General features: G+C 44.5%; 6 protein-coding genes across 9 annotated transcripts; 2 read left to right on the top strand and 4 right to left on the bottom strand.

The window, feature by feature from the left end:
* Positions 1 to 850: 850 nt before the first annotated feature.
* On the bottom strand, positions 851 to 11,105 carry DERL2 (derlin 2). Its single transcript, XM_081173207.1, has 7 exons — positions 10,946 to 11,105; positions 7,916 to 7,981; positions 6,330 to 6,403; positions 3,893 to 3,986; positions 2,792 to 2,987; positions 2,459 to 2,549; positions 851 to 1,395 (listed from the first exon to the last, which is right to left on the bottom strand). Exons 1-7 carry the CDS (start codon positions 11,036 to 11,038, stop codon positions 1,290 to 1,292), a joined length of 720 nt encoding a protein of 239 aa, XP_081029333.1. The 5' UTR covers positions 11,039 to 11,105; the 3' UTR covers positions 851 to 1,289.
* Positions 11,106 to 13,189: 2,084 nt separating this feature from the next.
* On the top strand, positions 13,190 to 15,671 carry MIS12 (MIS12 kinetochore complex component). 2 transcript variants are annotated; one of them, XM_081173217.1, is made up of 2 exons: positions 13,190 to 13,302; positions 14,227 to 15,671. In XM_081173217.1, exon 2 carries the CDS (start codon positions 14,264 to 14,266, stop codon positions 14,879 to 14,881), a length of 618 nt encoding a protein of 205 aa, XP_081029343.1. In that variant the 5' UTR covers positions 13,190 to 13,302; positions 14,227 to 14,263; the 3' UTR covers positions 14,882 to 15,671. The 2 variants fall into 2 exon arrangements, with proteins under 2 accessions (XP_081029343.1, XP_081029342.1); XM_081173216.1 differs by having other exon boundaries at positions 13,203 to 13,368.
* A 1,025-nt stretch (positions 15,672 to 16,696) lies between these two features.
* RPAIN (RPA interacting protein) lies at positions 16,697 to 23,170 on the bottom strand. The gene is made up of 7 exons (XM_081173210.1): positions 22,822 to 23,170; positions 22,128 to 22,325; positions 20,584 to 20,629; positions 20,378 to 20,492; positions 20,112 to 20,175; positions 19,147 to 19,281; positions 16,697 to 18,877 (listed from the first exon to the last, which is right to left on the bottom strand). Exons 1-7 carry the CDS (start codon positions 22,897 to 22,899, stop codon positions 18,848 to 18,850), a joined length of 666 nt encoding a protein of 221 aa, XP_081029336.1. The 5' UTR covers positions 22,900 to 23,170; the 3' UTR covers positions 16,697 to 18,847.
* A 659-nt stretch (positions 23,171 to 23,829) lies between these two features.
* On the top strand, positions 23,830 to 41,066 carry NUP88 (nucleoporin 88). Its single transcript, XM_081172967.1, has 17 exons — positions 23,830 to 24,240; positions 25,110 to 25,279; positions 26,701 to 26,826; positions 27,843 to 27,929; positions 28,053 to 28,229; positions 28,648 to 28,834; positions 30,221 to 30,371; positions 30,812 to 30,910; positions 31,620 to 31,710; positions 33,070 to 33,171; positions 33,603 to 33,761; positions 35,045 to 35,170; positions 35,922 to 35,987; positions 37,958 to 38,038; positions 39,849 to 39,975; positions 40,195 to 40,313; positions 40,862 to 41,066. Exons 1-17 carry the CDS (start codon positions 23,845 to 23,847, stop codon positions 40,923 to 40,925), a joined length of 2,328 nt encoding a protein of 775 aa, XP_081029093.1. The 5' UTR covers positions 23,830 to 23,844; the 3' UTR covers positions 40,926 to 41,066.
* An 822-nt stretch (positions 41,067 to 41,888) lies between these two features.
* On the bottom strand, positions 41,889 to 95,016 carry RABEP1 (rabaptin, RAB GTPase binding effector protein 1). 3 transcript variants are annotated; one of them, XM_081172947.1, is made up of 19 exons: positions 94,837 to 95,015; positions 73,645 to 73,770; positions 71,529 to 71,732; positions 70,180 to 70,340; positions 66,691 to 66,810; positions 65,704 to 65,839; positions 64,740 to 64,918; positions 64,263 to 64,301; positions 62,962 to 63,084; positions 57,691 to 58,155; positions 57,362 to 57,466; positions 54,032 to 54,148; positions 51,664 to 51,762; positions 49,537 to 49,677; positions 47,885 to 48,074; positions 46,613 to 46,668; positions 46,203 to 46,301; positions 45,947 to 46,063; positions 41,889 to 45,406 (listed from the first exon to the last, which is right to left on the bottom strand). In XM_081172947.1, the coding sequence occupies exons 1-19, from the start codon at positions 94,877 to 94,879 to the stop codon at positions 45,305 to 45,307; spliced, it is 2,622 nt and encodes an 873-aa protein (XP_081029073.1). In that variant the 5' UTR covers positions 94,880 to 95,015; the 3' UTR covers positions 41,889 to 45,304. The 3 variants fall into 3 exon arrangements, with proteins under 3 accessions (XP_081029073.1, XP_081029075.1, XP_081029074.1); XM_081172949.1 differs by lacking the exon at positions 73,645 to 73,770 and having other exon boundaries at positions 94,837 to 95,016; XM_081172948.1 differs by lacking the exon at positions 64,263 to 64,301.
* A 4,054-nt stretch (positions 95,017 to 99,070) lies between these two features.
* On the bottom strand, positions 99,071 to 105,433 carry IFT22 (intraflagellar transport 22). The gene is made up of 5 exons (XM_081173230.1): positions 105,267 to 105,433; positions 103,971 to 104,050; positions 101,323 to 101,412; positions 99,372 to 99,574; positions 99,071 to 99,273 (listed from the first exon to the last, which is right to left on the bottom strand). Exons 1-5 carry the CDS (start codon positions 105,303 to 105,305, stop codon positions 99,125 to 99,127), a joined length of 561 nt encoding a protein of 186 aa, XP_081029356.1. The 5' UTR covers positions 105,306 to 105,433; the 3' UTR covers positions 99,071 to 99,124.
* Positions 105,434 to 113,235: the final 7,802 nt, after the last annotated feature.

Genomic DNA, 113,235 nt, shown 5'->3' on the forward strand with positions numbered 1-113,235 from the left:
AGTCGGAGCATAGTCATCATAGCTAGTAACCATTGTAAGCCTCATCATCCATGAGGATTTACTTTTAATTCTCTAGTAAGTGTGGTCATGATCATAGTCTCAGGCTGCAGTTCCAGCTCCTTTTACCTGGAACAGGCTTCCTCAATCTCGGCCCTCCAGATGCTTTTGGCCTACAACTCCCATGATCCCTAGCTAGCAGGACCAGTGGTCAGGGATGATGGGAATTGTAGTCTCAAAACATCTGGAGGGCTGAGGTTGAGGAAGCCTGACCTGGAACTAAGCCCCACTGAATTCAATAGGATTTTCTTCTGAGCAGACATGGTTAGAATTGTGCTGTTAAGTCAAAGATAACTTCAGCATCTGCACTAGCTTGTGATCCTGATCCTGCTTAAATTCAGATGTAAATAACTGTGTCCCTGAGGACAGCACTCGCCTGCAGAAAAATATCTATTCCTTCAGAGCATCAGTGTATAACAACAGTATACAAGTTTCCCTCCCGCTACAAGCGCAACAAAGTAGAAATGTTCTCTTTTAAGATAAACTGAAGCCAAAATGTGTTCAACTGCTGGGTCCAAATTCCACATTTTACGCAATACGTACACACAATGTTAATTATTCAGATACGCCAATCCCTGCCCAGAATAAGCCTCACATCGCAGGCATGACAGCAGGCCAAGTTCCGTAAAGCACTAAAGCTTCTGAGTGTTACTTTACCTACAGGATCCGCCCAAGTCTTTGAAGACAGAAACCAACTCCTCTTTGCCGGTTTGTTTCAGGAGCATTTTTTGCCACAGCCAAAAATCAAAGTGACATCAGTTGTTTGAAATGTAATCAAGCACAAATGAAAAACTAAAGTCAAAAAGTTTTAATCATCTTTTGAAGTTCTCCAGTCTCTGTATCAAATAAATGGGGATGGAGAATGCCTTAGAAATATATTTTGTTTTTACACAAGAACTGATGATCTCATTAAATGAGTTGCGAATGTTCCACTTCCAGTTTGTCTTGGCTTGGAGTAGATTATCCACACCTGAACCCAGGAATGCAACTAAAGCCCCGGCGAGGGTTTGCAGTTACTGTCAATTTCCTGGAAAAGGTCTTTTGATTAGAGCACCTTCCCACCAACCCCTTCCTTAAAAAAAGAAAAAAAGTGCATCATATTGTTCAGACTAGTAAAGCTATTGAAACTTCCTTTATCCACAAGAGAGCAAATAAATCTCCGGGAAAGTTCTCCAGGCCAGTGTCTTTGGAAAGGTCCCTGTGTCTAGGACATCTGCCAGTCTGTCTTCTATTCAGCCTCCCAAGCGCTGGCCTTCACCCCAGGCAAAGCCTCCAGGCCGTTCTTCGGGCAGAGGGTTGTAATTGGGATCCTCTTCAGGTGTATCAAATATGGCTTTCCTGTAAAAAAAATAAAAATGTAAGTCCACACGTCATCAAGTACAGAAGCTCTGTGTAACCTGGTTGGCAACTACTTTTGCCATGAGGGCTATTATAAGAAAGGAGCCAGGCCCCCCCAAACCCCACTGTGGCCCACTGCCCATGTGAACACTTCACTCTGCGGTTGGCAAGTGTGGTGGGTCAAATTTTATCCTAAAGAAGAGCCATCCCTTTCTAGGTCAGAATATCAGGATTACTGCTTGTCTGAATTGTTATTCACTGGAATATTATTATGGAATTAACATTGATGTGCTGCTGCTACTTGATTGCTGTATGTCTTGTGTATTATGCACAACATCCAGTGCAATTTTCTCAAGGTAGCATATACCTTGAACGTGAAAAATCCTTGTTTGAAAAGAACACGGGTTGGTACAGCTTATTTTCTCCTCTCTGGTTACAAACTAGATCACTCCTTGTGCGGGGGTGTGGTATGGTTGTGACAACTTGGCTTCTCTCATCTGTTTCAGATTCAGTGTTATTTTACACTCAAAAGCATCAAGTTTGACCTGGCAGCAGCCCTTGGCATCTAGAGCTTTGCAGTTACATATGTGGTTGCCTTATCCAGAGTCAAACCGCTGGTCCATCTAGCCCATTATTGTCTACTCTGACCGGCAACACATCTCCAGGGTTTCAGACAGATCTTTCTCAGCACCTGCTAACAGATCCTTTGAACTAGGGGATGGTGCCTGAGAATTTCTCCATGCAAGGCATCCGCTCTATCAGTGAGATATACTGCCTTCAGTGTAGGAGGTTCCATTTACCGGTAGCTCTTGTGTGTGATCAGGTAGACTTTGGTAGAATTTCAGCTTTTTCAAAAGACAGGTGTTTAGCCTTCATGGTCTCGGAAACAAAGGCAACAATACTAAAAGATAAGAGATAGATCAAGGCATCTCTGCTGATCAGACCCCATCTCTCTTGGTGACACCCTAGTTTTAGAATTCCCTCTCTTAACTGGTTTTGGGACAGTTTCTCCCTACCCCCCGCTCAATAATAATAACCCAACACTACACAGGAAGACACTTACAGAATTGATGGTGTTTTCAAAAGCCTTCCTCCCCCAGGCTGATTTGGAAAGACATCTTCCAAGAAGAAATATATATGACCAACAGCAATACCTAAAGTCAAGGGGAAATATTCAGAACCTTCTAAATGTGCTCCACACAGTCCTCAATCTTGGCTTACGTATTGTGTGTATGCTGCTGTTTCTGGAAACTCAATAAACACATTTTATTTATTTTAAAAAGGCCAGACTTTCACCAAAGTTCTGTGACCTTAGAGTGAAGGATGGTTAATAATAATAATAATAATAATAATAATAATAATAATAATACTGATTGAATGACCATCATCGCCTTACCTAGAAGGTCAACAATAATAGAGTTTCCCAGTAAGAGTGAAAATCCCATGAGGACCCAGGGGAGAAAGGGAGCCTGGAAGATGAGAAGCCCAAAGAAGTTCATGCGGACAAAAGGGTTCCTGCGACTCCAGACGTAAACCAACATGATCGTAAACGCCTGTCCTAGGAAGACCAAGTTGACGAACAAGCCAAAAAGCTGGTGGAGGAGTGGTTAAAGAAAGAGCGGCTGCACCCATGTCAAGAAAACATAACCATTTAAAAACAAACAGCAGGAAGACCAATGGTGCAATACTGCAGGATGTGCTTCTTGCTCAGTTCTTTCTCTAAAAAAATCCAAATCTTGACACACACACACCCCACCAAATAAGCCGATGAATAAACAAGATTTATCAACTTCCTTTTCTCCCCATCACAAAAACCGAAACAAAAAGTTAAGATATCATGCCACGCTATGGTTTGTGCTAGCCATTGTTTAGAATCCCCACTACAGTTTGAGCTTCCAACCACACAACAGGGAAAACATGGTTCGGAGCTACTGTTTCTGTTCTGATTAGCATGTTTGCACAGAGCAGCCTTCTGCAATCTAGTGATCTCTAGATATTTTGGGTTATTCTTTATATACCACCTTTTTCTTCCAAAGAGCTCAAAGGTGGTGTATGTGGTTCTCCTCCCCATTTCACCCTCACAACAACCCTGTGAGGTAGGTTAGGCTGAGAAATGGTGACTGGCCCAAAGTCACCCAGTGAACTTCATGGCTCAGTGGGGATTTGAATCCTGGTCTCCCAAGTCATAGTCCAACAATCTAATTTACGCCACACTACATTCACCATCCAGGAGCACAGACCCTGCTGCTTGGGGGTGATGGATGTTGGAATCCTAAACATCTGGAGGGCACCATGTTGGGGAACGCTTCACTGGGACCAGGGAGCTCCAGGTCTTGGTCACCACTCGAGCCACAAAGTCCACCTGGGCCTGTCATCCATACTCAGCTTAACCTACCCTAAAAGGATTGCTGCAACACTGGAGAACCACTTTGCTATAATGATTTATTCAGCTCTTTTCAGTCTCACAGTATCTTTATGTCAACACCGAAAAGGATACAGTCATTAATAGTCCACCAAAAAGGAACATAAATACAAAGTCTGCTGTGCGGCCCCGGAATGATCCTTCCTCAAGCATTCGGCAGTAGCGGTATCTGAAGTTATTAAGGTCAGGAAAAACGCTCGATAACAGGCAGGCATTTACCATTTTTATCTTTGCAGGGAAATGAAAAATACATTCTGCACTTAAATAGAATTACTTGCGAGTATTAGATAGGCCTAGGATTAAAACATGTGATGCTGTAGAATACTATGTTAAAAGCTAAAATGAAATGAAAGAAAGATGTTAATGGACTAAGTAAATTATATGTGAAAATAGTTTTGGAAAACTGCAACAATGATATATATGGAAACTCAGCCAGGGGGATTTGATGAAGTCACCCAACAATGTCAACAAAAGTGGAATTATTACAGTTAGGATGTATGTATGTATGTTTGTTTGTTTTCTGATTTTTTTTATGTTTGTTGATATGTTTGTTATAGATTGGGACAATTAATAGAAAATTGGGGGGGGGGGAATACATTCTGCATTTGAGTTTCAAAGAGTTCCTGAAACCAGTCTCTGGGTATCAGACGGGATTTGGGTAGGTGGGTGGGGAAAAAAGGATTTGAAGCCAGCAAAGAGGGGCATATGCAGTCTGATTTCATACCAAGCGGCCACAAAATGCGCCAACATTCTTAACAGAAGTGAAGCAAATGGACAGGCTAGGCTCCATAACTCATACATCAGGGGCGTCTGCTAAAATGAAGATAACTCTATGGAATCTTAGCAAGGATCAGTCTTTCAACCTGCCTCATTCCTCATCTAGCCAAGTGATATGGTTGCCAGGGCAACCCTACCAACTTACTATGGCAAGGGCCATCTCACTTTTCCCAGAACTCAGTAGCCACCAGCATTAAAATGAAGGAGGGGAGAGGGAGTTTCCTGTCCAAAGTGGCTGCATTTCAGCCAACAAGGTTTCCTTCTACCGATAAATTCACAAGTTGCTTTTCTGCAGAAAGAACACAATACCCAAACCCACTTAAAGGTGTGACAAAACTCAGTTAAAAACCAGCTGATCTCAATGTGAGTCTTGCAACAGAGGAATCCTGACCTTTATCCAAATTTGTACAGTTTGTTTTTGTAGCCATGGCCTTCATCTAAGCACAGGACTTTCTAAAGAATATGCATTTATGTTTAGTCAGTCAATCATTTATTGTGTCTGACTAAAAGCCAGTAGGGATGTGGGTGGCGCTGTGGGTTAAACCACAGAGCCTAAGACTTGCCGATCAGAAGGTCAGTGGTTCGAATCCCTGCGATGGGGTGAGCTCCCGTTGCTCGGTCCCTGCTCCTGCCAACCTAGCAGTTCGAAAGCACGTCAAAGTGCAAGTAGATAAATAGGTACCGCTCCGGCGGAAAGGTAAACAGCATTTCCGTGTGCTGCTCTGGTTCGCCAGAAGCGGCTTAGTCATGCTGGCCACATGACCCGGAAGCTGTATGCCGGCTCCCTCGACCAATAAAGCGAGATGAGCGCCACAACCCCAGAGTCAGTCACGACTGGACCTAATGGTCAGGGGTCCCTTTACCTTTTTAAAAGCCATTACAAATTCAATTACAGGTCCAGCAAGTCAATTAAAACCTGATAAAAGAAATCCAGAGATATACATCCATTTACAGTAAGTCAAATTAGTGAATCACCTGTGCAGTCTACAATATTGTCTTTTATATAGCTAGCATTAAAACTTTTAACGGCTTTAGTAAATAGGACTGTTTTGTATGTGACAAGCAGATCACAATCAGATAATAGCCAACATATTTTCACTTCAGGGTTCTGTCCCTGTAGTGGTGTATTTATATTTAGCAATAGGACTACTGTACCAAAGTTCATCCGCTTCGAAGGACTACAAATATATTTATTCAAAACATGGCTTTCCCTCTCGTTTCATATACCTCATGCAGCTTACCGAACAAACCATTAGAAATATTAGTAACGAAAACATCACGGATGAGCTACAATTTATGTGTCTGTAACTACTGCAGTTACTACTGTAACTACTCTAATCCCATGGAATGTCTTGAGGTAGAGTGTGAAGAAATATTTTCACCTAGTGCAATGTTCCTGCCTGCACTGGGTGTTCAAAAGTTGGGTGCCAACACTCAAAATGCCTCCTCCCTTGGCAGTCATACCCAAAGATGGGGCACCGGGAACAGTGTCAAAAAATATTTTAAAACCAGCCTATACAAGGTGGGCTATGTAACTGTGAAGCCAGCGCAAATCTTTCCACTATAAGCCAAAGACCAAGCAGCCCTTGAATGAACTGGTCATTGCTAAAGGCTGAACTTGAGAGAAGCAGCTCCTGCCAACTTTGTATTGATGCCTTCCCAGAGAGGCTCTTACAAACCTTCGATAATTATTTTTGTGCTCCGAGGAATTTTAGGCCGTTCAAACAAAGGATACAAAAATATCATATTAAATAAAAAATTAAATCCAACTGGTCCGAAGAAAAGGTAGCTCGTTACGAGCCTCCATACCTGCAAAACAGATGAGGGAGAATATGTTAGTTACCTGCATGCTCTCAGGAAATGCTTCATTGCTTTAATTCGGGGGTAGGCAAGCTAAGGCCCGGATCCGGCCCAATTGCCTTCTCAATCCGGCCCGCGGATGGTCTGGGAATCAGCGTGTTTTTACGTGAGTAGAATGTGTCCTTTTATTTAAAATGCATCTCTGGGCTGTTTGTGGGGCCTGCCTGGTGTTTTTACATGAGTAGAATGTGTGCTTTTATTTAAAATGCACCTCTGGGTTATTTGTGGGGCATAGGAATTCGTTCATTATTTTTTTTCAAAAATATAGTCCTGCCCACCACATGGTCTGAGTGACGGTGGACCGGCCCATGGCTTAAAAAGGTTGCTGACCCCTGCTTTAATTAGAAGGAATCTCAATTTGCTTTAAATCATCTAACCTTTCAGACCGACAGCCTCATTCACTCTTTGCTTAACAAACAATCAAGCTGATAGGAGTAAAGGCACAAGGTCCAGTCCTGCACCCTGTCTACTTTTTAATTTTTTTGCCACTGCCACCAGAAATCAGTGGGGTCTTGGGAGATCAGACCCCTGGCTTATGAATTAAATGCACAAGTTAAGCCCACATTGAACAGAAAACGTATTTTCTTCCCTTTCTTTAATCAGACAGAAATTAAATAATTAACATCTGAGTTTGCATAGAGCACCTTTTCGTTATCACTAAGTGAAAGCTCCATTAATTTCCATGGGTCAACTCTCTGACTAGAACTCAAATTTGACAGGACCCAGAATGCTTACGTTCTATAAAAAAGTGAAAATGGAGATCTGAATACTTTTTAAAATGTTAAATAACATTAGCAAAGAAGTCACTTTTCCACTTAAAAAATGGCAGTTCTGGGCAACACAGAGTTAGGGCTGGTTCTGCTGTTTTCTCATAATGGGTCCAGGTTTTAGAATGCAGAAGAGGAAGAACAGAGATTGACCAGAGATGAAAGATTAAATGGGTGGACCCAAACCTCATCCATTAAAATGGCAATCTCCTGAACTACTCTACCAGATTTGAGTCTTCTGCCTTTCAACCCCTCTTTTCTCTATGGGTGTCTTAAAGACAAGATGAAATCAAAATCACAGCAGATTCAGCTGTGGCTCCCATTCCACCACAGTATGATGTAATAAGGCCACATAACACAGGCTCCCATTCCCATCATAGCATGATGTAATCAGGCTGCATTTAGTCTTCCACTCAAAAGAGGACAATCATTCTATTACCTCTCAATGGTATTAACATGCACGGAACCATTGCCTGGAGCCATCAGAGAAACACTTGTGTCTGTCCCACCCAAACCCTCAAATTCCACCTGCAGCATCCCCAAAACATCTCGCAGTTGGAGAGGTAGTTTGCTCATCTGCTGCATTCCACTAGCGTGAAAATGGCAGTGATTTTTCAGTTGTGGAAACACGGCTTTAACAACTGCCTTTAAAAGTCACTGACATGCAAAAAAACCCAAAGCAAAATCTACTTACTTGAAAGTGTTTAAATATTAATTCAGGGTTGAAGTACAGCTGAAATGGCGTGATTAATTCTAATTGCTGAAACAAAGGAGAATGCAAAAGAGCTTAGAATTATTTCAGTGCAGTAATGTAACTTACGAATGAAACCACTGGGTGCCAATACAGCTTTCGCCAACCTGGGTCCCTCAGACATTATTGAACTACAACTCACCATCTATAGCCATGCTGGCTGGGCCTGATGGGAACTGCCCTCCAAACATTTGGAGGTCACCAGTTTTGTGAAGGCTGAGCTAGTATGTCAATCAACTCTGCCTTGTATTCCAATTCTCAGATCTTTCCACTTAAGAACCTAAGAAGAGCATGTTGATTCAGGACAGCGTCCCAATTTTATGGCAGAGGGTGTGTAATAGTTATTTGTTATATTGTTACTTCATGTACTGAATTCATCAACATTTGCAAAAGCTGTTACTGACTTAAAAATGACAAACACCTGTACCGTTGTGGACATTTTTATTATTCTGTGCCTAGATATTATTCTTGAAAGTAAATAAAAATATACCAAAAAAGGAACAAAAAAAGAAACCCAGGTACTTTTGCAAAGCATAGTCTGGGTTAACCATAGTTTGGGCAATATTGGACTTCATTAATCATAGCTATGGGTGTCACTCCAGGCGCCACTGGTAAATGGGAGTACCAAACAAATAGAAAAATGAAAGGCTCATATGCTGGGAGGGGTGGAGTACTTCATTGGTAGAGCACATGCTCTGAGCACCGGTCAAAGGAACAATTACTGGCTTGGCCAATTAAAGATTCTCAAGACAGCAGGGCCAGAAAAGGCCACAGAGAGCTTCTGCTAACTGGAGCAGCCAATTCTCAATGCTCTTCTGGTTTCGGAAATACTGTTGAGTTCAGGCACAGAGCCTGTGCTTTGATTACAGGTGGCCCCAAGTTCAGGTTCACTAAATTTTCCTCCTACCCAACTACCTTAGGAGCTCAAGGCAGTGTACGCAGTTCTTCTGAGCCAACTTTAACTTCCACAACATTCCTGAAGGTAGGTTAGGCTGAAAGATGAAGTTGCATTGAGGTCACCCCAGTGAAAGTTTTGTGGCCAGTGGACCCAGTTTCTCCCTACTTTTAGTCTGAAAGCCTAACCGCTACACCAGGCTAGATCCTAGAGATGGAGGGAACACAGGAAGCTGCTGAATCAGGCCACTAGTCTAACCAGCTTTGTATTGCCTACACTGACTAGGCAATAAAACAATAAACAGGGTGGTGATAGGATGACTACTGCAAACAGCACAAGATAATATCACCAAGGCAACTATCTGTAAACAAACAGTAAATGTCTATAAAAAGGGCAAAAGTAGTTTATATCCCAAAGAGGTTTTATCTTAAACAACAACAAATGCAGTAAATAAAGAGTTCATTTGTAATATATCAGTGGTTCAGTGCTCATATCTTCTCTTTCCAAAATATTTTTTTCCTTAAACACTTGCAAACACAGTAAAAAAAGCGTCCACTTGTGATATACCAGTGGTTCAGTGCTCAGACGTCGTTCCAGTAATCTGATGTTTCGTCGCTGAAGAACTTAGTCATCTGACTGGCAGCAGCTCTCCATGATTTCAGGCAGGAGTCTTTCCTAGCCTTTCCTGGAGATGCCACCCACCGTGCAGGCAAAGCAGACCCTGTACCACTACTCCAGGAGCGTGGGTGGGTCTTGAACCCGTAATCCCAACAGAATAGGCTTGCAGGGCATTAGCCAGCAGCTCATTGGGACTCCCACCATACCCAACCTCTGGCCATGCTCCAACATCTGATGGAGGGCCACAGTTCTCTCACCTTGATCGTAAATGAAAAAGCCAGTCTTTGGAGAAGGGTCATAACTCAGTGGTAGAGCGCCCAGCTTGCAAGGGAAGGAGACCAGGTTCAGCACTCGATAGCATCTCCAAGTAAGGTTGGGGTCTGAAACGTTGGGAGCGCCACTGCCAGCCAGTGCTGATCTAGACGGACCATAGTCTGACTCAGTATAATGGTCACCTCCAGACTGGATTATTGTAACTCACTCTACGTGGGGCTGCCCTTGAGACTGACCCAGAAACTCCACCGGGTGCAGAATGCCACGGCAAGACTCCTTACGGGGTCCTCGCTGCGGGATCATATTCACCCGGTGCTATACCAGCTGCACTGGCTCCCGGTGGAGTACAGGATCAGGTTTAAGGTGCTGGTTTTAACCTTTAAAGCCCTATACGTCCTAGGACCCTCATACTTACGGGACCGCCTCTCCTGGTATGTCCCACAGAGGACCTTACGGTCTTCAAACAAAAACACCTTGGAGGTCCCGAGCCACAGAGAGGTCAGGCTGGCCTCAACTAGAGCCAGGGCTTTTTCGGCTGTGGCTCCAATCTGGTGGAACACTCTGTCACAAGAGACTAGTGCCCTGCGGGACTTGACATCTTTCCACAGGGCCTGCAAGACAGAGCTGTTCCACCAGGCCTTTGGCCAAGGCACAGTCTGACCCCCTCCTTTGGCAATCCTCACAGAACTCTAGCCCAATGGTTGCCATTAATTTGATTTTGAACTGATTTTAGATTCAATTGATTTTAGAATGCTGTATTACTTCACTGTTGTTAGCCGCTCTGAGCCTGGCTTCGGCTGGGGAGGGCGGGATATAAATAAAATATTATTATTATTATTATTATTATTATTAGGCAGCTTCCTAGGTTTCTCTCTTTCAATGAGCTGGCCTACCTCGCAGGGAGGCTGGGAGGATATTGAAAAGGGTATTATGAATTTCTAGAAGAAAGAAGAGCAGGATGAGCTGTGGGCTTAATTAGCAGCTTAAAGCAGGCCATTGATTAAGCTCATGGACTACACCAAGAGAGAGGGAGGGAGCTTGCAGGCAGTCCAGCCTGGGCGACCTCATGCTGGGGGCGGGGCGGGGGCGGGGCTATGTTAATGAACCTCGACCCTTCGCCCCGCCCCCTCCGAAGACAGGGGCCCGGCGGGTAGGCCGAAGCCTCCCTCCCTCCTCCCCTTACTCACCACGGCGGCGGTGGTGAGGACGCAGGCGGTGGTGTAGGCCCGGGTGACGGGAGGCACCTGCAGGTATTCCTGGCGGAAGGTCTGGTACGCCATCTTGGCGCCGGCGCCGCCTAAGGACTTCCCTCGCCTCTTGGCGTCCCCTCAGCCTCGACCAATCCGTGCCGGCGACGATTGGCCAATCAAGAGCCTTCCCCGCCCCCGCTTTTGCCCGCCCTCTGTCTCCGCTCCGGCAAATCAGCGCCGTCTTCTTTCGCCTTCGCAAGCCTAATCGGAATCGAAGACTTCGAGCCCATAGATTAAATAGATTTATAGAGTCATGCTGCAGAGGCGACATGGGAGTCTCGTGTCTTCTTAAGAATAGAGGCAGGTGGCTAAGGGGAAGAGTGAGCCATGCTCTAAGCCAGGCATCCCCAAACTCGGCCGTCCAGCTGTTTTGGGACTACAACTCCCATCATCCCTAGCTAACAGGACCAGTGGTCAGGGGTGATGGGAATTGTAGTCCCAAAACAGCTGAAGGGCCAAGTTTGGGGATGCCTGCTCTAAGTCTAAGGAACACGCTTGATTCTTGTTGCGGGGATATCAGTGGTAGCTCAGTGGCAGCAGAGTATCTGCTTCGCGTGGAGAGCCGCTGCCAGTCAGTGCAGACAATACTGAGCTATAGATGACCCAACAGTTTGACTCCCTGTATGGCAGCTTCCTGTTATGTTCCTATGACTCAGTGGAGTCAGCGGTTTCTGAGGGAGGAAGAAGAGGCCACTGGCCTTTGCTGCAGTCGGAGGGGACTTTGGGCTGGAAGTCCACCTCCCCTCAGTCAACACACCGGAGGGTTGTCAAAGTTCCTCTTTCAGCCCATTGATACCAAGAGTGAACAGCCCTGCAGGGTTGGCCTAAAGCGTCAACTTCAGCTCCATGCGACGTACAGCTGACAGCCACGGGCAACACTGCAAGGATGTTGTAAATTAACTCCGCCCAATCCCTAATCTGCATCGTAGATCAGCAACTGTAGGGATGGCAGCTAGTGCTGCCAAATGCAGCAGTTATTTCCAAGAATATCAGGACAAAAGGAATGAGGAGGCGGGAGGGGAACCAAGACAGTTTTATTAACAAACAAACATACAAAGCATAACATAAAATATACCCAACAGGGGCCACCCAATCTCCCCTTCAGCTGCCCAGAGCAGCAGGAGAAAGATCCTGACCGTTGGTCTCCCAGCATCAGGGCCTTTGATCTGGGCAGAAGCTCCCGGGCCCCTCCCACCTATGGCTTTTATAGCCTGCCTTGATGTAATCAAGTGCACCTGGCATTAGGTAAAGGTAAAGGTACCCCTGACCATTAGGTCCAGTCGTGACCGACTCTGTGGTTGCAGCGCTCATCTCGCTTTATTGGTCGAGGGAGCTGGCGTACAGCTTCTGGGTCATGTGGCCAGCATGACTAAGCCGCTTCTGGCGAACCAGAGCAGCACACGGAAACGCCGTTTACCTTCCTGCCGGAGGAGTACCTATTTATCTACTTGCACTTTGATGTGCTTTTGAACTGCTAGGTTGGCAGGAGCAGGGACCGAGCAGCAGGAGCTCACCCTGTCGCGGGGATTCGAACTGCCGACCTTCTGATCGGCAAGTCCTAGGCTCTGCGGTTTAACCCACAGCGCCACCTGTGTCCCTTGCACCTGGCATTACTCAGGATTAATACAGAGCGGCTGAGTGTCTCCCACTACCTGCAGCCGGCATCCAGCCAGCACTTGCAACACAGAAGAAACTCCGGACAGGTGTGTAAAACACAAGAATCCAACTGGGGATGTTAAAGGGAAAGGGACATGCCACCTAACTCCTCGAAATACAATTGTCTTCTGCATTTTCACTACACAGCTCTGTAGGGATGACAACCCCTTTAGCTGGACCTCTCCCCCCTGCAACTGCAGACTCGTTAGATTAGATTATTAGATTATTACTCTATTATATATTATTCTATTATTTAATTTCTGGTTGGCAGCGATTCTCTCAGCCTCATCCCAGTCTGCAACCTGCAATAGGGATGCTTACACCGCAGGAGTGGTAATGGCAGCTAGCTACGACGGTTCCGTCCTCCTAGGTCGCAAAAAGTATACCAATGAAACGATCCCCTCTTAACTTTTTCATTGCTCCATGTTCGCCTTCACGGCGGCTTACTGGAAGCCACGGTGTCGCTCTTGCCTGCCCCCATCTCTGTGATCGGATCTGGAAAGGAGAGCGTGAGAGGAGGGGTGGGCGGGGCCGAGGAGGTGAAAGGCTAAAAAGTGGCGGGAAGCAAAGGGGCTTCCAGGTCGGTGCTGCACCGGAGAGGCTGCCGTGGTTGTGGGTTCGAATCCCCGCTTGGAAAGGTAAAAAGACCTGAACTCGGGTCAGGAGCTCCAGATCTCGAAACGGGAACTTGCCCCAACTGTCTGGTACTGTATTTCTATAGGAAATAATTATGGATTCAATCACAGACATAACTATATGTTTTAATCCTGCTTTTTTAAAAAAATAAAAGTTTCTTCTAGACTGTATCTTTGTTTTTTGCTGGTTTAAATGAGTTTGCCTGCTGTTGTAAATTGCTATGAGATTATTTTGCTTAAAAACAGTGACTAATAAATTTAATTAACAATAATGGTCAAATGCCATTCTCCCAGACTGAACGTTTTCTCAGTTTATCTTTAGCACTGCAGCCTTTGAGGGGCTTGTAAACGCCAGTAAAAATATTATAAAGTTACTGCTAACCTGGATTACACTTTAGTGGGTGAAATCTAAACCAGCAAGACCATAAACTCACAGTAGCAGCTAACACATATATTTATATGTATACATTGAAGCATAGTGAACAACGCAAGAATGCAGGTGTAAGATGAATAGAAACCTCTTAGCAAGCAGATGTTTAGATCATATTTTGTTCACAGGACACTCTCTCCACACTGCATCCCTCTTCCCTCATGAAATTGTTGTTGTTTTTCTAAAAATTCACCCCTGGACCTCTTCTCCGAGGTTTACCATGTTGTGTCATGTCAGAATGTAGGAAATTACGGTAGGAAATAAACAGCTATTTGACTTTTAGAAGATATCTGAAAGGAGCCCTGTATAGGGAAGTTTTTAATGTTTGATGTTTTACTGTAGTATTATAATTGCTGCAAGCAATAATAATAAAAATAGCTCCCTTTGCTGAGCTATAATAATAATAATAGCTAACAGGCAGTATCTGGTTTTGCCAATGGGGTCGTCCAGTATTTTTTTTACCTCTTATAACACTGTCCTTTTTTTCTATTTCGCAGACTTCCATGCTGTGTTTGTGTAGCTAGTTTTGCAAAAATGTCGGTAAATCCCATGGCCTATGAGGCCCAGTTCTTCGGCTTTACTCCTCAAACGTTCATGTTGCGGATATATGTAGCCTTCCAGGACCACCTTGCTCACATAATGCTTGTGGTGGAGGACACGATTCTGAATAAATTGGAGTGCATCCGTCCCAATAAACTCACGCCTTCCCTAATCCGGAGGAGCACAGAGCAGTTCTTCTCTTTAATGAAGAAGATTTTCAACAACCTCTTTGGCAAAATGGAAGACACCCTTCTGAAAACGGTGTTGAGCATCCCCCCAAATGTTTTGCTTCCGGAAGACAAAGGCCAAGAGGAATTCCGTTACACTCCAGAACAGTTTCAGGAGCTCCAGGATGAGATTGACCAGCTGGAACGACAACTCAAGGCCGAAAGCGCAGCTGAACAGGCTCTTGTAGCGGAGCTGGAAGAGCAAAAGATTGTCCAAGCGCACCTTGAAGGGATCCTCCAGTGGTTTGATGGCCTTGAAAACGTAGGCAGAGAAGAGGGGGTCGGCAACCTGAAAGAAAGCTTTTCCGCCTTGACAAAAACAACTGTCAAACTCCAGAGTGTCGTGCGGGAGGTGGAAGAGAAAATGAACAAGCTGAAGAAGTGATTGTGTAAAGGTGGGGATGGAGAACCTTCAAATGTTCTTGAACTCTATCGCTCCCATCAGACCCAGCATAGCCAATGGTCTGGTGGAGCTTGTAGTCCAGTCACATATTCCTCACCTCTAGTAGCAAATAAAAATGGGATCCATTGGATCAGTGTTGCTGTTCTGCCTTAAAAATATGGCAAGAAGCTTTTTGCATCTGCAGATGGCCTCGTGGTCCCACTCGCTAGCTCTTGGTCAAAACTGGGCAGCTACTCTCTCGTGACACATCTATTCTCACCCACCCACCTCTAATGAAGAGCTCTGCGATAGGAGCAACCCTGCCATGGACACTACTCCCCAATATATTGCAGGACCTCTTCTGGGGAGGAATTACTCCTTCAGGCAGCTGGAATCTACAGGGTGGTCCAAAAGTAGCTATACTGCTTTAGAATCCACTTTCTTTCTTCTTGACTGTTCTTTGATTCAGCTGTATACCTACTTCTGTAGATCAACTTTTGGGCCACCTTGTATGTATGCAGAACTATATAATTACACTCTTAACTCTGAAACTTTTAAGAATGGGCACATTTTTCTTTGTGTGTCTCCTGTCTTTCAGACCCCTGCCCTCATAGTTTATCATTTTACCTTATTTATAAGCTGCTTCTTGGCTAGCGTAGGGTAAATGTTTTCAGCTCTTAGCTGTGCCAATACCCTTATTTAGTTTCTCAAGTGTGCTTATCAACAATGTACCTTCAAGTGATGTGTGTTTTCCAGTAATGCTTTGAACTGGGAAATTGTTAAACTTGCATTGCAAAATATTCCCTTGAGTAAGGTGTTTCGGGGGTTTGGTTTGGTTTACCGAATACACATAAGTAAACTTTGAAACAGCCATGGCTGCCTGTATTGTGTCAGTTTGTTGTGACTGATGAACTTACGTTTTCCATTGAAAAAGTAAACCCTGGAAGTTTTCATTTTGGAAAACATTCCACCCTGTAGCACTGCCCACCTTCAAGGACTGTTAGACAGGGGAACAGACTCCCATGAGAGGTGGTGGGCTCTTCTTCTTTAGAGGTTTTTAAGCAGAGGTTGGGTGGCCATCTTTTGATCTAGCTGAGATTCCTGCATTGCAGGGGAATGGACTAGATCAGGCATAGGCAAACTTGGCCCTCCAGATGTTTTGAGACTACAATTCTCATCATCCCTGACCACTGATCCGGTTAGCTAGGGATGATGAGAGCTGTAGTCGCAAAACATCTGGAGGACCGAGTTTGCCTATGCCTGGACTAGATGACCCACGGGATCCCTTCCAACTCTGATTCTTTGCTTGTGTGATAGGTGACTAGTGAGCTGAATACTTGCTTACACCTGTAGTCCATCTAGCTCAGTGCTGTCTAGCACAGATTGGGAAGCCCTGGAGAACAAGAAACAGGAGGGAAAAGAACAGCACTTGGGGAGCAAGCTGGTAACCTGGAAGAGGAAAAAACCAAAGGAAAGGATTTCAGGATTGTCCACAATGACAGGTAGCAGCTCTCCAGGGTTTCAGCCCTCACTTCCCAGCTCCAACTGGGGATTTCAGGGATTAAATCTGAGACCTTCCTGCTACTGCTGTCACTGTAATTACTCCTGTGTAACAGTGCCTGGTGTGGTCTGGTCCATGGGGTCACGAAGAGTCGGACACGACTAAACAACCACAAACAGTGCCTAGGATTGTGGCTAAGGAATATATCATGTTTTTAGAGTGTGTGTGTGTGTGTTTCTGTTCAAATAAAACTACCAACAATTTCCCTTGCATTTCAAGTTATAAACAACACTGGAATCCCATCTTTGCAAAGATGATTATCTTTTCATTGTCCTTTTTAATATGAGAATACTGGAGGTGGAGAATAACACTGATGCAATGTTGAAGCATTGCTGAGTTTATAAATGTAGACAAATAGAAACATTTTCATACCATAGGAAGTTGTACTACACAACCAAAGGGCTGCCTGCTCCTTTAATTGGGGTTGAAATGTCACCCAAAGCTTCTAAGTTTCCATGTATTGTCAAAACAGCCTGTAATCGGTGGCAAATGCTTTTATTACACATTTTATATTTGTTACTAGTAACCTTGTCACTTGAGCCACAAATCAGAAACACAAACAACGCAATAAAATAGCAAAGCAAATTAAATAAAGCAGAAGCACAAAAAGGGATACAATAATCTCAGAAAGGTAAAAAAAAACAACCCAACACAATAGTGTTCAAAGTGTTAGAGCAGAGCTGTCTGCAAGCTCAGCCTGCAGGCCTCAGTCTGGCCCAACCCACCTGGCCTACACATGGTGTCACAGATGCTATCAGGCGTGGGCTGCTGCGCACCTTGGCTGAAAGTGGGGAGAGCAGGCACATCCCATTTTGCAAGCTGTACCCCAAGGAGAAAAAGATCTGACCTGCTGGCCTAATCCAGTTCCCCACCCCTAGAGCAGAGACTAAGGCCACACTCACCCCATACATTTAAAGCACTATGATACTACTTTATAAACAGTCCCAGCATCTCCCAAGGAATCCTGGGAGCTGTAGTTTGTTTAATGGGTGACGAGTTGTTAGGAAGCCCCCAGTCCCGTCACAGAGCTACCTTTCTCCGAGTGGTTGAACCACCAATCCCTCTTCACAGGAAACCCTGGGAATTGTAGGTCTGGAAGAGGGGATACAGGGGTCCCCTAACAACTCTGAGCACCCTTAAACTCCAGCCTTAAATCCTTTGGGGGAAGCCATGACTGCTTAAAGTATCATAGCACTTTTAAGATTATTTTGTGAATGTGGATTGCCCCATATGCTAGGGGTGTGACATACCTAGAGATTTTCTTCCACACTTAATAGCTTTTGCTTCATGCTTTTGTAGACACCAGTAAGCAATCAATTCTTTTGTTTAAACGCTGATGGTGATCCAAATTTCCCCACTGAAACACCCAGAATAAAAACATTTGATCTTTCCCAACCCGTATTGGAGTTTTTAATCTACATTTATACCACAGCCACCCTAACCATCCTCAGATATTGGGAGAGTTCATCCTCCTTTTTCTCTGAGTGTCCTCCAGTGATACAAAAAAAAAAAAAAAAACAACTCCCCCCCCCCCATGCAACTCTTTTGAACTATCGGTTCACTGGTGTTTCTTCTGCTTGAAGCAGGCCTCTCGATGGAAAGCTCACTGCAAAATGGCGCTCTTGGATGGTCTGAAGGCTTCCTTGCGTGTCTCAAGTCCAAGTATACTTTCACTTGTACGCTGGGACACTTGATATGAAAAGGAATAAACAGTGTAGTATATCCTGTAAAAGCTCTTGCCTTCAAAAACTGCTTGACATTAGAGAGTTTGTAGTGCAAATGGTGTACTAAAGATCTTCAGATACTTTCAGTTGTTGCAAATGCCCGTTTTGGAATTTAGTTTAGTGGTTCCCTGAATGACAAGAGGAGGCATTGGTGCTTGTTCTAATTCAAGATTAGTCTGGTTCCTTCAGAAAAAAACTGAATGGTGACAGTTGCAGTCCAACTTTATTCACAAAGAATTATTAAAAGGTTGTATGTGACATTAGTCTGCTTAGAGGGGGGTTCTGACACATCAACCCAGTGGGTTTTCATGATCTCATGTCATCCTACCTTCCTTTCAGTGAACATTGCACTTTTTAAGCAGGAAAAGCAACACTCCCTGCTCTGATAGCAGGATCAGAGAAATCTAGATAAACATTTCCAAGCAGCTGTGCCCACTTAACGTTACAAAACAGGAAAACAAAAGATCCCATTTGTTCTATGTGCAATACTGAAAGGTATTTTTGTTCAACCGAGAACCACCGTAAACAACATGCATCAAGGAATCAGCAAAGGGCACTTTTTGACATTATGTACATTTGTGTGTATTAAACCCACACGTAGATAAGACGCTTCTCAGAAGGGGACGTGGGGAAAGACTCGAGAGTCCTCTGCTTTCCTGGAAAGTGCTGCAAATGGAGCCATGGCTACAAAATAACTGTCCACGAATCGCAAACCTAAGAACACAAAAAGAAAGATAACAATTGCCTGCCGTGTGCAGTTTCTTCATACTGTGCAGCGCTATGGAGATCAAAAGACTTCTTTCATCACTTCCCATCAATTGGCAGCGCTATAGGGGCTATACCCTGGGATATCCCCCGCGCTTCTCCCAAACAAGGACAAGGGCCTTCCCAGTCCTAGTCCTGACATGCTAACTGCTACACCACACTGCCTCTCCAGCGGGCGGGCACATCCCACTATTGCTGTCACAAAATGAGGCTCTTACCTGACAGCTCATGAGGAGATGTGCTTCGCCTTCCGCCCAGCTGGTTACAGCAAATTCAGGCCAGCAGTGACAGCGGCGGCCGTGTTCCGTCACGCTGTCTTCCAGCGAGGAGCAGAGCTTCTCTTTCGTCATCCCCTTACAGAGAGAAGGAATCAAACCCTTCTGGTGGAGAAGGCAACCCAGTCCTCCCCATTCCACACATGTACACCTCGCTTGCCAACCGCTTCCCTTCCCCGCGGTGGGGTCTGGCGCTGTGGTCTAAACCACTGAGCCTCTTGGGCTTACTGATCAGAAGGTCAGTGGTTCGAATCCCCGTGATGGAGTGAGCTAAGTTGCTCTGTCCCAGCTCCTGCCAACCTAGCAGCTCGAAAGCACACCAGTGCTAGTAAATAGGTATTGCTGCGGCGGGAAGGTAAACGGCGCTTCCGTGCGCTCTGGCACTCGTCACAGTGTTCCGTTGCACCAGAAGCAGTTTAGTCATGCTGGCCACATGACCCGGAAAGCTGTCTGTGGACAAACGCCGGCTCCCTTGGCCTGAAAAGCGAGATGAGCGCCACAACCCCATGGTTGCCTTTGACTGGACTTAATCGTCTAGGGGTCTCACCCTAGGGCCCTGAAGTGAAAAGTGGGTAATAAATCACAACAACTTTACAAAATTAATAGTGCAATCCAGCCCGGGAAAGCTGCTCAGCTGTTTAACTCAACGGGCCTTTTCTGTTGTGTCTTCTCATTTACTACAATTCCCACCATCCCTGACCACTGGTCTTGCTAGCGAGGGATGGTGGGAGTTGTAGTCCAAAAACAGCTGGACACCGAAGTCTGGGAAACACTGCTCTAAAGGCCTTGGCCCTTAACCACCTGTGGCCTTTTAGAAGTGGGTGGGATATTTCTGATGCATTCTCTGCCCCCTTGAGCCATGTTCCTTTACCCCAGACAGAGCAAATGATTTTTGAGCACCTGCTTACCTGCGTGCTGATGGAAAGCCCACACGGACACACGACCGAGTGACTCGTCACACAGAGATTGTTCCTAGGAAGAACAGCCATGAATTAATGCAAGGTGCAGAAGCGCTCAGCGGTGAAACTTAAACAGGGACGAATTCCTTTTTGTTTCCTTTATTAAGTCTTATGCTGGTGAACTTCGGCCACCTGCTAGCTATTTCTCCACATCATCTAACTGGGATGAGGCAGAGGAAAGGCCTGACCTAAAGCATTGTATGTGTTCGCCTCACCTTCTGCAAACCGGGCAGATGACCTTGCGCTCCGCATCCAAGCCATCCAGGATATCATTCAGGCACTCCTCGTCAAAGCGCAGGCTTTGTTCGTACTCTTCCACGGCCAGCTGTTCTGCAAGGGAGAAAGCCCCGTCCCCTGCGTCACAGGCTGTGCCAACAGAAATTAAAGCCGCGGCTATCAGAATCAAAGGAGAATCAAGTACCTTGCAAGATCAGCTCCTCCTGGATTTCCTCTAAGACGTCCAGCATCTAAAGGGAACCGCACAGTAAGCTGGTATTAGCTCCACAGAATAAAAACAGATGTCACCTGCCAGCAGAAGGACAATATGGAGAGAGCCAGTCTAGCCTCTCTAGGAAGGGAGCTCCAAAATATGGGAGCTGCCACCGAGAAGGCCCTCTCCTACGTCCCCACTGAGAACAACTGCGAGGATGGTGGGGCTGGGAGAAGGGCCTACCCCAAAATATCTCAGAGCCTGAGCAAGTTTGTGTGGAAGAATACTGTCCCTCTGATAGCCTAGACCTAAGCTGTACAGTGGTACCTTGGTTGTCAAACTTAATTCATTCCTGGAGTCTGTTTGACTCCCAGAACTATTTGAAGACTGAGGCACGGCTTCTGATTGGCTGCAGGAGCTTCCTGCACTCAATCGTAAGCTGCGCCGGACGTTCGACTTCCAAAAAACGTTCTCAAACCAGAACACCCACTTCCGGGTTTGCTGCATTCAGGGGCCGATTTGTTCAACAACTAAGCCGTTCGACAACCAAGGTACCACTGTATAAGGCTTCATAGGTCTAAACCAGAACTTTGAATTATTATTAATACGAGTTAAATTTGTATACAGCCAGAGGGATGCTAGCCCTCTAAGTTACAGGGGCTGGCAACCTTTTTAGGCTCATGGGCACATTTGGATTGAACCGGTACTGCAGGTGCACTTTGGGCATTTTAAAGTGCTGTTTGGGCATTTCTCACCTTTCACCCCTGGGATCAGTCCAGCCACCCACCCTCAGGGAGTGATAGACAGACACAGACACAGTTATGTTGTTCTTCCAAGGGATCTGGGTAGAAGGCAGATCCACTAGAATTAATCTGAGCCTTGAGAAGCACATAGAGCTGAAAGAGGAAGTGTGAAAGAGTGCCGCTCTTCCAACTTCCTCCTTTGGCTCTATGTACTTTCCGAGGGAACGAAAGGTCACCTCTCTGGTTGCCAAGGGTACTTCATGCGGCTGTGAGGTGTGTGCGTGCTCAGAAACCTTGTGGGCACCAGGACATTATGCTGACAATCCAGGCACCCACTGTTGAGATTCCCATTCCACCTTAAGGAGCAGGTGTGAGGAACTGTTGCGTGTCACATGTCTGTTTACATTCCAGCACAGTTTGCTGGGAACTTCCGTTGTGTGTATTGCTTTTGCTTTCCCCTGCCTCTCTGAGAGGATGAAGAGAGAGAGAGAGACGACATGTTTCTTTGTCCTGATTTATGATTGATAAATCTGTAGTTGTAGCATGCTTTCACAAGCCTCACACCTATTCTGTGTGTGCAGTTCTATCTGCTGATAGTGCGCCCTGGCTTTGAAGCCCGGGTCGCTGATTTACGCCGGAGCAGAGGCCGATGGGTCTTCGCAGTGGATGGCTGGAAGGGGACGACCCAGCTGGGGCTAGCCAGCTGGCCTTGCAGCCCTCTACATGTCGACACCCCCCCCCGTGATATGGACAGCCTCCCACAAAGAACATAGTACAGTAGCTGCTTCTTACCGCAGTGACCTGAGGGGAAGTTTCTTGTTTCCTGGGGAAGGGCAGCTGGAAATCCAGAGGCTGCAGAGCCTGCCATTCCATTTCCATCACTTCCTGGACCAAGAGGGCTTTGCTCGCTTGATGGGCTGTGTCTTCTCCCACATGGCGGTATCTGTCCAAGAGTCTGGCACGGCTGCTCTTCAGCCTCTCCACGCAGCGCTAGAGGGCAGTGAACAGAGAGATAAAGACTTGCAATGGAGACACCAGCATGGCAAAACCATTTCTCTGACTTTTCCCCACAATCCCCTACTTAGGAAGACGAAATGCTTTCTGAATAATTTTCTTTTTTTTAAGATTCAGTTCAGCGATCTTATAAAAACACATGGTTTGTGAGCATAGCCGTCACAGATAGCCATCAACAGCCGCCGCGTCTATGAATTTGTCCAATCCTCTTTTTAAAAGCCATCCAAGGTGGTGGCCATCGCTCCCTTCTTGTGGGAGGGAGTTTAGCTATATGCTCGGTCCCTAGGGGTTGGGCTCCTACGGAAACGGCCATCCAGGTAGGACGGCGGCCAAATCTGCCCTTTAGCAACGCGCAGAGCCGGCAGGGCTCCTTGAAATGTATCCAGTCATGGAACGTTCGCAGTAGGCATGGAACGTTCGCAGTCGCCGCGTTCCACGGGAGTTTCGGGCAGACCCCGCGCCGCCGCCTTACCTGCCTGAAGGTCTCCTTCCAAGGCGGGGTCCGGGCGCCCTTGTAAAGAGCCTGGTGCCGCTGAACCTGCCCCTCCATCCCCTTCGCGAAGCACGAGACCCGGACCCGGCAGCTGCGTTTACACGGCAGACTTTACCGCCTTCCTTTAACCGCCCTCCACTCGCCCAAGGCACCCTGGGAAATGGAGTTCGGCAAAGGACTCCGGTGCATGCTGGGAAACGCCTCGCACCTTGCATCTTGAGGGATCAGTCAGGCACTTGATGGGAATTGTAGTCCGGAAGGAAGACGTTCTCGTCGTTCAAACTTCCTTTCCCGGGTTTTGGCGGTGGGAGGAGGAAGAAGGCGAAGTAAACAAGCCAAGCCTCAATAAAGCAATAAAGTGCGTGAGGGGAGGGCGGGAATCAATTTTACGAAAAAAGTGTGACCAAAGCAATAAAGAAAAGTGAAAGTGTGATATACAATATTTCTAATACCGGGCGGAAGAATATTGTGGTCAAACGGTAGAGATATATTGATAAAACAAGGATAATAAAAATCTAAAATGACCGAACAAAAAACCGAAATGCCATTGTGGCTGAACAATTATAGAAAATGTTAGAATGATGAAGCACAAAAGAAAGAAATATTAGTTAGGCAACAGTAAAAGAGAACGTTTGGAATAATAAGACACATGAATGTAGCAATCCCTATCTCTATGTGTAACACAATATTCGCAAAAAAACAAAAAAGATACTAAATTAAGAGATGAAATCCCGGAGATCCTTCCCGCTTTTTCCGCCCCGCCTAGCCAATAGAAAATATTGCCAAAAATACTGCCAAGATTTGAACGGGCGGGATGTTCTTTCGACGTAAGCAGCCCTCACTTCCACCCCAGGATAATGAGAGTGTCTATGGAAAACCCCCAAGCCCCGCGCAGTTTTCACGTCTAACTTTTCACAAGTCTACGGTCTAGAAACCGCTTGCGTCAGCAGGCCGCAGTGCACTCTGGGTCTCGTCCTTCCCTCGCTCCCTCCCGTGGCGAAGATGCCCGCTGGGCTTAACCATCTTTATCGGTCCGCCGGGACGCCGACGTCACCGTCCGCGGTGCACTCTGGGGCTCGTAGTCCCGCGCTCCTGAGGCGGCGAGGCCCCGACCGGCTTCCTCGACCGGCGACGATGGCGGCGGCCGTGGCGCCGGGCTTGGGAGAGCGCTGGTGGGCAGAGCTGCCTCACCACGCCGTGTTGTGCCGCTTGCGGGAGCAGGCCGACAAGGAGGCCGGGCCGGAGCCGGGGTCCGAGTCGTCGCGCCCGTCCCTCCCGCGGAACCTGCTGTTCGGCCTCGGCGGGGAGCTCTTTCTGTGGGACGGCGAACGCGCCGCCTTCTACGTTCTCAGCCTGAGGGGCCTGGGCGACGAGCCCGACAGGCTGGGCCAGTACCAGGTGCGGCTTTTCGCCCCGATAGGGCTCGGCCCTCACTTGAGGTGGCCAACCCGTGTTTGGGGCGCTGCCGCTTCGGGCTTCAAGGTGGTGGCTCACCTGTGGAAAGCCCCTCTATATAGGACTATAGGCTTGCATTATCAGTAGCGATAATAATGAATGGCTTATTGCGTTTATATCCCGCCTTTTTTTCTCCCAAGGAACTCAAGGTGGCATACATGCTTCCCCAATTAACCCCACCACCATTACACATAAAACAACAACCCTGTGAGGTGGTTTTGGCTGAGAGGCAGTGACTGACCCCTAAGGTGACACCCAGTGAGTTTTGTGGCTGAGCAGGGATTTGAACGCAGGTCCCAGAATTTTTGGGAGGGGCAGGTCTTTTGTTAGAGGGGGCAGAACCTCAGTTAAGCTATGTATTTTCATTGATCTTTATTGATTTAGGGGGGCTATGCCCAGGTCTCTGATGTTCTAGTCTAGATAACTACTACACTTGCAGCTGTGTTTTTAATTGATGTCCAAGCATTGGGAGAGAATGCTTGAAGGAACACGACTGCTGGTTTCTCCAAGCTTTTGTCCAAGGCAGACCCTGTGGGTTTAGTGGTCTCTTGGCTTAGAAGACAAGTAGCAGCTACCAGTGCCTTGCATGAAGCATAAGAATAATATAGGTAGTCCTCATCGCTCAGCATCCATATCAGATCATGCCTGAAAGAGTGAGCACAGATGAAATGGTAGGAAGCAACAGGTGCAGTTTGCTTGCAGCCAAATATGTAATTGAGTGACACACATGCATCTTGCACTAGTTTTTAAGATTTTGTTCTGCACAAAGTTCAAATATTTAAGCGTTAACCGATTGCTGCTTTGATTTCCAGACCCTTCTCTGCATAAATTCACCCTTTTTTGAGGTGTATCAAACTGCACTGAGTCCTACACAGGAGCATGTAGCTCTGATAGGAACAAAAGGCCTGATGGTGCTGGAGTTACCTAAACGCTGGGGAAAGAACTCTGAGTTTGAAGGTGGAAAACCAGTGGTTAATTGTAGGTATGTAGGCTCTCCATTTCTCATAATTGCTTTGCAGCTCTAGAACTAGGGACGGTTGCTACTTCATTATCATCCGGGTCTGTAAAGAATGCAGTTTTGAGTACATTGTGTCAATTTCATTTGATGACTGTTTTTAATGAAGTTCTCAGGCATTATATTTGGAGGAACTTTTGTTTCAGCTGCATACATTCCACTACTATAGAGAGGCAGTCTCTTTTCAAACTTTTTTAGAAGGGTGGCTGAGGTGCTTTATGGTGCAGTGTTAGGATACAGGCTTTGTAGGCCTGAGGTTCTAGGTTCAGTTCCTTGCTTTTCCATTAAAAGTGATTGCTTTTGGGCAAAGTTCTGAAGCAGTCCATCTTGCTGATGGCACATTTGCTTTGCTGTATCAAGTGGAGGCTAAGGCAACTTTTCTTTGCAATGGAAGTAGTACAATCCATCTGCTCAAATTGCTCACAGTTAACATTCGACAGATCACTGCAAGGCTGGAAAAAAGAGTAAAGGCTGTTGAATTTCTCCCCATTGTGGAAGAAACAGGAGAGGACATTGCACAGAGAACTCACAGCCTGGCAATCGGCATTATTTGCTAGTATCAGTGACTTCTATGTGCACGTCACTAAAAATGAGAGGATACAATCTATAAACAGAACAAGGAAGACAAGGGACGATGAGAGGCAAATGAAGGCAATGGTAAACAAGGATTGGATACGTGAATATTTCAGATATATGTACTTGAACATAGTTATAGCACTAGGAGATAGAGGCTAGGGGACTGTGCCAAAGAATAGGTTTTGAAGAGAGAGAGCTTCACAAATACATTACTGGGAGGCGATTCTAGGCATAAGCAGGGTCATTCGTGGGAGCAGGACTGTTAATTGGTTCAAAAACAAGATTTCAGGAGATGTTATTTTTGGACAGTAGCTACTCTTTCAACCTTTTTTTACATTTATGGAGAAGATCAGTTCGATTTTAGATTGGAAGCGCTTTCGATAACCGAGGCTGTGACTGCATTTTTACCTAGAAGAAAGCTTCCTTAGTTAAATTCTTTCATTACAGAGATAAAATGTTTGAGTACTGACCCTTTAGGACCAATGATAGCTAATTATTTAGTACCTAGAGTTTAAGCAAGGATAGTGTTCATGTAACACATCAAGTTAGGAAATAAAAAAGGACTGTTACAAGTCTGTGTCTATCCCTTGAGCTTTTTTGCTTTTGATAGGTTTGCCAGTTGGGGAGGAAAAGCCTGGCCTGTTCTTGTGCTCTTGACACCAGCTTGATCTGCAGAAATTGGCAGGGGACACAGGCATGAACGTCTGTAGCTCAAGCTGCTGGTCAAAGGCACAGCAACAGTCAAACAGTTGGCAGCCCTCTGTTGGGTTGGAACATAGTGCCTTTCATGATGGAGACCTGTCTTCTTGCAGCACCATCCCTATTGCTGAAAGGTTCTTCACTAGTTCACCATCCCTGACCCTGAAGCATTCCGCCTGGTACCCCAGTGAGACACTGGACCCTCACATTGTGCTCTTAACATCTGACAACACGATAAGGTAACTTTATTGCTCTGAATGGTTTGCTTTTGAGCAGGCTTTGAGAAATCCAAGGAGCCTGGTTTCCCTGACTGTTTAAAAAGGTGGTGCTGGTATCCAGTATATATTAGTCATCCTTTTTTATATATATAATTTAGTGGAATATAGTGGTGAAGAGTGTAAGCCACAGACTTTTAGTTTTCTGGTTCAAATCTTTGCTCAGCTGCAGACTCACTCAATGATCTTGGGCAATCTTTCTTACTTCAGCTGCCTCGTTGACAATAAAAGGGGGGACAATAAAAGGTCTGAAATATTTTCTGTGCACTGCACATGCTGTATCATTGTTCTGTTGCATGCCCCCCCCAAAAAAAAATCTCTGAGCAGTGAGAGCCTCCAAGGGGTTCCAGTGCTTTGCTGGGTTTGGTTCCCTTGCAATAAAGGTCAATGGAGACTGGTGTCTTTTTGAGATACGGTTTTATAAAAATCATATGTACAATCCGAGCATCAAATGGAGGGGCTCACAGCATTATCCTAGGACCTTTTCCAGCTAATTAGCAGAGTACAAATGCTTTCAGAGGCTAATTTAGCTTCCTTTAAATATTTATTTGATGGGGTCATTTGGAACCACATGCTTAGAGACCCACGGAGCAATTGTTTAAGCAATACTTATTACAGTTTTCTCCCACTCTTTTTTCCAAAAGACTGAAGCAAGGTAGCATGTATGCTCTGTCCTCTTATTTTATCCTCATAGCAACCCTGTATAGTAGGTATGTCAGACCTGGAGGGAGTGACTAGGCCAGGACTACCCAGCAAGGCTGAGGGCTAAGCAGGGCTTTGAACTGGGTCTCTCTGGTCTTGGTCTGACACCAGGGCAGCTCTTCAGCAGAAGTGATACTGCACCAGCTTCTGCCAGTGTAATAATGTTGGGTGCAGTACTGAAAATTGTAAAGGTATTCAGCTAATAAAGATTGGGTTTATAGAAGCTATTATCTGGGATGTACTTCTTGTTTTTTAAAATGTCATATTTTGCTTTAAAGGATTTACAGCCTGAATTCACCCCAGACACCCGTGAAAGTGATTCATCTTTCAGAAGCTGATGAGGAGACTCTAAGGCTCAATAAGGGGTGAGGTCTGAAGCTTCCCTCATAGTTGCCCCTCCAAGCACACCCCAACGGCCACTTTTTGTTGGGCAAACTGAATGTGTGCAGAGAACTGCTACTAACTCAACTGACTGCTCCCTCCCTTAGGAGAGCCTACACAGCATTGATAGGAGAAACGGCAGTAGCATTTGACTTTGGGCCCCTGGCAGCAGTCCCCAAGAACATTGCTGGGCAGCGAGAGAAGGAGGAAGTGCTAGCGTATCCTCTCTACATCTTGTATGAAAATGGGGAGACTTTTCTGACCTACATTAGTCTTCTGCACAGGTAAAGGTCTAACCCAGATTCATGATCCCCCTTTCACCTTCATTTTTTGCACTGGGCAGTGCCTGACCAGACCTCATAGATGGCTGGGCGGTAGGTGGGTACTGATTTGAACACCAATACAATTGCTCCTAGTTCAACTCTGAATGGAAACCCAGGGTTCAAGAATCAACACTTGCCTCCTTGTATTGTTGAGGTGATTTGGTTGGTGTCTGATTAGCATATCCTAGCCTTTCTGCTCTGAGGCTGGCAAGGTCAGTTTGGTGTCTTGGTTGGCTGCAAAACTTTGCTGTTCCAGGTATTAGGCCATGGCTTGCTTAGAGTTTTTTTGAGGGTGGCAGCAACAGCAAACTGTCCTAGAAGTTTGGGCTCTTCCCAGTAGGCTTCCTTTGACCCCCCTCCCACCCCTATTTTTTTGTAGCAGTGGAAACCTTGGTCGGCTCTTGGGCCCACTGCCAATGCATCCTGCAGCTGAAGACAACTACGGGTACGACGCTTGTGCAGTTCTCTGCCTTTCATGCGTTCCCAACATCTTGGTGATTGCCACAGAGTCGGGGCTGCTTTATCACTGCGTGGTACTGGAGGGAGAAGAAGATGATGAACAGATGGTATGTTTGCCTGTTCAAGTAGTAACTTTCAGGAGAGCTTTCCCCCCCACCCCCCACCCCCGTTATATGAGGAGGGACTGTAGTACTTTGCAGTCAAAAGGTCCCACACTCAAACTCCTGCTTTTCCAGTAAAAAGGACTGGGTAGCAAGTGGTAGGAGAGGCCTCTTCCAGAGATCACAGAAAGCTGCTGCCTGTCCTAATATTGGGAAAGATAGACCCATGGACTTGGCATAAGGTTGTTTTCAAGTGTATCCCCATCCTGGGTATTCATTTTTAGCTTGCTATCTTTGCAGTCCTCCCCTTTTTTGTCACAAATTTTTCACATTATGACATGTTCTTACTGAGCATGTGACCAATAGTGCAGTGCTGTTGCACATTATTATGCTTTTCCTAAATTTATTTGTTGTACTGATATCCCACTTTTCCTCCAAGGAGCTCAAGGTGGTGTATGTGACATTCTCTCCCTCTCCAGCAATCTGTTCCCACAGAAGCATGATGGCCCTCTGCCAAGCTAATGATTTGCAGTTCCTAAACCCTAAAACTGCGGCTCATCTTAATTACGGAAGTTGGTTTAGTTTTCCCCTGATCAACATCTTTGTCTCTGCAGCCATAAACAATTTTGGAGGTTCTGCAAGGAGGTTGCACCCAACTCAGTTGTATCCAGAGTAGACTCAATGAAATTAGTGGACCTAAGATAGTCATACATGCTATTCATAGCAGCCAGCATGGTATAGTAGTTAGAGTGTCAGATTAGGACCCGGGAAAGGTTCAAGTTCCCACTCAGCCATGTTTCTCACTGGGTGGCCTTGGGCCAGTCACTGCCTCTTGGCCTAACCTACCTCACAGGGTTCTTGGGGGAATTAATTGAGGAGGGGGAGAGCCATGTACACCATCTTTAACTCCTTGGAGAAAAAGATGAGGTATAAATGCAGTAAGTAATACTCAACCCCTTGAGAATTAATGGACATGACTAAATACAGCCGGGTGTCTTATATTTCATATTCCTCTTGTATTGAGGAGCTATTTTAAAAACATTGCGCATCTCAGAAATGCACAATATTGATCTGCATTTGGACCTTAAAAGCATAAACACACAAAAGAGTAAGAAGTAGATATTGTTTCCCCTCCCCACCAGTTCACTAGGAGACAATTGAGGGTTCTCTATTTATATTTCTTTATTATTTGTACTTACAGCCCACACTTTATCAAATGCTGGGTTTCCTAATTAAAATACATGCAATGTGCGATTAAAATAATAAACAACCCCCCCATTTTTACCTTTTTTTGCGGTGGGGAGGGAGGTGCTTCCTAAGTGAATTTAATCCCTTGAGCTATTATCTCAAGGGAGGACAAATTTAGAAGTGTTAACCAAATCATCCCTGCAGTCTGTCAAATCCTGGGATTCAAGAACTGACCTCATTCCGTCGCTCTACGTGTTCGAATGTGTTGAACTGGAGCTTGCACTGAAACTGGCTTCAAGGGAAGGGGAGGAACCCCTGGAGTCGGACTTCTCCTGCCCAATCAAATTGCATAGAGGTAGGAGCACAAGTCAGTTACCTCTCTTGCTTTCCCCTTGCTCTGTTCACTTGGCATCCAATTAAAGCGACCTTTCAGGTAAATACAAAAATTAATCAATGCCAGGCTACCTGTTCCTTGATTTGCATGTAGCTTTATGTCACAGGATAGCATCACCCAGCTGGCCCAGCAAGCCGTTTACTGTCTCTTTCTGCAGCTCCCGGTAGTCTGAGTTGCTTTGCCATCTTGAGGCAGCCCACAAGTATTGCCCATCAATAAATAAGAGGGTGGAAACAATGTGGGTCATTGCTGGGAGTTCATGGAACTTCTTTACATAAACAGGTTTGGCACAGTTCCATTTTCACGCAGTTCCACGTTGTCGCTATCATATGTGAACTGAAACCTTCCCATGTCTTTGTTGGCTCTCCATGAATGCATAAATATCTCACTTGCATTTTCAGATCCCAAATGTCCCTCTCGATATCACTGTACACATGACGCTGGGGTGCACAGCATTGGAGTCACCTGGATCAACAAACTTCAAAAGTTCCTTGACTCAGGTAGTAGTGAAACCTTCCTGCCTTGGAATGTTGCATTCCTACGCCTTGTTTCTCACAGATGCAACTTGTCTTGAGTAGTGTGCCAGTAGTGTGGAAAGGTGGGATATAAATAGAGTGGACAGTGGTACAGTTTAGTGAGACATCTGAATCTGGCAGACTATAGTTTACCTCCAACTAGAACTGAAAACCTACTTCAAACTGTAGTTTCCAATTCAGATTTGGAGGTAAACTAAGATTTGACTGAGCCAGAAATAATGAAGGGCATCAGAGCACGTGCAGAGAGGAGGGAGAACCAGAGCCTAAGGCATGACACTCACAACACAGCCATGATGTGAACTGAACCCATATATTGCTGGCGCAACCCATTAAAAAATGTGATCCAAAACTGGTAGGGCCAGAGCAAACTTGTCATTATCTGCGTCCTCCCAATGGTCAGGACCACCTCCTTTTCTCTTCCTCCACCTCCCATTGGGCTGCCAGGAAAGGGACAGGTGGCTTTTGTCAGAGATCTGAAATGATCACCTGCATCTTCTGTTACTCAGTCCAGTTCGGCTCCCTTCCCCTACCAATCCCTTTTCCCCTCCAGATTACCACCCCCCCCCCGCCCCCACACATGACATTTGGCTAGGAGTTCTGATTTCCTCATTACTGTTCTGTGGGGTGATAGGTGTGACTCCCCAGTAACCTGCATGTTTACTTGCTTTTTCAGATGAAGAAGACAAGGACCGTTTGCAAGAACTTGGAGCAGAACAGAAATGCATCGTAGAGCACATCCTTTGCACAAAACCTCTGCCATGCAGGTAAGGGTCTACTTCTTCCCAAATCCATATTCTTCTTGCAGCTGCTTATTGCTGGAGAATCCAGGCCGAGAACAGTTATACACAACTCAGTTTCTGAAAAATCAAGCATTGAATGGTTTTGTTTGTGTTAAGATTTGGATGAGCAAGCAGGGTGGACAGGGAAGGAGAACTGTGTTTGTGTCTCTCTGTGGTGAAGACAAGGCTCTTGACTGTTTTTGGGGTGCCCCTTTTTCTTAGTCTGGGTAAGGATGTTGGCTGGAAAAAGGCCTTTTTTGGAGAACATGAGAGAACAAGGCATGAATGCTTATTCTGGGGATCTGCAGGAGGCCTTCAGTGAGCAAAAGGTTAAGCCCCATTACCCAGAGACGGGCAGGGAGATGTAATGAAACAGAAAACTTTACTGATGTGACACGCACTTAGCACTTCCTTAGTGAGTACCCTCAGAATCTTGTGTAGATCCCAGGTTGGAAACATCTGCATCCCAGGTGGGTTCAACAGAAGGAGGCCTTCTTAACTAGCAAGACATGCATGGATGGGCCAGTGGAAATTTCAGCTTTCTTCTAGTAAATGTGACAGATGCACGACTTTGAACTGGTTTTTCAAGGTGTTGGAACAGAGCCCCAGTTGAGGCTGTACTGCAGTAAAGGCAGCACATTGGTGATACTGGTGGAAAACTGAAACACAGAATCATAAAATTGTAGAGTTGGAAGGGACCCCGAGGATCATATCGTCCAACCCCCTGCAATGCAGGAATATGCAGAGGTCCCATACGGGGATCAAGCCTGCAGCCTTGGCATTATCAACACCACACTTTAACCAACTGAACTGTCCAGGCATTTCTGCCTGCTGTGACATTTCAAGACCTACCTAGTGGTCTTATAGATGTGATGGGTAGAATCTCTGCAAGACACCAGCATAGGGTCCACTGCAGCTCCTGGATATTTAAAGACTTATAAATCTTGCATTCAGCCTCCAGATGAAGAGGCAGAGCCAAATTGGGTCAAAATATAGGAATAGAGCCTAAATAGATGATAATGAGCTGGAGGGGTTATCTCTGGTAATTATAGATCTGAGAACAACGGTGGGGATGATCTCTACTCTTGCTCAGTTTTTGCAGAAGACTGACCAGGAGAGACACTAAGTATTAAAAAGTCTAGGAAACCAAATCAGTATGAGGCTGTAAATGTGGCTACAATGAAGGAAGAATATGATAAGAGGCACTTCAAAGATTTGCTAGATTCTGCGGTGGATTCTTTGTTGTGTTAGTCTGAAGACAGCAAGTGACTTCTGCTCTTCTGTTCTTGGGGTTGCCAATGTTTTCTGGGATAGCTTGACATTTTTTCTGTTCTGTTCCTTCAGCCAAGCAGCCTCAATTATAGGGTTTTGGATCGTCTCAGACATTCTGGGTCCCACAATGGTCTGCATCACCAGGAGCTACGAATGTGTCACCAAACCTCTTCTGTACGTACTGAGCCACATTTACCTATTTAATGCTGAAATGTGGTAGGCATACTTCCAAGGACACAGTATATTTCCCTTATATAGTTGCTAGGACTCCTGAATTGCCTAGGTAACTCCTTCAAGTTTCCATGGCACCAGGCTCTGCTGATCTTGAATTCATGACTGTTGATTCTCCTGGTAATCCCTGACATACCCCTTCATTACCTTGATTGGTACACTTGCCTTTCCCTTATTCCGAACTAGGCTTGTGTTGATAGTTCTCTGAAGTTTCTTATCCAGCATTTCATGCCTGCTCTTTGCAAAGGTCTGCAAACTTTTTTTTTTGGGGGGGGAGGGTGTAAAAGAATTAAAAACCTCTAAAGAACTTCATGAAAGCAAGTGGGGAGTGTCTTTGGAAACGTTTAACTGATGCCTGACACTTGTATTGACAGTTCTGCCATTCACCCACCATGCCCTCCTCTTCTGTGCACCAAGCAAGATTCGCCGGTTACAGTCTCGCCTCTCCGCATCTTGGCCGAATCGCAGGATTCCTTTGAGCGACACATCCGAAATATCCTGGATCGCAATTCTGCTAACCCTCTCCTATTGAAGTATGAAATCTTTCTGGAGGCAAAAGGCTTTCGTCATCCCCCATCACTCCTGTGTCCCCAAAAGGCAAAGGCACACCTTGGCCTTTGGTGTTGTTCGGAAGAGGGGGTTCCATCACCTGGTGTTCTCAGTCCCTTTCCTTTCCCTCTGACAGGGTTCACCCTTCTCATTGCTATAATCTTGCATAAGGTCTACACCTGCTGTTCCACCACCTCCATCTTCAGGATGGACTTATGCACAGTGGTCTTTCGTTCTGGCCGATCTCAGCTCCTCTTCTCCCACACTTGGCAGCTCTTGCAACTTCACTGGTGCCACCATAAATTTCTTGCTGCTCTTTCCGCACCAGCATATCCTGCGGCTCAGTCATGGCACAGTCGCTTTGGGGTTCTGGCTGGGTTGTTAGGCTCATGGGACATGAATCTAGCAGGGTGAGTGGGCTACAGCAATGAGCAGGGCTTCTTGGCTTCTCTTTACTATATTATTAACTAAAAGGGAAGGATGGCAGAGGAGATGAGGAAAGTCAGCATTGAACGTCTTAAGTGTTTCTGGGCATTTTAAATAGATTGGCTTTCTGGTGTGTTGATAAGCATCCGACACGAGGGCTTATCAAATGCAATTTGATTGTAATGTCCTTATCTGAGCTGAACCCTCAGTTTGAGGCCAGTTAGAAATCTTCCCTAAATAATTGGACCCCTCTCCAGTTCAAGCTTCTTGATGCACACAGCCTTAGGGCAAATGGTGCCAGAAGCATTTGTGTGGCAAAGCAGCCTGGGATAGCTCAGTCAGTAGAGCCTGAGACTCCTAGTATCAGGGTCGTAGGTTCAACCGCCACATTGGGCAAGAGATTCCTTCATCACAGGGGGTTGAAGTAGATGACCCTCAGATCCCTTCCAGCTCTATAATTCTGTGGTTCTAAATGCTCTTTATCAGAGCATGTACCGTAGTTTTCCGTGTGTAATATAAGCTTTTTTTTCTTTAAAAAGTAGGTTAAAAATTAGGGGGCACCTTATACACAGATAGGGCACAGGGGGTACATGGGATTGTTTGATGCTGGGAGCCAGAGATTGTCAGCGGCTATTGGTCGTGTTATTTGTGGCTGCGGCAGTTGTGTGGGTGATTGGTGGCTTTAGCGATGCGTTGTGAGTTGCAGGGCAGGTGGGTGAGCAATGTTTGGCAAACTCCCTCTCAAAAAAATTCAACAACTCTGGACCATACCCCACCCCCAAAAAGCTCAACTCTGGCAGTACACTATAATGGCCAAGACAATGTTGTGTTTGTCTTCCAGGTCTACAGATAAAGAAGTTTCCCCTCCCCCTGAAGAATGCCTTCAGCTTCTCAGCAGAGCGACTCAGGTGTTCAGGGAGGAATACATTCTGAAACAGGACTTGGCCCGAGAGGAGATCCAGCGAAGGTAAAATGGGCCCTTGGCTTCTAAAACCTTGTTCTTCTTCCCTCCTGTTGCAGCAACAATTGGTCATTTTCTGATCCTGATCCTGCAATCTATTATCTGCCAACTTCATCAGATGTAATACAACAGGGACAAGAATCTCTAGTGAATAGGTTTCCTGCCCTTGGGAATTATTTACATTTTTCTGAAGAGCGTATCCCTGATTTGCTTTTATCATTGGGCTAATCGAAAGAGTGGCATAACTGGGTGGAAATCCCTGCCTTGTTTGCCCCCAACCCCTGCTCCAAAGGAAATACAATTGGTGGCAACGTTTGGCTTAATTTCAAAAGCCTTCTGCAAGCTGTCAGTTCTGTCCTCTGGCAAAGGAGAGTGAGGGTGTAATGCACCTACTCCGGCAGCCCTCTGGATTGGGGTGGGGAAAGGGGTTGGCCTGCCCACCATAGAATGCAGCCCCTAACAGACTATCAAGGGACTGTGCCCCCCCCCCAGGAAAAAGGTTGCCCGCCTCTGTTCTACAGCTAGGTCGTCATCCTCCCCCTTTCTCTCGTTTTCGGAACGGAGCAGTTAATAGCACAATTCCCCTTTCTGTAGAATGTGTGTCTTTAAATGTCTCCACCCCCGGTTAACCCCCATGTTCGTAATTTATTTTTCTCATTGAACAATGGGTTAGAGGTGTAGGGGAGAGCAGAAAGGCAAGCCAGGTTGCATCAAAAAACCTAACTGTTTGGCCATCCCTTCAACCCTTGCTCCTCAGAGTGAAATTGCTACGGGAACAGAAAAAGAAGCAGCTGGAAGATCTTGCCTACTGCCGAGAGGAAAGGTGAGGCAACCGTCTCTTTGCCTTTTAAGCTAGCTTGGCTGGTAGTTTAAAAGAAGTGGGTTGCCCCGTGGGAGCAGCTCAGAGCTCAGTGGTAGAGAACGTGCCTTGCATGTCAAAAATCTCTGGTTTAACCCCATCCATCACTAGTGAAAAACGATCTTGGGTATTAGGGCCGGGAAAGCCCTCCTGTGCAAGACCTTAAAGAGCTGCTATCAGCCAGAGTAGGCATCACTGAGCCTAGAAGGATCTGTAAGGTACTTTTCAGAGCATCCTTTCCAGAGAGGTCCACCACGGTCCGATATTAGATACAGGTGTTTTACCGCAGGTTGAAACCCGAAGAGAGCTTCTAGGATTTGCTGATTTTGTTACTCTTCTTTTCCATGTGATTTAGTCCCCCCCTTTGTGTTCTTGTTCTAGTGATAGTTTAATACATTAGTGATGTTTTAGTGTAAGCTTGTTTTAAAGAAATGTGTTCCTAATAACTCTGAGGTGTCCACCAGACTTCTGCCACTTGGCTGCTTTTCATTATGCAGCTTTTAAGAATATAAGAAGAGCCCTGTACCGAAATTGGGCCCAAAGTAGCACTAGAAAATAATATTCTCCTGCTCATCTTTTTTTTTTTTTTAATTACTAGCTAAAAGTTCCTGTTGCTCAGGGATTCTTAGAAATCAAAAGATGCTGGTATTTTTAAATGGATAATGTAATTTGTAATTTCTAGGGCTCTTGATGCCACCTCCCAACACCCAGTTATATTTAAATAGAGACAAAACATCCTCCACCATCTCAGGAACTACCATGCCAGATCTGGAAATGTTAACCAGTGCAGTTTGGATCCAGGGTTGTCATGGCCCAACTTGGTTAAAGTCCAGATTGGCCTGATTTGGTATGGGATTCAGGCTTTCACTAAATCCAGTGCGCAAACCCTTTAATTTTCTGCCAGATTTTCTGACAGTATCCAAACCTAGACAAAAACCCACTCTGCCTCAAGAACCATCATGCCAAACTGGGCAACGATGCCATCAGAGGTTTCCCAATTGACAGAGGTAGGAACAGTTAGTTCTGCCATCTTGATTCAAAATGGCAGCCGACTGTATCCAAGCATCAATGGAAGCTGGCTCCTTGGCCTCAGGCACTGTTGTACCAAGTTTGGCAATGACATCTTAAGAATGCCTAGAGAACATACAGGTGGGCAGACCACTCTCCAAAATATATAGTAGGCTAGAAAAAGTTTGTGGCTTTTATTTGCTTCTGGCTGTTTTTTATAACGTGTCGAACAACATCTGTTGGCATTGTCTTTTAATGGGACATAGAAGTTATCAGTGGGTAGTGCTGCTGGGATTTCCTGGACATTACTGGGATTTCAGTGGTGGAAGGTTTGGGGTTTAGTGGGGCACTTCAGTTATACGGGGACATGGATTCAATTACTTTCGGTTGTCTTATTTCACTGTACTCATAAAATCTCTACTTCCACATCTATCCCAAATATAAAGGTGTGGAAGAAAATTATCTGCTTATTTCTTTGTTAGAGAAAGTCTCATTTGCTTTGCTATGAGTTGTCTTTTGCCATTGATGTCTATGGGAGACCCAGCTGCTCTTCTGCTGCCTGTCATTTCTATGTTTTCCATCCGGTTGGCATGAAAATGCATTCCATGTCGATAACAGACCTGTCACATTCAGACAGAAAATCCCTTTATGAGCAGTTTTTAAAAGGCACACATAAAGCACACCACTGGCTAAGTTATAGTAACTGGTGTCCAGGATTTGGATGAGAGTCAAAATTTCCTAAAAACTCTCCTTTGCAGCCTCATGTAGACGTGCCAGCTGCTGTTGGGAGACATGGAAAGAGAAGGCTGCACTGCCCTTTAGAACTGCTTTGTTTCATAAGAAACAACAAATAGACCCCACTTGTTCTGTTTTATGAGACAAATGCGCTCCACTATCCCAGAATAACATTTCCTCTTCACCCAAAGGAAAAGCTTGCGGGAGATGGCAGAGCGATTAGCTGACAAGTACGAGGAAGCGAAAGAGAAGCAGGAAGACATTGTGAACAGGTAAAAGGGCACACTCTTCACAAGCTTCTCTTGCTGGGGGCTGGAGCAAGAAAATGCCCATGCCTGTCTGATGCCAAGTATGCCTTGGGCTTGTGCTGAAGCCTTGTCCTTAAGATGTGCACCCTTCGGAATTGCTGGGCCTGAAATAATGATAAAGAAAGCCAGGTTGTGGAGAGGCATTTCAGCTGAGCAGCATTCAGCTTGGCAGCCAGCTGAACTAAACCTACAACTTAAGCTGCTGCTAACAGCTTCGTGCAAGTTTATTCACTGACTAAAGCCTTTAAACCCGTGCTTAAAATGGCAGACATGCTCCCAAACAATGCGGTTGTCTTTGGAAGGGCAAGCTGTTTGGAATTGGCATTATCTAGCCAAACCTACATCCCCTGATGTGTGCCTGAGTGGTCTCAGTGTATTAGCAGAGAGAGAATAGGTGAGCAACACAGTTGCAAGTGGATTGTGTGTGAAGTTAATGGGTCTCATTCTTTCTGAAAAGCAGTTGACAGAAGCTAACTTAATAAAGGAAGGGTTGGGAGCGCTTTGAAAGTAGGGGGTACCACAATTAATGTGCATAATTTTGCATAACATTGATTAGAAAATAGGTAGTATGCAGTTTGTATATGCAGTTTAATATTCAGTTGGGAGCCGCCCAGAGTGACTGGGGAAACCCAGCCAGATGGGCAGGGTATAAATAATAAATTATTATTATTATTACTAGTCTTTGGACCTGCTTGGGAATACAATGATACCTCAAGTTACAAACGCTTCAGGTTACAAACTCCACTAACCTGGAAGAGTTACCTTGAGTTGAGAACTTTGCCCCAGGATAAGAACGGAAACCGTGTGCCGACAGCACAGCAGCAGCAAGAGGCCCCATTAGCGAAAGCACACCTCTAGTTAAGAATGGACCTCTGGAATGAATTAGTAACTAGAGGTACCACTGATATATAGCTTTGATGGCAACTTTCAGTGTTTTGAAAATAAGGACTGAATTTGTCTTTAGGAAATTATGCTTGTAGTGTAGGGTGACAGTTCCCTCTTCACTCCTGCTTAATTAGCACTTGACAATGCAAGTTTGTCTTGGTTCTAAAAGCAGAATTTGCAAACAATTAACTTTGTCTACAAGTTGGGGATGGTCACACGTTACTCAACAAGTGTATAGTCTCTGTGCACAATAGAAGAGCTGCACGAATGAACTAGCATACACTTTCACAGTGTGCAGAGACCTCATATATCTGAATGTAACATATGAGTCAGCGTGTTGACTCTGACGGTGGTATAGTAATATATTAAGTGGTGGTCAACTAAGTTGTCCTCAGAATAGACCCACTGAGTTGAATGAACATGATTAAGTTTGGTCCAGTTCAGTATTCTGAGTAAAACTTTGTTGAATACCATCCATGGTCAGTAAACGTGGGTTTAATTCCCTCCTCCTCAGCTACTTTTGCTATGATATTGTCTGATTCACATTCTTTCAGAATTTTCAGGTAGGACTTATAATTGGTATCTGGCAAACCTTTTGGCAAATTATTTGAACATATTATTATGTCGCTAAACTTCTGGCTGAAAAAAAATGTAAAGAAAATTTCCCTGATTAAACCTTTTTCTGTCCGGCTGCTGTTACAGTTTCTAACGGCTGTGTTGTTTCTTTTTTTAATCTACTTTTAATGTTGTATAGCTTATTTTAGACATGCTTCAGATGTTCCTCACATCTTGTATCGTGGATATACATGGCTGCTGGTTTTATCTTGTTCTAGTCTGTGACTGCATAATAAAAAGATTGATTGACTGACACTGTCTTTGTGGGCTGAAGGATGAAGAAGGTACTGCGTAACTTCCACTCTCAGCTGCCTGTCTTGTCAGATAGTGAAAAGGACATGAAGAAGGAACTACAGACAATCGAAGAACAACTGCGGCACTTGGGAAATGCTATCCGGCAAGTAAGTGTGGATGTGCATTGTTTTTGTAACGTTTGGCTGTTTTTGTATACGTAATGCTTAGGAATTATCAAGTGATCTAAAAAGCCTTTAAAAAATAAATAAGTAGAAGAGGGTGGGAGCTAGAGGCACTGCACATGAAGCTGGAAGGCAGTATTTGAAACACTTTCTCAAGGGTTTTTGAAGCATCTGTCTCTTGCGCTATTTACTGCTTGCCTTTAGGTTAAAATGAAAAAGGATTATCAGCAGAGAAAAATGGAGAAGGGGACCAGTCCGCGGAAGCCTAGCATCAACCTTAACACCTATCAGAGGAAATGCATCCAAGCAGTTCTGAAAGAGGAGTAAGTGGGCGCTTGCACTTTGAAACACTTGGCAAATGAACAGCGAGCGAGTCATGAGGCCCACCTCTTAGCTGCTGAGTTGTTGTGCTGCCGCTGTACTTTGAAGCAGTGATGTTGAGGGGTTGTACACATGGGGTAAGAGGGTGCTGAAGTAAGAGGGTCCCACCAGTATTGACACTGTGCCAGCTGTGAAAGACACACCTGCTCAGACAAACATTCCCCTTTCAACCCAATTTGAACCTCCTGCTTCACTCTTCCAATTGTTGCGCTGCTTGTTTCGTTATACATTTTAAGTGCAGTTGTTTCCGTGCTTAGATTAAATTGTTATCGTGTACGTTAATTGTATTTTTGGCAATTGGTTTTATACTGGCAAGCTGCCCAGAAGCAGTATATAAATTAATAAATGCTTGTTTGCTAGTGTAGCCGCTTGCAGTTGTGGAGGTGAAAACCCCACCCGGGAAAGTTGTGTGTTGCGCTCTGTTTTTCATGCCTTCTGCTCAGAATGGCTGAAGTCACTGAAGTGCTTTCTCTTTCTCTCTCTGATGCAGGGGAGAACACATCCAGGCGATGGTGAAACAGATAAATGATGTCAGAAACCATGTGACCTTTTAGATCCGTCACGAATGGTGTAAAGCAAACTCATGAAACATGAAGGGAATGCAAACTGCCTTTCTCCTACTTTATACGTTGGTTCCTTGTGTTATTTTTTTATATATAAAACATCTCTGTTGTGAATAAATACTTTTTTTGAAAGCTCGTCTCACTTCTAAATCTAGGCTTAGACTATTTGGTATGATGTACTGCTGTTGCTTCTCCAGAAGGCAAAACACGAAGAATCCTGCCAATTGATCTTGGGCATAATCACCAGGATTACTCTGAAAGTCTCTTTACAGAACTGATTAATTCCCCACACACCAAAGGAGAACGCACAAGCACGGTTTTACCCCTAGATATTGCAGGTGCCATATTAAGGTCAGTGCTGCTCATGTATTCAAGTTTTTTTGCAGCATTTACATAACAGCAAAATGTCAGCCTGTTTTCTCCCAATTTAATTCAAGTCTCCCCCTTGTCCAGTAAGTAAAAAACCATATTGCCAATTACCCATTTGCAAATTAAGTCCCTACCCCATATCTTTTTAAAGAAAATCTATACCTTACTTACTAGAACAGAAAACCTCTAAGCGGATGTTAATCCTTGCCTTTCTAGATCTTACTGTATTTACGCAAATCTAATGTGCCATCGAATCTACTGCACACCACAATTTTCAAAAACATTGAAACCCAAAAACTATTTGCTGGTGGCATCAAATTTTTGCGACGTAATTTGGCCAAAAAACGTGTGTATTACATTTGAGTAAATACAGTAATTTGCCCTCTATGCAACCTGCACTTCACTTCTGCGCATAAAAGCAAGTCAGAACTTGCCATGATGTCATAAGGATGATTTAACACAGGATAATAATGGAAACAAATCCTTAGGCTCAGTGATGAACAGAACACTAGACTGGTCCCTCTTTCTAGCCTCATGACCTAACATTCACCTGGGCAGAAAGGAAGTATGAGAAGGATCACAAAATACTTTTTACCTCCTTTAATTTGGAACACTTCTTAAGGATACACCTTCAAATACAGTTAACAAATGGTTACATTTCTGAATTTGGTAGACAGGAGAATTTTACATCCACAGTTTCACAGGACACCAGAGGCTTGGTTCATTGGAATGTAGTATTCCAGACACTCATTTGGAATTTTAAAGGCTTAACTAATTTTTTTCTTAAGGGACTATATTTATAGATGACTTGCCTGCCTCCTACCCTTATTCTTATCCAAACCATGCTTTAAGAGGTTGTATAGCAATGGCACAGGAGTCAAGTAAAGATGTTAACAGGTTAGACATGCTGCAAGAACTTATTTTGCACATATTAAGACTGTACAAGTATACAGAACAGAGCTAAAACTTGCAGGCTTTTTCTCTTAAATTCTGCACACAGCCCCTTTCTGAAGAGTTACTGTATTATATTCCCTGTTTGTAGTAGCTAAGGCTCAGTGCGTAACCCTGAAAGCCAATGGTACAAATTAAGCAATCCTTTACAGCAAGAGAGCCAGGACCTAAGGTCAGATGGGCACAACTTTCCCTTTTAAAAAAGAAGGGGGGGAGGGAGAGCTTAATTATAGAAGAAATTATGTCCACAATTAAATCATTTACTTTCACTGAGGATTTCCCGGCATTGAACAAAATTATTTTCCCTTTTCTAAATTATTTGGACGGCTTCTTTAATTCATCCTGTGTGTATCTTGGGTTCTAGGTTTGAGAATTTCTGCATTACACTGTCAATCTTCTGTTAATTTAGTTACAACTATGAAAGTTTTAAAATCTAGTACTGCTGATCTATTCCCCTGCCCTCAGGAGCTGAAAACATACTTCCCCTCTTGTCTCTGAAGCCATGCTAGGCATCTGGATGGGAAAACCTGGTTAATCAAGCACCTGACCTCACAACTCTTCAATGCATAAGCTGTAACAAGTTCAGTAATGGTCTTATTGTGCTACTCTACGTGCTATATCGTTATCTTCTTATTTAACCAGTTTCTAACCACTTCGAGACAGTTAAATAAAACTGACTAGTTGGTGCTTTTCCAAAGATGGCTCACCAGAGAAGGTGGACAGGAGAGTCACTAAATCCATCCTGACTCATACTGAAAAAGATTTAGCAATGTTGAAATGGCAGGAGCAAAACAGGGAGAGTTAGCCTCAGGCATGCTTGAAGAAATAGGAAAACCTCCCCTACAGCCTCTAGGACCGAATTAACGATCCAAAGAAACTTGTCAATGCAGACTAGGTTCTTCTCTCCCAATCCTACTGGTTGCAAATGTTCCTTGCAGCAGTAGGCATCCTAACCTTGCCATTTCTTTACTGCTGCAGTATTCCACCCCTCCCATAAACACACACACATACACACAAACAGACTGGATTCCACAAGTGTTTTCTGATTCTGTAGCAATTATGTGGGTGGAACCACACTGAGCAAGAGACTCCCCATAGGAGATAGCTTCCAGCACAACAGAAACCTGCAGAACAGCCAAAGTGACTGATTACTTCTGGCCCCAAGTGGTTAAGTCTGGAATGGGACCCTTGGCAGGAGCAGGGTGGGGCAAGGAACTCTGGTAATTCCTCCTCTTACACTGATAAAATATGAAGCGGAATTTCAGATCACTAGTTGTTTGGGAAATAATCAGGTAATGGTGAACATGATTATATTAAGGACCATGCTAGGCTCATTCCAGCAAATCAGCTTCATGGAGCAATGGCTGGTCTTTCAGTAGCAGGAACAGAAAGGGAAAGGGGAGATGGGCTGCTCTTTGCACCCAAAGCACCTCCCTGTTGAAGGTGATCTGTTCTGCTACAGGAAAAAGCTAGGAATGCAAGGGAGCTACAGCTCATGGATACAGCACGCCTTGCCCATTTCACACAACCCTTCTTCTAAGATGCACTTTCTAGGAAGTAATACGCTCTTACTGGAAATGCAGGGAATCATGGTTGAGAGAAAGCAAAAATACTTTTGATACGTTCGAACCTGCAAATAAGGTTTATTTCATGGTGGCTCTGCCTCAAAGCCTGTTTCTTCCAAATTCTGCAGTACATTCCACCCCTGCCTTCATGCTCAAATGGTTAGATGCAGAGGGCAAATGAGTTGCATGGAGGTCCCACTGATTTACAACAGGGCCAGACCATGATCAGCTTCCAACCCAAAGTCCACAGCAAGGGGAGTCTGCATCTCAAGTGGCATATCCAAGAATGATTCCATTGAAGCTTAACCGCCATTTCAGAATCTGTTTTAAAAGAGCGGCATATTTTACAGCTTCTAAATCTGTGAGTCTGAAAAGCACCTACTCCACTTTTTGGTGGCGGTGCCTTGAAATCGACATGTTTGTTTTATTAAAGAGTCATAAAAAAACCTAATTCCATCCTCTGTCCTTTGTATTCAGATTAAATACCCCCCCCCAAAACACACACACACACACTTCAAGGGAAGAAATGGTGGGATATAGCTCCCTCCCATAAATGAAAAGATCCTAAATTTCAGCTCAACTAGGGCAGGATATCTTTGCCTGCCACCTCTGAAATAAAGGCAACACCAAAAGTGTTGTTTTCAAACTACTCCTGCAGCCGTTCCAGGGTGCATTTGCCACCCATTCTCTTGCCCCAACAATCTGCAGGGCGAGGCTTTTTAATTCTAGTGGTCACTTTCCCCCGAAGGCCAAGTCCTCTCTTTCGACAACTTCAGAGCCTTCTCATCTACACTGCCCCCCATCCCCTGAACATCCTGTCCCATCACACTTTTCAACAGCAATTGGTCTCCTCCTGCACAACATACAAGATACAATGTGTGCACCGAGCTCAAAAACCCCAAATCCAGTGTCCTGCAGATAAATTCATATTTTAATATAAAATATTCATACAGCATGCTAGACCAGCATCTGCCTAGCCTGCTCTCTCACTCAATACCCCTGGGTAGCCCTTCAGTCTTCATTGGGGTGGAGTTCAACAGCTTCACTCCAAAATATGGTTTGGGGAGAAGGGGAGATTTGATTTGCCGAACTACCTTCACCACAATATTTTGTTTTTAATGGGAAGAGGTGAGAGAAAGAAGAGAGCCGAATTCCAGAGTAGGGGTGGAGGTGAGAGAGGGAGGATAGGGTGGTTATTTTGACAAGTCCGGTCCCCCACTAAAGCCCCCCCCCCCCAAAGCATCTTGCTCATCTCTCCATCTGACGCTTTTCTGCCTCCAACACAAAGCCATCTCTCCCTTCCAGAAACACAGCCTGGATCATTGTTCCCCTGTGTCATCTTCTGCTTCTTTCAGTTAAGAGTTAAATAATAATTATTAAATGTTTTGCTATAAAGATGAGGGTTTTTCTTTAAAAAAAAAACCCAGAAACAAACACAAAACAAAACAAAAAAATTGCAGCCTTAGAGCCCTGCTATGGAGGGTGTCATGTTTCAGGCAGTTGATTAATGTCTGTCAGTTTTGTGTCGTTGAGGATCACACGGATTCTCTCCAGGGAATCTGCCTGCCGGATCCGTTCCAGTTGGACCTAGGGGGAAAAATTATTTGGTTCATTATATCTGGGTTCCCAGCCCTTAGATCATAAAAATACTGTAAACTGCTATGAAAAACCCGTCAGCCCATACGGATTGTTTTCTGTTGGGCTGCTAAAACCGATCAATAGGTGGGAAACATTTTTAATGAATGGGAGCACATTTTAATCAGAGGGGGAGAAATTAAAAAGGCTATTTGGGTTCTGGGGTGTTACTGTAATGAGATGATAAAGATGGACTTTCTTTAGAATATGGTTTAACTAACATAAAACAGTGTAAATTATTCCACAATTGCTATTATTTATTATTATTATTATTATTATTATTATTATTATTATTATTATTATTATTATTATCTCTGTCAGATGCACTAAGTGACCATAATAATAATCAAGGCAACTAGCTGTCGATTTACTACTATTACTCAGGCATTAGAGCCCACCCAGTCCAGCTTTGGCTTTCCGGAGTCTGGAAAATCTCTTCTGAATCTCCCCTTGGTTTATTCAGTGCCTCACCAGTTGTGCCAACAACCCTACCTGAAGGGTCTGCGAAAGCTTCACAAAATCTCTCTGCACTTGCTCACTAACATCCAGTTCCGTCTGCAGCCGCTGAGCTTTGTTCTTCTCCTCAAACATCAGCTGCTCCAGGTTTGCCTGAAACAAGTTTTTATTTGCATGAAAGGGCTTATCATTGCACTGTAAGATGGCCCTGATGGTCAGGGGGGCATTGGAGTGGTAAATAATGGGCCCCCTTTTTTTTACACGAACACACCCTATTTTCACTAATAGTTACCTTTGCAGCCAACTCCTTCTTCAGCTGCTCCTCAAGGCTGTTTCTCCTTTCCTGCAAGCTTTCCAGCTGTTGGTTTTTCTCCTTCAAGGTGGATTCCAACTGGGAAATCAAGAATAAGTTGCATAAGGTTCAACACTGCCCTTGTCTGGCATTCACCTGCATGAATTGACTGCAAGTTAACTAAATCTTACAATTCCCTGGCCTTTAAAAAAAATGAGAATGGAGAAACCTGCAGTCAATGAACACTCTCCTTTACTGAACAACCCCAGAAAACTTAGGCCAACTGCAACTCCTGGGCAAGTGACGCCCACCCGCTCTACAGGGGCTGCTGCTACAAGGTGGACAGAGAGAGGCTGTTTTTCACCAGAGCATGTCAAACAGCCCCTAAAGCATCCAGGTGGAACCCTTACCTGCTCCTTCCCTGCTTTTATTCTCTCCAGTTCTGTTTTCAGATTGGAAGCAGCAGCTGTAAGAGAAGAGAGAGACTTTCAGCTCATTAACCAACCTTGTGTTCGGGCTCATGCTGGCCAGGTAGGGACTAAAGTCGCCTACACCACTTTCTCACCGATGGAATTCCATAAAAGACTGTTTATCATATTTCAATGTATGTTCCTGTCTGAGCCTCTAGCTGCTGGTTTTTTCCTCTCAGCTTATCTTGGCAAGGAATATTAGGGCCCTGCCCTCCCTTTGCAAAGGGAAGGAGGCTGGGCAGCGGCAGGTGGCTCCCTCATACCTGTGCTCTGTTCTCAGGAACCTACTAGCTCTCAGGCATAAATATGAAGCACCTTGTCCTGTGACTCTGAGCCTGTGACACAAAGCTCGTACCATCTATCTAAAATCAGTATAGATAAGAAGTTTCCGTGGGGGAAGGAAAAGCTTGTTTATGTATTTATTTTTATTTTCTAATATTTATTCCCTGCTTGATTGCAAAAAAACCCCCCAAAACCAACCCCTCAAAGCTGTTTACAAAAAGATAAACCCAATTTTTAAAAAAATCACAACCACTGTTGTGTTTGGCTATGATTAAAGTCTCACACAGACCCTATGGCCAGGAACACCTTTGTATGGCAGGCTGAGGACTGGGAAAAGGTTCTATAAAGGGGAGGTTCAGGGAATTCCATAAGCAAGATGGCCAGAGGAGGAGTGTACTTGAGTGTGGAAGAGCCTAAATGTCTGATTGAGGCAGAGGAAATAAGAAGGGGATAATGAGGCAAAGTGCAGTGGACAGGCTGCATGCTATGTCTGCTGTCACTAGAGGATTGAACTGGCAACCCTAAGGAGGCAAGGAGGATCAAGAAGTAGCAGCTAGAGGCAGGATGAGGAAACAAGTACTGAATTTCCCATATCAATTTCAACTAGCCAGATATTTAGTTGCAGGATCCCATTTCAAACATTGGACTTATTTCAAGCGGTTTCATTAAAGCACATCGGGCATGACCCTGAAAAAGTTTCTTGGGATGCTCCTCTCAATATGGGGGACGAGAATTGGAAAACTACCTTTCAAGGCTCTTGAAAGGGTTACCAAGATATTGCAGAGCACTTTGTGTGGTTTAGATGCAATGAAAGGCACTGATCCTTCTTTGCAACTAGAGGAGCAGTTTCCTTCCAGCTGAGGGTACCTTTCTGCTCTGGTGCTCAGTGCTGCCCCCTCCCTCCAGGCCCAGAACTTGCCCTTCTCTAACCTATTTCCTCTTTGCAATTCTCTATTTCCAGCTGCAGAGTCTCCTCTATGTTTTCTTTCAAACATTGCTCAGCTTGAATCTGCTCTTTCAGGAACAAAATCTCCGCCTTCAGCTTTTCCTCCAGGTGGTCTGCTGCTGTCCGCACACTAATGATGTCTTCCCGATATTTGAGGACCAGGTCGCGGAGTTCCTGAAAGGAAGGTTGACACAGTTCTAGAACAAAGCACTCTCTCTTTCCCATGCCCAGACACAGCCCTAACATAACAAAATATTTACCACCCTGCCCCCTGTAGAAACCGGTTTTAAAATTAGCAGAAGAGGGAAGTATACACTAAAGAGAGAAACCAACATTAGATTCCCCTCCCAAAAAAGCTGTGTGTCCAAATGCTAGATAATCTCTTTCTGAAAGTCAGCTGGGGGGTGGTGGCAGGGTGAGGAAGAAATGTTGAGGAAATAGAGATCCACACTGAGGAACATCTGACACCAAGGTCCCATGGCCTAAAGGCACCAGAGCAGAGTCCTCAAGCAGAGAATGATGTCTCAGCAAAGAGGCACCTGTGTGAGATTCCTAGAGTACAACTGGAAAATGCATACTAGTGAGGAGAGAGCAAGGATCAAGCATGATATTCAGTAGAGAGATGTCACATTTTCTAGGAAATCATCTTATTTCTTTTCACCCTGTAGAGTCAGGGGATGGAACTGATGGGGAAAGGTGGTATGGCCAATTAATCAGGTATGGCCAATTAGACTTGGGCTCACCTCTAGGGGATGAAACTTGGGACATGTTGTATCTGACAGAGAGAAAGAGATGGATCATTGGCACCTTTCAGCAACCCAGGAAGGAGGAAGTGAAAAGGTGAGAATCTAGAGACAGAGATGTCAAACCCACTCCTGGTCAGTGTTAGAAATAGAGATATGAAAACTAGGAGCTAAATGGCACCTTAAACCCAGGTTATGGACACAACAATGGAATGTCTAGGCACACTTTTTGTAACAAGAATACAAAGCTGAAAATGAATGAACTGCAAGTAAAATATTATGTTCATTTTTCACATGGTCTAGTCCTTCCCTTGCCCACCCCCCTAACATTCTTAAGAGGGTCTCTTATCCAGTCTTAAGAGAGTAGCTGGAGGTGGGGAGGCAGAAAAAGGTCCTCCTTCCACTCTGCAGTTTTAATCTGAAATCTTAGGCACAGTACTGCGCCCAGAGTTCAGAAACTGCTCATGCTAATGAAACCGCCTGTCACAAAATGGCGCCTACAATTATGGGAGTTTCGAACACTGCTCCTGGTAGACAGAACCATCAAGGGAGGAATTCTAGCCTGAATGCATGGAGGATTTTGGAAATGTGACAGGCAGGTTGCTATGCAATGGGGTTAGGCCATTGTCCCAGGTACACTGGACTTTTAAAGGAACAGGCATTTATTTCATTGTCGCACTTGTGCGCACAGCAAGCTCATTTGTGCATGTGCCCAGAAGTTAAGGTCAACAGGTACTAACCTAACCTCTCACTGGGGCAGAAGTGAGAATCCTTGTGTTTGTGTGGACACAGAGGCACCTGAAACTAACTTGTACATCTTTACTCAACTATCTCCCTGAGCTTTTCATGTTGAGAATAACTTCCAGTCAATCACCACAAACGTATTCTCCTACCTCTCCAGATTCTGGCAGGATAAAGTCTTCTGCCTGCTGCAAAGAGACATGCAGGCAATGTTTTCCTTGAAGGCTTTCATTGTCTTTCTGGAGTCTCAACAACTCCTCCGAGACATGTTCCCTCGACTGCGTCAGGACAGCCTCCGGTGGGAAAAACACACACAAATATTTCAAAGTCACGGTTTCAAAATCAATGAAGTTGCATCTCCAACATTTTCTAAGCTCACAGAAGGTAAAACACTACCTCTCTGTGTGTCAACACCTACCCCAGATTGGAAACAGGAAGTGATTTTAGATCATTTAGGAATCAGTGGGAATTAAACTGCTGCAGAAAAACACCTTACAGCTAACCAACCAAAGATCAATTGCATCATGGTTTCTCATTCCAACGAGCAGCATATTACCAGAAGCAGTAAAGGATAAATGTGTCTTTTTTTGTCCGCAAGGGTGCCCTTGCTCCATTGCAAGGTCAGAGTTCTCAATTACCTCAAAGAGCTTTAATAGCCTTAGAAAAGTTTAACGTTGAAAGTAAAATCGATTGCAGCAGACACAAGTGAACAATAATTCATACCGACATGATTCCGAAGGTAAACAGACAAAAAGGAATCTTGTTACATGAAGTGAAAAGAAAAACACCCAGTACTAGGATGACAACAACTGTTCTACTGCTCAGAACTGAGTGTGCAAATAAGCACGCATTTGCTTATTCAGCCTTCATCAGTAAAACAATTTCATGGTGGGTAACATTATGAAGAAATATCTACACTGCCAGTCAAGAAAAGGTATTACAAAATCTAAAATCAGAATCTGCACTTACATATGAAAAAGAAGGAAGTTAAAGGCAAAAACCAGTTTATGATAGGCATATTTTGTGCCTGTCTCCTGAATGGAAGACTGACCTACTGGTCAGGATATGGGCAAACACTTCTAGCCTAGTGTCCATTCCTATCACTGTGAAGTTTCTGGGACAGAGCCAGCAACAAACGACACTAGGAAGACACTTTGGGCTCATAGATACCTGAATCCCACCTGTATAATCCCTAATCCACTTTTCCCACTGTTCTAGTGTTCAGATAGAGTGGGTTTAAAAGCCATGGAAGCAATACAGGCCGTAGCTGGATAAGAATAAGCTACCCCAGGACCCTGATGTTGGGAAAGATGGAGGGCACAAGGAGAAGGGGATGTCGGGGGACGAGATGGTTGGATAGTGTTCTTGAAGCTACCAGCATGAGTTTGACCAAACTGCGGGAGGCAGTGGAAGACAGAAGTGCCTGGCGTGCTCTGGTCCAGGGGGTCACAAAGAGTCGGACACGACTAAACGACTAAACAACAACCCCAGGACAAGATGGAAGACATAAAACCTCTGCCATCAACCGTCCCCAAGAGATTTTAGGTTGAGCGTTTACCGCCTTCTGATAAGACAGCCTTTCTGGCCTTTACACTGCAGGCAGAATTCATCATTATTTTATTATTTTTTTAATGCATTTGTACCTCACCTTTTTTTCTCCAAGCAGCTGAAGGTAGCGCACATGGTTCTCTCCCCCCCCACCCCATTGCATTTAATCCCCAAAACAACCCTGTAGGGTAGGTTAGTCTGAGAGGCTGTGACTCATGTGGGGACTGAACCCTAGTCTCCCAGCACTCTAACCACCACACCATGCTAGTAGCTCTGTTGGATTCCTCTGCATCTCTCAGGACATGGTCAACTGAGATATCCCTACTCCTCTTATTGCTGCAGTGTCCTCAGTGCCCCCTTCCCCTGCCTTCCTTAATATTCCTTAGAAAGTGGCCATCTTGATGGGTTCCCCACCACCATGTGCATATCTGGGCTCCTCCAACAGCTGGATAAGCAGAGAGAACAAGGAAACAGATGCACACCTAGCTTTGCTGTCAGGAGTCAGCCAGGTACAATCTCCTTATTCCTCTCTCTCTATATATACATAATGTAGGTGAGGATGGACAGCACTCAAGTTTGTTAACTGCCTGGCATCAACCATTCTTTGCCTTGGAAGGGCAGGCAAGTGGATAATTACAAGGCTGTCATTTGGAGTAAAAAGCCATACAGTGACATTATTTACTTATTCAAAACCCCAAGATTATTAAAAAAAAAGGCTGTGTTTCTTTTACCATTTGGTCCTGGACATCTCTCCTGGCTTGAGAAAATGCCTGTTGCAGTTCGCTAAGCAGGGCCTCGGACTCCTGAACTCTAACAATAAGCGAGGAGATCTGTTAAAGGGGAGGAAAGAAAGAAGACCTTATCAACCAACACAAATATAACACAAAAAGGAAGCGCTATACAAAGTTTTCAGTAGATGGTATGTTGCCCCTTGCAATGTTTCAGTCAGTATGTTCAAACTAAATTCAGTATTGTTGAAAGGGCCACGGACAGATTGGTGGGGATGTCTATTAGTGCAGGAGTTTCTGGTACATGGTCTCTTATATAGCATGCAACTGAAGTCACCGAAGCAGCTTTCTCAACAGCAGTTGGTAAAATTTGGGAGGCCATGATTACATACATTCCATTTGTCTTCTATTTTCTAGGTGGAAGTTCTTCAAGCTTCTGATCACATGTCATTCAAGCATAGATGCATTTGATTCTTTAATTTCTATACTGCTTAAAATATTTTTTAAAATCTCTCTGATCAGTGTACAGATAACTGAAACAACAACAGACAACTTAAAACAAAATATTACAAAATTGCAGAGTGACGTATAAAAATGTGATACAAAGTTACTGGTACATGTAATACAAGTTAATACAGAGTTACTCGTATATGTAAATCAATATCTTTTCATTTTCCTTCTGACACACCCTCTCAGCCTCTGGATTCTCACCCAGGGGCAAAACCAACTCTCAGCTCACCTGCAAAAGTTTCACAATGAGAAGAGCTCCTGGAAACAGCAAACATCCTAGCCTCTAACTCTAGACTTGCTTTTTATGGGCAGGCCCAAGGTGGATGGTACTTCCTCAGGCTGCGCACATATATTTTTCCAGCTATGATCTGGCTATGTAACTTGCACACATCTAAACTTCTCCTTAGGCTATAAAAGCGGCAAATGAGTCTTGTGGCCCCTTGAAGATTAAAGGTGATATTCAACTAAGTAACCCCTTTGAAATTAATGGACCTAATTTAAGTCATGTTCATTAATCTCAATGGGTCTGTTCTGTGTAAAACTTAGCTGAATACCACCCCTACAAATTTATTATGGCATAAGGTTTCATGGACTACAGCCTATTTCATCAGAAGGATGCAATGTTATCCAGAGTTATATACATGGTGATGGTGATTTTATTGTTTCTGCCGAAACACAACAACATTGAGAAGTCTGGAAATCCTTTGCTTGTTTTACTCTAATGGTCCCCAGAAGCTTGCCTGTGATACTCTGTAATTAGAGGGTTTCCTTTTCCCCTTAACTATGATATTGTTTTATCGTGCAGTCTTCCTTTTCTCTTGTCTATCTATATTTTTAAAACTTATACCAAACCAAATTTCCATGGTTGGTTGGTTGTTTTATATCACTGCCATTAAGGGAAGCTGTTTACATAGGGAAATCACACTTATGGGGTTAATCTAGGGCTGGAATAGAAGCATCAGCTTTTCTTGGTTGATTTATTCTCCCAAATCTCACACTGGGTAGGTATTAAGCTGGCTCTAAGTGCTTGACCTTTGAGAGTATAGGGTTAGATGAGGAGAGGCCACTTCTTTCCTCTTCCCTCCTCATATCTTTTTTTATTTTGTGCTGTGTCTTTTTAGACAGCAAACCTATGAGCAAGGACTGTTTTGTCTTAAATAATTGTATGTATGCTGCTCTGAGTTTAAAAGGTAAAGGTAAAGGTACCCCTGCCCGTACGGACCAGTCTTGACAGACTCTAGGGTTGTGCGCTCATCTCACTCTAGAGGCCGTGAGCTGGTGCTGTCCGAAGACACTTCCGGGTCATGTGGCCAGCGTGACGAAGCTGCTCTGGCGAACCGGCACCAGAGCAGCACACGGAACGCCGTTTACCTTCCCGCCATAAAGCGGTACCTATTTATCTACTTGCACTTAAGGGTGCTTTCAAACTGCTAGGTGGGCAGGAGCAGGGACCGAGCAACGGGAGCTCACCCCGCCGCGGGGATTCAAACCACTGACCATGCGATCGGCAAGTCCTAGGCGCTGAGGTTTTACCCACAGCGCCACCCACGTCCCTCTGAGCTTACATAGCAATTAATAGCAACTGAAAATAAACAAAAGCTCTTCAATACCAGTAAATTTTTTTAAAAAACAGTAGTAGTTGCCAATCGTCTCTCTCTCTCTCTCTCTCTCTCTCTCTCTCTCTCACACACACACACACACACACACACACACACACACTCAAAACAGTTCTGCTAAAAGCTCAAACTGTTCTTCCAGGGAACTCTGGGGTTTTACAATGAAAAAGGTTCAGGCCTAGGATACCCTTCTGCAGACTGCTGGTCTTCCTTTAGGATTTTGCTTCTCTCCAGGTTTTCTGTACCTGATTTCCTGAATCTTCAGTGCTTTGTTTCATGTACTCCTCCAGCTCCTGTTTCTCTCGCATGGTTTTTTCGAGTTGGTCATTGGCCTGCCTCAACATCACCTGAAGCTTCTTCACCTATGTGGTTAGAACAAGAGCACACCATAAATTACCTTTCTTCTAAAAGGGGGTGGGGTGAGGACAACTGTCCAACAACAGTATCATAGAATTGTAGAGTTGTAAGGAGCCACGAGGGTCATCTAGTCCAACCCCTGCAATGCAGGAATCTTTTGCCCAACATGGGGCTCAAACCCACAACCCGCCGAGTAAGAGTCTCATGCTCTACCAACTGATCTATCCCAGTTCACTGACCTCATGTTCTCTAGATGCTCTGAACTTACAACTGCCTTGGCCGATGAGAGTTGTAGTTCGAAGCATCTGGAGGGGTTAAGACAGCCGTAGACAGACTAAAAACACACACCATGAATTAATGTGGCTTGATGAGAGAGTGGCTGTGACCAAAGGCCTCCCTGTATAAGATGCAACCTTTTCCAACACTGCAGCAACTGATTCATTGCACAGAATTCTAAATTCTTTTCCTAACTGTAATAAAAATGTTGTACAACTTGCCTTTTCTTCTCTGCAAAAAAAATCAAAAGCTTTCTGTAAAGACTGCAAAAATCAAGTATGCCAAGTTTTCTAGATGTAGGTGTAGCTATGCACAAAAAAAGCTGAAGTGTAACATATTTTAAATGTGAAGAAGAGTTTGAACTTTTGGACACGAGAGACTCTGAAAGATCTGGTAGCAGTTAATCTGTCTGTCAGAGGGGCTTGTCTACATGATCAATGACCCAAGGGCAGCCTTCTCCAACCTGGTGCCCTCCAGATGGGTTGGGCTGATGGCAGTTGCAGTCCAAAACATCTGGAGGGCACCAGGTTGGCAAAAAGGCTGCCCTGGGTTAACAACCCCCAAACTCTTTTCAACCTCCAATTTTAACTCAAGGGGTGAATCAGAGGCTGAAGTGAGTTGAAAGAGAGGAAAGGAGCCCCTGCACAAACTCAGGGGCTCTTGACTCACCTCTCATGCAAACAATAGCAGAGTTGTTATCACTGATGTGCAGAGGTAGGTGGAGTGCAGAGTTCCCTGCAGCCACAAGTGACCTGCGAATTAATTATACGAGAAAGTGAGTGCTGCATTGTGACTGGGTGCACTGTAGACCTCCTTGATCACGTGGAGAAGGGATCCCTGCATTGAAGGGGGTTGAAGTAGTTGATCCAATGGGTCCCTTACAACTCTACGATTGTCAATCCAGGAAACCATCCCCGAGTCAACAAACTCTAAAACTCAACCTCAGGTAACCCTGATCTTGCAAACAAGCCCCTGGTCTCTACATCAGAGATTGGGAACCTACAGCTATTATAGAATTCCAAGTGGACTCCAGTTCCCAACGGACCCAGCCAATAGGGCCAGTGCTGCTTCTAAAGCCCAATAACACCGGAGGGTTGGTTGCAGGCTCCCCACCTCTAGAAATGTGAATCTCAGAAGAATATTGACTGAAAGTACAGGTTGAGTCATGCTTCATTTGTGAGTTGCCTAACCCTAAACCATCCAAACTTTATGTTCTGCACAAACAGTAAAGAGGTTTTTATTACAACTGCTTTGACACTGGTAACACTTGCAATAGGAAGGAAGATTCCCTTTCCTCCACCACCCTGGTGTGTGTTGCAACTCTGCCAAAATAGTAAAACTGATGGCGCTTATGCACAGAAGGGAAGGGGCAAGACAACTCTATGTGAGACATTTTAATAATAAAGTAATACAGTACAGACGTTCTTGTTCTGCAACACATTTTTAGCAGGGGCAGTCTTTGAACTGCACAAGGCCCAAAGGCCACAACACTCACTCCACCCACCAGATCACACCTGCCTGAGCCCAGATGCAGCCAAAGGCCTCCTTTACCCTCCTCTCCCTGCTATGAGTAGCAACAGAAGATTCAGAAGCCTGGTGCACGTCAGCTGCTCATTCTCATTTGCCAGTTCTTGACTTGTGCATGGGAATCAGCAGCTGAGATGCAGAACAGGAAGAGCTCCACAGCTTTGTGGCTACCACAGAAGAGAAGGTGGTTAGACCTTATCAGATGGGCAATATGCAGGGAGCAGAGGTCCCAGGTGTTGGGGACTCAGCTGGGTCTAGACCGAGCCTTTGAGAAACCAGCTGCCTCCTGTTTTAATTTAGTACAGCGTCCCCCAACCTGGTGCCCTCCAGATGTTTTGAACTACAACACCCATCGGCCCCAGCCACCACAGCCATGCTGACTAGGGCCCATACTGAACCTCTGGAGTACAGCAGGTTGGTTTAGTGGATGGGCGGGTTCAGACTCAGATAAAGATGCATCTATTGATTCCCGCCTTTCAGATAAGAAACCACAACTCAAGAAACACTCATGATCCAAGAGATATACTGGTCACATCTTGAACTGAGACTCAAAGGTCAGTTTGTGAGATATTTCGAATGTCCAGTGATAATGGCAATCTTATCAGATCTTTCCAGGAGGGAGGATTCTAAGTTTTTAACCTGAAGGTTGAATAAGGAAATAGATCAACACAGGTGGGGTTTTTCCCTTAAAATGCCAATTGAAGAGAAATGCTGATCATGTGCTCTGCTGACTTAGCTAGGGAGTTGTTAATGTATATATTTTTACTGTTTTGTTTTTTTAAAAAAAAAATATTTATTAAAGGTTTTAAACAATACATCACCAAACACATAAAACACCATCACCAACATAGAAAAAAAAAGGTAAACACCTTTATATTTTTACTGTTTTGAGGGGGGTGGGAACCAGATACAACAAAGGAAGAAAATTCTTACAAAAAGAACACCAAGCTTGCAAGTAAACTCACAAGTAAAAAACACACACCACATAACCCATTGAGCTTCCTGTCCTTTCCCAAGCAATACATGTACACTAAAATGTCAGAGTAACACATTACTACTGCAAAGGGATGTGGACGTGGCCCTCAAAAGAAAGTGGTTTCCTACCCTGAAAGCAAATTATACTTTACAAGAAAAGAAGCAATTCTGGGAGCCACAGAAACCCACCCTGCAAGTGTCAACATTTCTTCTCCTTTATACTGAAGTATAGTAACAGTTCTATGTGAAAATTTTACTTCTGTCTGGTGCTCCAGGAATCATTTTATTTTCTCATTTCAAAGGTTGAAGGCTGGCCAGCTTCACTTCTGCCAATGTCCATGCAGCCGAGAGCTATGCTGCCCAGTAAGTACTCAGTGAACTGGTAGCAACTTCTAAGCACCAAGACCCTTTTGCATGGAAGAAAGCAACATTGGACCCACCTGATCCCTGGTTTCTGCCTCCTGGATCTGGATTCCTTGCAACTGTTTCTCATAATTGGAACACATATCGCAACGCCGGCCCAGCTTGTTCCCAGCGTTTTGCACCTGGAGAACATAAAAGTCATCATTTGCCATGGAAGCTGCAGAAACTCTGCAAAAACAATGCCAAAGTATCACAGAAGACTGCACTATGATGGCGGCTGCAGCAAGTGCTGGTGGAGGTTTAAGGATTCTGGGCAGGGCAGAGCAGTTTTTTGTACTTGGTGGATACACCATCCTCCACAGCAGCAATCTTCAGGAGGGAGGAAGATGGTGGATACAAAACTTACCTCTTTCTGAAGGAGATTCCACTCGGTTTCACTAACTAATCTGTAACCGCTAGGAGATACGTAAGCATTCTCAACACTCTGTGTGATGCTGGAGAGCAGGGATGCTGTCTCCTCCTGCTCCGGTGTCATCGCTGTGATTGCTTTCTCCTGGTCTTTGGTTAACATGAACCCACTGGGCATTTGCAGAGAGCCAAGGGAGGCCGTGTCAAAGTTCTCTGACATAGAGTCCGCCCCAACTAAGGGTCCAAAGTCAGACTCATCAAGATTCCCAGCCGATTTGGCTTTGTTGTTGTAGCCCAGAGTTTTGGCCTGCAAGGATCCTGATGTTCCCAAGCTGTCCGTTGACTGTGCTCTCCTCAGCCCCTCTTTGAACATGTCGTTGTCTGACTTGAGAGATTCTCCCGAAGACAGCAGGGCATCGGTGTCGAGTGAGTGGACTGAACCGTGAGTACTGTTTATATGCACCTATAATTTAAAGAGAGATAAAAACACTTAGGCAATGCTTACAGCCGAGAAGAGAAGAAGCTGCCTTATACCAAGACCCAATCCTGTCTACTCTGACTGGCACCTTTCCTCAAATTTCTGTGAGGAAAGGTTGCAATGTTTGGGACTTTTTCATTCAGAGGAAAGGCAAGTAAGATAGAAGTTTATAAAGTTTTGCAGAGCATGGAGAGAGCAGATAGAGAAAAGCTTTCTTCCTTCTCTCGTAACACTAGAAATCATGGACATGAAGCTGAATCTTGGAAGACTCAGGACAGACAAAAGGAAGCCCATCTTCATGCAGCGCACAGTGAAACTATGGAATCTGCTCCCATGAGAGGCAGGGATGGCCACCAACCAGGATGGTTTTAAAAGACAACTGGACAAACTCATGGAGGCTATTAACGTCTACTAGTCATGGTGGCTCTGCTCTCCACAGCTGGAGGCAGTAATGCTTTTGAGTACCAGTTCACTGGCCTGATCCAGAACGCTTTCCTTGTATTTTTTAGCAGCTCTGAAAAGTTTCAGCCAGAGATCTTTCCTTGCAAATTTCACCAAGTTTAGCATTTGACTTGGGAGAGCTGCTAGCCAGATGCTTCTAGGAAAGCTACAAGCAGAGCACAAAAGCAATCGCCAACTCCTGTTGGTTTCATGTAGCATTTTACATTTACAAATACTAACATTCTGTTTAAATGTTATGGCCAGTTGCCACAAATAAACAGATGAAGAAGAACAGGTCTGTCTAATACTTTCTAAAGGTTGACAAGTTAGTGTCCACTATCACACTTTGCCTTAGAAAACTTCACGTATGCATTTCTGTTGTTTGACCTACATCTAAAGTGAATCAGGCAACCCTATAACATCCCAATATTATATATCGGAGAGGAAAAATAAATCTCTTTGATCAATGTCTTCCGCACCCCACACTCTCGCCCCCAACTAGACTCATGACTCCAGCAGAGGTGGGTAGAATCCCAAATTCCCTGAAGCACATAGCAATAGAAACCTGAAACAACTAGTTAGTGGAACATGAGACTCTTAATCTCAGGGCTGTGGGTTTGAGCCCCAGGTTGGGCAAAAAAGATTCCTGAATTGCAGGGGGTTGGACTAGATGTCCCTTGGGGTCCCTTCCAATTCTATCTTTTAATGATTTTGTTATTCCACGTGACTAATATTTCCTATAATTCCTTCACAGCATTAAGAAGGTTGCTAATTCAGGACTGTTGCCTGGGGATTAAAGTAGAATTCAAGCATTTTTTTTAACCAAACAGGAAGCAGCGTTGTACAAAGTCAGACTGTTGGTCTATGTACAATCAGGGTTGTCAACATGGCTGGCAGTGGTTTTCCAGGGTTTCAGGAAGGGATCTTTCCCAGCCCCACCTGGAGATGCCATTGGGAAATGAATATGTGACTTTCTCCTGCATGCAATGCATGCCCTCTACCACTGAGCCCAAAGCCCCTCTCATGTAAACAAGCTCACAGGACTTAATCAGAAAGGAACATCCTTTTTAAGCATGCCTGTAGCAGTACGTCTCCTTTTTGTAATGAATGCAGGTGTGAGAGAGCCAGTGTGGTGTAGTGGTTAAGAGCGGTAGACTCCTAATCTGGGGAACCGGGTTCGTGTCTCCGCTCCTCCACATGCAGCTGCTGGGTGACCTTGGGCCAGTCACACTTCTTTGAAGTCTCTCAGCCCCACTCACCTCATAGAGTGTTTGTTGTGGGGGAGGAAGGGAAAGGAGAATGTTAGCCGCTTTGAGACTCCTTAAAGGGAGTGAAAGGCAGAATATCAAATCCAAACTCTTCTTCTTCTTCTTCTTAAAACCATCTGCACAACTCCAGCTTCCTATTTTACTACAGTATAGCCTTTGCAGGAAGCAATATGGCATGACATGCTGGCCGAAGCAACATAAAAATGTCTTAAGGGCTTAAGCGTCAAACCTCAAGTACACAATTCTTTTGTGTGGCTTACCAGGACTTCACTAAGACACAGAGAAGGCAATTAGTGCTGGTGGGAGCCAATTATTATGGAACCTCATTTAAAGAACCCATGTAAATCCTATTAACATGCCCTATGAAAAACTGGCTTACAGCCACCTTAAGTTAAAGGATTAAAACAAAGAATTTTTCCCGTAGACACAAGAATCATGTTCTGCTGCTTCACAACACAACTGAAAGAAGAATAGGCAAGACAGCAAGGGAAAGACCATCAGTCCTGAATATACACCAGTAAAACTATCCGTTTTAATATGGAGAAATACTGACTTTGCTCTACTGAGGGTGACTGAACTTAAAACCAACTCAGTTTTAAAAGGGATAAGGAAGACAAAAACTAGCACAGCAAGTACGCCCAGGCGATCAACTTAGAACAATGGTTACATTCAAGCCAAAGCTGGTTGTTTACCAGATTGCTTAATAAAACACATAAATAATGGGGTCTAACTGTGCAACTTGCAAATTCAAAGCCAATTCCTATCACTAGAATGGATTTCAGATTCACCACCACAAGAATTATGCTGAATGACCTGGCAGAGACCAGGGTTCAAATCCCCACTCAGCCACAAAGCACAGCAGGTGAGAACCACATATGCCACCCTGCATGGACATACCTTAAACTTCCCAGTTTAGGACAAGGGCAGCCTTCACCACCCCAGTGCCTATCAGGTGTATTAGACTACAATTTCCATCAGCCCAAGCTGGAACAGCCAAAACATCTAGAGGGCACCAGTTTGGCAAAGGCTGGTTTAGGAAATCAGCTCCTCTGCATTCACATGTAGTAACTTCAGGCTTCACACCATATTTAATTATCTTTACAATTCAGGTTTTGTGTGCAATCCAAATCTTTAATGTGCATATTAAAAGGTAAAGGGACCACTGACAGTTAAGTCCAGTCATGGACGACTCTGGGGTTGCGGCGCTCATCTTGCTTTACTGGCCGAGGGACCCGGTGTACAGCTTCTGGGTCATGTGGCCAGCATGACTAAGCCGCTTCTGGTGAACCCTAGCAGCGCACGGAAACGCCGTTTACCTTCCCACCGGAGTGGTACCTATTTGTCTACTTGCACTTTGAGGTGCTTTCGAACTGCTAGCTTGGCAGGAGCAGGGACTGAGCAATGGGAGCTCACCCCATCATGCGGATTTGAACCACAGACCTTCTGATCGGCAAGCCCTAGGCTTTGTGGTTTAACCCACAGCGCCACCCGCGTCCCTACTAATGTGCATATTACCAGAGTTTTAAGATGAGGATTTAATTATTGTGACATTAAGGCTTTAGAAAATTGCTGGATAACTGATGCCTCATGTTTCATTCCGAAAAAGAGGGGGAAGGTCCCAAAGGTTGAGAGAAATATTTCAAAAGGAAAAACAAAAACAAAACAGTGTAGGAATTCACTGGGAAAGAGCTGAAACATCTGCATTCCATTGTAGGCTGAGTGTGTATGTTGAGTATATAGTTATCAACTGTCAATTGTTAAACTATTTTTAAAAGGACAGGCCCAAGAATGTAAGATAAGCCCTGCCACATCAGGCCAATGGAAGCCCTTCTAGGCCAGTATCCTGTTGTCACAGTGGCCAAACAGATGCCTCAAAGGGAAACCAGCAAGCAACACCCGTGCACAAGAGCACGCTCCCCTCCTGTGGTTTCCAACAAGCGGTATCTCTTGCCAAAATCTTATGCAAAGCCAAGGAAAATTACATTCTGCTCATTTAGGTCTTGCCTTACTCCAGCACCATTTGTTTCACATTTACTAGACTATAGCCATACATTTAAAAGGAAGATCATACACCAAAAATACCATTCATCATGCTAAGACTTCAAGTTTGGCAACACATGATAAGCAAGCTGACTCCAGCTACAAAGGCTGGGGCTGCTGAGGAGGCAGGAGACCATCTTGGCTGAGTCCTGGAAGACCTGCTCCCTGCCTTGCAGGCCTTTCCCACCTGGCCTGGGAGGGCGGTCCCTGACTGACTCCAGCTACAAAAGCTGAGGCTGCTGAGCAGACTCTTGGACTAGGGTGATGTCGGGTTTGGGGGGAGTTGTCGCTATTGGTTTTTTGTAACTTTATTTTAGTACTTATTGTGATTTATGTGAAAATTGTTCAGTTTGGTTGTGTATTTTTTAATGTTTTATTTATTGCTTATGACTACTTTTTGTTATGTTGTGGTTATGTGGTTTTTTTCATGCTTCAAGCCAGCTTGAGCATGGTGTGGAAGACAGCATACAAATAAAATTATGTATGTATGTAAGTAGCAGTGAATAAGAAAACTCATGTGACAAGACAGGATCACATGGAAAATATCCCTAGATGTTACTGCAACAAGGTGAAGGACTTGCCTGCCACAGGGGGTATTGGGTTTAAGGTTACCCTCATGCAACACGGTTCTTTGTTCCTTTGAAGAGTGAAGTGCATCCTGTCCTCCAAGCCGTGTCGCACTCCTCACAGGTTATTTTATTTATTTTATGTTGACATTTAAACACCACCTTTCCACCAAGGAGCTCAAGGTGGTGTAGGTAGTTCTCTTCCTCCACATTTTATTTTCACAATAACCCTGTGAGGTAGGTTAGACTGAGAGTGAGTGACTGGCCCAGTGAGCTTCATGGCCAAAGTGGGGGTTTGAACCCTGGAATCCATGATAAGGGTCGCAGTTTGCTCTCAACACATTGTAGTATTGGTCTGAATAAGCCAAGATGGCTACCAAGGAGTCTCCATTGATTTTTGCCATCAGTAGCGTTTGCTAAAATTAAATACAATCAATAATGTTTTGGGAAACACATGCTAAACAAATCAGCTTTACCTCTTCACCAAGGAACTGCGGAAGGGATTCATCATGAGTGATGGAGCTTACTTTCGATTCATCATCGGGGCCTTTCTGCTTGTCTTCCTTCCTTTTATGAAGTTTCCGCTGCTCTTCATCTTCCTAAAAACAATGAAGTGTTTTGATGTCCTTTCAGCGTCACTTATACCATTATGAATTTCAAGGTGGCAGATGACGCCTGAGCACCTTGCTAAGCAGGGAAGGAATGGGGGGGGGGGGGACACACGTCCCAAAGGAAAATATTGCAAACAAAAGAGAAATGGAGCCTTAGGTGTCAGAATGACTCAAGTTCTGGACTGAACGAATGATTTATTGCGAGCTCTAAGGTCCAACTGAACACAATCACAAAATGGTGGACGAATAATAGAATCACTGAGTTGGAAGGTACCCAAAGGATCCTCTAGTCAACTCCCCCTGCAAGGTTGGGGGCAGGGGAGCTTGTAACAACAACAACCCTCTAGTCATCTAAATCAGGGAAGGGGAACCTTTGGCTCTCCAGATGTTGCTGCACTACATCATCCCTGACCACTAGCACTGCTGGCCAAGGCAGATGGGAGTCAGTTTGGTAACATCTGGAGGGCCATAGGTTCCTCATCCCTAATCTAGGCGTACTGCTATTGCATCAGCTTAGAAGTCAGCTGCCATCAATTAGTATTAGTCACACATGGTATCAGGCCTCCATAGATCTCAGACCAGACCACAAGTGTGTTAACAAACAGGGATGGGGCAAGAACTTGAAGCAGGGGTGCTCAACTATGCAAGTGCATCTACTGGAATTGTTGCAAGTTAAATTCAACACAGGCATGGCCAACTGCAAGCAGCACCCGCCCCCTTTGATTCTGCTCACATTCCACAGCCCAAGTGCAGCCTTTCAAGTCACCAAGCATAAACAAATGAAGCAGCTGGTTTGCATGACAGATGATCTGAAGGGCTGCCTGGAGGGGAAACTGCTGCAGGAAGCAAAAGGTCTCTACCATAGGGAAGCTTTGGGACATGTGGGTTTAATGCAGCAGGGAAGAACAGGTTTGCTTTCTGCTCACATTCATTTTGAGTCTTCATAATAGTCCTCCAGTATTTGCAAATCCTAGCTCATTTATGAGCCGAGCATGAGGATCTCCACAGACCCCTCGTCTTACGCACATGGCAAGAACTGAAAGTGCACGCCAAGCGCAAAACTCAAGCAAGTGAACCCAGCTGCAGAGCCATTTGCAGCAAGTCGCATGCATCTCACAAATATGCGTCACATGTCATTTAGAAATTGAACATGTAAAAATGTTTACCCTTTTTATGGATGGGACTGTACTCGGCTTCAGTGTTACCTAAGAATAATAAGCGATCTCCTTCACAGAGAAATCAAATACACGCAGAGCAGGTCTTTTTATAAAACACATTGAGGTTGTTTTGGTTTTTTTACAATCAAGCAGTGTATAAATTTTATGAAACAAATAAACAAACATTTGCTGTCTCAAACACAGCAGATACAAGAAAAACAAAGAAGCCCAGCTATCTTGGGTGCACATACATACACACAACACATTAAACCATTGTAAATGTGTACAGACATGACAATGCACACTAACCTCCTTGAAACAATTTCTGCCTTAATAACATATGTCAAAAAATATTCGAAACCCAGAAACAAATGCTCCCCACATCCTTGCACTCCAGCCTCCTTGTCACCAAACACCCACAATTATTAAACTCTGAAAAAGGCAACAATATTTGATTGCAACACACACACACACACACACACCAACCTGATCTTTCTTCTTCAGTTCTTCCACTTGCCGAAGCTGCTCAGAGGTCAGCACCATTTCCATCCACTGCATGTCCCTCATCAGCAAACGCTGTGACTCTAAGAACTGGTCGTTGGCCTTTTGCCAGGTGTGCTTCAGCTGGTTGTGCTGCTGCCGTTCCTGCTCTAGTAGATGGCAGACTATGCAGAAACAGACAAGGATAATGAATTGGGGTTTTAATGGTCACCATTCACTTCTCTCACCCAAGTAACTCTGGTTACATTTGTTTGCTATTCCACACATTAGAGCTTTTTACTTAAATCTAAGAAAATGCTCACATTTTCTTGCACAGAAACAAAGAAGGCACTTACTCTCGCAAGAGTCACCATTTATATGATCTGGGCTAGGCTCTACCCTGGTTGACTGTAAATAAGCAGTTAACATGCTTGGAGGGGCCCACCTCCTGCCTCCCCATTGCTTCTTGGCATCAGTGGCCAACCAGATGCCTGTGGAAAATCCACAAGTGAAACTCAAAGACAAGAGCACACTCCTCTTCCTGTGCTTTCCAGCAACTGGTACTCAGAAGCACTGCTGCCTCCAACTGTGGAGCCAGAGCCCAGGCATCATGGCTAGTAGTTATTGATAGCTGTATCCTCCATGAATTTGTTTTAAAGCCATCCAAGTGGGTAGCCTCCCATGGTAGACAGTTCCATAGTTTAACTATGTGCAAAATAATTGCAGAATTGGAGTCTGGGACAAGCCCTGCCTGCAAATCCCCACCTTTTTTACTGCCCTGTGATTAAAACTCTAATGATCCCCAGCACCACGCTCTGTATGATACCACTGTGCGGAAAGTAAGTGGAACACTCTGGAAGCCAATGTGGGCATGCAGCTCAGCCCAAGCACTTGGCTGCCTGCTCCTCATCTAAAGCACAGGTCTACTGTTGCCACCTCCTATGTTTTTAGCAAAGGGGAGAATTCACACCTTCGTGAAGTTCTTTCCGCAGCTTCTCTGCATCTTCCTGCAGAACTGATTTCTGAGTGTTCAGAACAGCCACATACATTTCTAGATCGGTCCTGCAGGATTTCTCAGCTTCCAAATAATGATTCAGTTCTTTAACCTGAAAAAGGTATATAATCAATCAGAGGAAGATTATGGTGAAATGCATGCAATTGGCTTCAGTTGCTGTACTAAAAAGACTGAAGTTAATAGCACTTAGTGAATTCAAGCACATTTCTAGGAATAACAAACTCCACTGAGAGTCCTTTACTCCAATTCTATAGCTGCCATCAAGTTTTTGTGGTGGCACACACAACCATTGTAAATGCAAAGCTCCTATTATTTGCCATTAAATGCTCAACAGCATTTAAAGATACTATCATTAGTCATTTTGAATAGAAAGCTAGTAAATCACTAGAACTTACTAGTATAGAAGTCAATCAAATCTATCTGAAAATGCTAGAAACTAACAAATCTGCAATGAGTGTATATACTTGCCAAGATGAAAAACTAGAGTCAAAGAACAGTAAATAGATCTTGGAACGTATTCTTTGTTGTTCAGAACACAGAGGACACCAACTCAAAGGCCACATACATACAAGATTTCTGTATCCCAAAATGAACATACTGGTAGTTCTCTAGTCCACACAAGCATCTCTGCCCTGTTCAATTTGACATTTCTACAATACCTTCCCCACCACTATCTGTGGAAAGATAGAGCCTGAAGCTTTAGACTTAGATAATATATGTTGCTTGCTTATCTTTCAAGATCTGCCTGCTATACAAGATTTTCTACAATCCTCTGCTGAAGACAAGTGGGGAAAACAGGGCTTGAAATAAGTTTACAGGCAGGTCCCGCTTCAAGATGTTTGAGAAGCATGATCTATCAAAAATATTAGTTTCCTGTATCAAGGCAGATGACCCCATTGCAATCTTACAAACACAAGATCTTTGGACATTTTCCTCACCCACCTTTGAAGCCTCCAGCTCCTTTATCCTTTCTTCAGCCTCTGTCAGTTTGTCTTTCAAAGTTGCAATCTCCTTTTCCATGGGCATCACAACTGAACGAAGCTTCTCTGCATCTTCTTGGGCCTGAAGTCAACATTAAATGATGTAACAAACCAACAATGGCCCAGGGTTCATTTATTGTTCTATTGCTTGAAATGTAACAGAAATGCAGCCTCAAATTGGAATACTCCTATGCAACCCACATGCCCCAAATGTCTCAGAAGACTGAGATGGGCCACAGAGCTCAGAGGTTTCAGACTTTGTAGCCTTTCAGTAGCAAACATGTTTGTATAGGATGGCTATATGTTGCAGAGTCTTCTGGGAAGCACGTCTCACAGTGAGACTTACTCCCGAGTACAGAACCGTGGACCTCAAATTAGCAGCTCTTGCTGAATCAAGCAGCCAAAGTTTTCTAAGTTCAACAATTCACTTAGAACATTAAAATGATACCATGAAAAAACACTGACCAGGCCTGTTTAACTTCAAGCAAGGCTTCTGCGTTAATGTGTCCTCTGACAACAGTCATGGCCCAGATCATTTTAAAATATATATATTTTTAAGCCTAACTTACTGAAGGCTAAGGGAGGCATCAACAGAATTAAAAATTCAAAATAGTTATGAATATGTCATGCTTTCCACGCAGCCCAACATTTCACATCAGGACAGGGGGTTCCTGCACCCTGCTGCAGTTATTTCAGGTTGGGACAGGAATACCGTCTTTCTATTGCTTTCATGCTTGAATGGCCCTACAAATGCCGTTGGACTCCAGCTCTCATCAGCTTCAACCAATGGTTAAAGATGATGGGAACTGTAACCCAACAACATCTGGAGGGACACAGGTTGCTTCTGCCTCCACACTCAGCTGATAATGAAGACATTCTCATGCAAACATGCCTTAAACATCAACACACAGGAACGTATCAGCCCCTGCCAGTTAATTTTAAGTAGCCAAAAAGCAGCCAGTTAGGTCAGCCAATATCTACAAGTATTTATGTCATGTTAGGAACGTAACTACACATAGTAGCCATAATTGCACAATTGCAAATTTCTCTCATTCTCTCTCTCTCTCACACACACACAAAGTCAAGATGTTACTGCCTTTTAAGCAGATGATGCGTTCCAGGAAATAGCTTCCAACTCCTTAAATGCCTCAATCAATGCCATCATTTTTAGTCCACAGAGGAGCCTAAGCATTAAGGCTCCCGTTCTGTCCAAAAAACTAAGTAAGTTTTACTATAACCACACTTTGTGCGTAAGTTTTACTATAACCACACTTTGTGCGTAAAATTAGAAATATGACTTAAGGGAAGCAGATTCCTGCATTTCACAAAACACCAATTCTCAGCGACAAAAGATTGTGATATTTATTTAAAAACAACTACATGTGCATCAGTACTTTATGTAAAATTTCACATGCATCTCATCATAACAGCTCTATTTTTAAAAACACACACAAAAGCATGCATTTTCAAATTATATCAACAGGGATATGCATACAAGGAGACAAAAAAAAGATGTTTGTACAAGGAAGAATTCACCAGGAATTCCCCTATACAAGTCCCACTGAAACAAACAGGACCTGCACAAGAGAATTTCCTGGTGGGCTACACCTCATTAAGATTTGCCCATCTCCCACACTATCCCACAGCAGCACTGCTTCCGATCGAGTCAGGCAACCAAGAGGCACATTTTGGCATGGGCTAACAGAGGTTCACAAGAGCAGCAATACCTGCGCCCTATTGACCTGTTGTCATATATTCACAGCCTCTGAACACATGGGTTATATGACTGGAGACCAGACTGAGTTATGGCTGCTATCTTTCATATATGCTTCTTCAGATCACAAGTACTGCTTATACACAGGTTTCTGTGACGATCTGCTGCTCAGAGATGGACTCTCAATGTTGTGTCCACACTTCGACTGAGTATGCTAGAGTTTAATTACCCACTCTTCCTCCAATGAAATCAGGACAGTATATGGGTGCTTCTCTCCCACTCCTTTTATCATAATTATCCTGTCTATGGCCCTGTGCTTAAGAAAAAGTCAATATAAGAAGAGCCCTCGGATCAAAGGTTTAGTGGGCCAGATCCAGAACCCTTTCCCTCCCCAACCTCCTGCATGCCACTTTGACAGGTGGGGGAGCGACAGCTTTACTTGTCCCATGTCTACAGTCACATGATATCAGGTGACTGTAGTTTGTGCCAAACCATACCAGGGGCCAAATGGGAATGACTGGAGGTTCACCTTCATTGGTCTGTCTAGTCCAACATTCCTGGTTCCCACAGCAGCAAACCAGATCCCTATGGAAACTGCACAAAACAGGACCTGAGGGCAATAGCCCTTTCCTGCTGCTGTTCCAGTATAACAAGTATACCGGAGAATGCTGTCTCTAATTCTACAGGTGGTATAGTCTCACCATGATTAGTAGCCACTGAGTTGCATCCTCAATGAATTTGTTTAATCCCCCTGTAAGCAGCCATCTTACTTATCGACTAAGATAGCAGCCACCACCACATCTTGTGGTAGCTTAACTATGACCTGTGTGAAGTATTACATTTTATTTGTCTTAAATCTTCAGTTTCACAGGATGATCCTAGGTTTTAATATTACGAGAGGGTGAAATAATATCTCTATCCATTTTCTCCACATCTCTATCGCATCCTCCTGCTTACTTGTCTCAGGGTGCCTGAGCAGGTAATACCAAGGGGAAAGCAGAATAGCAGGAGTGGAGTTTATGTTGGGGGAGAACAGAGGGGAGGAAGGAGAATAACTTAAAGAGATGTTTGTGCTACAAACCTAAATATTGTGGGAATAATTCAACACAGGCACACAGCTTCAAGTTTCAAAGCAGAAAGAGAACATTTCTAGTTCATACCAGCTTCTGTTTCCTACTTTTATTTTCTAAGCTGACTAGTCATAACAAAAAGAGGATACACTCCTAGTTATGTTATTTATTTCCCAGTTCTCAAGAAGAAAGACAATGGGCAAACAGCTTCCAAACAAATCTGGCAGTACTACATGTTGAATCATAGAATCATAGAATCATAGAGTTGGAAGAGACCACAAGGGCCATCGAGTCCAACCCCCTGCCAAGCAGGAAACACCATCAGAGCACTCCTGACATATGGTTGTCAAGCCTCTGCTTAAAGACCTCCAAAGTAGGAGACTCCACCACACTCCTTGGAAGCAAATTCCACAGTCGAACAGCTCTTACTGTCAGGAAGTTCTTCCTAATGTTTAGGTGGAATCTTCTTTCTTGTAGTTTGGATCCATTGCTCCGTGTCCGCTTCTCTGGAGCAGCAGAAAACAACCTTTGTCCCTCCTCTATGTGACATCCTTTTATATATTTTAACATGGCTATCATATCACCCCTTAACCTCCTCTTCTCCAGGCTAAACATGCCCAGCTCCCTTAGCCGTTCCTCATAAGGCATGAAGTATGCTTTGATTTACCTTCTTCATATCATTTTCCAGGTTTTCCTCTTCTTGGCCTTCAGAAAGACGTCTTCTCAGATCCACTATTTCCCTTTCCACGTTCTCTCGGTATTGGTTCCACTGAGCTCGCTCTTGCTCCAGCCTGTGATGAAACTGGAGTTCATAGTCACTGACAGTTTCTGTTTAATAACAACAACAATAACAAGTTGCTCATCACTTCTTTAATCCCCCACATCTTCTTTAGGTGACAAGCTCATTAAAAGGCTGGTATACGTCCTTAAGATCCTTAAGCAGATTATTTGATGTCCTGCTGAAATCAACAACATATGCAGCTGCCTCATACAGAGATAGAATGCTGGTCCATTGACCCTACTGCAAGGGTTCAGAGCCTGGTACCTTCCAGATGTTGTTGGACTACAGCTTCCATCATGCCTGAGCGCCAACCATGCTGGTTGAGACAGCTGACAGTCAGGATCCAGCAAGATCTGGAGGGCCAAAAGTTGCCCAGTTCATCTACTCCAAGTGGCAGCAGTCCTCCAAAGCCTCAAGAAGAGGATGGCCTACCCCCAGTCACAGAGAAGCCAGAAACTGAACCTGGGCTTTCTGCATGAAGAGCAATGCTCTACCACAGAGCTATGGATCCTCTCCACCTTAGGAACATACTTCCCAAGCAAACAAGTAGGGTTCAGAGGTCACACTGTTATATATTTAGCACATTTCTCACTTGCTATTCAAAAATGTTCCAGGCTTGACCTGTCCCGGAACTGTAGGGACCCCCACTGAGAAGACCCTCTCATGTGTGAAACCTCTGAGGGCAGTGGAAATCAAATTAAAAACTGGCCTTCCTTGCCAATCTTAAATCCAGGGCTGGTCTACAAAGATGGAGGTGACAGTTCAGGAATTCGGAAGGCAAATGTTTATTTCTTTTAACTTCTGCTGTATTTTTTCCCTTCTGCTGATTGTTTCATAGTTTTGTTAAATACACAAGACTATCTCTTTTCTGCCATTTCTAACTTGCTTGTGATTGAGTCTCTCTCTCTCTCTCTCTCTATATATAAATTATTTACCTACATTAGCATTTGAAGTAAACTTTAAGAAAAACAGGACAATAATTTGCTAAGTACAGTATAATTAAATGCAAAATGAGTTTGGGGGCTGCAAAAAGTATAGAAAGCCAGAAAACATACTGAAGAATGACCTCAAATGTCAACGTGAACCTTCCAACGTCAAATAATACACTCTCGTTTCTACAAGAGATATCTCAAGCATGTGGTTTCAGTGCTACTAAAGCAGTGGTTTGGGGATCAGCGATATCACTGAATATGAAACTTTTTTGATAGCAATTCACCCATTTCCGTCAGTCCCACCTTTCATGATAGCCTGCAGAGAAGCAACCTCTTCCTGCCATTGCCTCTTCACTTCATCAATAGCTTCCTGCTTTGTATTTTCAGATACTGTCGCAATGGCTTTAATATTCTCCATTTCAGCCTGGGCTTCCGTAAGCTGCGCTCGCAGTTGCTCCAGATCATCCTGAGCAGCCTGAAGTACTGCATTTTGCCTCTTCAGATCCTCTGAAATGAAAAGTAGTTCCACTTAAAAGCACAATACATTAATGCAGAGGTTCAAAGTGAAGCCAAGGGGACAGAACTCCTGCTGTTCCTCATTTTAGGCATAAATGAGTCTGTAAACTCTACACTTAGTTTACTGCTTCATCTAACCAAGAGGATCACTGGCATCTCACTTATGCCTCTACCATGCTAGGAGTGGGGAAATTTACCTTATGCTCAGCTATATTTCACAAAAATAATTATTCCTTTGGCTACGAAACAGAACTTCCTAGTACAAGAACTTCTGCATTACATCACTGCCATACAAGTTCCCTTTCTCCCTTTAGGATTGGTGATATAAAGCTGGCGTGGGAAGCCCTCAGTTCATGGGCCTAATCTGACTCACCAGGCCTCTTAATCTGTCCCGCAACACTCTCCCTTGGGCAGAAGGTAGATCAAACCTACTGTTAGATTATTGGGTGATTTGCAATAGATCGGGCAAGGCGGGGAGATTCTGAAGCACAATTGTTTTAACAATAGCAAGAAATCGATATTTTCCCATGTAAATTAGATTGATGAAATGGAGCAAGCTAACTAGGAACAGACTTTGGTATGAAAGGAATATGAGCTCATTCAGTTCTGGTATTGGTACTGATTCCTGTACAGAAATAAATGCCTAGTCTCGGAATATGCTCATAATATCCTGCTCTTTAAATCTAATGATATATTTTTCTTTGGTGGCTTTGGTTAGGGTTCTAGTACAAAATAAAGTAAATACCACCAGTCTGAAGTCTCCCCACCCCTGTCACACACCTTCCCCTTAGGCCATGCCCCTCACTTGTACTATTTTGCCGCTTCGTCATACATCAACAGATTGCAGCATTTTACCTCTGCACTGAGAAAGGGCTTCCCATTTCTCACCACACAGCAGGGAAGCCAAAGTGAGAAAGGGAAGAAAGGGAAGGGAAGGGCGTGTGAATGTGGTGCGAGGGTTGGTCCTGCCCACTTTGGGAACATGCTCCCCACTTTCCCTGAGAGATTTCAACACGTTGGGGGGGGTGTTCCCCATTCCTGGTGTAAAAGCTTTCTCAAACTTTCCATCTGTATAGGAAAGTGAAGTCCAAAGTAATATACAAGTAAAAAATTCCAGACATATCAATGATTATCATTAATGTAGTGGTTCAGGCTTCTTTGGAATTTCTAAGGGCACATATTTAGGAGTCATGGGAATTTAAGTAGTAGTCTATCTAATTTGATAAGGGCATGAGTCAGACCTGTCTGTGTACTGTGACCCGGAGCTTGCCAAACTTCTACCAATATGCCCAGGGTGTATTTCACTCATAAAGCCACCAAAGTTTGAGTCTGGTCTCAGATCTTTTCGTTACCAGCTCTCTTTTCACTACCAACAAGGACATTCTTTGTCTCCAATCTTGAAGTCTGCGATACAACAGTCAACACAAAAACAATGAATACGTTTCCTTAGTAGTCATGGCACTTCTATCCAAACAAATGGGATCATCAGCTCCCCATGGAGGTTTCAGGATGACACCAACATTTCCAATCAGTTGATGCTTCCTGAGGTGTTCTCTAAACTTGCACAAAGAAGCTGAGCTAAATATAGCTAGACATGTAACTAGATACATCAACCTAATCCACAGGTGTCCGGTGGTTTTACCCACATCAAGAGACAGAAGCAATGAATGCAAGCACTATATATCCCCATTTTAAGGTGTGATGTTCTGTGTCGTACCATATTCTGGTAGTGACTCATTTTGGAGTGCACAGTTGTGACATTCTGCAAGACAACGCATGTAGTTGAAGCCTCAAACTCACAATGTGATAAAACGACACCAAATTAAAATAGCTTATTTGTTCAGTTACTCTAAAGATCACATGAATGTCTACAATTTCTACATTCAGTAAATTTAAGTATTACCTTCTTTAGCCAGATACAGCTCTTTAAATTTTGCCCTCTTTTGATTAAATTCCTGCTCACGGTGCTGCTTCGTGCGTAGAAATTCAGCATTGACTTTTTCCAGTTCTGCTACTCGTTGAAGGAGAGCTAAAAATGGGCCAATGGGGAGAAAAAAGGCACATGACCTCGACAATCAAACGAGCTGCATTTCATCACTTACTCACTAAGGCAAATTATTCTTCAGAAAGGAACATGGCAAAAAGCATAAAGCATAAAGAGTTTGTCCAGATTGACAGCTTTGCTCTTGGCTAGTTTAATGCTTTAGATACTAACTGGTTTGCAGGGCTAGCACAAGACATTTCACTGCCTGAGGCAAAAGACGAGATGTGCCCTTCCAGTCAATAGTCTCTGGGTTGGGAAATGAACCTTAGTTTCACCAATAGTACATGAACAGCATCCTCCAGTATGTAAGAAAGTGACAGGTAAGTTTTGGAGGTGTAGAGCAGGCCACAGAACACACATCGTCAAACTTCTGACTACCATTCTCTGCACCCCCAATATCTGGTGCCTGTGGCAGCTGCCTCACACTACCTAACAGTAGGGCTAGTTTGCTAGTTTGTGTTTTTTAAAGCAACAGATGCCCTTATGGACTGCACCACCAACTCTAGCCCTCATGTCTTCCCCTGGACTAGAAGGAACCAGCACAGGTTAGTATGAATCCTATCTGACTTTTATCAATTATTTGACTTTTGGAAGACACCTGAAGGCAGCGAAGTTTTTAATGCTTGATGTGAGTGGCTGGGGCAACACAGTCAGATGGGCAACATATAAATAATGGGGGGGGGGTGTCCTGTCCTGTTTTATAGTTATCATGTTGTGACAAATCAATACTTAACCCACTGCAAAGCCTTCACTTTGAAGCACAAAATATGCAGGGTGGTAATTCTGTACACAGAAGCTGCCTTTGCTTCTTCGCTTACATTAGGGAAGAGCCATAGCTCAGTGGTACAGTACATGCTTTGCAGAAGGTCCTGGGTTCAATCCACAATAACTTCATTTTAAAAGGTGATAGGGAAAACTACAGCCTGAGACACTGGAAAACTGTTACCATATGATATGTCAGGATGATCAGGTGCATTTTACATCCTTTTGCACCTCTCAGATCAAAATGTATCAATCACTCTCAGTGTGGCAAAGCACTGTGCTGCAGAAAGCAAAACCCACCAGGAACTGACTTCTGTAATTTTCCACTGTGGAGTTTGTGACATGGCTACTATTACTCTGTAAAACACTGAAGCCCATTTTATTCTATCCTACTACAGCGATAGCTCGGTTTACAAACTTAATCCATTCCGGAAGTCCGTTCTTAAACAGAACTGTTCTTAAACCGAGGTGCACTTTCCCTAATGAGGCCTCCTGCCGCCGGTGCCCTTCCACCGTTCAGATTCCGTTCTTAGACCAAGGTAAAGTTTGCAAACCAAGACACTACTTCCAGTTTTGCAGAGTTCATAAACCGAATAGTTCGTAAACAGGGCTGTCCTTAAACCGAGGTATCACTGTATACATATCTGAATAAAGTGTTCTATTTGCTTCTTATTTTGCTTCTTTAATGCTGGTCAAATACTGTAAAAATAAGTATTTGATTTGATTTGCTAGCACAATAAGAGACAGTACTGGGCTAATGGTCCAACTTAGTTCACCAACTGTGAACAAAACTGAACATGACCATAGTTGGACATATTGCCACAACTGCAGCAGCACGTTTTCAAGTGTTAACAGAAATTAACAGAATTATTATTACTACTACTACTACTACTACTACTGCCACTACTACTTACTACTACTACTACTACAATTTCTTACCCGCTGATCAACTTAAGGTCACTGTATTAACACCCCAAGAGGGTCTTGCTTCTCCCATGGCCACAGCATTTGATTCTACCAGAAATTAGGCATGGCTTTGTCTCTCAGCTGCCCAGTTAGCAGCCTGCTTCTAGCTTCTAACTCACACATCTCAACTACAGCCTTGTCTTTCTAACTACCAGAAATCTGAGGGAGGGGGGTCCACCCACTTACCCTCTAGCACAAAGCCACTTCTTTCATTTACCTTAAAGAACCATGCTTAGGTCATTACCAAGAAACATGCCTGGCTATTCCAGCAATTGAATTCTTGTTGGATCCAGGAATTAGAATACCAGGTGGAGCCTACCCCTCCTCCACCTCACAATAATACCTTTCCAACCAATATTAAAAGTTCTAAGTCACACTAGGCAAGTACATTAACCACAAAAAATTAACCAGCTTGTATCCTGTTTCTATTCTGAGCACCACTTTGGCTCCTGCTAAACCCTGCAGTAAAACTTTCAAATAACAAATGCACTTAAAGCACCTTGAAGTATTAAATACCCATTTCATGTATAATAGGGGGGGAATTCAGAAATTAGTTCATACAGTAAGCATGCATGCTATCTTTAAGAAGAGAAGCACCTGCACACCTATTCTATTCAATCATCTAAACCTTAAAGCTCTATATCTCCTCTATGGTGCCTCTATCAACCACAGAGAAGGTGGCTGCTATCAGGAGAAGGCTGCTTCCACCTGCCATGCTATACCCCCTGTTCTAGATGCCTTCATATGGGAGTACCTGTCAGAACTGTGAGGGGGTTTCTGGGTCTTTTAGGTATTTTAGGTCTGATATAAAAATTGGTGTACATGGATTTCTAGGTACTAACACCATCCACTTTTAGACTACTATAGGATAATATTAATTGTAAGCGTCATGCTCTGAAATTTCTTTTGATATGTTCTAAATTAGACCGGGCAACCTTTTTTAACCTGAGGGCCTGATTCCCTTGGGCACCTGCTTCTGGGCATCAAATACCCTGTGGGGCTGGGGGCCAGAGACAACCTTGCCAGGTAGGCAATTTTCATACATAATTGGGACAGAGATACAGGCAGATTAGATATCACGGCACTACCCATTTAGGCTCTATCATGCCATGCACTATATTATATTCCAAGCAGCTATCTCTGGGTTTTCAGTCAATTCATGGAGAAACAAAAACACCATTATCACCACACTCTTTCTATTGACATCCTGGTCACCTGCAGTTCCCAAGGTATAAAAGAGCTGAGATTAAGAGACTTACTTAGGGCCACTCAGAAATATCAGGGTTAAACTAGAGGCTGGGGAACATGAGAATTCTCAAGTCAAAGTGACTTAGGAAAAAGCATCCCAAAATTAAGTAACTGTTCTGCCAAAATAGTATCAGGCATGCATATTGAAACAGAGGACTGTCCCAAACCTCTCTGAACGATCTGAAATATGAAACAAAATTGGTGTCACTATTTATGTAGTTTTCCATCTTAATATTTGTGCAGCTGTACTCTCACAATTCCACAATGTATTACAATCTTCCATATGTAATTACAGTGGCTATGTATATAGTAAACAAAGCTTGGTAGGCCAAGGGCACTAATGCAATACCATCTGACTGAAACAGGAGACACAGAACAAGATGCTTTCTAAGCACTGGAATGAGGTTGCTATGGGGCCCACAAAATTCATGCTACATAGGAAAACTTATTTCCTACGATATCACTCTCATTCTGCTTTGTTTTTATGTCCAAAAAAAAGCTTGTCATACCAGTTTCTCTGAAGCAGACTTCTTATTACTGGGAGCATTTGTACCCTGCTCTTCAGCCAAGAAGGCTCCCAGAGTGGCTTACATACAATTAATTAAAACAAGACAGTCCCTGACCACAGGTTTATAGTCTAAAAAATACAACACCCAAGACAAGAGGGAAAGGAAGGAACGAGGAAAAGAAATCAAACTCAGGCACTCATTCTTAAATGGTTGTTCTTGTAATGACCAGCTTGTGTAGATCAGTGGTAGCAGGTACCTGATGGAGCTGGGCTTTTGGCAAAGATGGTAGAATGAGCCCTGATTCCAACCTCTCCCACTGAGGCAGTCAGATGGAACAGCAGCTCCCAGGTGACACTTGAGGGACAGGATTGCTGATGCAGCTGGCCTGTTCTAATTCAAGAATTCCTAACTATTACTACTTTTTCCTTTTTCTCCCTCCTCCCCCCCCTCTCTCTTTGCATAGAGCATCTCTTACCACCCAAAGTCTTAAATTCTACTTGAGCCCTCTTAACATGGAATCTGGAGGAGATATTGACCTCAGGAAGGAGACAAGCTGCAAAGAGGCTGGAGAAAAGAGAGTATAAAAGGAAGTGCATTTCATGGTATTCAACTCACTCTGTTCACAGCTGTTCAGGAGCCAAGCTGTTGCTCAAACCCATGGATGGGGAACCTGTGACCCATCTGATGTGGCCGGATGACAACTCCCATCATCCTATCATTGGTCAATCTGACCCAACATCTGGAGGGCTATAGGTTCCCCATCTCTGGTCTAGCTTTTGGCTAGGAAACACGCACACCACACACATGATGACTTCCTTTCTTATTCTCCTGGCCCTCAACCGGCCAGCTGAGTAACACAAGAACCAGTTTTGACTATGCCACATCTTAAAGATGTGTGCCAGCACCAGGATAAACAGCAAATAAGGGAACTGGCTCACACCCCAAACCAAAATCCTCATACTCTAACCTAACCTAGAGAAGAGCTCTTTTTAAGTAGCAGTCTTCTTGTAAATTGGTTAAGCATAATGAAGTATGTTGAAACACTTTCTGAACTGTGCTATGAGAAGTAACAACAGACTTCATTCCTCCCACAAGTTCTGAGTGATGCTTTTCAATTAATTTAGCAATTAAGAAAGTGTAGGTGAAAGAAGAGACTGAGAAAATGCTTATTTGAAAGATAGATTTAGTTCAGGCACTTCAGTGCTAGACACAGCTCTAGTTTAAGCATACTCGGCATTTGTGCCTAATTAGAAAAACAAAATAAAATTCAGATTTAAAGAGTCTTTAGGTCAACTCAATCTTGGGAGTTAGGGGCTTTGGTAAAGGTGCTTCATGAATTCCCATTCTTTCAGTTTCATGAACTCTCCACTCACTCCTGGAATCCAAATCTCAACTACCACTTCTTCGAAGGATGGAAGGAATGAGGAAATAATTGCCTGACTGCCTAACTTTTGTTAGGGCAGAATCCTATGGCCTTGGGTCAGCCTCCTACTTGAAGCTCCTCCTTGAAGCTGTGGACACTACACAGAAGACATAAAGAAGATTTTCTGAAAGCATGTCCGGTTAGATGAGAGATGCTATACTCTGGCCCTGGAGTAGGAACACTTGTTCTGGCCAAGACTGAGGACAAGGAAAACCACACCTTTAAAAGGGCATGAAAAGTAATAGTAGGAGAAACACCATTTCCTCTCCACCTTCCATCCTGTTGACATGAGCCCAGCACAGCTCTGGATTTCATGGTCCTGGGGTTTTACTCCTTTGCCTGATTTGGATTGCTCTACTTGTGAACTTAGTTGGAGGGGGGGGGGAGTCTTTCACATATGCAAAGAACTGGGAAACAGATGTTATAGATAGATAATGTCAGCTATACCCAATATATTTGAAACTGGCCAGATTTCAATGGCAACTAAAGTTTCTAGTTTTGCAAAGTACATGAAGGCCGCTCCAGAATTTAGGCACAGCTAATTATCCATAGAATTATTTTTGAGCACAGTCTGATTCCAAATTCACAATACAGACATTTTTCCTGAATGCAACAAGAACAAAACAAGCCATCACAAGTTCAGAACAACTTAAGTGTAGCTGGACCAAACATTCTGAATGAAGACTGAAAGCCATCTATTGAAACAATAGTCCTGAAGAGTAGCTATGCTGGCTACAAAACAATGAGTTCTGTGCCACATTTGAAGGATGATAGATGTATTGCAGCACACCACACAGATGGCCTCCAGGCAATTGCAAGGCAACCAATGAGTTTTTGTTGGCAACCTTCATGCACATCTTTCACACATAAAATGTTTTGAGCCTTCACCCTATTAAGGAGATTAGAGGTCGGGTGTGACTTTGAAATCAAGAAGGAAAGATATAACATTCCAGAAGTATTGATCTACAGGCCATTTTATGCCAAAGCTGATAAACAAATCTTGCCTTTGCCCAACTGAGCCTTACTGAAGTATGCCAGGCCCTAGAGCTATCAAATCATCAGTCAGTGTGATCCATAAGATACCATCCTGTATCTCTCTGGGATCATGCAATTGGACCACTATGATAACCCCATGCCTCTCAATTGCATCATTTACCTACCAGAGCCCTGTATTGTGCTTCTGCCTCAAATTATTTATTTATGACTGAAATAGACAGAATGGATTATTTGCTTTCCATCTCATAGACAATTTTGCCCAGTAACTGCCAGCATTTGCTTCTGGAAAACCCTCAGCATTTGCAGCACAAAGCATGTTTACTCAAAAAATAAAACTTGTTCATCCCTTTAAAGCCTCAGGATGAAAGGAAGCAAGTGTCTGACATGTGTGAGAATGGCTCTCCTCTGTCAGGATTCCCTAGCAGCATGAAGGCATGAGAAGCCCTTAACCATCTCTGAAGTTTGTACTATAAACTAGTTGCCATCTCAGCTATCTATGTAAACTGGCCCACGAATTAAGGGAGAAAATTTTCTAACAGCAGGAAGATTCTGTTTCATTTAGTTTTCTTCTTAATAAAAATTAGACTTGCCCCCCGAAAGGCCTAGAATATATTCTCACCCACAATTCAGATTTCAAATGGGCTATGGTATCACAGTTGAACACTTCAGCTCCCATCACCCTTTTGGTTCTCTGTTATGAGGATTTATGTACACATAATCATTCAAAGGGATTATGAAGCTATATTGCTTTTCTTGTCAATCTCCCTTTGCTACCATAGCTCTAAATTGTGTAACAGTCTTGGGTAGTTTTCATAGGGTAAAGGTAAAGGTACCCCTGCCCGTACGGGCCAGTCGTGTCCGACTCTAGGGTTGTGCGCCCATCTCACTTAAGAGGCCGGGGGCCAGCGCTGTCCGGAGACACCTCCGGGTCACGTGGCCAGCGTGACGAAGCTGCAGCTGGCGAGCCAGCACCAGCACAGCACACGGAAACGCCGTTTACCTTCCCTCTATAAAGCTGTACCTATTTATCTACTTGCACTTAGGGGTGCTTTCGAACTGCTAGGTGGGCAGGAGCTGGGACCGAAAGACGGGAGCTCACCCCGCCGTGGGGATTCGAACCGCCGACCATGCGATCGGCAAGCCCTAGGCACTGAGGTTTTACCCACAGCGCCACCTGCGTCCCAGTTTTCATAGGGTAGGAGGCAATAAAAAAATAGGTTAGGATGGATTTTTAAGTCATACAGTAACTTGAGTCGTCTCTTTCAAAACAGTTAGAAAGTCCCTCAGGGCTTGTATTAACAAGGATAATAATCTAGATTAACTAAAGATTTAGAATGAAATCATATTAATCTCTGTATGAACATTCAGTTTAGAGGTGAAGCAATTTGACTTCGCCTGATTTAACTCAGAGAAAAAACATGAATATTCAGAGCAAGGCCAAATTAACTGGATAATGCTTTGTGTGTTTTATATGTGAATTGCTACCAGATAATTTGCTTTGCATTGCTTTGCCTTCCAGCAATGTACATGCGCTTCTGTGTCATTCCTGCTCCCACAACAGACCCCTTTGCCCCCCTTGATTCTGTATTCTTCTATAATATCAGGCCAATGCAACTGCATAACCATATACCAAGCAGGGAGAAAACACACACAGGGACTGGTCACTTATTCCAAGACAATGGCAATAGCAAAGGCCCATATATGATACATGCACAGCTATTCCTAAGAACACAAGGATCCTACAGAGGGACGAGAGGAGACAGTTACTGATGTAGTATTAAATGACTGTAAGGGAGCTGGTAGCACCCATGCTTAGAAACATCAGAATTTCAGCAACCAACCCATTTACTTTGTAGCAGCTCCATGAATGCCAAACAGTTCCACAGCCTACCAGTATATATTATACAGTGGTACCTCCGGTTATGAACTTAATTCATTCCGGAGGTCCATTCTTAAGCCGAAACCACTCGTAACATGAGCCGCACTTTCACTAATAGCGCCTCCAGCTGCTGCCGTGCTGCCAGTGCGCGACTTCTGCTCGCATCCCAGGGCAAAGTTCACATCCAGGAGCCTCTACTTCCGGGTTAGTGGAGCTCGTAACTCAAAGCATTCGCAAGGAGGACAGTACGTAACACGAGATTCCACTGTACTGGGTTAGTCTATAAGCAAGTAGGTGAGAAGGGGGTTGTCTATGCATCAGTGACAATCCAGTTGAGGTCAAACAAAATATTCAGGGGGGACAACATGGGTGTGTGTGGAAGTACTAACCTTAAAATCAGAAACAGTTTACATACCTGTCATGAGGTTACCTTTGGATAAATTACTAAACTACTTTGTCCTTCCCATAGGCAGCAAAACAAGCTACATAACCATCAACAGAGTTAGGAGTCTTGTTCCCAACTGCAGCTCTCTATGTCATTTCTCATACTGTTCCAGAGGGTACCCCAGACCTCAAGAGAAGTTTTGAGAGGCACGAGGGGTGGGGCGGGGGGGGTGAGCTGGGCAAAAATCAAGGGCCCTGCCTTGCAAATGTGGAACTGCTTCCATTAGAGGGGGGAAAACCCACTATGGGATGCAACCTCTGTCATTTACTATTTGTAATAAGAGTTTTACTCATATATATTTAAGGACAACTTTAAGCAAGTCTCCCATGTCCTCAGTCCCATGGGAACAATAGGTGCTTGCTCTATTGGGTTTCTGATGACTTGACAGACTGAATTTGCAGCCAGGCAAACAGGATTGTTGTGAGGCTGCATGAGACACAGAACACCTTTTGCTTAAAGACAGCACTTCAGAAATTTTAAAACACTGAAATGAGAATGAGCTAAATTGTGCATCAAGAACGGAAACCAAATAGGATAGCACATTTTTAAACCAGATAATATAAAATAAATGAATCATTAAAAAATGGGTTGTCCAACACAATTTAGACACATTTACCATGAATATTCATTTTTTCTATGTATAGGCTTTAAAGGGGGGAATAGAAATATTTGTTAAATCTCTTCACACACATATCGCCCAGCACCTTTGACCACAAAGGGGCCGTTCTGCTACTATGAGAAGGGTGTGTAGTATTCTCCCCTCATCCAATTTTGCAAGGTGTCAAGATACATATAGGCTGGGGTTGGCATAGCCATCAGGTGACTTCTTTTCTGACCACAGTCAAATATTGTCAAATATTCCATTATGTCATGGATGCCCCTATGTAGATAGCAGCTTCCCAGTTCTGTATTTTATTATAGCACCATTTGTTCCCAAGGGAATGAGTAAGAGCTGCTTGCCCCCTAGACCTGCAATAGATACAGGCAAATCTAGCAGCATAGTAAAACTTCTCTTACTGGCTACTCGCTTACATTTCCTGATCACTAGTAGCTACCTGGTATTTTGCAAGAGATCCAGGGCAGTCAACTTGCCCAGTGAGCAGAGGTTACAAACTATCACAAGCTATAGTGCAGCAGCTTGCAAGCATATGAAGATACAGTAGTAGAATATGATCTCTCGTTATTTCAACAGCACAACTGTCTTTGTTCCTCTCTTAAATCACAGTGGGAGAAATAAAGTTGAAAATGAGGTTATACTAACAATATTATGATGAGCAGAGACCTAGAAAGCCACAAACTGCTTTCTAGCCAACTTTTACATCAATGTAGAGAATCTTTGTTTTTTTGTTTAAGTGCAAGAATGCTTTGCTTCATGTGTGCCAGTACAAATTGTATTATGCTGTCCTGGGTCATTAGGCAAACTAATAATAGATAAGCAAAAAACAAGGGTCATACTGCCTTACAAAGTATATTTATGGGTTCTCCTGAAGAAAAATACATGTATAGGGTACTGGCTTTCTTTTAAAATAACAGCCACGGAACAACAGTTATCACAATTATCTTAAACATGTTACAAACAGCTAACAAACCTGTATAGGGGCTTTCATAAGACAACTTTATATTTGGTGGTGCAATAATATGATAAAAAACAAGTAAAGTTAGTTTCAGGAGAAAGGGGCAAGCTTCTTATCCAGGGATCAACAATCTGGTTATTCAATGTTTTTATCCAAAGGAAGTACTTGATACTTGCTCAACTGGATCCAGTCACAAGGCAAACCAAGGAGGGTTCCTTTCACATAAGAAGTGTTCAAGAGCAAGAAAAGAGAGGCCTAGGAACTTTCGATGTGGTATTTCCAACTTATAACCACTGAGGCTAAACCACTCAGTAGGAGAAGGGAGAATGTTTCAGTGTTTGTGTTTACCAATCTGCTCCTGGTTATGAACTGAAAACTGTAAATTCTATCCAGTCTATGTTAAAATTCACGGATTTGAAGAGGATCCTAAAGAAACAAAGATTTTTGCTGGATCTTCAGTTTTCTGCATTTCCTTCCTATCCCTACAGCCAAACTGTTCCTGATCTCTCTATGTTTCCTTCCTGCTTTTGTCAAACAAATTAAAAACTTAGTGGTGATTTTTTTAAACTGCATCATACAGAACCACTTAACTGAAACAATTCATTCCACACATGAATTTTATATTTCCTTGGCACAGAAGAGAAATCAACAGATCAGAACCTTGCACTTTAAAACTAATAGCCTTTCCTTTCAGTTTGGAACCCTATGAGAATCAGCTCTAACTTCATTAAATTCTTAAGAGAATGCTGTTGTCATTGTCCTTGAACACCTGATAGCTTTGGAAAAAGATGCACTTTCTTAGAGATAAACATGTTTCCATTGGTTACTGAAATCTAGGGATTAATATGAGCAACCCCACCTCCCTCCCACATATTTGTTTGAAAGAAGGTTGTCAAGAAGACAAACCTTTCAAGTTACAGCCCAAACCCCAATTGTCTATTTGCCACTGCAAGGCTCCAGTGCCCAAAGTAACTGGCTGATACCAGCAAAGTACAGTGCCCTTAAAGCCCCGTATCATGAAAACCAAGAGGCTACAGACTAAAACTACAGCACATGATGTTTCTCACTGTGGGGAAATTGTCACTTCTTGAGGACAAAAAATGCATACCCCAGCTGCAAAGTCATCATCAACAGAGGAAGAGGGAAGAAGCAAGTCTGCTAAACCAAAAATTCAACAGTATTTATCTCAGTCTTTATCATGTGCTGTCTTATGTGAAGATCTGGACTTTCCATGACTGAAAGGAGTTGCATCCAATGTCAGTCCTACTCAGAGGAGACCCATTTTAATTAATGGACCTGACTAACTTAGGTTTATCAACTTCAGTGGGACTACTCTAATTAGAGTTGGATATAGCACAGTTTATTTCCATTTGAATGTTTACCGTACTGTATTATTATTTAAATGTGCAGACCACATTTAACATCCAAACATCAGAGCAGCATTTTATTTTCATACCAGCTCTGAAAGGTAGGTTATGGTAACAGGAAAATGACTTGTCCAAGTGCCTTCCCAAATGAGTTTCGTGCCCTATCAAACTATTTTGCAGCTGCTAAGGCTTCCATGCTGCCTCATCCAACATGTCAGCCCAAATCCAGTAAGCCCAGGGACAAATGAGCATACATTTGACGCCATGTATCACATCAGGAGCTGCTTTTGACATTCCTGAAGTTGCTCTGATAGCTTCCGGGACAACTCAGTAGAGCTGTTGAAAGTCCTGATGTATGCAAGAATCATCCTGATCTCTTCTTTGCACTGAAGCCATACTATCTATATCATTGTTCAAAACTCCCATTGTTCCAGGTGCGTTTTGCAACAGGGAATTTCATTAGCACGGGCAATTTCTGAACTCTGAGCGCAGTACTGTGCCTAAGATTTCAGATTAAAACTGCAGAGAGCTGCAGTTCATTCATTTTCAGCTTTGTATTTTTGTTATAAAAAAGCACGCCTAGACATTTCATTGTTGTGCCCACAACCTCGGTTTAAGGTGCCATTTAGCTTTCATATCTCAGTTTCTAACACTGATCTATATCACTGTTACACACATCCACCATGCAGTTGTATTAGTACCAATCAAACTGCTCACATACAGTAATCATCTATGGAGGCATGGTGGAAAATTGCACTCAGCTAGAGAGGGGCAGGCTTCCTTACAGTGGTGCCTCACAAGACGAAATTAATCCGTTCCGCGAGTCTCTTCGTCTTGCGGTTTTTTCGTCCCCTCTTGCTCTCCTGGCTTCGGGTTGCTTTCGCTGAAGCCATGGAGCCTGCATTCACTCCATAAGACGCACACACATTTCCCCTTACTTTTTAGGAGAGGAAAAGTGTGTCTTATAGAGCGAAAAATACGGTACCTCTGGGCAACCTCCAGTGGAAGAATGAAAGGCAGAGAGGAGATAGTACGCACATGTTCCCTAGAACTCCTGATCAGGAAACGGGCTCAGGAGTACAGAGTACTGACAACTGTGTCTCACTGGCAAAGGCAGGGAGGGGTGGAGAGCAAGAAAGAGCACAAGTTTCTGCTGTCTTAGTCTCTCCTAGGCTAGCACCCTACACTCTAACTCTAGGGAAGTGAGATAGAGCAGCCACTGCTGTAAAAAGACAGCACTGCACTAATGACAGTTACCTCTAATGGCTAGCTGCCCAAGCTTCTCAGTGCATGGGAGAGATGCTGGAGAGCAAGCAGAGGAGTGTGGTTGAGGGGGTGGAATATCTGATTTTTCTCGCTCTTAAAACACCCAGTCACATTACAGGTAACTGGACAGCAGCAACAGCAGGAAGAGCTAACTACAGAACTTGTGAGGGTGGGTCTTAGAATCACCAGCTCATAATAATATGGAACACATTGTTTCCCCCCAAGCAGGGCTGGCCCAATACATTTTGGCACCTGAGGCAGATCCCAAAATAGTACCCCACTTCCTGCCAGGGAAGAAGGAGTAAGGGAAGATCTACATCAGAAAGAAGAGGAAAGAAAATCAACATCAGGATCTGCTGCCCCAGAGGATCCGGCCAACCGAAGCAGTCGCCTCACCTTGCCTCATGTATGAACCAGCCATACCCCCTAGTAATTATAGCGAATGATAAAGCTTTTACATAAAGGCTACAGTACACCCAGGGAATTCACTACTGCTTTTGCATAGCACCCTGAAGATATCCTGAAGTAAGCAAAGAACATACAAAATTAGTAGCTGGACAGGCCATTGGACAAAAATGTTGCTCTTCTTCTTCAGGAGATGATAAGAACAAAATCCACATTTTCCGATAAAGAAGTTGCTTTTGCTATGAAAACAATTATAAGACAAAAAGATCTGCTGCATATTTCACTTTTATTCTTTGGCTATTGCTTTCCAGCATTGCAAAAATCCTTGTAGGCACCCAAAATGTCAGAAAACTAGAAAATACTGCAAGGTGGAATGCTCTTGTTTCATCCACCCAGCCATGCCCTCATCCATGATACTCCATTTCATCTCCTTTCTCACCTAGTTTTTCCTTTTCTCTCCCAACAATCTGTCAGCAGTCCACTGCCACGCTCAGTTCCTACTAAACTGTTTTGGCAACAACAACAAAAACACCCCTTGGCACTTTTCTTCTTCTTCTTTTTGGTACTTTTGCAAACATTGAGGTTTCCCTAAAGTCTGCTAATATTTCTCTCTTGTGCATAGATAGTGCCATTTTGGCTACATGAAGATACACATTGACCTCTAAACTACAGAAACAGATTTGGGGAAATGAAACACAAATGGGGCAAGCCAATCTCAGAGGTAGAAAGTGGGATAGTCATAATAGCTGCAAAAATCCTTCAAAAAACCCAGTGCAACTGTGGGAATGATTCCCCACCCCACACCTCAAGGATCGGGAGAGGGACTGTGGACAGTTTTGGCACTGCATTTCAAAAGCATCCCAAGCACCTTAGAAGTGCAGCAACAAACTGATATACTGCAGACTTACTCCTTGAAGAAGGGAGAAGGGGGCTTGTGTTGCCGCTGCTTTTCCAAATACTTTGGAAGAGCAATGTAACTGTAGGAGCAATCCTCACCTCACCCTGCTATCCAGGTCCAAGTTTGGAGTTGAGGAAGAGAATAGAAGATTGCCCTTGACATTGTATATGGGGACATAGCACTAAGCCAGGGACACAATCCTTTCCTTTGGGAGAGAGCAGGTTGCTAGCGACCACAAATTTTTGGTTGGCCAGCAAGGCCCACAAAAAATTTCTGAATCACAAACACAATAAATCTATGAAGCTCCAATCAGTCATAACAAGCAACTTCACATAAAATGCGTTCATTTAACTTTCTCCACTTAATTGCTTCACAAGAACAACGAACTGAATACACATTAAATCCTGTGATTCACTCAAATGAAACACTTCGTTTCAGCTTGAAAAGAGACAAGAAGTTCAGCCAACATGCTGCTATAGTAGTTTTACATGCACTGCTACCCCAATCACCTTGGGGAGAAAACAGGGACACTTGAAGCCAGGATTGACCCAAAGCAGGTGGTGGCGATAGCAGGGAACAAATTTGTGAGTGCTGGCCTCCCTTCAGGAGAAGCACGCCAGGGAGCAATTGCTTGCCTCAGAACCAGGACCCATCAGGTCCCATGCAAATGGTGGCAGGGTACCAGCCCCCATCCCACCATCATCTGACATTCTGGGGGAAATTATGCATGAAGTCCAGCTCTCTGTGAACTAGTGCAACCAACTGCTGAGATATACAAGAGATAGGTGACCAGAGCAGATGCTGCGCAAGCACCCTTCTCAAGCCTAATCTGCAAGTCTGAATTACAGTCACCACCCTGAAATAAATTGTACAATGCCCTAAAACTCTAAACAGAATGATATCAGTATGTTTCAAATAAATAAAATTCACATTGCAAGATGACCTGTACACGGCCACCACTACCATCTAACACTATATACCAGGACCCGTAAATAGCTACCCACCTGTGGTGTCACCTTCAGGCAAGTAGGCAGGGAAACTCTTAACCTGTGGTTCTTCCTACGACCTTTTCAGGCCACCCATATGCCAGAAATGACTAATCTATACATGTGGGCTGGCAAGTGAGTAACTTCTATAAACTTAGGCTGAAGAAGTTACAAAGCTGGGCAGTAGTTGAAACCTCACGCATCTCTTACCAGCAACTCAGATAATGTTGCTTGTATCCCTGACCATTTGGTCCTGCTGGCTGGGGCTGAATCCAACAACATCTGGAGCGCAACAGGTTCCATGCACTTGGGCTAGAGTGCCAGACTTCAAATGGAGAGATCTAGATTCAGGTCCACACTCAGCTGTGAAACTCACTGGGATGATCTTGTGGTTTGTCACCACCTCTCTGCCCAACCTACCTCACAGGGTTATTACATATAAGGATAAAGGTTGAGGAAAGTACTATGCATGCAGTATTGAGTTCACGGGAGGAAAGTGGGGGATAAAATATAGTTTTGTGCCCTCATGAGTCATTCCAACTGCAGCCACCAAAAATTTTAAAAATCATATACTTTTTTTAAAGGATGTGATAATGTCAAATTCTTATTCTAAACCAATTAAAAAAACCTCTGTTCCAGTTAACATTCAACAGAGGCTTTTGAACAACTGTTCTGGTCCTGTTGCAAATGAACAAAAATGAAGGTTCAATCTTCTTTTCAGTTCAGATTTGGTTGATGTACTGCATAAAATATAATTTGGCAGCTAAGAATGCACTACAAGTAAAGATCAACAAGTATAATTCTCTGTCTATAAAGATATTTGCTCAACTGCATCCATTCCCCTACAAAGAATTATCCAGTCTTCGTTTCTTGTTCTCCAAAAAACATGCCACTGGTCAATCATGAAGTGATTAAACTAACTTTCCCCCAGAATGTCCTAGGTTAATATTATGAAGCTTCAGTAAAAGTTTTCTTACAGAAGTTGTTATAACTGCCTCTCCAAAAACAAATAATCATAATTACCTGCCCAGATAAATACAGTACCTCTTTCAATTCTAAAACAGTATGTTAGGTCACTTCACTACATTTAGTTCATCCAAGTGAACTCCCTGACCTTAGTGATACATTTCTTACACAAACCTGTCAACTAAATTCTTTGCAGCATTTCTGGCCCCTGCTCTTTATATACATAGGTAGATCTTCCATAGGCTTTTAATTAGTGTACTAGAGGTAAAGGATCCACTCTTCTTGAATAAATCTATGACTACCATTGTCCTACCACAAAATTCCTACAACACCAGCAGGTTATCATTGTTGTGCTTTTTTTTTTACTTTTCATAGAAGAAAAACTGAAAATGTTACCTTGCAAACTGATGCCTCAGTGGGACCTTCAATGTGTACCATTCCAGTTGCAAGTCCTACATTGTTCCACATAAATTCACTCAAAAGTCTTAGGCTGGAGCCACAAGTGTACAAGCTTACATTTTACACTCCCTGTCTGCATTAACATATTGTGAATGGTTCAGTATCTCTTTATTCAGATCACCAGCCAGTACTAAAGATGACTCATACTAACAGAGTTTTAATAGAGGCATAAACTGAATATATTATGTTTTCGGCCCCAGTATAATACTTCACATTACACTGTTCTTAGGAATAGTAATATTCGAATAACATCCTTTCTCTTCATCCCACATACTCACTTTTCCAGATTCATCCCTCTGAAAATAGGCTTCCCAAATCTTTACATAGCTAGTGAAGAGGGAGAGTAGAGCAGGCACATTAAGAGGCTCCAAAGAAAAGACTACCTTAAGGATCTTTACGTTCTGGTATAAACGGGCTAGGTGAGGGCCAATAAACAGAAGCTTATTCCAGACAAGACAGAGGTGATTCTGATCAGAAGGGAACAGACTGCAGAACAGGGATGCCGTCCATTTGGGATGGGATAGTACTTCCCTTGAAGAATCTGGTTCACCATCTGGAGGTACTATTGTATTTGGATACACAGGCAGCAGTGATGGCCCAAAGGGTCTTTGCCTGTCTTAGGCTAGTATGCATCATTTGTGAGGATGTCAGATCTGGCTACAGTAACATATCCTTTAATTACATTCAGGATGTATTATTGTAATGCACCCTATATGGGTTTCCTTTTGAAGAGTGTTAGGAAATTTTAAGTGATCCAGAAAATGGTTGCAAGGATGTTTAATGGGCCCATGGGATAACATTATACAAGCCTATCTAGCCTGGTGCTCTCCAGGATGCGCTGGCTGTGGATGAATGGAGTTTTAGTCCAAAACTAGGCACCAGTATGGTGAAAACTGTTGCAATGATTCTCCAACATCAACTTCGTAGGACTGGTCAGGTTGTGTGGATGCCTGATTATCGTCTTCCAAAGCAACTACTCTATTCCAAACTTAAAAATGGAAAGTGTAATGCTGGTGGGCAACAAAAAAGGTTTAAAGACTGTCTCAAGGCAAATCTAAAAAAATTATACTACAACTGGGAAACACTGGCCTGCAAGCACTCCAGTTGGAGAACAGACTTCACCAAAGGTGTCGTGGACTTTGAAGACACTCAAACTCAAAACGCAAGGGAGAAATGTGCTAAGAGGAAGGCATGCTTGGCAAATCCACACCGTGATCAGCTCCCGCCCGGGAACCAATTTCCCCACTGTGGAAGGACGTGTGGGTCCAGAATTGGCCTCCACAGTCACTTACGGACTCATTGTTAAAACTGTGTGTATGGAAGACAATCTTTCTCGGCTACGAGTGATTGCCAAAGAAGATACCTATCCAGCATCAGCTGCACTGGTTGCCAATTTGTTTACAGGTTTCACAGTGTTAGTAATTCCTTTTAAATCCCTAAGTGGCTTGAATCCTGAATACTTGAAGGACCACCTTCTCATGTAACAGCCTGCCTACTGCTTAAGATCTGATGAAGTGGTCCTTCACACTGTCCTGCCTATGGTGGAAGCACCGTTTTCTGTTGTGAGGTACTTTGTGATGTATATTATTAGATGAGTAGGGTAGACATTCTCATAGAAATAAATCCATATTGCCATGACAGGTATTGTCAGTCACATAACCCTAAACTCTGTGTTGCTACTTTATTCTCAGGTACCAAGTGTTCTGTACTGTTTGCTAGCTCCACCCTTTCTTGGGAAGAGACAGCTGACTATTGTATCACTCTTCAGGATTAATGCAGTTTACTCTACCATGGGGCTGTATTTGAATGGTGTGAAGAAATTACCTATGATCCAGGATGCAGCAGCTGAACTCCTGACCACTGTAGCCAGAGAGAACATTATGTAGCTATTATTAAGGAAGAACACGTACCTTGGTTTTTGAACAGCTTCGTTTTTGAACATTTTGGTTCCCAAACACCGCAAACCCGGAAGTGAGTGTTCTGGTTTGCGAGCTATTTTTGGAAGCCAAATGTCTGATGGAGCTTCTTTGGCTTCCAATTGGCTGCAGAAGCTTCCTGCAGCCAATCAGAAGCCGTGCTTTGGTTTCCAAATGTTTTGGAAGTCAAACAGACTTCTGGAACAGATTCTGTTTGACTTCCGAGGTAGGAGTGCATTGCCCATTTGCCTTCATGTCAAATTTAAAGTGCTAGTAATTACACTCAAAACATGAAATAGTATTTGTCCTTTATCAAATATGTCTCCCATACCTGCATCTTCTAAAAATCTGCAGATGAAGCTCTGCTCTATATGTCTTCACTGGTGGAAATGTGTAAAGTGGTAGTTTTTCTGTTTTGGCTCAGCTTCTTTAGGAACTCAATCCTTTGGGCCTGTCCAATTCACTCCTTATCTTAGAACAATTGTTAAGACCTTCCTGCTTCAGAAGTCCTTTTTATTTTTTTACTGAACAGTAGCAACAACTTTTATTGCATTGTTAGTTTAATCTGATTTGTTGGTTTTACAATCTATTGTTTTAGAGCTGTTTTACTTTTCTGTTAATTATTGCAAACTTCTTTGAGAGCCCAGCAGTAGTGGATAAGCGGAATAAGGATATAAGAAGAAACTTGCTAGATCAGGTCAAAGGCCCACCTGGTTCAACCCATGTGTTCTGACAGTGGCCGGCCAGCCAGATGCCTACAAAAAGCCCTAAGACATGACCTGAGCACAACGGCACACCAGCACTTGTGGTTCCCAGTAACTGGTATTCACTGCCTTCAAAGGTGGAGGCAGAACATTAATTCTATCCTTATCCTCCATTAATTTGTGTAATCCTCTTTTAAAGCCATCCAAGTTGCTGGCCATCACTACATCTCGTTGAACGGAATTATGGGAGCAAATTCCACAGTTTAAATGTGTGCTGTGTGATGAAGCACCTTGTCTTTCCTAAATCTTTTAATATTCAGCTTCATTGGACAGTCCTGGGCTCTAGTATCAAGAGAGAGGAAGAAAAATGCCTGCCTATCCACTTTCTCCACATCATATAGAATCTTATGCACCTCTATCATGCCCCTCATTACCTGACTTTTTCCTAAGGAGATGCAAGTAACATAAATATGTTGTGTTGTATTGTATTGTATTATGCATAATATAAATTTTCTTTTAATATAAAAATATGTAGCTGATGTAGCTTATGATATCACCACATAAAATTTGATTTTCAAAAGTTGGGCACATCCTTATGCAGGTAAATCCCATTAGACACTTCAATAGTAGTGTCACACCAGCTAAAATAACTGCTGTTTCATTGTACAGAAAGAGCACTTCTGCTACCACATGGGACTTGCATGTATGCACACACAGACACACACACTCTTCCTTCACACTCACACTTCTCCCTCAAAATTCAACTCCACAACCCAACTCTACAGAGTCTTTTGACTCTCATTACAGTTCGAAAGCACGTCAAAGTGCAAGTAGATAAATAGGTACTACTCCAGCAGGAAGGTAAACAGCATTTCCATGCGCTGCTCTGGTTCGCCAGCAGCAGCTTAGTCATGCTGGCCACATGACCCGGAAGCTGTACACCGGCTCCCTCGGCCAATAAAGCGAGATGAGCGTCGCAACCCCAGAGTCGGTCACGACGAATGGTAAGGGGGCCTTTTACCTTTACTCTCCAAGAAGAATTCAACCACTGGAACTGTCTTGTTCATTTCACCAAAGGCTTACAGGTCAACCACAACTTCAGAAACATGGGATAAACCCAGGGTTGCGGATGTGCAACTGCCAACAGCATGAAGCTGAAGGAAAAGGGAACTGAGGCTGCCCACTGTGCAGAAGGGGGAAAGCTTGAAGTGTTTGTTGCATGGAACATTGGACTCATTTTTTGCACAGGGCTTAGTAGGCTAAAGGAATGGGCTGTATATGGCTGCAAAAAAGGGGGGGTGGAATATTTTGCCAGCAATGATTTTAAGATCAACTGTAATTTGAATGTTGGATTTCCAATCCACAAAAATTAATGCCACAATAAATGTTATTCTTTTAAGGTGCTACAAACTCAGGAGATTTGTCATGAGGGGAGTAAGACAGAAAAACACAGAGCGCTTGAGGTGAGGATTGAAGGGAGTAGCTACTGAGGGTAGAAACCAGTAGGCTGGGGGTGGTGATGCCTGTAGTGGTGGGGCAGGAAAATGATAAATTAATAGGTGTGGGTGTGGGTGGGAGAGAGAGAGAGAGAGAGAGAGAGAGAGAGAGAGAGAGAGAACCAGTAAAGCACAAGATGGGGGAGAGAAACACTCCTTAAAGATAGGCTGAAACTGTTAAGGAGAAACCAGTAGGCTGGGGGGGTGCATAGAAGTAATTGCAAGGCGATGACTTTGGCGGGGTAGGGGGCAGGAGAAAGATAAATTACGGGGCGGGGAGGATAAAAGAGAAATAAATAAAGCACGAGACAGGGAGAAGACTGATAAGGAGATAGTACAGGAGGAGGGGGGAGGGTTAGGGTTAGGGAAGCAAAAGGAGGAGTTGCATGGGGATGCCTGTCGTGGTGGGGCAGGAGAAGGAGATACATTACTGGAGCGGGGGGGGGGGAGAAGAATAAAGTAAAGCACGAGATGGGGGGGGTTGAAATAGTCCTGTGATGTGGAGGGAAGAGACTGCTAAGGAGAAAGCGCTGGGGGGGAGGTAAGGGAAGTGACAATTTAAAAGGTGGGGGGCACGAACAGGGGGTGTCAGATGCTTGATATTGGGGAGAGGGGAGAACCCCCCTGGGGGTGGGGCTACACTTCCGCCGCCCTCCTTCCAAGCCTCCCTGGCCTGCATCCCCAGCGCCATCTGCCCGCCCCCCACAGACACACACGCGACCCCCCAGGCCCAGGTAAGCCTTCGCAGGCCGCGCCCGGGCTTCCCCTCCTCGTTCTCCTCCTCACCTTCGGTCGACGACTCTTCTGCCGCCGCCCCGGGTTGGGCCATGGCTGAGCCAGCTCACGCCGAGGCCGGGCCCGCTAAGTCAGGCGAGGGGAGCGGAGCGAGCACAACAGGGGCCGCCGCCTCAGCCTCCGCCGCCGGCCCTGGGCCGCCTCAGCCGCCTCATCCTGACAGGCAAAAGGGGCGGGCGAGGAGCTGGGGGGCGGAGGAGGAGAGTGAGGGGGAGCTCTGCGCATGCGCCGGGTTGCTAGCGTCTGAGGGGAGGCTGGCGGACGGCGGGAGGGGAGCCTCAGCCGGGGAGGTTTATAACCACGGAGAAAGCCGGCCTTGGGGGAGCTGTGGCTGGCAAGGACTCCCGGGGCGGGGGGTGGGTATTTTTTCAAAAGGAAGGGGTACACGCGTACAGAAATTAAGGGCGCGTTCACACGTTACGCGCCAGTGGGCTCAAAAGCTGGAGTGACAAAAATTAAGCGCGGGGGAGCATTGTTCAAACTGCAGAGGGGTGGGGAAATAGAGGTTGGGTTTTTGCAAATTTGCGCACAAAAACGGGTGCTTTCACATGGTAAAACTGCACTAGGGTTTACATGGAATTATAGAATTGTGGAGTTGGAAGGGACCCTGAGGGTCATCCAGTCCAACCCCCTGCAAAGCAGGAATCGCAGCCATGACAGATGGCCATTTAGCCTCTGCTTAAAAACTTCCAATGAAGGTGAGTCAAACAGCTGTTACCCTCAGAAAGTTATTCCTGATAATTAGTCAGAATCTCCTTTCTTGTGACTTGAAGCCATTGGTTCATGTCCTACCCTCCTTAGCAGGAGAAAACAAGCTTGCTCCATCTCCCATGTGCCAGCCCTTGAGATATTTGAAGATGACTTGGCTATCTCCTGTCAGTCTCCTCTTTCTCCCCTTGTGGGGTCTGTTCACAAGACTCAAGAAGAATTGTGACTGTAAAGAAAAAGCATGGCAAGGTGGCAAGTTAGTTTATTCCTGTGTGAAAATAATTACCAAGCAGGTGTGGCAATATTTTTGTTTGCACCATAATTCTCTTCCATTCAAATTTACTCTGTTGACACAACAAGATGTCCATGTTTTGCCAAATACATTTATGTCAATGGGCTTACGCGAGTCTAATGTGTGTTGGACACTGGTCAGTGTGTTTGGAAAACAGAGTGTCTATATGTACAGTAGTACCTTGGTTTACGAACTTAATCCATTCCGGAAGTCCATTCTTAAACCAAAGCGTTCTTAAGCCAAGGCGTGCTTTCCCATAGCAGCGGAGGACTCAATTTACACTCAACAGGAAGCGGAACATGTTCCGCTTCTAAGGCAAAGTTCAGAAACCAAAACACCTACTTCCGGGTTTGCAGCGTTCTTAATCCAAGTTGTTCATAAACTAAGCTGTTCTTAAACCAAGGTACCACTGTACTCCCAATGCAGACTATACCAAAGCTTTAGGGTCCCTTATTTTAGGAAGTTTATCTAGCAGCCACAGTCTGACCCTTCTGACTATTCTACTTTGTGAAATGTGTCATCTGCCGTAGTTTTGCTTGGAATCCCCCTAACTTCCCAGCAACGATTCCCTACAGTATTGTAACAAATCTTTGAATAGTTCAGTGCCCTTACTTACATCTTTCAGGCTGCATCTCACAAACACCCAAAGACCACGTCTGGTATTTTCTACACACTTGGTCTTAATGACCACATACTAGAGCAAAAGCGTGCAAATGCACTGCTAAGCAGAAACAGGCCCATAGTGATTTTATGATTTTTCTGCTTTGGAAATGTAGGACATTCTTCCGCAGTTGAAAATCTTTGCAAGTACCATCAGGAAACCATGTTATTGTATTCCTGTCCTCTTGTTTAAAAGGTTCCATGTGGTGTATGGCTCAGAATAGATGGAAAGCAGATGAGTGTGTGTAATATGTGTGTACCCCCAAAAGTATGCTGTCTACAAGTTCAGCTACAAATTCATGCTCGTGGCCTCATTTGAAAGCTGCCTTATTAAATTTCTCTTTTTTCTTCTTCTTACCAGGCCAGGATGGAGGATGGGGTGATGATGTTTGTGTACGTGTAGAAAGAAGGCTTCTGTATATAATTGTAAAATGCTTAGGGTTGCCATATTTTAAAAAGTGAAAATCTGGACACAGAAGTTGTTGGTTTTTGAGCTTTTTTTATAATATTAACCAAACTAGTTGAGCTTTTTGAGCTATTTCTCATGAAATTCACCAAGATCTACATTACTGACATGGGCTGTTATGCCTACAGATTTCCCCAGACCTTCAGCAATTTTTGCCTGGACATATGGCAACCCTACATTTGCTGCTGTGCCCACTTTACCTGCAGGCTTACAAATTCTTGGCATGTGAGCTACAAAAGGTTGCCTAGAAAGGAATGTTCCCCACTCCTGATCTAGAAGCTCTTAGAATAACATGGGGTGGGGGTAGTGGGTAGAGCAGACCCATCTGATAGGTTTCCTAGCCCTTATTGCTGACTTATCAAGTTACTGAGAACTCTTAGGCACTATTTTGTGACATTATAAAGGTAAAGGGACCCCTGACCATTAAGTCCAGTCGTGGACGACTCTGGGGTTGCTGCGCTCATTATAGTTGACCTAATAAAGGTATAGCCCCAAAGCGAGTTTTAGACTTTTGTTAGCTTGTAGCAGCTGTACAATCAATCATTATAATGTGCCTCTTTATTTTAAATTTTATTGTGTGAGCTGGTTACAAAAATTTTATGGACATAAACAAGAAACCAGAACAAACTTCAGCTGTAGCTGAACATGAACTGGGACCAAAATTGTTAGAATTTGCCTCCCTCAATAAAATATGGAATTGCTCAGCAAAGGGGTAGGCATCCATATGATTTACAGATCAGCTCTATTTTTGGGGAAAGGGGAAGTGATGGTGTGCATTACAGATCTTTGTGTCTTATGTGGCATTCTCAAAGCCTACCAAGTTCTTCCCCTTTTTGTTCACTGTGGGAAATACAGATGCAAGCAGAAAGAATCATAGAATTGAAAACTTGGGAGTTCACTTACAGTCTGATGCACCATCAGTGCTCAAGAAAAGGCCCTTGATGTTCCACCGGCCATGGTTTCCTTGAATCATCTTTTCCCACAGTGCAACACAGCAGCCACTTTTGTCCTTAATAGTAAGCCATACTTCTTTGCCTAATAAACTGTGGTGTGCACAAGCTAGGCGCTGGTGGACATAACCGACTCATGCAGGAACAAACCAACCAAGGTGTAGCCAGCTTAGCCTGTTAAGTCACCCATATCCCTCCAACATCCCACTCATCAAATTTGGAATGCTTGTTTTTTTGATCCTGAGCTCTCACGTGAGTTGGCTGTTTTGCACAAGACCAAAAAACAAGCGTCTTTTGGTCCAGTACTCTGGCACAAGCCAGTTGTGTTATGTGAGAGTGTGAGAACAAAAGCAAGCATCTTTTGGTCCCAAGCTCTTGTGAGAACTAGCAGATGAATGTGAGACCAAAAAACAAACAGCACTTGGTCCAGTGCTCTGGCATGAGCCAGCTGAAAGAGCAAGACTAAAAAAGTGTCTTTTGAACCTCAGACCTGGTGGCCACATGTGGCCCTTTAAGCTGCTCTGTCTGGCCCTTGGGACTCTCCTCAGGTTACTCCCCCTTCCCAGCTACACCCTCACCAACCCTGCTTTGTACCCTTCATGTTTTTGTTGAGCTAGAATGTGTCCTTGGTCTGAGATAAGACATACTGGGAAAGGGAGTATATGTGTTTATAGACCAGCCTACTGTACAAAGTTAAAATTTACATTCATTGCTTCACCCACTGTTGCCTCTGGCCCTGCTCGCCACTGGCATGAGACCCCTTGAAGTGTATGTGGGCTGAAAAGGGTTTCTCATCCCTGATTAAGCTAAGAACGTCTATTTTATTTATTGCATTTATATCCCATTCTTTTCTCCAATGACCTCAAGGTGGCATACACAGTTCTCCCACTCCTCACTGAATCCTCACAACGACCTTATGAGGCAGGTTAGGCTGAGAGTGATTGTCCCAAGGTCACCCAATGAGCTTCATGCCGAGGGGGGCCTGGAACCCTGGTCTCCCAGGATCTAATCAGACACTCAAACCACTACACTACATGCATGCCACTTCCACTGCTGTAAAACTGCTTTTTTAAGTGTAAGCCTGAGGAATCCAAATTATTATTTTTTAATGGGTTAGGTAGAAAGCAAAAGACCAGGAGTGTATGTGTGTGTGTTTAAATGGGTATTTCTTTTATTTTCTTTGCAGCAGCGTTCCTCCTGCTTTTAAGTGATCAGCAGCATCTCCTCTCTGTCTCGGTTCTCATTGACCAACTTGGTAATGCCCTTGAGGTACTTCACAAATTCCATCCGGAAATCTTCAGGATCTTCTTCAAGGCTAGAGTGGACCACCTGCAGCCTGTTCAGCGGTGGAGCTTTGAAGTTTAAGAAGCAAACCATTAAAACTATTGGCAATTCTGACAAAACACCAAATATAGGTAGGAGCCAGGAAAGCAAGGCATCAGGGTCTTACGCAAGGTGAGATTCTCCGGGTCCATTGCACTGCCTGGCTTGTGATGCGAAATGAGCAGGCACTGGCTCTCCAGCAGCTGCTGCTGTTGCACAAAACAGGAGTGCCACATTTCAATCTCCTTCAGATGGGTGGGCGAGTCTTGGTTGAAAACAATGACGACCCCATGGGAATCTTTCATCAGTGCTGGCCAGCAAGTCTCGAATCTGGAAGCGCAACAGAGAAACAGCACGGCTGGCATCACCTGTGTACAGTTCTGGTCGCCTCACCTCAAAAAGGATATTGTAGAGTTGAAAAAGGTGCAGAGAAGGGCCACCAAAATGATCAAGGGGGTGGAACAACTCCCCTATCAGAAAAGCTTGCAGTGCTTGGGACGTTTTAGTTTAGAGAAAGGGTGAGAAAGAGATGATACGATAGAAGTTTATAAAATTATACATGGCATGGAGAAAGCGAATAGAGAGATTTTTTTCCTCCTCTCATAATCCTAGAATTCATGGACATCCAATGAAGCCAAAAGTTGGAAGATTTTTTCAGGACAGAAAAAAAGTAAAGTACTTCTTCATGCAGAAAATTGTGGAACTCTCTCTCCTAGGAGGCAGTGACGGCCACCAACTTGGATGGCTTGAAAAGAGAATTGGTCAGAAGCCTTTCTCTTGGGCATTGTCGGCCAATTGGTGCCAAAGAAAGATAGAACATTTTTTATGTATACTACGACAACAGCAAGAATACTCATCGCAAAATATTGGAAGACACAAGATCTACCCACTCTGGAAGAATGGCAGATGAAGGTGATAGACTACATGGGACTGGCTGAAATGACTGGCAGAATCCGAGACCAGGGGAAAGAGATGGCGGAGGAAGATTGGAAGAAATTTAAGATTTATTTAAAGAGACATTGTAAAATTAATGAGTGTTAAAATGTTGCAGTTATAGAAAGTAAGTTGATTACAGCTGTAAAGATTAAGTTAAAAGAAAAGAAAGGATTACAATTAGATAAAACTAAGGGTGAGAATTTGCTGAACTAAATATTTGAAATTGGAATGTAGAAAGGGGAGGTATGAGGAGGTCGGCGAAGTAAGTTTTAAGAAAATAAGGATTTGAAATTATATTTGTTTGTTTTTGTGTGTGTTTGTTTGTATTATGTTTGATTATATAATTTGTGAAAATTTAATAAATATTTTTAAAAAAATGAAAAGAGAATTGGACAAGTTCTTGGAGGATGAGACTATCAGTTGCCACTAGCCATGATGGCTCTGCTCTGCCTCCATAGTCAGAGGCAGCAAAGCTTCTGAATACCAGTTGCTGGAAACAAAGGGAGGGGAGAGTGCTTTTGTGCTCAAATCCTGCTTGCAGGTTTCCTACAGGCACCTGGGTGGCCAATGCGAGAACAACATGATGGACTAGATGGGCCATTAGCCCAATCTAGTAGGACTCTTCTTAGGTTCTTACCTACCTTTTTTTGCTTTAAAAAAATCTCAGCTGAGATTCTGCAGCTGCTTTGCACATACTGGGCTGTATCCAACTAAGTCATTATTGTAAGCAGAATGATTTCCGCCTGCACAATGGAAATTCCCTTTCCCCTGCTCCCGCTGCATGTGCCTATGCCTCTTCTTCCAACCCTACAGAATATATTTAGGGGCAATACAAGGAATGCACAGAGAAGAGAAGTTCCATTGTGCAAGCAGGCCACCAAATCTGTGCCTTGTCTGGCATTTCATTTTTTAGATGGGGGTTCACCAACCACCCTTACAGAATGCCCCTTACACAAGTGCATGTTTCCAACATGCCCAGAGTACCCTCTGCTTCTTAAATGATCAAAAATAATGGTAGGGCTTTGCCCCAGCTTCTCATGAATAGCCTCCCCTCCCCTTCCTTAACCATGGCTTGGTGTAGCGTTTGAACTGCACCAACTTACTCTGAGAAAGTTGGCAGGATACGTAAGTGATCCACTTACTTTTGATCTCCTCCACAATCCCACAGTTCAAACCGACACCCTGCTCCTTTGCCGTTTCCACCGAAATTTGGCATCTCGTATTCTAGGATCCTAGAATTTAAAAATACATATTTTATACAAATCAATAAGGCTGGCATTCTTTGGGCCTACCTGAAGGACAGAGCTCCCATCCATATTTGCTGGTCCCTTTTTCCAATGTCAGTTCTTAGTTACCCATGCTGTGTGCGTGTTTCGTAATTGTATTTTCATGTGCCTAAAGATGAAACCCATCCCCACTTACCTGGGAATAAGTCCCACTACATTCAACAGAACTTACTTGTGAGGGGACATATTTAGTTAGGAATGTGCTGTTAGCTTTGTAAGCCACCTTTGTAAGCAGTGTGCCCTGAAAGGCATGTTACCGTATTTTTCGCACTATAGGACGCACTTTTTCCCCTCCAAAAATGAAGGGGAAATGTGTGTGCGTCCTATGGTGCGAATGCAGGCTTTTGCTGAAGCCTGGAGAGCGAGAGGGGTCCGTGCGCACCGACCCCTCTCGCTCTCCAGGCTTCAGGAAGCTATCCCAAGTCTTGCAAGCCCGGCGGGATGTACCGCGGGCTCGCAAGGCTTGCGGGCAGCAGCCTGCACCCAAAAGCTGGGGACAGCGGGGAGGCGCAGAGCCGCCACCCCGCTATTCCCCGACCTGATCTGGAGGCTGGCGGGGGGAGAAGCAAGCCTGCTTCTCCCCCCCACCAGCCCCACAACCTCCAGATCAGGTCGTGGAAAAGCGGGATGGCGGCGCTCCGCTATCCCGCTTTTCCCCGACCTGATCGGGAGGCTGGCGGGGGGAGAAGCAAGCCTGCTTCTCCCCCCCCACATCCCCACAACCTCCAGATCAGGTCGGGGAAAAGCGGGATGGCGGCGCTCCGCTATCCCGCTTTCCCCCGACCTGATCGGGAGGCTGGGGGAGGGAGAAGCAAGCCTGCTTCTCCCCCCCACCAGCCCCACAACCTCCAGATCAGGTCGTGGAAAAGCGGGATGGCGGCGCTCCGCCATCCCGCTTTTCCCCGACCTGATCGGGAGGCTGGGGGAGGGAGAAGCAAGCCTGCTTCTCCCCCCCACCAGCCCCACAACCTCCAGATCAGGTCGTGGAAAAGCGGGATGGCGGCGCTCCGCTATCCCGCTTTTCCCCGACCTGATCGGGAGGCTGGGGGAGGGAGAAGCAAGCCTGCTTCTCCCCCCCACCAGCCCCACAACCTCCAGATCAGGTCGTGGAAAAGCGGGATGGCGGCGCTCCGCTATCCCGCTTTTCCCCGACCTGATCGGGAGGCTGGGGGAGGGAGAAGCAAGCCTGCTTCTCCCCCCCACCAGCCCCACAACCTCCAGATCAGGTCGGGGGAAAGCGGGATGGCGGCGCTCCGCTATCCCGCTTTTCCCCGACCTGATCGGGAGGCTGGGGGAGGGAGAAGCAAGCCTGCTTCTCCCCCCCCCCCCACATCCCCACAACCTCCAGATCAGGTCGGGGGAAAGCGGGATGGCGGCGCTCCGCTATCCCGCTTTTCCCCGACCTGATCGGGAGGCTGGGGGAGGGAGAAGCAAGCCTGCTTCTCCCCCCCACCAGCCCCACAACCTCCAGATCAGGTCGGGGGAAAGCGGGATGGCGGCGCTCCGCTATCCCGCTTTTCCCCGACCTGATCGGGAGGCTGGGGGAGGGAGAAGCAAGCCTGCTTCTCCCCCCCCCCACATCCCCACAACCTCCAGATCAGGTCGGGGGAAAGCGGGATGGCGGCGCTCCGCTATCCCGCTTTTCCCCGACCTGATCGGGAGGCTGGGGGAGGGAGAAGCAAGCCTGCTTCTCCCCCCCCACCATCCCCACAACCTCCCGGCTTCAGGAGAGCCCCACCGCCAGCCCCACAAGCTCGGGGGACAGCGGGAGAGGCGCAGCGCGCCATCCCGCTGTCTCCCGACATGGTTTGGAGGCTGGCGGAAGGCTTCCTCCTCCCCCAGCCCCGCAAGTTCCCAGAGCGATGCCAAAGCATGGCTCTGGGTCCCGTTCTGGGGGTGGGGGAAGCTCGGGCTTCCCCGCCCCAGCCCCGCGCCTGGCGGGGGGGGGGATAATTTTTTTTTGCCTTTATTTTTCCCCCCCCCAATCTAGGTGCGTCCTATGGACCGGTGCGTCCAATAGTCCGAAAAATACGGTAAATTATTATTTTTTAATTAAAGTAAAAAATCTCACAGCCCCAAATTCCATCCAACCTCTGCATTTGGCTTACTTGCCACTGGAGCAGTTGCCCACTGTTATGAGGCATTCCCCCTTCCGCCATTTCATGTACCATTTTAAGACTTTACTAGTAATCCACACATACTGGACTGTAACAAATATCAACACTTCATCACTTGAAGAAGGCCTGGTTGGTTTGATATGACGAGAAAACCAAGAAGTTGATGTCAAGGAAATCTTGTAGATTTTGCAACCATGCTGTTTAGCAAGGACGGAGAACTTTTTGTGGACCTCCAGATGCTGGACTCCAACTCCCATCAGCCTCAGCTAGCACAGCCAGCAGTCAGGGATGATGGGGGCTGTAGTCCAGCAACTTCCAGAGGGTACCAGGTTCTGCACCCTGTTGTATGGTGGGCTAGCAGTTCCACTCTACCTGCTTGAAACTTACCTTACTGCATGTGTTGGGAGGTAACTACCAATGCCTTCGGTGCTCTCTGACAAGAAGTTTGCCAAGACAGACTTTCCAGCCTATCACAAGTGAATACAGAAGCAAGATTAGCAATAGAAAATAGGAAGCTTCCTGCTACCAAGTCAGACCATTGGTCCATCTACCTCAGTATTGTCTGCACTGACTGGCAGTAGCTCTCCAGTCTCTGAAAGGGGTCTCTCTCAATCCTACCTGGAGGTGACAGAAACTGAACCAGGGATCTTTTGCATGCAAAGTATGTTTTTTGACCCCTAAGCTACGATCCTCCCCAAATGTTAAGATGGTTTTTTTTATTTGTTGTTTCATAAAATTTATATAGCACTCGATTGTAAAACAAAACCTCAAAGCAGTTTACAGAAAGAATAATACAATTAACTTTGCAGTAAAACAATTCAAAACAACTCTAATAACAAATAATAACTAAAATCAGTGATAACCTAAAATAGATCAAAACACACGCAAACATTCTACAAATTTGGGTAGGCTCGTCTAAAGAAGAATGCTTTTAGCAGGTGCTGAAAAGAGTACAGTGAAGGCACCCGCCTGATGTCAATAAGCTGGGAGTTCCAAAGTGCAAGAACTGCCACACTAAAATATAAATTTATTATAAATGCAGAAGGTGTATTAGGCAGCACCTGTAACACTGCTAGTTCCACAGACTGAAGCGGGCATATATGAGGAAAGGCGATATTGCAGGTAAACCAGTCCCAAGCTGTTTAGGGCTTTATATAGTAATAGTAACACCTTGAGATATGCGCAGTAGCAAATTGGCAACCTGCACAGGTGTTATATGTGGACATGGTCTCGCTCCTACCAGCAACACTGCTGCAGCATCCTGAATTAACTGCAGCTTCCAGAACAAACACAGAGGAAGTGCCACAGAGAGCACATTGTAGTAACAGATGTTAATGAGATGAGATGGACACAGATATGCCACGGTTTTGTCTCTAAACCCCTAAAAACAACGTGGTATGTGCACAGCGTTTAACAGAACCTCCATGTTCAGAGACAGTGTACCAGAAAACCAGGTGCTCAAAGCAAAAAGCAAGGAATAGCTGCCTCCATCACGTCAGGGTATATATGCTTCCCAAAGGCACTCTGCTGGAAACAAAATACTGGATTTGTCCTAATCTGAAAAAGTCAAGAAGAAGCTTTGCCCCTAGATGGTTATGGTTCACAGCGCTTTTAAGACTGTGAGACCGGGGGGAGCTTTCCTTTCCTCCAAGAGGGACTCCAGGCGCTATTTCGCTCACTCACCTCGCTGGGGCCAACGAAAAGTATCTTCACCTTCAGCATCCCCCCGTCGGACTAGGCCGCATAGCCTCGGCCTCGCGTAGAAAACCAACCCGAGCAAACGGCCGAAAGGGCGGGTCGAATGATGCCGGCTGACTCCGCCCAACCCAGCGACGCGACGTTGCCAGGCGCGGTTGCTAAGGGCGGAGAGAAGGCCCCGGCGGAGAAAAAAGGAGACGGCTCGTTTCATAGCAGCCGGGTATTTCCATGTTTACTCAGACAAAGGGTCACATACTTAAAGCCCAGTCTTGCACGTGTGAACGACCACTGTGTTCAAATGGGATTTATTTCTAGGTCAATGTGCATAGGATTCCGACCTTAATTAGGGAGGACTTGCATTTGTTTACTGCCAGGTATGCCCCATTGGGTTCAGTGGGGCTTACTCCCAGGTAAAGGTACCGGTATATAGGATCGCCATCCTCCCTGGGGTTAATGCGTCTTCTGGAGTACAACAGGCGTGTGTCCTGTACAAAAGACATAGAATTAAGAAAATTCTGAGACCAGGACTTTGTTTCTAGTAGCAGAACTGAGTGACACTCCCAGCCTCTTCCACACACAAAATCTCCAAGCTTTCTTCATTTCTGCAGTAGAATTTAGTGTGTGCATATCATTTGTTGTTGCAATTGTTAAATGACTGGGAGTCAGAATCCTCATCAATCTGCAAATCACCCACAGATCTGCCAAACTGGATGTTACTCAGTAGTATGTTGGGGATATTTATTAATTATTTTATTTGAGATATTGATGTACTGTTTTTCAGGTAGACCTCACATAGCAGTTCCCAAAAGAACATTACAACAGTCGGCTTTTTTTTAAAAAAGGTTATAGTAAAAGAGAAAGATAACTTAGTTCTGAGTAAACAAGTACAGAATTATGCTGTTAAACCCCTTGTTCACCAAGTTGAACTACTTATCATTAAAAAAACCCCAAACTTTTACATAAAGAGAAGTTACTGTACTCCATAAATCTTTATTTTCCAAGTATTCAGAAGAATAACAACATACTTAAATGGCTATGTACAAGCAACAGTCCATTTCAAATTGATGAGAGGCTATCCAAACGTTTTAGAAAGATGGAACATGTTAAAGGATGTTTTGTTTTGGTTGAAACTTAATCTGAAAGGTTTTGTCCCCCCAATTACGAAAGAGCAACACATTAATCGGCATTTCATCAGCCACACATTTATTTCATAAAATTTATACACCATTGATTGTATAAAAAACCTCAAAGTGGTTTACAAAAAGGAGATATGAAGCACATGCTTATCCAGCTACAAAAAACCAAAGGAGAGAAAAATCTGGAAGCTAATGCTAGTAAGATGCAATGAGTCCCTTTTCTTCCTTGCCACCTTAGCTGGTTTTGAGCAATGCTTTTGTTATTCCAGGAGGCTCAATTTCCTGCATTAATAAGAAACTTTTATAAGACAAACTATGTGGAGCACATTTAGTAGTACTGGTAAAGGTAAAGGTAAAGGGACCCCTGACCATTAGGTCCAGTCGTGGCTGACTCTGGGGTTGCGGCGCTCATCTTGCTTTATTGGCTGAGGGAGCCAGCGTACAGCTTCCAGGTTGTGTGGCCAGCATGACTAAGCCGCTTCTGGCGAAGCAGAGCAGCACACGGAAACGCCGTTTACCTTCCCGCCGGAGCGGTACCTATATTATCTACTTGCACTTTGGCGTGCTTTCGAACTGCTAGGTTGGCAGGAGCAGGGACCGAGCAACGGGAGCTCACCCCGTTGCAGGGATTCGAACCGCCGACCTTCTGATCGGCAAGTCCTAGGCTCTGTGGTTTAACCCACAGCAGTACACTAATAGAAGTAGTCCTCTTGCTGCTGCTATAGCTGTTTTCGTTAAATTTTTAAATGCGCTACATGCTCTGTGCGCTATGCTAACGTTAAAAAATCTACTTAGAGCACAGTTAACATGCTATTTCCTCAAGACTGCAAAATGTGTGGAAGATTTTCTTTTCCTGTTCGCTGTCATTAATTATATACTGAGTGAAAAACACTTAGGGTTTTTTCAGTCTGCTCTCTCAGGCCTTGTAGTTTTCCCTTGCGTGTCTGCTAGCTTTTTTCCTTTCATACATTGCCACTGATTTTCATGTAACATATTCTCTGTAGAGTTTACCAGAGACTAAATTCATTCAAAGTACAACACTGCACATTGCAAAGTAATATTAGAAAGGTGTGTGTTTGATGAAGCAACTGTCAGTATCAAATTCCATGGACCAACAGTAGCACCTAGTGGCGGAACAGATTTAAAATCATTTCCTTTTTCTCTGTTCGCCTTTAACCTGATATGACTGGCAGTTTTTCTCTGTGTCCTTTGGGGATTGTCCAGCCCCCTACCCTGTTCTGTTTTCTGCTAAAATGGAAGCTGAAATCTGAAACTGCACTTTCCCCTTGGTTATACACCACCATTGCATTCTCTGGTGTGGTTGTGTACAGGATGCAGAATCTGTTGCCCGACCAGCCTAGTCTGGGTGGTCTGCACACGTCCCAGACTGTTGCATCTAAACTCTCCCAGTACATATACTTTCTCTCTTTTTATTTTAAAAGGAGTGAGTCGGCTGCCTGGTGATGGGCGGTGCATTCGACAACCTGATACAGCTCCCCTGTGGGAACTTGATACGTCCTGAGAAATAACAGTTTTGTAAAGTTCAGCTCCATGGCGGTCTCAGTCGTCATTTGCTTCTGGGGCAGCTCGTTCATCTACCAGGCTCCCTTGACACTCTCGCATTTGTGATTTTGGGGAATGGGGGAGGTCAGGACAGGGGATGACAGAGATGGTGGGACAGGAGGACCTCCTATTGCAGCTCATCTTTCAGTTACTGCAAAAGAAAAGTGCCGTCCTCACCAGCATCTTTCATCATTAAGGTTGTCATAGGTAGCCCTGGTTAACCCTTCCTTGTCCAGCTGCACCCACCCCCAAGTGCTTTCCAGGCAGCTGTTAGACTTTTTAAAAAAGCAATTTGGCACCCGTGGAAGCTTTTTCTTTTTTCTTTATTTATAGCATTTGCACTCCAGTCTTCTGCCAGAAAGCCTCCCCAGAGTGGCTTACATACACTCAGTTGAAAGAAGACAGCACCCATCAACCTCTTGGGGGCCCTTAGCCAATCACGGCTGAATGGGAAACATTTGATAGGGAAGGAGAGAGGTTGGGAAAGGTTAATTTTGACAGCTGAACTGCCTGGCTAGGGAAGTAACTAGAGAGCGCTTTCACCTGTGACAAACAGCTTCCACGACTTTTTGCATTGTTTTGCAACACACACACATCTGCAAAAGTGGCCTGACCAGAAAGGGCAGAGAAATATCCTCATGAAAACCATTGCTTGCTTCCAGCCCCAGACCTCTGTTCGGGCTCCCTTAGACCACAGGCGAAGAGCAGTGGAGACAGCATTCAGCAGCAAATTTAACTACAGCTAAATCAGCCTGGGCTCTATAAGCCAAGTCAGAATTTTATGCTCTTGACCGATTGCCAGGATTATAGGCACTGAAGGATGCAAAGCAGAAAGAAGGGGGGAAAGAAGGAAAATATTGGTGAGTCGGGTTTTTTATCATCCTCTGGTCCATACACAAGGGGAGGACTGAAGGTTCATAGTAAAGCACTTGTGTTTGCAGAAGGTTCCAGGTTCAGTCCCCAACGGCATCTCCAGTTAAAAGACCCAAGTTCCAGGAGAACGGAAAGACGACTGCTGTCTCTGCCCCAGGCACTGGAAATTGTCAGTCGGAACAGACAATATGGGGCTGGATGGACAAACTGTATGGCATGATGTGAGGCAGCTTCCCGTGTTTTTAAGAGTGTGCATATGTCCACACACCCAGGGGCTACACCGCAAGTCCAGCCACCTGCTATGATGTGTGTGCTGCGAAGGCAAAAGCATCAATGCAGCATGCTGTACCACCACGGCTCACAAAGATAATGGAAATCCCTTACAGGCTTACAATTGAAAATCCATGACGCAAAAGGAAAAAGGAAAAGGAGGGCAGAGGGAAATTGCAAATTCAGGCACAAGATCTCTCTTGCAAGAGGATACGTCCCCACCCAGCCTGAGCTGATAGGCCCGCTGCCCCCCACCCCCGTTTTCTTAACATGTGAACCATACCCTCCAACATCTTGAGTGCCAAAATCAGCAAGTCATGTGACCTGTGTGAGATCACAGAGCCTGAAATACATCTTTTTCAAGGCCATGTTTTGGGGCTCCACCTGAGGTTCTGGTCCCCAAAAATGTGCTATTTTCCGGAGTCAAAGTGCTTTTTTCTGGGTAAGAGCTCAGTGTGAAATCATGCGAGATTATGGCACCCCCAAATGGTTGCCGTGCTCTTGCACAAGAAAACTGAATGCCCCATTGTCCCCCAGGACGCTTGCAGGGTATGGAAGATTGATCTGTCTCCCTGTTAGAAAAAAACTGTATCACTTAACATGCAGGTACTGCTAATATTCCTGGAAGGATTTTATTTGTGGTGTAGAATTTAGAGGGTTGGACTAGGGCCTGGTAAACCAGGGTTCAAATTCCCCCTCGACCATGAAGCTCACAACCACAAAGCTCACATAGGGCCTCTCTCAGTCTAACCTACCTCTCAGGGTTGTTGTGTAGATAAAATGAGGAGGAAGAGAACTATGCACTCAACATTGAGCTCTGTGGAAGAAAGCTGGAATACAAATATAATAATACTATAAGAAAAAAAAGGTTCTATGATTTCTGTTTCACCTCATGTATGGTGTGATTATAAGAACCAAGCAGCCCCAGGAGAATCACAGGAATTGTTCGCTCCATGGTGACCTTTCCCCATGGCTAGGGAAACTCGGCTCTCAAAATAAGCACCAGGATCCCACTGGGTTTTGTGTTGAAAGAAGCCTGATTCCATCGCTCTGTACTGCAACTGCAGCCGTGATTGCTAAACCCAATTCACTTTTTTAAAAATCCCTTAAATATAGCAAAAGGTTTGAATGATGTACGTAGCAAGGAAAATGTAGAACATGATGCCAGACAGTATTTCTGAAGGAACAGGCGATAAATCAAGGAGGTGGCAGTTTTGTTCGCATATGATCACATCCAGACAACTCAAGAGTGGTATCTATAGAGCAAAGAATTGTCTGCGAGGAGATGGGATCTGGGCGGGGAGATAAAGCTCAGGCCAGGAGATAATACCAGGCTGTATTTCAACTGTTAAGTTATGAAGCAAAGGGGACCCGGCCTCTCGTTTCGGTTTGCAGAAAGATCTCCCTGTGGCTCAGCCGAGATGCCTTTTAAAATGGTGAAGAGGATTAATCAAATTGATTCGGACAAAAGTCTGTGAAAAACAAGAGCAATGAGAGAGAAATGCAAAGAGGGGAGGCTGTGTATGAGGTGGCGGGGGGAGGCAGAGGCTGATCTGGCAAAACTCTTGGCCTCCATGTGGAATAAGTTACTGGAGGGGGGTCCTGAGAATCCAGCCAAGCTGGATGCCTGGGAATGAAGTGATGGCAGATGGGCAAGGGGGGAGGGAGTTGGCAGCCTTTGGGAGATGCTCGGGCTGTGAGGCTGAGCAGGAGAGAAGCAGTGAAAGTCAACTGGTTTAAGAGACCAGCTATAGGATTCAATGCCCATCTTGGTTGTGAAATAAACTCAGTGTTAGAAACAGTGGAAACGGATAACATTCACAAGAATAGGATGGGTCCTGAAAGCCACAGGTGCCTCATCCTTAGTGTTGTCGATTGACAGCAGTTCTCCAGTTTCAGACAGGAATCAAACTCTTACCTGGAGATGCTGAGGAATGAATGTGTGACCTTCTGTGTTGTGGTGTATGTGCTCTTCTCTTTTGCTGCCAGACGTCCTTGAGGAATAACTGCAAATCATCCAGCAGAGAGCTGTTGTTATTGTTTTCTCCTTGTGCCCTCCATCTTTCCCAACATCAGGGTCTTTTCCAGGGAGTTTTCTCTTCTCATGAGGTGGCCAAAGTATTGGAGCCTCAGCTTCACGATCTGTCCTTCCAGTGAGTACTCAGGGCTGATTTCCTTGAGAATGGATAGGTTTGATCTTCTTGCAGTCCGTGGGACTCTCAAGAGTCTCCTCCAGCACCAGAATTCAAAAGCATCAATTCTTCGGTGATCAGCCTTCTTTATGGTCCAGCTCTCACTTCTATACATCACTACTGGGAAAATCATGGCTTTAACTATACCAACCTTTGTTGGCAAGGTGATGTCTCTGCTTTTTAAGATGCTGTCTAGGTTTGTCATTGCTTTCCTCCCAAGAAGCAGGCGTCTTTTAATTTCATGACTGCTGTCACCATCTGCAGTGAGCATGGAACCCAAGAAAGTAAAATCTCTCAGTGGCTCCATTTCTTCCCCTTCTATTTGCCAGGAGGTGATAGGCCCAGTGGCCATGATCTTGGTTTTTTTGATGTTCCAAGATCATGGCCACTGGGCCCATCACCTCCTAGCTGCAAATCATCCAGCAGAGAGCTATTGTTGTTACTATTGTGATTGTGATTATTTACCCACCCTTCCCTAGCAGGTCCAAAAGTGAGCTACAACAGTTTAAGAATTAAAACAGTTTCAAACAGATCACAAGCACAGGAATAAGGTGACTCCTGGAAACACAGCGCAGGTGCCAAATCCCAGGGTAAAGAGGTGCATCATCATCATCATCACCTGGAAGCTGTATAGTGAAGGTGCCATACACACCTCTCTAGGGCGGGAGATCCACAACCTAGGGGCTGCCACAGAGAATGCCCTCTCCCAGTCCGCCACCACCCCAAGCTTCTGAGTGAGGTTGGAACTAGAACCAAGGTGGCTCACGAGACTCTTAATCTCAGCATGGTGGGTTCGCACAAAAGGTTCCCACGTTGCAGGGGGTTGCACCAAACGACTCTTGCGGTCCCTTCCAACTCTACAATTCCATGATTCTACCAAGTGGAACTGTATCTGCTGATCTTTCCGGAGTTGGCGGTGCACATACTGTAGCTTAGCGCTTTAAACACTAACGTGAGCACCTTGAATTAGGCCCAGAAATAAACTGACAACTGGCGCAGCTGTTTTAAAACGGGGTTCATATGAGATTGAAAAAAACCCACAAGCCAGTAGCTGGCTGCTGCATTTTGGACCAGCTGAAGTTTCGGAGTTGTCTTCAAGGGCAGCCCCAAGTAGAGCACGTGGCAGTAATCCAACCAGGAAGTTACCAGAGCATAGGGCACGGTCCTTTAGGGTATCCAGAATTTCTAGCTCTGTGTCATGACTGGAACACATATGTAGCCAGTCTGAGGGTAGCTGAAGTCATTCATTACTACAGCTTCTCTTCTGGATGCTTCCTTGACTTCATTCATCACCTCAAGATCTCCCTGAGCACACCTCCTGGGGCCTAGTGTCAAAAGATGCTATGATCCAGCTCTCCGTCTTCCTAATACTATTATTTACTGCATTTATACCACATTTTTTGTTCCTCCAAGGAGCTCAAGGTGGTGTGCATGGTTCACCCCCTCATTTAATCCCCACAACAACCTTGTGAGGTAGGTTAGGCTGTGAGCAGTAGGCTGGCCCCTAAGTCACACACTGTGAGCCTCATGGTGAGGTGAGGATTTGAACTCTGATCTCCCATGTGCTAGTCCTAACCACCACGCTGCACCGGATCACAAATTTATATCTGTAGCCCTCATTTCCCAGCAAACATTTTATCAATACGTTGAGTGCTATAAAAATATATAGTTTTAAAAATATTGTTCACTAATAGCATGTCTGGTTTATAAGAACTGGTCCGTTTTTCTTTCTGGGTTGCTCTTCAGAAAAAAAGGGGGGGAGTAAGAAAGAAAAAATCTCCCTGATAAATTGAATGAATAGATATTTGTCTTGGCTGCCTCTCTTTCCAAATTGAGCTGGTTCCAATTTATCAGCATAGTTTTGAGAAAGTGTTCAGAATAGGCAGTTCTGATAGGCACCCTGGGGGGGGGGAAACGAGG

This window comes from Podarcis bocagei (assembly GCF_964188305.1).
Source record: "Podarcis bocagei genome assembly, chromosome: 15".
Lineage (NCBI taxonomy): Eukaryota > Metazoa > Chordata > Lepidosauria > Squamata > Lacertidae > Podarcis > Podarcis bocagei.

Coding starts and splice junctions, on each gene's coding strand:
- DERL2 (XM_081173207.1), bottom strand. CDS start 11,038: ATGGCGTACCAGACCTTCCGCCAGGAATACCTGCAGGTGCCTCCCGTC. Junction 6,404..7,915: donor TAATATTTAAACACTTTCAA/GTAAGTAGATTT, acceptor TCTGTTTTGCAG/GTATGGAGGCTCGTAACGAG. Junction 2,988..3,892: donor TTGGTGGACTATTAATGACT/GTATCCTTTTCG, acceptor CTCCTCCACCAG/CTTTTTGGCTTGTTCGTCAA.
- MIS12 (XM_081173217.1), top strand. CDS start 14,264: ATGTCGGTAAATCCCATGGCCTATGAGGCCCAGTTCTTCGGCTTTACT.
- RPAIN (XM_081173210.1), bottom strand. CDS start 22,899: ATGGAGGGGCAGGTTCAGCGGCACCAGGCTCTTTACAAGGGCGCCCGG. Junction 20,176..20,377: donor ATCTGCCCGGTTTGCAGAAG/GTGAGGCGAACA, acceptor TGTTCTTCCTAG/GAACAATCTCTGTGTGACGA. Junction 18,878..19,146: donor ATCTCCTCATGAGCTGTCAG/GTAAGAGCCTCA, acceptor TTGTGTTCTTAG/GTTTGCGATTCGTGGACAGT.
- NUP88 (XM_081172967.1), top strand. CDS start 23,845: ATGCCCGCTGGGCTTAACCATCTTTATCGGTCCGCCGGGACGCCGACG. Junction 28,835..30,220: donor AAGAAGATGATGAACAGATG/GTATGTTTGCCT, acceptor TCATCCCTGCAG/TCTGTCAAATCCTGGGATTC. Junction 30,372..30,811: donor CCCAATCAAATTGCATAGAG/GTAGGAGCACAA, acceptor TTGCATTTTCAG/ATCCCAAATGTCCCTCTCGA.
- RABEP1 (XM_081172947.1), bottom strand. CDS start 94,879: ATGGCCCAACCCGGGGCGGCGGCAGAAGAGTCGTCGACCGAAG. Junction 64,302..64,739: donor AACTGAAGAAGAAAGATCAG/GTTGGTGTGTGT, acceptor TATTATTCTTAG/GTAACACTGAAGCCGAGTAC. Junction 57,467..57,690: donor GGAATCTCCTTCAGAAAGAG/GTAAGTTTTGTA, acceptor TATGTTCTCCAG/GTGCAAAACGCTGGGAACAA.
- IFT22 (XM_081173230.1), bottom strand. CDS start 105,305: ATGCTGAAGGTGAAGATACTTTTCGTTGGCCCCAGCGAG. Junction 104,051..105,266: donor TTTTCGTTGGCCCCAGCGAG/GTGAGTGAGCGA, acceptor CACTTGTGATAG/GCTGGAAAGTCTGTCTTGGC. Junction 101,413..103,970: donor CTCCCAACACATGCAGTAAG/GTAAGTTTCAAG, acceptor TTTAAATTCTAG/GATCCTAGAATACGAGATGC.